The sequence below is a fragment of the Sebastes umbrosus genome, chromosome 20 (genome assembly GCF_015220745.1).
Source record: "Sebastes umbrosus isolate fSebUmb1 chromosome 20, fSebUmb1.pri, whole genome shotgun sequence".
Classification (NCBI taxonomy): Eukaryota; Metazoa; Chordata; class Actinopteri; order Perciformes; family Sebastidae; genus Sebastes; species Sebastes umbrosus.
This window is the reverse complement of record NC_051288.1, coordinates 9935311-10055680: the sequence shown is the minus strand read 5'-3', so window position 1 is coordinate 10055680 and position 120370 is coordinate 9935311. Positions and strand designations below refer to the sequence as shown.

General features: G+C 41.6%; 3 protein-coding genes and 1 long non-coding RNA gene across 6 annotated transcripts; 2 read left to right on the top strand and 2 right to left on the bottom strand.

Moving 5' to 3' along the window:
• The first annotated feature begins 2561 nt into the window (after positions 1-2561).
• Positions 2562-6834, top strand: tmem130 (transmembrane protein 130). Its single transcript, XM_037755636.1, has 8 exons — positions 2562-2676; positions 2753-2835; positions 2916-3087; positions 3169-3314; positions 3664-3748; positions 3927-4129; positions 6079-6185; positions 6544-6834. The coding sequence occupies exons 1-8, from the start codon at positions 2669-2671 to the stop codon at positions 6682-6684; spliced, it is 945 nt and encodes a 314-aa protein (XP_037611564.1). The 5' UTR covers positions 2562-2668; the 3' UTR covers positions 6685-6834.
• A 4409-nt stretch (positions 6835-11243) lies between these two features.
• Positions 11244-18944, bottom strand: nptx2b (neuronal pentraxin IIb). The gene is made up of 5 exons (XM_037755634.1): positions 18244-18944; positions 16634-16853; positions 15960-16204; positions 14914-15093; positions 11244-12612 (listed from the first exon to the last, which is right to left on the bottom strand). The coding sequence occupies exons 1-5, from the start codon at positions 18667-18669 to the stop codon at positions 12382-12384; spliced, it is 1302 nt and encodes a 433-aa protein (XP_037611562.1). The 5' UTR covers positions 18670-18944; the 3' UTR covers positions 11244-12381.
• An 8000-nt stretch (positions 18945-26944) lies between these two features.
• LOC119479680 (transformation/transcription domain-associated protein) lies at positions 26945-117787 on the top strand. Of its 2 annotated transcripts, XM_037755542.1 has the most exons (73): positions 26945-27041; positions 28724-28906; positions 29906-29955; positions 30241-30351; positions 30633-30737; positions 31164-31247; positions 31497-31553; positions 31723-31848; positions 32340-32417; positions 32856-32944; positions 33472-33568; positions 34418-34556; positions 35337-35415; positions 36028-36262; positions 36373-36709; positions 36851-36948; positions 37090-37284; positions 37435-37626; positions 37714-37879; positions 38001-38257; positions 38655-38855; positions 40127-40278; positions 42522-42721; positions 43278-43495; positions 43826-44023; positions 44263-44523; positions 44752-44913; positions 45251-45347; positions 45766-45887; positions 47426-47596; positions 48650-48718; positions 49884-49904; positions 50393-50512; positions 50821-50940; positions 51245-51409; positions 51617-51798; positions 52362-52560; positions 56819-56947; positions 58413-58679; positions 58920-59126; positions 62888-63046; positions 63209-63364; positions 64835-64945; positions 65753-65899; positions 67802-68015; positions 68268-68396; positions 69238-69387; positions 70727-70926; positions 71369-71490; positions 74185-74398; positions 74642-74821; positions 74994-75140; positions 75561-75680; positions 77760-78047; positions 78164-78301; positions 78640-78752; positions 79607-79742; positions 82251-82442; positions 85788-85983; positions 86675-86793; positions 86938-87084; positions 88243-88343; positions 90322-90523; positions 93662-93823; positions 100803-100893; positions 101103-101308; positions 102720-102981; positions 109193-109418; positions 109606-109823; positions 110721-110905; positions 111327-111530; positions 113193-113387; positions 116614-117787. In XM_037755542.1, the coding sequence occupies exons 2-73, from the start codon at positions 28807-28809 to the stop codon at positions 116896-116898; spliced, it is 11571 nt and encodes a 3856-aa protein (XP_037611470.1). In that variant the 5' UTR covers positions 26945-27041; positions 28724-28806; the 3' UTR covers positions 116899-117787. The 2 variants fall into 2 exon arrangements, with proteins under 2 accessions (XP_037611470.1, XP_037611471.1); XM_037755543.1 differs by lacking the exon at positions 49884-49904 and having other exon boundaries at positions 116614-116898.
• Positions 92129-93731, bottom strand: LOC119479726. Of its 2 annotated transcripts, none has more exons than XR_005204739.1 (2): positions 93634-93731; positions 92129-92409 (listed from the first exon to the last, which is right to left on the bottom strand). It is a non-coding gene; the product is annotated as an uncharacterized LOC119479726 (long non-coding RNA). The 2 variants fall into 2 exon arrangements; XR_005204740.1 differs by lacking the exon at positions 93634-93731 and adding an exon at positions 93104-93461.
• Positions 117788-120370: the final 2583 nt, after the last annotated feature.

Here is a 120370-nt window from a genome sequence, read left to right as displayed (position 1 = left end):
GGATCTAAATAAACAAACAAACATACAAATAGATAATAATTGACAAATAACTTATTTGAAATTTCTTTAAAAATCTCCCTGAATCATGACATTAGCTACCAGGTTACATTTGTGGAGACAATAAGTCACACAATGGTGAGATTTGTGCCTGATCAGAAGTGTCTTCTATCAGTTCTAAGGCGTGACTCATTGTGGCAGCACTGTGTTTTGGTGTTAAAATAAAAATGCTCCAGTTGGCCTACAGAGGGCGCTGTAATACAAGTGTTTGTACAGTAATCCATTTAGTGGTGGAAGTTATACTGTCCATTCTAGGAATGTCAATCGATTCAAATATTTAATTGTGATTACTCACATGATTGTCCATGATTAATTGAGATTAATCACAAATGAATCGCACATTTGTCAAGTATTTAATACTCTTATCGACATGGGAGTGGGCAAATATGATTGCTTTATGCAAACATGTATATATATGTATAATTAGAAATCAATTAACAACACAAAACATTGACAAATATTGTCCAGAAACCCTCACAGCTACTGCATTTAGTATAAAAAAATATGCTCAAATCATAACATGGCAAACTGCAGCCCAACAGGCAACAACAGCTGTCAGTGTGTCAGTGTACTGACTCGATTATGACTTGCCCAAAACTGCATGTGATTATCATAAAGCGTGTATTTCTGTAAAGGGGAGACTCGTGGGTACCCATAGAACCCATTTTCATTTACATATCTGGAGGTCAGAGGTCAAGGGACCCCTTTGGAGATGACCATGGTGGCGTTCAGCTCGGCCAGTGTGTCCACGTGAGCATCAGTGAAAGCACGACTTTTCTGGTTGGCCATGGCGACCAGCTCATCTTTCTGAGTGAGGAGCTCCTCAAGCTGGCCGACTTTCTACTGCCACTTCTCTACGACGCTGTTCACCCCACCTTTCACCTCATCCACGGAGGCTGTCACCCTCTCAGTCTGCTCTCTCTGAGCGTGGAGGCTATGTTGAAGAGAGATGATCTGTTCATCTCTCTTCTTGATCTCTTGATCTGCTTTCGCACGCTCTTTGTTCAGCTCCCTCGACCAGGTCAAGATGGTTGCATCATATTCATCCTCCAGAGCAGACACACGGCGCTGAAGGGTGCTGATTTCCTCTTCCCTCTGCCAAATCTCCTCTTTTGCGCTCTGGAGGTCGGCCTTCAACTTCCTGTTCACTTGTTTGGTGACAAACAGCTTCCTCTCCAATGTCTGAAGGGTGTTTTGTGTTCCAATAATAAATATATACATACATTTGCATAAAGCAAGCACATTTGCCCACTCCCATGATGATAAGAGTATTAAATACTTGACAAATCTCCTTTTAAGGTACATTTTTTACACATGTATCATATGAAGCTTAGAAACTTTACTTTTAAACATGACTGTCCGTGGTCTGGTGGGGGCAGTATAGCCCAATCAACTGAAAAGCCATTATAGTATTATCACCAGCCTGCTTTTGATGAGACTTAAAGGCGTCACGTATCATGATTGGGGTGAAGCCGCATACCCTTCCTCTCATTGTAAATACACATTTTACATACAATCAAGCAAATAAAAAAATCAAATCAATCAAAAATACAATCAATAAAAAAAACTTGGCATTTTGTGGTTGCTGGAATTTCACCGTAATAAATACGAGACAACTTTTTTTACAATTACGGTAAAAGGATATTAGTACGGCTGATTTTACGGTTAAGGTTGGAGTTTGATTCCATATTTTACTGTATGAATACAAGTTTTTAGCATAGAAAGAAACACTGGTTTGCCATATGATTAAAAAGGAAATGTCATGATCATAAGGTTAGTATGAGCAGCGATATCGATTTGGCGTATCAGACTGGTGCATCCCGACACAGGACCCTTCTCTAAGGCCTCAAGAAATGATTGATAATGCAAGACCTCATTCGGTCGATTGTTTAATCTAGTGGTGCATATTCAAACTAATTAATTAATCAAATCAGGACAAATCAAAACAAATTAGGGTCTTTTGGGGCCCCTGCAGGTCAGGGCCCCAGGGCAGTTTTCCCATTTGGTAATCCAGCCTTTTATACAAGCATAGCTTTAATATATGTCTCTGTTTTATCCACTATGTGTATATTTTGAATGTCTTGAGACAATTATATTTAATATTTTCTTTACTGTATATGTAAGAGAGAGAAAATAGGGAGATTATGCTGACTTTTACAATCAAATCTGAATAAAGGTCAACAAGAAATGTTAATAATATTTCAATTATACATACTTCATTTTGGAATAGTCCCAGTAACCAGTGATTAACCTGCATTTTGGGTAATTCTTGAGTTGTTAGCACCACCATGTGGATGTCAATATACCTCCACAGTCCTTATGAAAGTAGGTGTTATATCTGTTTTCAAACAGATACATCTTAGACAGATGTCCCACATCACTAACAGGAATGTGACCCGGGCCACAGCCTCCCACTCAAAAGCTCATTGTTCCGAGCCACATGATTGAAACACATGGTGACAATTTCAAGCCTTTACAGCTCTCATCTGCACGCTCTGACTCTCACAGAGGCAGTCAGAAGGAGCAACATCACCCCTCTCCTCCCCCCATGTCCAACCACTCTGCCATCAGGATTAACTTCTACTGGAGGTCCTCCTGAGGACCAGCAGACATGGACAGGTAAATCTATTACATTTGAGACATTTGACATTCTCGATCAGCTTCTTAAACTGTGTGCTTAAACGTGTGCTTGCAGAAAAAATGTTGCATGGATCTTGATGCTCCTTCTCCTGGCCGTCCTGGGTGTGGCAGAGACCAAGGACTCTTTGACAGATCTGGGTAGGCCATCCAGCGTTTCTCATTTATACTTTTCTTACAGGCTTCCAAAATATAAGAATGTCCTTTTTCTTTTTAAACAGAAAACATTGCTGGAAAGTTGGTTTTCTATCAGATGGAGGGGAACGCCCGCTATGTGAGGGACACAGGAGAACTGGCTTCAGATGTCCCCACTGAGACCATGTTCGAACTGTTCGATCCCCATCAGAATTTCAGCACGGCTAAGTTCACCTATACGTGGGACTTGGGGAACGGGTACGACGACTTTTAATATTGTAAATATCAACCAAGGCGTAGGATGCTTTTCTTCATCTTTCACTCTATCTTTTGATGCAGAGAGGTGATCCAAGGGACTGAACCAGTCGTCCGCTATCACTACTCTGTATCAGGGAACTACACACTGCAGCTGAAATTAGGAGTGAATTTGACCCCGTATTCACCTCCAATCAATGACGTCTACTCCACGGATGTCCAAGTGCTTGGTTTGTAATGTTATGCTTCAGTTTGTTCAGATTTAAAAGCTTCATATTCAGCCTTACAACTTGAATTTAATGAAACAAATAAAAAATTATCAGATGATTGAGTCTGATGTCAATAAAACAAGGTAGAATTCTCCTTCAGTATCCTGGAAATGAATCCTAGAAGTGCCTCAAAACATTAGATTTGTATTGTGAAATGATCTCACGTAACTGCTATTAGATGTTCAGTGCTAAATTAACTGTCAAAATGGATTTATATAAAAGTAAATGCTGTATTTTTCACAGTTAAGTTGAGCCTATAAGCTAACCCTATAAAGTGATGAAATTACTAATAACTCAAATTAATTTGTAGATGCCATTAAACACATCGAACTGAAGGGGCCTTCAGATTACGAGATGTCTCAGAACACCAGTTTGGCTTTTCATGTTGATGGAAGGTAAGCTGCATTTTATTTATGAGTTTATTGCAATTAATGACTGGCTATCCTTTGAATTTGACTTCATCTTCAATGTGATTAATGCAAGTTAAATAATTATAATTATCAGTATGAAAAAGAATATCATCCTATCTCTTTACTCTGTCATATTTACAAAAATTGAACTGTGTGTCTTCAGTCCTCCCATGTGGGTGTGCTGGCGTTTTTTACACAACTGTGTGCCGGACACGGGTGGGAGCTGCACGCTGACCATGCTGTATGAGAACACCCTGAGACTGAACCACACCTTCACCTCCCCTGGCGTCCACTGCTTGGACATCAGCGTCCGCAATGACATCAGCAAGCTGCAGACCTCCTTCAGCCTTTATGTCAAGAGAAGCAGTGAGTGGTGACACACAGACACACAAATACCTGCAGGCTTACAGGCTGCTTTCCATGACAAAAAGATGGACGGTGATAGGGAAGTTGAAAGACACAAACTACAAGAAGGGCAAGAAAAGGAACAGGCTGATGATTGCTCTCTGAATGGTATTATTGTTGTAAAAGCCTTGAAACTCCAGTGATTATCTGAGGGGTTTAGGAAACTCTTTGCCCTTTCGGGTTCATGAAGTTACACAACAAGGCTGAGGCTCTACATTTGTATTGATTCGTCTCATTCGTCCACTTTACTCTACTGGACTGCGTTTGTAGAGTTTAAGATCCGTCACCACTCATCCAAGAGGCTTCATGGTCCAAACGTACTAATCCATTCTGAGCAGATGGATGATTTGAATGACGAGTAAAAGAGGCCAAAATGTCAAACTGGAGAAACACTTGTTGAACGGTGTTTCTTGAATTTTAAGTTTTCAGTATGTGATCCCCCTTATCCTACCCTTACAACTATATACACCTTGATCCACGTCACTGTGACGACTCTCACATGACTGACATGTGACCTTATCGACCCCTCAACCACTCTCATGTGACGTCATGCTGTGAACCACCCTGAGATGTTTGAGAGGTTTTAAAGTCCTGGGAATCCCCATTGGTCGAGAGGTCTTCAACTCCTCATCCACAGATTATGATACAATACTTTCAGTTTAAAGGTGCTCCATACGATATCCAGAGCATTAATGTAGCAGCAAACAACTATTTGCTATGTAAAGATATAGAGGAGTAATGTCTACCTGAGCAGAGGATGAAGTCACTTGAGACACCATGAGCTTCTCTGTGCTTTGTGGACATCGCCGGCCCGGCCACGTGTGCTTTTAGTGCGTGTGCTCTGCACTGCTCTCATATGGCGGTTACAGTTGATAACGCGTCCCGACTGACGGCGCCATTGCGGAAGAGTAGCACCCACCCTAAGGTTCCCACTCAGGTTAAGAAGTTGTAAGCTCCGTCAGCAGTGTTGCAGTTTCCACTGTTAGTGCTGTTAGCACCATTAGCTGAGAGCCGCCGCCTCAGCTGTCGCCATGTTGAGAGCCGTGCGGAGGCAATAAAAGAGTAGCTAGAACAGTAGAGGATACAAACCATTGGTATTGGTGAAAATGAAAATTGTCAATTTGTTTTAGATAGATCAAAGATCAAATAAATCAAAAGATATCAAATTGACATTTATTTATTCATTTCATTTATCCAATTTATTAACGTATCTATGTCCCTTTTCGACTGAGCAGTGTGAATTGGGTTATTTTATTCGTAAAATCATATTAATCTATCTTGGTATCATACAATAGACCCTTACCATATATACGTATATATTATATATTTTGGTAACACTTTGATTAACCCCTATTTTTCCGTCCAACTAAATACAAATCCATTAACAACCTAATGGGCATTTGCACGGCTCTCTTAGCTCTCTGCGTAGACTGACTCTACTTTGATGCCATTTGAATGAAAAAAAATGAATCAAAATCAGTGATTCTTTAAAATGATTCATCGATTTGATTTGGTGCATGCATACAGTTAATTATATATATATAAAAAAAATCTGCTTCTTCCACAATCAAAAAGCTTCTTAAGACTAAGAGAAGCTGTGTTGTGTCATGAGGTGTTTCAGATAAGACGTACCATGTGCCGTTTAGCTGCGTTAGTTCCACAGACGGAGAAGGAGCAGTGGAAATGGAGGAATCTGGGCACAGAGTGATCTGACTGCTCGGCACATGTCTGCTGTGCTCAATTGATTTGCTGCTGTTGTGATCCAACTAAAACTCTTAATAACCAGCTTTTAGTGGCAGTTTCTTTGTAGCTGGTTTCTATTGAAGACTGTTACTGTGGCATTTTAACAGGTTTCTTTGATTCTAAAAAGACCACACTACACATGTTTGTTTCTCTGTGATTAATTGCAGATAACACCCACATGGTCTTCATGCTGTCATGTGCTGCCATTCTTGTAGCAACCTTCTCCTTCATCACGGTCATCGCCTGCCGTCCTCGTCATCACCACAGATCACAGGTACAGACTGAACGTGTTGCAGCATCTGACAATGACAATTTATATTTATATATTCATATTCATTTTGCCCATGGTTTAAAGTGGTAAGACGTGGTGACTAAGAGTTGAATGAAGGACATGAAACAGAAAATAACATAGTATCAAACTGGGTTCAATGCATGTTTTTGTGTTTCAGTAAAGTGATGGTAAAAGTGATGTGCATTTTATGACCACAAGGAGGCTCTCTGTGCCCAGAAATAAATTATGCCTGAGCAACAAATTGTGTGTGGCACTGAAACTCTTCTTCTTCAGTTTGTGGACCTGTATTTAATCTCAAACTTTGAAACTTTTTACAACATTTTTTGTTTGATTCTTGCAGTATGCTTCCTCCAGTAACGCCGTATTCCTGAAGAACCAAGACCCTGAAGGTCAAAGCACGATTGTTTTGAACTTCTCCAATGCGGAGAAGGGAGAGAAGGAGCGGCTTCTCCTGCAGTATGGGACTCAATACTCCTCTTAACCATCACACTGCTCCTTTGTCTGCTCTCTGTCTGCACTCCAGCATACTGTGTTATAAGGTCATTAAATCAGTGGTTATAATCCTCATAGATGTGGGTCAGTAGGGCCTTGCTACGCCCAATAGTAGGTTTTGTCATCTATTCACATGGTCGATCCCTGAAAGAAAGAATAAAAGAAGATGACAGCAACCTCTAGCGACCGTAGTAATTATGACAGGAGTAGAAGCGGAAGTGAGGCGCTGTAGTATAGACAGTGTGAAACGCCATATGGGATGGGGGTGTTAAGAGTTTTAAGAGAGAGAGAGAATACTTTTTAAACGTAACTATTTTAAGCCAAAACATGATGTTTTTCCCCTAAACTTAAATAAGTGGTTTGTTCCCTAAACCTATAGAAGTTATAGTTTTGTTGCCTAAACCTAAAGAAGTTGTAGTAGTTTTGTTCCCTAAACCTAAAGAAGTTGTAGTTTTGTTCCTTAAACCTAAAGAATTTGTCATCTTGTTCCCTAAACCTAAAGAACTTGTCATTTTGTTCCCTAAACCTAAAGAACTTGTAATTTTGTTCCCTAAACCTAAAGAACTTGTAGTTTTGTTATGGAAATCTAAAGAAGTTGTAATTTTGTTTCCTGAACCTAAAGAATTTGTCATCTTGTTCCCTAAACCTAAAGAACTTGTCATTTTGTTCCCTAAACCTAAAGAACTTGTAGTTTTGTTATGGAAACCTAAAGAAGTTATAATTTTGTTCCCTAAACCTAAAGAATTTGTCATCTTGTTCCCTAAACCTAAAGAACTTGTCATTTTGTTCCCTAAACCTAAAGAACTTGTAATTTTGTTCCCTAAACCTAAAGAACTTGTAGTTTTGTTATGGAAATCTAAAGAAGTTGTAATTTTGTTTCCTGAACCTAAAGGAGCTGTTTTGTTTGTGTTCACTTTTACAATGTAGTAGGTGTAGTAGGTCCCTACTGACCCACATCTATGATGCTTATAGCGAGCAATAACGCACATTTTAAGGCCTGATAACAGCCATATCAGGTGGTGGATAGATGTACATGTAGGTATTTGGCAGAACAAAAAGCACAAATATGGGGTAACAGAACAATTCTCATCTTGCATATCACCATGTTATAGATGTATATAGCTAAATCTGTAAATGATCAGTGCACAACACATAGCCTGATATGGCAATTTTAAGTTGCATAAGCAGTCCCTGAGTGTATTTAGGACCATGGCATAAGCTGTGTTAATTAATGTTTGAGTCACCAATGTTCAGTAGTAGTTCAAACGCCTTCTGTATTTTCTTTAAAGGGTGATCAATTGATGAGTCACAGAGCTCAGGCTGATATTCAAATGAACTCATGATAAATTAATAGCACAATTGCAGGTCATGTTTAAACAATGAGTGTTAATTTAAGCATGCTGTCAATGGATCTTTTATTTATGTTTTTTTCTTCATATTGATGTATAAAGTTGGGCTTCGCTTTGCTTTCCAGAGAAAAAATAAAAATGTTCTCCTTTTTTAGAACTTTTTTATGCCTCACAGTGCTAAATATAAAATAATTGAAATACTGTAAAATCAATTTTGCAGCTCAGTTTCGATCTCTGTCAAGTGGAAGCCAGAAATGGCACATGTTTGAAGTCTTGAACATATACAGTATGTACTACAGACTAATTGTCAGACCATTTTATATGAACAGATGATGATGCGAGCGATACAAAGATGCCAATCAAACTGTAACTGCCGAGTACTTCCCAAAGAACTTCAAAAGAGAAAGCCAAAATGCCTGAAGGAAAACAACCATTCAGAGACGAAGAGCAAACTTTCTGTTTTTTTCTCAGCACAGGAGGACACATGGTTTTTTCATAGATTAACTGTCTCATGCACTACTCTCAGGATATAGTGACCGTTTTATAAAAATAACGTAATAACTGCACACTCACAAATCAAAGGTGTTAATGGATATTGTCTGCTTTGAGGAATATTGAACACACTACAGTGTATACTAAAAACTTGCTTATATCAGTATGTGTTACGGATTCGGGACATGATGTGTAAGAGTCTACACTCATTCTAGCAGCTTGTGCCAATCCAATTTGTAGATAAAGATATTAAGTGATAGTTTTTAACTGCTTGTGGCGCTATAGAGGCAAAGTCAGGGGATCAATAAAGTCAAATTTTATGGCAATCCATCCAAAAGTTGCTGAAATATTCCAGTCTGGACCAAAGAAGTGGGCTGATATTGCCACCCATAGAGCCACCCCTTTACCACAACAACACTTTTTCAAAATGAAGATTGAGCCTTACTGGTGTAAACTACATTTTGCACTATAAAGTCAAAATTCGTTTGAGTAGATGAGATACTTAGTGAGACATAATTTGGCATTAAGTTAAATGTGCTTATTATTTAACAAGAGAACTTGAGAGTGTCGGGAGAGGAAGAGTTGAATAAAAGCAGGCATTGTATAACTTCACACAAAACAACATCCTTGAATCTTTCCAACTGCGCTGACGTCAGTCAGATTATTTTCATACCTTCATGGTGTTTAATGACAGCTCGTCCACTGCTAGAGATGCCACAACATTATTAATTGAGAGCCTCCTGATGAATGCCAGCTGTCAGAGACGCTGTGTGAAGCTGCAGGTGCTAAGATGAATATACCTCACTTCCATCAGAGGATCGACCTTGAGCTAAAACAAGAAGAACGTTACAAACCTGGCTTTTAACTCTGTCACATTCACTCCCATCTCTCTCTCGAAAAACATTCACAAAGAACGAACCGCAGAAAAACAGACACGTAACTGTGACTAATCCAAGTAGATGAAGATTTATTAGGAGATTTGTAAAGTTTCTGATGTGTCAACTTGTTTTTCTGGGTTGCTGTTTGGCTTAAAATGAGGTGATGTAAAAGCAAGTCAAACTTTATATATATATTAACACATCCAGCAGAGGCAGAGCTACATAGAGATTCATTTGGAGTTGTGATTCTGGTCACTTGATGAATTTAAGTCCAACATTCATTCTCCTTTTTGCTCATTTTTGGTCTCCACCAACTCCTGAGGGAAATCTCTGGCTCTGTAGCTGCTGAATGCTCCACTATGTTCACCAGCTGGATGCAACTGTGTCTGTTTTGCCGTTTGGTGCTGGGCAGGTGTGTACAGCGGGTATATCAGAGCTTATTCGCTGAAAACAGCTGCCTGCTGCGGCCGAAAACAACACGAAGTCGCTGGCCAGAAAACCAGAACAATAAGTTGAAGGATGCTAAAATGCTCCTGAGAGGAACAGCAGAGGAGGATGGTAATTCTCTGTGGGTTGGTTATTATGAGTGACCCCTTTCACATTACACACAGGCATTTGATCCATCGTTAATATAACAATATCGATTAGTGCAGCTTTAATACTGTACTGATAAAATGAACTTATGGCTCTCCAGTCACTGAAAAAAACTGTGAAACATCCACTTAAAAGAAAACCATTTTCCACTTTATTATTTCTATTTTGATTTAAGTTTTTGTTTTGCTGAATCTTCATTACACCTTTTCATCATCTCTGATATTTCATCTCTACAACCAAGCTTGTTTTTATCCACTTATCTCAGCTTGTAAAAGCAGACATAAAACACAGGCTAATAAAGTAAGAACAGATACAGACACTGGCCTTGGACGTGTTCTTTTCCATCTCCATGACCATTATTGACTGAATTCAGCTCCTCATAACCGCTTGGAGAGTTTTATGTAATTACTTTTTTTTTCTTTCTTTCATCCTGTGTCATCGATAAATTACATGTTGTGCAGAGACGAACAAAGAATTGCCTTACACTATGGGATGGACATTCAAGCTGCATAATATTGTGTTCTCGGACGAGGCCACCTGGAGAACAGCCCTGTGTGAATTACACAAATTAATCAGACATCTTCACCGAATATCAGAGTGTAAAGGTTACAACAACAAAACCCTGTTCCTTTCTCCAGAGACGCATACAGCTTTTTATAAATCAGGCCAATGTCACATATTCTTTGCCTTATATTGAAGAGGACAGCTATATATAAACAGTATATACAGCCTTCCACATTTCATCTAATTAATTGTTCGGTTTGGTTCAGCAGCTCATCTTACATTTAAAGAGCTAGTAAACCTTAGAATTTCATTAGTTTTATTGAAGCTTATATTTCATGGCCTTCAAAGTACATGTATAGATTTAGCCCTGCACTTGAGGAGTTTTCAGAGCAGTGAGTGGTTGGAAAGAGCTGCTTTGTCCGAGGGAGTGTGTATGTGACGCCACCCGTGACCTCTCGGCCTCTCCCAACTGATAAGTGTCGCTAATGCCACCCAGGACACCTGTTGTTGTCTTGGCCCAAGCCATCTGAGCCTAAAAGATCCTGCTCAGATTAACTCATGTCACTCCTGTGTCACCTCACCAGCTTGACCGATGCCGCTAACAGAAGCGAGGTAATTTTAAAAAAGGTGTAGATCGGGATCTAGATTGCATGAATGATGCACAGTTGCATCGGGGTGTAAAAATCTGTCCAATATTTGTAAATACATTTTGCAGCAGTAATTTCCTTTTATTTTCCACATTTTCATTTATTGGCAAAGCAAATGAATTTCAACATTTAGAAAACATTTAATGGCACTTAAGTCTCCAGAAGAAGGCCACAAGAACAAGATGGACAATGCCTTATACATGTGTGAAAAACAACAATTACATAAAAAACTATATTTTTGTTTGGACAGAGATTATGGAACATTACACTACACATAGAAATAATTAATGTACATTCAAAATCCATTTTCTGTCGAAAGCTTGGTTAGACAATCCACTGCGACAATATTACAAATCACGAGTAAACATATATCACAACACTGAAGCTATGAATATATTTCCAACATGATTCACCGTTTAAACGGGTTTCGTTCAAATGGAAAAAAGGCAATGAAAAAAGCACTGTGATAGACTCACTAGTATCACTGGTATCAGTTATGTTTGCCTCCCAACAAGGTCATACGAAAGCTGTAAAACAATATCAACAGAAGTATTTCTACCAGAGAATGAAGTCTTTTGCACACATGCTCCAACTACCAGCTAGTACACATAACAGATAAAGTGTCATATTGTACTTTTCCAGTTCCTTAAAAATGACCGGACATGTCAGGATCATTGGTGTGATTGATGTTGGCTCTAAGCCTATTCCAAGCTAAGGAATAGACATAACATTAGCCAGACCTTTAATCTTTCCTTACTCCCACGCTGCACGCAGTACCAACTCACATGTCAACTGTCAGCCAGTCTGGACCCTGTAGTAGTAGCAGCAGTACCTGCGTGCGTCTGTGCCGGACTAGAGTGGATTTTCATTACTTCAAAGCTTTTGAGTGTGGAGGGAGGGAAGGAGGAGTGTGTGGGAGAGGATGTATGTTATGTCTTAGCACTAATACCTGAGGGGACCTTTTTACCACGGTGGTGGGTGTATTGAAGGACTGAAGTACCTTAGTCATGGTAAAGAAAGAAAAGAAACAGCCACCAGTCAATGATCAGCCTCCACATCACCTCTCGCCTGGATCACAAATCTCTAATATCCTTCTGTGCAAAGCAAATCAAATTCTTACACGCAAATGTATACTGTGAAGTCCATAAACTGCCTCACATTAAGAGCAGACAATAAAAAAAAAGCTGAATGGATGGAAACACCGGCTAATGTAAAGAGAGCTTTAAGCATCGGGCAGTCGGTCCTGACACATCTCCAAGGGCCGCTTGAACGCTCCCCTCCCGAAAACTTCAACGTTGGTTGCCAGCCATGAAATCACATTCCCGGGGATATAAGAACTGCAGTTAGCCATGGACTGGATCTCGACCGGCTTCAGAATGCGGTCCCAAATGTTCACCTGACTCAGCTCGCCCACGAAGGCCTGTCCGGCATCGAAACGCCCGCCCACCACGTCCTGTGAGGGCCATAAACAGCAGGATGTCAATGTAAAATAAAAAGCATCAACAACAATCAAAGTAAGTTATCTTTCTGAGGTGCAGGTGGGAATATAGGTGGACTAGGCATTAAACTTTTCAGGTTTAAGAGAGAGTTTTATTCCTCGTTCTGTTCAATGCTGCAAATGTTACAGCACCTAAAATGGTGCACCATGTGTATACGTGTCTGTAAATCTCTGGTATGCCACTTATAGGATTTAATTAAGCTTTGATTAAGAAGTCTAAAGTGGCCACTTCAGTGCTTGTTCAACTGTCCGGATGTCACACCATATGGTCTATCTGTGATCACATGGTCACACGTGATCACATCCACACGGTACTGAATACTACAGCACTATTAATGCATGATGGAGTATGCAGTGTGTATTATGTACAGTTGTACATTCAAGTGAAAGCGACCCTTCATAACATCATCAGAGCACCTTTGTCGGCTTCCAATTCAGCTCTTTTATATGGAAGTTATTTTTGGCCTCTTTATTCAAATAGTAATACATTTTGCAATTGGCAATTCAATGTGCAAAGTGGCGATGTAATTTGAAAATGAATATTGCAATTGGCAATTCAGTATGTAAAGTGGTAATGCAATCCTCAATTCAGTTTGAATTAGATATATATATATACCCTGGACAGGTCGCCAGACTATCACAGGTCTGACACACAGAGATAGACAACCATTTACCCTCACATTCACACCTACGGGCAATTTAGAATCAACAATTAACTTGCATATCTTTGGACTGTGGGAGGAAACAGGAGAACCCAGAGAAAACCCACGCTAACACGGGGAGAACGTGCAAACTCCACACAGAAAAGGGCCCCAAGTCAGGTTTGAACCCGGAACCCTCTTGCTGTGGGACGCAATTTAGTCATGCAATTTGAAAATGCATTTTGCAATTGGCTGGCAATTCAATATGTAAAGTGGTAATGCAATCCTCAATTCAGTTTAAATTATTTTGATTAAAAATTTAATTGAAAGTTCATTCAATTGCATTTTATATCTCCGTGGTCATGCTTAGCAGCTCTGCGAGGCTGCAATTATAGGCACAACGGTGGTTTGAGCTAAATGCTAACATCAGCAAAGCTAACGTGCACACAAGGACATGCTGATGTTCAGATATTCATCATCTTAGTTTAGCGTGTTAGCATGCCAACATTTGGTAATTGGTACTAAACATAATGTACAATGTATGTGATTAGTTTTCAGGTTTCTGGTCATAAACCAATGAGTCGAACAAATGACAATTTTGACCTGATGATGGCGCTGCATAAAAGGTCAGGGGATCGCCAAACCAAAGTGATTACAGCTCATCCTGACGGGGACATGAATGTCTGGAAAAAAATATAAAGACAATCAATCCAATAGCTGTTGAGACATTTAACTTAAAATCATGAATGTCAACCTCATTGTGGCACTAAAAAAAAGTCAGGGGGTCACTCATTAGGGTGTATCATCTGGGAACCATGAATATCTGTACAAAATTTGGTGACAGTCAATCCATGTTGGGATATTTCACTGGATAACTGAAAACCTTGACAGACTGGTGGTGCTTAATAAAAAGTCAGGGCATTACCAAAGTCTTTAGGATTCATCCTCAGGAGAACACGAAAGTCTGTATAAACTTTCATGGCAATCAATCGGAAAGTTGTTGAGATATTTCAGGTCGAATCAAAGTGGTGGATCAACCGGCCGACAGTACCATTCCTAGAGCCTACAGTAACATTTAAGTGTTAAAAAAGAATGACATTTAATAGAATTTGATTTCATTATCAACCACGTAGCTAAAAAATGTCCTCTGACAAGAACAGCCTTCAAACACTGATTTGATTTCTAACAGACTGATGTATCTCATTCTGACATTTTTTAATAATGCAGCGGTCCAGCAGGAGACCTCAGCATCTGTGGGCAGTGACAGGTCTACCATTATCTCGGTAATTGTTTTGTCACGATAACCTGCCACCTTCTTATTACCGCTGCTTCAGGTGTGGTTGATTTTCTTGTTTTCCATCTGCAGTTTGAAAAGCTGCTTCATAAATAACACTTCTCATTGGCAGAACTACTTGACACTGCACTTGGAAGGGATGCTGCACTAGATAATTGATGGCTCATTGTTAGTGTTCTCTTCAGTGTGAAACAAAAAATATGAAAGAGAAGTCATCGGTGATGTAATTCAAGGTAAGTGGGCTGCTTTCTTTGATTTTGACAAAAGAGCTAAAGGAGTGATGACTAAATCTGCAGATACAGGCGCGTGCGTCAAACCAACCTGCTCCTGCCCCAGGATGATGACCCCTCCGGGTTTGATGGGGTGCCATGCCGCCAGGTTGTCGCCAGTTCCCAGCTTCCCTCCGTCTTGGTAAGCGTCCCATTGGCCGTCCCGTGTGGTCCAGGAGATGCAGATGTGGTGCCACCTTCCATCACGTACCTCCAAGGGCAACTGGGCGACCTAATGGTCCAAAATACAATGGACTTAGTTGTGATTTGCTTACATAAAAGCACATGTATAGTACGGCTGCTGAATGAAAACATTCTCACAGTAAAGTAACAGTAAAGAACTGGCAGCAGGGTTGCCTTTATGTTACTGTAAAATTAACATTATTATACCGTCGCTGAGTTTTACAGCTTTGTACTGTTAATGAAAAATACAGTTTGAACTGTTTTTTTTGTATTAATTTCACAGTATTTTACAGTTAATTTACTGTTTAAAGATACATTATATAGCTGTTTTTCACCTTTCTTTAACATTATCTTACTGATTTCTTTTAATGAACTATTTAGGTTGTATTTTTTACATACATTTTAATAAACATTATTCTTTGCCTATAGATGAATAGACTTAGCAGGTTACAGACATAGGAATAGTCACACTAAATATAATTAAAGGCACTTGTTAGGAAAAAGGCTATAATAGACTTGTTGACACTTTTCCCAAAATGTCTGTCTATAGCTGACTACCATCACAGAATGAAACCATAACAACATGTGAGTGAAGAACAATAAAGCTAATTCACTGATTTTACAATCATGTACAATGTACAAGCCTCACATGTGCAGATCAGGTCCCAGAATTAAAAAAAATACTGCATGAAACTGTTACTGATGATACTTTAGACAGATGATCAGCAGTAAAGTGATGTTTTTTAAGAATGCATTATAGTTCAGTTAAAAAACGGCCTATGAGCGTAATTTAACAGGTTTTCTTTTGTATAAACAGTAAAGCACTGTTTTTAGCAATAACAGGTTAATACTGTTGAAATCCTGCTGTAAATTAACAGCAATTGTTTACAGTGCAGGGAACCAGAAACGACTTGCCTTGTCATTGATGAGCAGCTCTATCGGGTTATTGCCCCATTCGATTAGCACAATCTCATTGGCTTGCCCGGGTACACCGTAAGAGAAGGGCGTCCCTATGCCAGGACTGGCACTGGACTTGATCCACATGCAGAGTGTGAAAGCGTACATCTCTGGAAGGCTCTTGGTGATGCGGCCGTACAGGTAGTTGGTCCGCTGGGGGAGGGACAGCTTGAACTGCTCCGGGGACTTAAAGTCTCCACCTCCTGTAATGAGACAGAGAAGAGAAAGGGACAGGGCGGGACAGGAGGTGAGAGGTGTCTCACGTGGTGCCTAGGAATGAAAAGCGAGGAAACAAAAGCATCACCTCCCTTTATGTTTGTTTAGCACACAGACAGCCGTGACGTAAAACCTCAACAAAGGTTCCTTTTGTGTAAAAAAATGTCCACGTCTGTGTCTGATTCATCAGAACCCTCTCAACTCTTTTATTCCCTGAGTACCTTCCTCTGCCTCTTCTCTCCATTAGTGAGGTACATGTACAATAGGTTGCATGCTTTACATAGTCTTATATTTCCTGCTGTGTAGCACCATGTACCAATGTTTCCAATTCATCCCCTTTACTACCTGATTATCTCAAAACAATCTGTCCAGTTATGATGATGTGAGTGTGACAGTTGCTGAGTGACATCCTTCACCTTTCTCCAACTCACTGATCCTGTCCACCAGGGCGTTCAGCGTGCTCTCCGTCTTCAGCCTGTAGGCGGCCGTGGCGTTGGACAGCATGCTCTTCTCCTCCTCCAGGTTGCTGACCTTCTTCAGGAGCTGCTTCTCCAGCTCGCCGAGGCGACGCTGCAGCAGGTTGCGGAGCTCGCTGGGGAACGAGGCGCCGGATACGTTGGCCCTCAGCTGCTGTTGCTGTGGGGAAGAGGATGGAGTGCACACAGATGGTCAAGGACAGTACACCACACACACCCCCACCCTGAGAGCTGCAAGATGTGATGACAGACATCACCTGCTCTATAAGTCCATTCTTCTGTATGACTCATTGACAGGCCTGCAACTACAGTTGTTTTCAGGGTTGTGTAAGGTTTTGGTCAGTTGTCCAATTCCAGTTATTTTATGATCTTATTTTGACCATTATGATAAATTAACTGTGCAATAAAGATCCTAATATAATGCATAAGAGGTCAGACTCACCAACACTTTGCCATTTCAAGACTGTGAGGAAGACATTCTTTTTAAAGCATTCTAGTTTGGTCGGACAAGCATAGTAAACACACTTGTCACATAATAGTGCCTGCATGCGTAATGGGAAGTTTGAAGCTGGCCAATTAGACAATCAATCAAACAATTGGATAATCTCTTTCTCACAGATACTTCTGTTTGATAACTAATGATTCTCAGAAGAGCCATTCTACTGCTTAGCAGTGACTCGACAAGGTGTTGTAATCCTATAAATCCACTCCAAGAATCAAACTGAGCTTTTACGCACAGCTTTTGGCATAGAGAGGGTACACTGTAAACAATTGCTGTTAATTTACAGCAGGATTTCAACAGTATTAACCTGTTATTGCTAAAAACAGTGCTTTACTGTTAATACAAAAGAAAAACCTGTTAAATTACGCTCATAGGCCGTTTTTTAACTGAACTATAATGCATTCTTAAAAAAACATCACTTTACTGCTGATCAGCTGTCTAAAGTATCATCAGTAACAGTTTCATGCAGTATTTTTTTAATTCTGGGACCTGATCTGCACATGTGAGGCTTGTACATTGTACATGATTGTAAAATCAGTGAATTAGCTTTATTGTTCTTCACTCACATGTTGTTCTGGTTTGCATTCTGTGCTTGTAGCCAAATATAGACAGACATTTTGGGAAAAGTGTCAACAAATCTATTATAGCCTTTTTCCCTAACAAGTGCCTTTAATTGTATTTAGTGTGACTATTCCTATGTCTGTAACCTGCTAAGTCTATTCATCTATAGGCAAAAAATAATGTTTATTAAAATGTATGTAAAAAATACAACCTTAATAGTGCATTATTAGTAAGATAACGTAAAATAAAGGTGAAAAACAGCTATATAATGTATCTTTAAACAGTAAATTAACTGTAAACTACTGTGAAATTAATTTTAAAAAACAGTTCAAACTGTATTTTTCATTAACAGTACAAAGTTGTACATTTCAACGACAGTATAATAATGTTAATTTTACAGTAACATAAAGGCAAACCCTGCTGCCAGTTCTTTACAGTGATTTTACTGGGACGTTCTTAACAGTGTAGGATTTTGGTTCCCACTTACCTCCAAGTTCTCCAACCGGTCCTTGAGTCCTTGCATGGTTTTCCCCAGAGTATCAATGCTCGGATCTCTGGGAACATCTCCCATCGTGTTCTGCTTCTCTTTGCCCCAGGATGAAGCCCCCTTGTCGTACTTCCTGTCGTCGCTGGCCGAGGCGCAGAGAGACAGCTTGGTGGTCAGCTCGTTGATGGTGCCAATCTGTTTGGAAATCGTCTCTTTCTGCTGTAAAATCGTCTCTCGCAGCTGCATGACGGTGTTCCTGAGCTCCTCTTCCTGACTCCCGGAGCTCAGCTCTGGTAACAGAGTCACAGGACAGCTGGCATCCGAGCCGCTGAGAGGTATCGCCCGACAGATGTATCTCTTCCCATCGTCCTCCTGACCGCAGCTCAGCGCACAGACACACAACAGTCCATACAAGAGGGAAAACATACCGGCACCGAAGGGGAAAGAGAGAAACCAAACACTTTAAACCCTTAACACTAACCAAATCCAGTGTTCAGTGCGTAAAAGTTCAGTGCGTAAAAGTGCGTAAAAGTCTACCCCAAATGGGTCTACCCACAAAAAACATCACCTATATCTATTTCTACAAAGCAGTGCCATGCCTGAGCAACAAAAATGAAGAAAGCAGAAAATCCGATCAGGTGGTGACTGTATAAGCCTGGTTTAATGTGGCTTGTGTTAAAGCAACTATTTCTGGCACAGTGTGGTGCTGATCGGACAGCTCCTCTCAGGAAAAGAGGATTACCAAAAAGGTGTCTGTAGAAGAAGCGTCCTGATTGGTTGTAGTATAGGTTGACGTCACAAAGGCAGCCAGGTCAAACATTTGTTGATTTATTTATTTGGTAAAAGTTAATGAAGACTCTGAGAACATTACTACTACTACTACTACTACTACTAATAATAATAATAATAATACAAATTATACAAATTGTCAATATTTGTGTGTTTTAAATATGGAATGCACCCAGTAATATGTGTAATTTTATTGTGATGTGTAATTTGATTGTAATGTGACTATATTTTGTACTAATAGTCTGAATCTGTAAAGTAACTAAAGTTGTCAGATAAATGTAGTGGAGTAAAAAAAGTCTAATATTTCCCTCTGAGATGTAGTGGAGTAGAAAGTAGCAGAACATGGAAATACTCAAGTAAGGTAGAAGTACCTCAAAATTGTATTTAAGTACTTAGTTTCATTCCACCACTGAGTACATTTTATACTGTTGTGTTTTTTAAAAGCATTATTTACTCTTCTTGTTGGAATAAAATAATTGTTAATTATTTAACTGCAAAGTAGTAATGTGTTTTTGATACACTTTTTTTTGCATTAAATCATGCCGGGATGTTTGCTGAAATTGATTGGATGTGGCACAGCCCCACCAAGAAACATTTCCACTGGTGTCTGTTAAAGCGCCTGGATTGGTTGTAGTATAGGTTGATGTCACCGAGCAGCCAGGTCAAACATTTGTTGATTTATTTATTTGGAAAAGTTAATGAAGACTGAGGGGTTAATTATCTCACAGCAGTTATAAGCTGATGAAGCCACGAGGATTGGAAAGATGTGGGATCAATCTCAGTATCATTTCATGTCCTCATATTTGTTCTCATACTTCTGTTTATTATTATATTATTATATAAAATTCCAATATGTTATTTCCATGGCCTAGGAAAGTTCAATCAATATTTGTGAACATGAACTCCTCTCTCTCAAAGCCAGAACTCAGAGGAGTAAGTCTCAAATGTGTGATGTCATAGGGTATAAAGTCTAGAGCTGCTCCATAGACATGAATGGGAGACTAATTTTGTTTGTTTTGTTTTTTTTATACCCAAATGAGCTTTATTCTATTATAGTGTTGGCAGTTGTGAAACAGAAAATGTTCCCATATACTCAGATCATTCCCATCTATAACATCTCTCCCATTCATTGTCTATGGAGCAGCTCCACACTTTGTACCCTATGACATCACAAGTTTCAGTTTTAGCACTCTAGTCTTTGGATTTGGGAGAGAGTTGTTCATGTTTAATATTATTTTTTTGGACTGTCTTAGACCATAGGATTAACATGTATGAATTTTGAATAAGGGCGTAGTTCCCCTTTAAATGCTTGGACAGTTTAGTCAGTATATAACAGCTCAATTCTTTGAAGGTCAACGCAGAAGGTCATCATCCACATTACTGTATAGAGTCACTATTCAGGTGCTCAGGTGTCAGCGTATTTAGTTAAAATTCCAATTATGATCTGCTTGCTAACAATCTGAGACCAGATTAAACAAGATTGAGCAATAAATATTGCTGCCCAGATAGCAGATTGAGGTCTGGACTGAAAGGTTGCTATCACAGCTTTCACAGTTTATGAAAAAAATGCCACTGAATCAACACTGTTATGTTTTCAACAATAAAATGCTAGTCTAAAGTTAAATCAATATTGTTGTTACATATGTAATTAAATGAGGACTGGGGAAGAACCATTTTAGGGAGTTGTGGGACACATTTAATTTTATTCACGGTGATAAATGCAACATGTTGTTTTTTAGATGACAAAGAAAACTAAATAATGTATATGTAATGGAGAAAACATTTTAAAAATCATTGCTGGAGGGAAATAGCAATGAGGGGGGAGAGTCAAGCCCTCTGCTATAAAAAAAAATAAATAAAACCGTTTAACTAAGGAGAATGCTAGGTCTACTTATAGCTGCATTACTCTCTGTCAAATTGGTCCATTGATTGTAATAGCTGTAACATTTGACAGTGATCTGGTAGAAATCAAGCAAACAATCAACTGGTCAGTAAAAAAGGTGGGAATGCAAAGCAGAGAAGAGGATCTTCAAGGAGACAGTGATGAAAGACTGCGCGTTATGTGAGTTTGTACCACAATAAAGTCCTACAGATGATATGGATTTAAAAAAAAAAAACTATTAGCCTGATTATAATACATTATGACATTGATATATTTGGTTTTGTTTAATCTGGTCTCAGATTGTTAGCAAGCAGATCATAATTGGAATTTTAACTAAATACGCTGACACCTGAGCACCTGAATAGTGACTCTATACAGTAATGTGGATGATGACCTTCTGCGTTGACCTTCAAAGAATTGAGCTGTTATATACTGACTAAACTGTCCAAGCATTTAAAGGGGAACTACGCCCTTATTCAAAATTCATACATGTTATTCCTATGGTCTAAGACAGTCAAAAAAAACAATATTAAACATGAACAACTTTCTCCCAAATCCAAAAACTAGAATGCTAAAACTCAAACTTATGATGTCATAGGGTACAAAGTGTAGAGCTTCTCCATAGACTATGAATAGGGAGAGATGTTCTAGATGACTCTAACAGCAGCCAGGGGAATGATCTGAGTATATGGGAACATTTTCTGTTTCACAACAGACAACACTACAATACAATAAAGCTCATTTGGGTATAAAAAAGAAAACAAACAAAATCTGTCTCCCATTCATTGTCTATGGAGCAGCTCCAGACTTTGTACTCTATGACATCACAAGTTTGAGACTTACTTCTCTGGTTTCTGGCTTTGAGAGAGAGGAGTTCATGTTCAAAAATATTGATTGGACTTTCCTAGGCCATGGAAATAACATATTGGAATTTTTTATTTAGGTGGTGTTTTAGCTGGTTTCCCTTTAAGGTTTTGAAAATGTAAAAAGCCAATGCAAAAAGATATTGCAGTAGACCTTGATCCTATTGTGATTCTAATTTTTGGAAATGTTTATGAGTTAGCTGATTTATTTACATGTAGAGAACAATATCATCTTGCAAAATGTTGTATAAATATAGAAAATGTCATGAATTGGAGTTAATTAGTGTAACATTTCTTCAATATATCAAAATCAGCTAAAATTCAATCCCATTTAATAAGATAATCACTCATGATGGAAATGAGGCCATTTAAGGCCAGAGTTTTCCCAGCCGTCAAACACATGACAAGTCATTATAAATGCAGGTGAGTCTCTTCAATACAGGAAGTAGTGACGAGACAGGATGCGGTGGAAAACAATTAGCAGCAGCTGCCTGCCTCGCTGTGAAAGGTCAATAAAGCCTGGTGTGCAGACTGGAAGACGTACCACTGTGCTTTGAACATGACGTCCAACCATGCTCCAAATCACACAGTCAATCAGGGAGGTTTTTAATGACAGTAGACACAGTTTGGCTTCATTCACTGAGTGCACATTGTTCGATTGTGGCGTTTTAAAACAGCAAGGAAATCAGCTGGATTCTTATTTGCTCCAAATTAACGATCAGACAAAGACGTCAATAAAAAAACGCTGTTATTCAAGCGATTATATGAAATGTTGTTTGTCACTAGTTTACCAGTGTGTGGTTGTCTGTGTCCTACATTGTGATTAATCTGCCCTTTTAACAAAATCACATTCATACTGTATGAAAAGCAAAGTGGAGGAAGTATTCAGAGCCTTTACTTCTGTAAAAGTATTACTAATACAACAACATCGTCAGACAGTGATGCATCAATGCAATAATCAAAGACTGGAACTATACGTTTCATAAGAAGCATTTGGTTGAAGTGGAATTTAGTTTTAACTACTGTGTTAGTCGGGCCCCATCCAAAAGGTCATGATATAACTCTGTGGTGTTCTAAGATGATTAATGTTAATGGGGCAAGAACGATGTCAAAGTTCTGCTTTATGTGAAATATTTGGACAATTTTACCTCTATGGGCCTCGAACAATTTCTTAAACCATCTGAGAATTTTAGCACAAAACATGACGAGGGGTCCAAACCAAACGCAACTTTTTGATGAGGGGTTGGAACCACTGGTTTAATCTTAAACAGTGCATTGTATTTCATAAACTTATAGTATGTTACTTATAGCATTATAAATGTACTTGACTGGGACAATATACAGTATGTAGGCATTGTTACATTTAAATAAAGTGCAATTGATGCAATGTATGTACTTCTAGCCGTTGCTAATTTGCAGACCTTGTCCCTGGTTAGGCTTTTCAGAAATAAAGATACATAATACAACATCCAGTCCTCACACACAGAGACAAACAACCATTCACGCTCACATTCACACCTGTGGGCAATTTAAAGTCAACAATTAACCTAACCTGTATATCTTTGGACTGTGGGAGGAAACCTGAGAACCCGGAGAAACCCCACGCTAACACGGGGAGAACTCAGCTCGTGTTTTCATTACGTTTTCAGATCAGGTTGTGTTTTTATTTCCATTGTTCCATCCAAAAATGTATTCCTTTTACTAAAAAAAGATGACTGACCAAAAGTTGTTTTGCTCTGTGCTACTCTGCAGTTAGTTGTTGATCCCCTAGTCACTAGGTACAAAATTGTACCTAAGTACAGTGCATTTGAAAATTCACTTGTTTACTTCAAAATCATTGTTGTTGTAGATTGGAAAGGAAATGAAACAGAAGAATATGAAACCTTTAAGGCTGTGGCTGATTTTGCAAATGAATGGTGTCTGAATATATGGTTTCAAATCTGGCAATGCAATATTTTGAACGTATTCATTTTAAGCAGGTTTGCTGTCATATATATTTGTTGTGATCAAAAATTCTATAACTTGTATTTGGAGTGTACAACACAACGACTACTACACAATTGCACATAAAAGTGTGTTAAAATATATATTTTTTAAAACATAACACATGAAAAATGTGTATTTCTCTGAGAAAGAAAGAAAGAAAGAAAGAAAGAAAGAAAGAAAGAATCGGGATCTGGCAGCAGTGATTGGCCATCAACACCTTCAGTTTGCTGTACACAGCGTTGCAAAGCCTGTGCAAACCAGTTACCGTCATTGGCGGCAGACTCTGCCTCCCTCGGTTAAACCCAGAATGTTTTAATGACATCACACCTTTTTTCTGCTTGCAGGTGACAAAGACAAAAGGTATCTGTCAGTCCAATTTAAAATCCAGCCGGTTAAAAACAGCCCCTGGAAATGGAGAAATCAACTTTGATTACATTGTGGACCGCAATAACAACCATATTCACAAAGCCCGCTGGTTCACAGAGTACAAGTCCTCTTGTTCGGCAGGAGTGCATATGGGTAAAAAGAGTGATTGTGAATGGGAGCTGTAGATGCATGTTTCCAGTGTACTGTGTGTGCAATGTATTGTTGATAATTCAGACTCAGTCTCAAGGAAAGTGCACTTCTTTCTATACGAGAAATAATAATGCAGGAGTGATGTGGCTTCATCATAAGGGCATCAGCCGCCGCAGCGGTGCACTGAAAAAAACACACATCTAATGGACACATGAGTGTTTTTTGGAAAGCATGTGTGTCATCCACTCTCCCCTTTCAGGATAAAGTCCCTGTCACACACGAAAAACACTAATGAAACCAACAGGACAGCGCAATAACCCAGAGACAAACATCCTTTAGCAGATGATTATTACTTAGGGAACAGAGAGCGAGAAAGAGAATGGGAATGTCACATTGCATGTCAAATTACCTCTTACATTATATATGAAAGGGAGCTCTCATTCTGTGGTCTTTTGCCAGTGCTTTTACTCTATGGGAGGAGAGAATTATGAATTAAAACCCATTAGTATAAAGCATGTGGGCAGGAGACAGGCCAAGATAAGTAATGACCGTCTTTCATGTCTTTGACTTCATTATTTTCAAAGCTGAAAGAAGCATTATGGGGGAAAAAAAGGATCTCAAGCCTTGTTGCCATACACTTTCATTCATGAACCACTGAAGTGTGTATGACAGCAACTTGATATGGTGACAGTGAACCTCAAGGACGACCTTTAAAATGATCATGAAAGGGTAAAATTCTCAATTTTAGATAGTGACTTATTTGATGAATGAAAACCAGAACAGTTATTGCAAAATCTACACCCATCTTCCAATATTTTCTAATATTAATAAAAGAAGAGCAAATACAAAACCAAGACTAATATTGACTATATGTCTAATATTTGACCATTGCTATGATGGGTTCTTGAGCCGTTTCCCTACAAAATGATTGATAAAACCACAATTTTCCCTACTTCAGATTTCTGGCTGACCTCCATTAATGTTGCACATCTATCCTCTAGCACTATCTTATGAAAGCCTGAATTATTAAAAAAATAAAACAACAACTTAAGATCAAGATCTGAGACCAATTTCCTAGAAATCAGATAAGAAAATGATGTGGAAGAGCCATGTTTGCAATACTTTATGCCACTATACTCTACAAAGGGGTCCTGCAGCCCATGTTGAGCCCAGTTCAAGAGATGAAATGCAGTTTCTGGTGTTTTATTACACATTAATGGTTGGCACAATGCTTGTTTTTCTTTGAGCACTAAGGATTTCAGAGCCACTATCTACTTCAGTGGGCTGCCATCTTGTGGTAAAAACAAACCATTAACTTAATTCTGTTGCAGTGTCAGTCCACCTGATGATCCGCCCCTCATACTTCTTCATACATCAGTTATTATCCATTATAATTCCCATTAATATAAAGATCTTTTAGGTTGCCAGCCAGGTTGTATTATATATAATAGGACCAAAATGAATTCAACAACATTTACAATAACAGACTTGGTGGGTTGTTGTTAAAACATTCTATGACTTACTGACATTCATAACTGCTGACTTATTGGCTTATTGGAAAGGGTGAAACTCATGATCCACTATTAATAACAAATTAAACATTACAAATGCAGAATTAATGACTTTTTTTTTTTTAAATAGACCCATTAACTTTTATTAAGAGGAGGGTAAACAACAGCAAAGGGGATTTAAAGGGGATTTTTTTTCAATTAAAATATAACTGATCTATAAATCATAAGCATAGATCATAATGCTAGTAAATATTTTTTTATTAATTTGAACTTATACCAACCAACATGATAAAAAAAATACAACTTCAAGCAAAGCCCGTAGAATTATATACATGGCAGGCCTAAAGTTGACAAAGCAAAGTTGCCTATGTCAATCCCTTGCCTAAACTGTTGGTCAAGATTATAATTTAGCAAATATATATATGTATATATATATACATTTAAGCAATAATGCATGTTAGGTCTACCCAATACTGTAATATGAGTTGAAGTGCTTGACATGCTTTATATTACAACCCTCCACCTAGAAAGAATCCGATACACCCTTAATGACAGACTGGAGGCATTTGAAAAGATTTGGATTTTGGAATTTAATTTTTTAATTTTTGTTTTGTTTTGTTTTTTGTTTGTTTTTTAGATTTTTTTTCCCTTTAACTACCTATATTCTTTGTATTTGCTTGTCTCCATTTTTGTTTGCCCTTAGTTCCAAGTATTGTCTGTTTTAGTTGATATATATAAAAAATGAGGCATGATACACACCCCACAGAAGTCTGTATCACTGACATGCACATGCTTCCTAATAAAAAATATTTGAAACCATGCTTTATATTAGAAGATACAGTAGTAGGCCTATACCTCTCTCAGTCTCAGAGGGTACTGCCTATGGATGTGACCGTGCGCAGTTACCCGCAAAGTTACTTCCTCTGCTAACAATCCTGGGGAGCCAGAAGACCATCGAAAACGATGGTCTTATTACCACTGGTTTTCTCTGTATCCCTCCGCTGGCACTAGAATAAAACGTTTTGACCAAATACAATTATATTCACAAAACTGAACATAGGTTTTATCACTTCTCTGCATAAAGCTTTGTCAATTAAATATTATCAGATTGTATTCGTGCATTAATAGGGTAAATATGATACGGAACACGCGGAGGGATATCCCTACACCTTGGTTGGTCTCAAGCCCTGAGCAGCAGCAGCAGCGAGAGCGCGGCGGATACGGAGCTTCAGTTCCTCTCTGTGTTGCTAGGTGAGTGCAAATTAGTCGCTTTTTCTTACACATTATGGCGAAATAGTATGTGTTTTACGCATATTATTGTATACTAATAACTTTTAAACCGTTTCTTGTCTGATAAAGGATGTTTTCTCCCCGTGGACTGTGTTTATTCTCTCTTAAACTTCATGAGTGTAAATGTTAGAGCGCTTTCTTTCTTTGGGTGAGGCTAGCATATTAGCTAACGGCTGCTAACGTTTTCTGCAAATTAACACCATTATGTGGCTCTTTTGGCTTTATTGAGCGCATACATAAGGGTGTAACACATCTTAGTAATATAACAGTTCCCACTTTGAGGCTGAAAAAAAACGTTTTTAATTCACAAATACTGTCGGGAGTGTGCAGAAATGTGTGCTAGCTGGATGCTAGCAGTGATGTCATCACTGTGCGCCGCGTTAAGAGGCATGTTTGTGTGGAACTGTTACCGGTTTACTTTGAAACACTCATCTTCATGTTGCAATGCTGGTTTGACTAAATGTTCTGCAAATATAACCTTCATGACGCTGAAACGTTTTTAATTCACAAATATATATATATATATTTTTTTTTTAATATATATATTTTTTATATATATATATATATATAAATAAATTTAAGCAATAATACATGTTAATATGTTTATTATGTTATGTTATATATATTTATATATATAAATTTAAGCAATAGTACATGTTAATATGTATATTATGTTGTTATATATATTTATATATATAAATTTAAGCAATAATACATGTTAATATGTATATTATGTTATGTTATATATATTTATATATATAAATTTAAGCAATAATACATGTTAATATGTATATTATGTTATATATATTTATATATATAAATTTAAGCAATAATACATGTTAATATGTATATTATGTTATGTTATATATATTTATATATATATAAATTTAAGCAATAATACATGTTAATATGTATATTATGTTATGTTATATATATTTATATATATAAATTTAAGCAATAATACATGTTAATATGTATATTATGTTATATATATTTATATATATAAATTTAAGCAATAGTACATGTTAATATGTATATTATGTTATGTTATATATATTTATATATATAAATTTAAGCAATAATACATGTTAATATGTATATTATGTTATATATATTTATATATATAAATTTAAGCAATAGTACATGTTAATATGTATATTATGTTATGTTATATATATTTATATATATAAATTTAAGCAATAATACATGTTAATATGTATATTATGTTATATATATTTATATATATAAATTTAAGCAATAATACATGTTAATATGTATATTATGTTGTATATATTATGTTATGTTTTATATATATATATATATTTATGTTATGTTATATATATATATATATATATATATATATATATATATATACTTGTGAAGCACTAATTTTCCCCGTAGCAACGCTGGTTTTTGCCTAAAATGCTCAGCAAATATAACGTTCATATATAACATTATGTTATATATATTATGTTATGTTATATATATATATATATATATATATATATATATATATATACTTGTTAAACACTAATTTCCCCATAGCAACAATGCTGGTTTTGTCTAAATATTCCAGCAAATATAACGTTCATGTCTTCATTTAGATTTACGACAACCAATCTATTTTCTTCTCATTTCTGCAGTGTACATGAGATCACACTGAGATCAGCGCAGACCGCTGTCTGCCCCCTTTCCCAACAGCAGTCTGTCGGTCCCAACTACCACCATGGCCTTTGTGCCTGCACCCAGCCCCACCGTGGTCGACCAGACTACACTTATGAAGAAGTACCTGCAGTTTGTGGCAGCACTCACAGACGCTAACACACGTGAGTTTGTACACTTCGTAGTGTATTGCTAGACAGGAGTTATGTCAGATGTCTGAAAACAGAAGAAGAAAGCTTCAAAATAATGCAGTTTCAGAAAAAACATCTATCTGTATTTAATCACATTTAAAGTATAACATATATATTTCCTTAGATTATTTGTTGTTGTGTATAAGTCAGTAAATTTAAGAACTTTCTCCTGAGTTTGGTATTACCCAAAAAAATTGTTACCCAACAGTGATGGTTTTCCATTTCATCGTGTCATTTTTTTATCTCCTTTATGCTAAATTCTGAGCTGGTTTCATTCTCTAGACTAGAGAATGAACAGGTGATCAGATGCAGTTAGAACTGTCCCGAATAAAACATTTTTGGGCTTCGAAGCTTCCGTGAAAAATATTCAAAGCTATATCTGACTGAGAATTACTAATAATAATTTATGTTTAATATATATAAATTAAAAACAAGGCATTTGAATACTGATTTGGAGGTCGAATACCATGGCAACGGTCGAAGCTTCGAAGCATTTGGGTCAGCCCTAGATATAGAATTGATTAGTGTGACTTATTTCATTACTTTAAATCAACTGTTTAAATATTTGGCTATCATTAAGAGAAGTAAGGATGTTTATACAAAAGGAATTCATGTAAGAATGAATGTAGCTATTCCCATAAAAATAGAAAGGGTCTTACAATATTTCTGTTTGGAATTCGAATAATTAAAGTTACAAATTGATGATGTGATTTTGAGGCACTTGTGCTTAGCATGGGCAATGTGATGAGAGCGATAACCTTTAGTCCAGTCAAAGGTACGTGTGTCTGGGAGAGTGCTTGACTGTGTGAGTGTGAGTGTGATTCCTTTGTACCTTTTGATCAAACTGGACGCTGAAAGTAAAACTGATAAGATCTGAGCGTCCCTGCTGAGCACATGGAGACGGCCAGGAAAGTTGGAGCCGTATCATTAGCATATTTGATTAATGGTGTCGTTCTGTCCTTCAACTTCCAGCTGATGAAACTAAGCTGAAGATGATGCAGGAGGTCAGCGAGAACTTTGAGGTAAGTTTGATGAATGTTCTCAGTGTGTGCTGGAGGGGATTATCTCTTTTGATGTATTATGATGGATTTTAAGAAGTTTTCTATATTCCACAAATGTTTAATTCTCTAAGGATTTTTCGAGTTGTAACTGAACCTAGGAAAAATACAGTTTTTGATTCAGTGAAATAAGCCTGCAGCAACGAAGAAAGATATTTGATGAAAATTTGCACAGCACTGAAACATGACTGCAGGATATACCAAGTTACTTACTACATGATATAACATGTCTTGGTCTTTCGATTTCAGAATGTGACATCTTCACCTCAGTACTCCACCTTCTTGGAACACATCATCCCTCGCTTCCTCACATTTCTTCAGGATGGAGAGGTGCAATTCCTCCAGGAAAAACCTACACAGGTATGTGGCTAAAGACAAGAGTTAGGGCGTCTTCCTACACTTACCAATTTCAATCTATTACCCAATGTTCAAAAACTGTGCAGACAGCAATCCAGTGTGGCAGAAATACTGACAAGTTATGTTACATTAAGTAGCACGACTGCAGTTGTAGACATCACGTACTAGCTGACCCACTTGCTATGATTATAATCCAATACACCCACTTTTGATTTAATCAATCAAGGTGATCATATCAAATGGTATGATTGTAAAGCTGTATTCTCTGCTTTTTTTTTTCTCAGCAATTGCGGAAACTGGTGCTGGAAATCATCCACCGCATTCCAACAAATGAACACCTTCGCCCACACACCAAGAACGTCCTGTCTGTGATGTTCCGCTTCCTGGAGGTATGAGTCCTATTCTCTTACAACAGAACATTTTATGTTTTATTATTTTGCATCGTACCGTCAGTCACTTTAAAACTTGTAATTTTACTGCTCGTAGTTGATTTGCCATATTTTCTAACAGCTAATCAAAGCTCAGTACATGCACATAAAGTGCTTGGAAATTAATATTAACCACCTCCCGAAAGCTGCAACATGGCTGTGGTTGTAATAGTTTGGTTTTTTAGTTGACATTTTACTAATAATTAATAAAACAGGTGGGGTTCATTGCTGTGGAACAAATACAGTGGATGGGAAATCAGTGAAAATTGTTGATGTCACTGTGGATAGTGGGCAAAATAAATATTATGCAGTAATTCTATAGCTACAAGAGCTATTGTGGGGGCATTTCACATTCTTGTTTTTTTTCCTTGTGTTTTTTTTTCACAGATTGAAAGTGAGGAAAATGTGCTGATATGCCTTCGCATCATTATTGAGCTGCACAAACAGTTCCGACCCCCAATCTCTCAGGAGGTGAGAATCTCAGCCTTATTGCTTTAAAAAAAGGGGTTGTGAACTGTACTGATGGATGCAAACGTGCAGAGTGTTTTTTTTTTTGTGGTCTACTTCTTATAAAGACAAAAACATATTTGTAAATTTTCTTTTGAGAGATGTGATTATTAATGATTGGTTTCCTCTCATTCTTATGAAAAAGAATAGAGACATTTGAGCATTTTCTTGAAGTCTTGGATTAACTTGTTTCCCATAATCCCCTCTTCTCAGATTCACCACTTTCTGGACTTTGTGAAGCAGATTTACAAAGACCTTCCGAAAGTTGTTGTAAGTACAACCTCCACAGCAGGTGGCTTTGCTTTCAGTGAAGAAGTGTTTGGTTCTGATTTGATTGTGTTTTTACTTGAAGCACTGAGTCTTTTCCTCTCTGCCTGTCTTCCTTTCCACCTGTGTCTTGTATTTCCCTCTAACCACTGTCTCTTTCTGCTCCATCCAGGCCAGGTACTTTGAGAACCCGCAAGTGATAGCCGAGAACACGGTTCCCTCCCCAGAAATGGTAGGGATGATCACATCGGTGTTGGTCAAGACTGCACCTGAGAGGGAAGACAGCGAAACACGAACAGTAAGCTGACCAACAGTTTGTAGGAGTTTATATCTCCATACCGCACAAGTTTACAGTACTGTCTATAACCACAGGATGGTAGTAGTGCACCATGTTGGCAGAACTGCCCCATTACTTACCCTTAAATAGAAAATACATAAAAACACGCACATTTGTCAGTTTAACATGATGCTGCACTGAATTTGTCTCATTGAGGACCGTGGTCCTGTATTGACTGCCAGTTTCCATTTTACAAAGACTTTACTGAAATATAACATAACATAATCCAAGTAAAGTAAGTAGTATAAAAGTGTGACATTTTGTTAATGTACAAGAACTGATAGGATTCAAACCAGCAACTGTGGTCAGAAGTCCACTTCTTTAAACTTGTCAGAATCACTTTATTTTCTAGGGCTTCAGCTCTAGAAGGTGTGTGGTGAGTGTCTGGCATTTACATCATCCAGTTATTTCAGTCATCCTCATTGTGTTTCTCACTTTGTTTCTGCCTCTAGCACACCATCATCCCACGGGGGTCCTTGTCTCTCAAGGTGCTGGCAGAGCTGCCTATCATAGTGGTGCTGATGTATCAGGTTAGTAACATACCCATGAACATCTCTAAATATAACCATCACACAGTAACCCTTGGTAGCGTGGTCCAATAACAGGAAAAAGGAATAAGTGAAACAAGTTATTGCAAAATGTGTTATCTGCTTTTTTGACCTAAAACGTTGCAGTTTACATGCAACAAAAACAGACTTTGAAGTTTATATGAGATGATAAATTTGAAGTTTAGGGAAAAATATACTTCCTTTTTAGGGTTGGAAATTGTGTTGCTGTTTATTTAAAAAAATGTTGACGACTCACTGCATTTTAGATGATTGGAGTCATGGGAGTTTTATCATGTTTCTCCCTAAAAATACATCTAGAAAGTTTTGTAATCTATCATTTCGGCCGTAATAACGCGCGTGTATTAAAATGAGGTTAGTTTTCCATTAACCGAGATTGTGTGTTTGCTCTGTCCCCCCCAGCTATACAAGCTGAACATTCACAATGTGGTGTCAGAGTTTGTACCCCTCATCATGAACACCATCATGCTCCAGGTGTCTCCGCAGGCCAGGTGAGATGCATCTCTGTGTATGTGTGCGTCCGTGCAGGCTCATGCATGTGGGCTGTTCAAGTGTGTCTCAGATAGGATTTGAATGTGCCTTTTTAACACATTTCATTTTCACTTCACAGCCATCAAAATGGGTTTAGGCACGTTTTTTCCCCTCCCCATCTTCCACTAGCAAAAACCCGGAGTTAAAATCCATTTGGGGGAAGTTAAAATGGTAGAAATTGGCTTAGCAGGAGGTGAAACATCTCAGGGTAGGAAGAGGCTTGTGTTAAGCATTCGGAACAGGAAGCAAATGGAGCAGAGTTAATTTGGAAAAAAATACCTCTGGCAGGTAGAGAGAGAGCGTCTTCCTGACGTGCAGTAACAGCTGTGACGCAGACAAACAAATCATCCATATAGAATTGAGTCCCATATGTAGACCCACAATTTCAACCTCTGTAATTGCCACCTACTGCAGGTATACAACATCATTAATGTCTTTGATGGGACTAAATGGCTTTTATATGTAAATGGTGCTGTTTCCTTTGCAGGCAACACAAGCTTTATAACAAGGAGTTGTATGCAGACTTCATTGCTGCGCAGATCAAGACTCTGTCATTTCTGGCCTACATCATCCGAATCTACCAGGTACACCTGTTTGATGACTGCGTGTTGCATCAGTTTCCACTGTAAATTAATGCGTTGAATGAGTCATCATGCCTTAAAGGGAAAAAACATTTATTTATAGTTGAAGCCCTTTCACGTGCATTGTGTAAATTAAATATAATTTTTAAATGTTTTTTTTAATGTTTTTAAAATGCATCCTCTTGTCAAACTTGGCTTTAAGTTAACTACTAGCAAAGATCCCCAGAATATAAAGATATAGATGTAGTAAATCAAGCAGACGTGTTTGGAAGGATTGTTTTTTGGATGTCATTTCTTCTTGTGGTTGTCAGGTGGCAGGAAACCACATTATGTTACATTGGAAGCCAGTGTAATATAATGTGCTCACTGATATGAAGACACCAAAGCTTGGAAGAATTAAAGATAAAACAGACAGTTTAAAAAATTTAATTAAGACTTTATTATTTACTTAACTTTATATTGAGTTTTTCACTCTGAACAAGAATGAATGGCACAAACAGCTTCCGCCTAAGCTATCTCTTGCTACACTGACTGTGTGCAGACATTATCAGTTTGTGACAGTAAAAACTCACAATTGGCACAAACATAAAATAAACTCTGATAAAAAAGAACTTCTAACCCACCTAGAATAATTCTATTAGGAGAACTGTTTGTGCTGCTTTAGACGCCCTGCCTGTCCAAATTAAATTAAATGATTTCAAATTGAAAGAATATTGAATACTTGCTCAAAGATATGGCTTGTATTGGTATTGAATTAGTATAGTAACTGAACATAGCTAGCCTCAGTATACAATAATTTAAGAATTAATTGTGCTTTTAATCATTACTTTGTATGTGTGTCTACCCGATCAGGACCTGGTAGGGAAGTACTCTCAGCAGATGGTAAAGGGCATGCTGCAGCTGCTGACCAACTGCCCCTCTGAGACGGCTCACCTCCGCAAGGAACTACTCATTGCAGCCAAGCACATCCTCACAACTGACCTACGTAGCCGTATGTACACACACACACATACACAAACACAAAAGTACATATAACCAAGTGTGAAACAGGAAAAACAGAAGGCTGGTTGTTGTTTTTTTTAAATAGTGGTTCATATTTTTTTTCAACAGTTTTTTTCTCCTTGGGGAAAGTTGAAGAAACTTTTAAGGCTAATTGTAGTTTAATGTGTTCTTCCTGGTCAAAACATTGGCAGCCAACATTCTTGCCAAGTCACACACTTCATTTTTCACATTTCACACTTCTGAAATAAAAATTTTATTAGCTGTCAAACTGGCTGTAGGACCTCATTTCAGTTTTTGTGACTGAGCGGTGAAAAGTGAGACTGAATGAAATGGAATAAAAGCTCAACCACCCAGCAGTGAAAATCTTGAGACAGCAATTTCACATTTTGGAGGATTTTCTGCATTACACCGCGAGTCACTTCTGCTTCTGTGGCTCAAACCATTTTTAGTGATTCGGATCAATTTCTGCAAGAGATTTGACATTGTGGAGCTGCAGAAAACTGAGGAAACTATCTAACTATAATTAGGTGTTTTAGTAACAGTTGTTCTCTTGCTTCCAAAGCAGGGGAAAGGGCAATGATACAGTTATTATTACATTTGATAAAACAAACATTTCTATTATTTTATGTACCTTTTTATTATTTTCTTGTAAAAAATGTATTATTTAACACCATGTATTGCAACAAATGTAGACCCTCCTTTTCTTTTTCTGGGGCATACCTAAAATCTTTGAATCATGCCAATGAAAATGTATCTTATTGTGTTTCAGAGTTTATACCTTGTATGGACAAACTTTTCGATGAATCCATCCTGATCGGTTCTGGATACACCGCTCGGGAGACTCTTAGGTGAGTTTTGTGTGTGTTCAGCATCATTTGAACTCCTTGGTGTGTGTCTCTCTCTCTCTCTCTCTCTCTCTCTCTCTCGTGGTTATTTGCTCAGCCAGGTGCATCTTAAGTGTTCTCGCATATTAATCAGGCAGTTCTCAGTGCTGCCGAAATTTCTCAGGGAAGCGAACTCCAAAGCTGCAGCACAGATCGCACTGTCAAGTTGTCATGTACGCCCGCATCTCCAGAGGGCAGGCTGCCAGCACATCCCCCCCTTAGGTCGACTTCAAAACCTTGTTGACCCTCTTCAGATGCCAAACTCGCTCGCATCGTCAACAAAATAGCTGTCATTTCACATTAGTACTACATAGGAAACAAGGCAGTTGGCTGAGACCTGGCAGGACTATCAGTGTCACTCATTAGCTCACTTTCTCCTCCACATCTCCCTCGCAGTTTCATTTGCATCCCCAAAGCTACTTTCCATATCTGTCAAACTTCTCCTAACTGCTCCTGATTACTACTTTCTGCCTTTTAGAGAGTGTCAGTTCACTTCAGTTTTCACTACTATTAAGTCATGAAATTATTATAATTCTGCCCCAAATGTCATAGTTACATGTTTCCATTTCTTTCCAGACCCTTGGCCTACAGCACACTAGCAGACTTGGTGCACCACGTTCGTCAGAACTTGCCCCTGACAGATTTATCCCTGGCCGTGCAGCTCTTTGCGAAGAACATTGATGACGAGTCACTTCCCAGCAACATCCAGACCATGTCCTGCAAACTGCTGCTCAACCTGGTGGACTGCATCCGCTCAAAGTCAGAGCAGGAGAACGGCAATGGACGGGACATCCTGATGAGGATGCTGGAGGTAGGAAGCACAGAGCTTGGATCAACAGACTGATATCTTTTACATACACATTGATAAATAAATCTGTATCAAAGAGTCAATTGTTTTCCTCTCTTTCTCCTCTAAATCAGGTGTTTGTGCTGAAGTTTCACACCATCGCACGTTACCAGCTTGTCTCCATCTTCAAAAAGTGCAAGCCCCAGTCGGAGATGGGCGTGGTCGAACCTGGGGTGTTACCCGGGGTACCAGCCACACCCACTCCTTCCACCACCCCTGCCCTTCCACCTCCCGCCCCTCCCACGCCCGTTGCCGCGCCGCCTCCACCCCCAACAACGTCCTTTGACCGAGCCGGAGAGAAGGAAGACAAGCAGACTTTTCAAGTGTCAGACTGCCGCAGCTTAGTCAAGACTCTGGTGTGCGGCGTGAAGACAATTACTTGGGGCATTACCTCTTGCAAGGCCCCAGGAGGTGAGATGACACAGATCCATGCTACACCACCATGATGCCATTAGGCACAGCATTTCATCTATCAATGATTGTTTGAGGAAACTTGGACTTACCTACATGCACTGTCTTAACTTCTTGTTTTTTGTTTCCTTTTTTCTCCAGAGGCTCAGTTCATCCCTAACAAGCAGCTTCAGCCAAAGGAGACACAAATCTACATCAAGCTGGTAAAATACGCCATGCAGGCCTTGGACATCTACCAGGTACAGCCAAAGAACTTGACTTTACCATTTTTATTTGTGCAATGATAGAAAAACAAAACAATAAAATGAAGTTTGCCTTAACAAATAATGTCAGTAATACAAATACAGCCCAGTGTAACAGCTCATGTTTCTCCTAACCAGGTTCAGGTTGCCAATAACCAGCAGACGTACATCAGGGTGGCCAACTGTCAGACTGTCCGCATGAAGGAGGAGAAAGAAGTCCTGGAGCATTTCGCCGGGGTCTTCACCATGATGAACCCCCTCACATTCAAGGAGATTTTTCAGACAACTGTGCCGTACATGGTGGAGAGGATCTCCAAGAACTACGCACTGCAGGTACATGCTGTCTCACATGTGAACAAGAAATGGGGCGCTATGTTTTTCTCACAATTATTCAAGCCAATACATAACAACTCAGATAATAATGTCTTCAGTTTTAAATTCATCACTTGTGCTCAATTTCTTGTTATCTGTTTTTTTTCCCAGATTGTGGCAAATTCTTTCCTGGCCAACTTGTCAACGTCAGCACTATTTGCCACCATCCTTGTGGAGTATCTTCTTGAGAGACTACCAGAGATGGGCTCCAATGTTGAGCTCTCGAACCTTTACCTCAAGCTCTTCAAACTAGTCTTTGGCTCAGTGTCACTGTTTGCCGCTGAGAATGAGCAGATGCTCAAGGTAAGAGGATGTTTTTGTGTATTTTTTGTGAGGCTTTTTTTTTGTCTTTGTCACTCTGAACTAATATGACAGTCCCTGTTTCCTCAGCCACACCTCCACAAGATCGTGAACAGCTCCATGGAGCTGGCCCAATCGGCTAAGGAACCCTACAACTACTTCCTGCTTCTCCGGGCTCTCTTCCGCTCCATTGGTGGAGGCAGCCATGACCTGCTCTACCAGGAGTTCCTGCCCCTTCTACCTAACCTACTGCAAGGTAAAGCCTCACACACTATGAATTGAAGATGAGTTGTATTTGACGAGTGTGGAAAAAGTAAACCTGTCCTCTAATACTTTCTTCTCACAAAAATCCCAATCTCCCCTCTCCATGCTGTTAGGTCTGAACATGCTGCAGAGTGGCCTTCACAAGCAGCACATGAAGGATCTATTTGTGGAGTTGTGTTTGACTGTGCCAGTGCGTCTCAGCTCCTTGCTGCCCTACTTACCCATGCTAATGGATCCACTGGTGTCTGCCCTCAACGGCTCTCAGACTCTGGTCAGCCAGGGCCTTCGCACCCTGGAGCTGTGTGTGGACAACCTACAGCCTGACTTCCTCTATGACCACATTCAGCCTGTCAGGGCTGAGCTCATGCAGGTGGGGGGTTGTTCTCATCATCATGCCCATTGCAATTTTTTCTGAGCTGCCTGGCAGGACTCTTTTATATCCACTCATTAGATCATTCTCTCAATATCACTCAACATATCTGCCCTCTAGTGGTCAACAGTGGACACGGCCGTATTTGCAAAGAACACGCTGAACCAGGCTCACTCACACACCTCTTCAACACAACATTATGACTTTAATGCCACCAACATTCAGTAACTTGTGACCTACAGCAATTTATTATCTTTCCCAGCATGTTTAGTGTAGTGTAGCAGTAATAATTGACAGTGATCATCTCTTTTAAGGGATACAGTTTAATTCCCTACTTCTCTTATTTACTATCAAAACTGAAGCTTATCATTTCTCTCCTTCTCTCCCTGTGCTGCAGGCCTTGTGGCGTACCCTCCGTAACCCGGCCGAGAGCATCTCTCATGTAGCCTACCGGGTGCTGGGAAAGTTCGGTGGCAGCAACAGGAAGATGCTGAAGGAGTCTCAGCGGCTGCATTATGTAGTGACCGAGGTCCAGGGGCCTAGCATCAAGGCCGAGTTCACTGACTGCAAGGCGTCCATACAGCTACCCATGGAGAAGGTAAGACCACACCGCTGTTATCGGTAGTGAATGCTCGCGCGATGTTCTCCACCGCAGAACTCCGAGGAGGAAAGTTTTTGGATGATTTCACTTTGTTTTATTTCCTGAAATCCGTCTGAAGACCTTTTCTCTGCCTTTTTACCTTTTGTATTAAACGTAAAAGAGCTTGATATTCCTCATTATTGTGCTGCACTGAGAGCAATATATCCTTGTCAGGGGTTTGTGCGTGTGAGAGAGAGAGCGAGTGAGGAGATGTGTGTGTCCTCCAGGTAATTAAATTCATCTCCTGTTTCTCCTCCTCATCCCCAGTCAGTAATCATCAATCTAGTGTGGGCCACCATGACGGCATTATTTACTCTCACTAATGGCTGCTCCTTCTTTCTGGCTATCCATCTGCGTGTTTGCCATCATCATGGGCGCAGGCAGCACACACACAGACTCGCACACTCTCTCGCATGCTGCACACACACCCACATGCATGGGGCTGAAGGCATGAATCTCTAGCAGGCTCGTGATGCAGCCATATGGATAGCTGGCACATTGAGGGGAGAGACGGTTTAAAGTGCTTTAAGGGAAACAGAGAGATCACATAACAGTGATTTGAATAACTCGAATCTCTTCAAGGTAGTACAAGCAAAACACTCACATGGGATTTGAGCAGCATGTTTCTGAATTTCGTCTGCTTCTTTTGCCTTTCAAGCTCTTTTTCCACTTCCATTTCACGTCTTGAATCTTATTTTTTACCGACTGAAATATTTTCCAGTAAAGCTTGAGTAGAAAGCTGTGTTTCTCAGAAATTTGCATTCAAATTCTTTTTCTTTTCCCCTTCAATTTCATGTCTAAGTAGTAGTAGTAATAGAGTACTTATCAAAGTCTCAATCCTGACGGTAATATCCTAATAATTCAAATGCACTGTCAGGTCTACAATTCAATTCTGCTGTTCCCTCATCTCTCCTTTCACCCTCCCTTTATTCTTGCGTCCTCCTCATCTTCTCCCCTCTGTCCTGAGTGGCATTAATTAGTTCATTTTCTCCCTTTTTAAGTGCCTAGCTGCTGTGGCTTGTCAGCCCATAATGTAGAAATCGTAATGACCTTTGCTCGGCCAGATGGCGCCCCGTGTTACTTCCTGCAAATTAATCACATATATGGTCGTATATCGCAATTCAATTCCCATATTAATAATATGGAATATTGGCATTTTTACAACATAGTAACTTGTTATTTCAGGATATAAAATGAAGTAAGATTTGTCTGGTATATTCCCTTTCAAGGCGATAGAGACGGCTCTAGACTGTCTGAAGAGTGCCAACACAGAGCCCTACTACAGACGACAGGCCTGGGAGGTCATTAAGTGTTTCCTGGTGGCCATGACCAGTCTGGATGACAACAAGCACGCTCTCTACCAGCTTCTGTCTCACCCCAAGTAAGTAAACATTCTGGGTTTCATTTTGACCATTTCATATGCCTAGATTTTGTTGTCATTGTTGTATTCATTTACAATCAATTAATATTATTATTTCAGTTGTGATACAGTATTCAATACTAGATTATAGATGCGTTAGAACATTTAATACCACAGAAAAAAATTCCAATATATTTTAAGGAAAGTTCTTGACACTGCATTTATCTGTAAACATTCACTTAAAGCTGCAGTGAGTAGAAATGGAGCAAATATGATTAAAAAAAAAAAACGGTTATTTTTATGAAACTGTCACTATATCCTGAAAAAAATAATTTGCCTCCGGTACTCCTAATGGAATCTGCAAGATTACTACACCGGAGGAAAACACCCGGTCAGAGCCGAGCTTGGAGTCTTGCCGTCTCTGAGCAGCTGTCAATCACTCGCAAACTCCGATCAAATGGTCAAACTAGGCAGCGCTGATCAAATATTAATCAATATTATGTTACTGTAATGCCTATTTCTTGCCTCAAATGTTTCCAGAAACATATTGTAGTGTACGGTTTAGCTGTTAAATGAGAAAGTTCGTGACCCGGCAGCCATGTTGAGATCTGTTGAGGAAATACCAAGCACCGCCCCCCAGCCGGAGCACAGCCTATAGGGACGCTCAATAGGAATGCTCTCTCTGAAATGACCTGTGATTGGCCAAAGTCTCCCGTCACGGGCTAGATTTTTTTAAAGCCATGAGGAGATGCTGAAGTCTAGTTATCTGTCAGAACACTTGAATTACAATATGCTGAAAGGTTATTATGGAATTTTTGCCCAATGATGCCAAAAGTATTCTGCCAACTGCAGGTTTAACTTAAAAAATGGCAGGAGATGATGAAATCTCATGCGTTTGATGTTTGAGTTCGTACACAGCCACGTCTCTGATCAATCATCCCCCTCTTTAACCTTTATTTGACCTTGACCTCTACCCCTGCCTACTGCTTATGCCACCATTCCTGTCTGCGCCCTCCCAAGCCCACCCACCACACCAGCTCTGTGTATATCGTCTGAACTCCACCCCTATCCCGCCACCTGCCGACATGCCCTGCTTTCAGTCTCTCACGTCACGTCTTCGCAGCTCTCCCCCCACCACACACTGCTTCATCAATTCCGTCTCAAGGGCGGGAGTTGCTAATTACGCACTCGCAGGCCCCCCCCCCACCCTCTGGCAGGCTTCACTGCGAGGCGTAGACACATACATGAACAGACAAACAGGAAGGGGGGTTGGTTGTCGGGTGGGTTAGTCACATTACCATCATTGATCCCCGGGCAGGGGCTAATTGACTTTCCCCTGTCTGTTTATGCTACACCATGGCCCTTACACTCTCCTGTCATTATGCACTAACACACGCATGCACATGAATACTTCTGTGTGCACATTTGTGCGGGAATAATGAAGTGTGTCAGTTATGATCAGGGGGCCTGCGCCTGCCCCCTCCTCTTGTAAGATGTCTCGAATTGAAGTGTCCTGTCTCTCTTGAAAGATTTTGTCTCCTTTTTTTCTCTCTCTCCTCTCCCCTCTCTTTTTTTACACATCTCTCTTTGCCTCAGTATTTGGTCTCTGTAAATATACCCTTTCAGTTTTAAAAGAAAAAAAACACATAGAGCAAACCATGAAATGCCAACTGGGGAGAATGCAGTAGTGTTGGAGTGACAAGCCCCTGGATGAGTGAAGGGCAATGTATCTGACATCCTGTCAGCCACGCCGCCCCCTACTTTCTCCACCCGCCACGTTCCTCGCCAGCCTCTTTCCTTTCCACTCGCCCCACCCTCCCCTCTCCTCCACTTCTCTCTCTTTTAAATGGCAATAATGAAATGAAGCGATCCATCAGGTCTGCCCCTGGCGTGTGGCATTATAAAACACAAGCTCAAGCATGGAGAAAACAGCTGCTCAATCACACCAAGGCCCAGTTGCCTTCAGCTGCAGTAAATAACAAAAAATACCAACAGGGGACAAAGAGGGGAGGCAGAGGAATAGAAAGGCAGAAGGAGCTAAGAGGAGAGAGAAAATTTAAGGACTAGGAGAATCAGAGTTACACGTTTGGAGACTGCAGACAGGCAATGGACCTTTATTTTGAAATATTGGCAGAACACAAACCATTAAATGATTTTTGGGCTTTTAGCTTAAATAAGATTTCAATGGCACTGCTGCATATTATTATATTGTCCTTGTTAATATGTAATCCTCTAATTCATTGTGTGCTTTTCTCCCCCATTAGCTTCGCTGAGAAGTGGATCCCCAGTGTCATCATCTCTCACCGCTACAAAGCACAAGACACGCCTGCCCGCAGAACTTTTGAACAGGCCCTGACTGGGGCATTCATGTCTGCTGTGATAAAGGACCTGAGGCCCAGCGCGCTGCCCTTCGTAGCCAGCCTGATTCGCCATTACACCATGGTCGCTGTGGCTCAGCAGTGTGGTGAGGGACTGGTGCTCTTTCTACACTCTACATCTAATATTAGCTTTCTGTTTTTGCCCTGGCATTGGCATTGATTCCCTCGCTGTACAAGAATATAAGTCACTTTACAATTTTGTCCTTACTCTGGTTTTATTAAAAGTCTGGCTTTTTCAGTTTCTATTTGACACAAAATAAAATAACAATTAGGGTTGTACTGAATGTCTTTTTTTTTTGACATTCAAAGCTTCTAGTTAAGTTTTCAAATGATTCTACACCGCCCCGTTAAATACAGGTGCGTGCCTCCCTTTGTGTGCAGCAAGCGAGAGAACAGTTTTTTGACCGCAGTGAAAATGGTATTTTTGAAAGGCAAATCACCAACAAATATAATTGGAAGCAGAATATTTCATAGATAAATAACACGTGGGTACAGTAGGTACAGCTCTAAGAATAATATCTATTTAAGAGTTACTTGTACTGTAACACATAGGTGTAGCTGTAACATCTTTTCAATTTTTCGATTCGTAAATTTCACACTAAACATAATGTCTTTTCACTTGTCCTCCCCCCGTGATCGCAGGTCCGTTCCTGCTGCCGAGCTACCAGCTGGGCAGCCAGCCAAGCACAGCCATGTTCCACAGCGAGGAGAACGGCTCAAAGGGCATGGACCCGCTGGTTCTGATCGATGCCATCGCTATCTGTATGGCCTACGAGGAGAAGGAGCTGTGTAAGATCGGAGAAGTGGCCCTGGCCGTGATCTTTGACGTCGCCAGCATCATCCTTGGCTCAAAGGAGAGGGTAAGTCACTGAGAGGAGGGTGTAATAAAGACATTGGCACTTATGTTCATTGTGCCAATTGTAACCGTGATAAACTATGCTGGCCATTAATATAAGTTAGGAAAAATTCCACTCTCAATCTTGTGTTTGATCAACCTTCTGAAAACAATTATCCTGACAAATTAATTACTTGCATTTACATAGTGAAGTTTGAAATGAACATCTGATACTTCTTTGTGATCAAATTTTTTTTTGACATTTTATAATTATTCTTCTGTTTATGTTTTCACATGTGATAGTTTTAAAATGGGAATCAGTTAATCCTCCTGGCCTCTTTGTCTACACCTTCAGGCGTGCCAGCTGCCCTTGTTCTCCTACATTGTGGAGCGTCTGTGCGCCTGCTGCTATGAGCAGGCCTGGTATGCCAAGCTTGGCGGCGTGGTGTCCATTAAGTTCCTAATGGAGAGACTGCCTCTGATCTGGGTGCTACAGAACCAGCTCACCTTTCTCAAGGCCCTGCTCTTTGTCATGATGGACCTCACGGGAGAGGTGAGAGGAAATTACTGAATAATCTAATATTAACACATCAAAGGGAATAGAAGGCTCTGTTTGATTAGGTATCAGGTACAAAGATTTACCTGCATCCATTTGTTGTCGACTTTTGTGTCGACATGATGTTTTACGAAGGCTTGCTGCAGGTGCAATGTAACAACGTAACTTTCCTCTTGTGTCGCACCACTCACTGCCGTGGCATTGCACTTACTAACTTATTGATTTTCAACAATAAGGTTTCAAATGGAGCAGTAGCCATGGCTAAGACCACCCTGGAGCAGTTGCTTGTGCGCTGTGCCACTCCACTGAAGGATGAAGAAAAGACCGAGGAGCTGCTGGCCGCCCAGGACAAGTCTTTCCATATGGTCACGCATGACCTGGTCCGAGAGGTCACCTCCCCAAACTCAACCGTCAGAAAGCAGGCCATGCACTCCCTGCAGGTGCTAGCCCAGGTCACCGGCAAGAGTGTCACTGTCATCATGGAACCACACAAAGAGGTGAAACCAAGGACTGCAAAGTTTTCTTTAACTCTATATAAATGCTGTGCTAGATTTTTTTATGTAAAATGCACAAAATAGGCTTCAATTAAGGAGTGTGTCTGATCACTCTGGACTGATACCTTCTGAGAATCTCTCAAATGTTCAAACTAAAACTTGAGAGTGAAATACAGAATGACTTTTTATCCACATTATTTGATTGCTTTCTTGGGGTTTCCTTCTCTCCAGGTGTTGCAAGATATGGTTCCCCCCAAGAAACACCTGCTCCGCCACCAGCCTGCCAACGCCCAGATCGGCCTGATGGAGGGCAACACCTTCTGCACCACCCTGCAGCCCCGCCTCTTCACAATGGACCTCAATGTCATGGAGCACAAAGTCTTCTACACAGAGGTATGCGAGATGCAGAAGTCACTGACATCAATCAAATCTAGTTTTCCGAATTATTTTCTTAATTTTCATCACTTATTTATTTTCATTGTTCTTGTTTTTATGGGTTCTAATACAAAGCTATTTTGCCATATTAAAAATATTTATTTAAATGACATAATGTGTCACAATGTTTTAAGGTGCAAAGGCATCTCAGGCTTAGATTTTGCATATTTTCACAAAATGTATGTGCATCCACCTTATTATACATTTTACAAACAGTGGACTCTATCAAACAAATATCTTAAGTAACTACTTTTAGCACCCTGATTATTGACCTCTGACCTTTCTCTCCTTCTAGCTGTTGAACCTGTGTGAGGCAGAGGATGCTGCTCTGATGAAGCTGCCCTGTTACAAGAGCCTTCCCTCCCTGGTTCCCCTCCGCATCGCTGCTCTCAGTGAGTAGACCCTGCTGAACTTGATATTGGTCCCATGAATTGTTGGAATTTTGTAATTGATGCTGACTCGTCTTTTGCAATAATTGCAAATTGTTCTGGATGAAGATTAATTCCTGCTTTTCAGAATTCATGCAACTATAATCCTGGGGAAAATTTATGTGACAGATTTATTATAAGTTAATGGTCTAACTACTGGTCATGTTAGCAGAGACTGTTTTGGTAGTTATTTCTGACCATATTTTATCACTTTATCTTTGTTTTACCAGTGTGAATTGAATTAATTGCTTCAAAATGTTTTGTAAGATAGTATTTAAATAATCTGTCTTGCTATGTTTGCATTATTTTTATTGATTTGATCATCTCGTGTCTCTTTCTTGTCAGAAAGGAAGTGTTGACCGTAACTTTCTTTCCTGTTCAGATGCCCTTGCAGCTTGTAATTACTTGCCACAGTCCAGAGAGAAGATCATTGCTGCCCTGTTTAAAGCCCTCAACTCCACCAACAATGAACTGCAGGAAGCGGGCGAGGCATGTATGAGGAAGGTCAGTGCGACATCTCTCATCCTTATCTTGTTGCTTTGTAATTGGTTTAGATTTGGGTGATGTTGCATTTTCAAGGAGGCTGCATTTTGAAATTTAGATTTTTTTATAATCTACAATCTCTACCGCCTGTTGCGAGATGTTTGTCGCCTCTCAACACCGTCCTTATTTCTGTCCCATTTTAGCATCTTTACGTTGGCTCCCGTTAAAAGAAATTGAATTCATTTCAAGGCTTTATCGATTACTTAGAAAGCTCAGACCTGTGTTACATCACTCACTTCAACTGCAACTCCCTTTGAGCAAAAACACGGCTTGACACTCACAGACATGACCTTTCTAAATCTGGATTAAAGACCGTGCCCTTAAACTATGAAGCGATGTACCCAGGATCAAACTAGGGAATTTGGTGGCACCCTTTAAATCTTTTCTAAAAACACATTTTCTACACCCTTTGTAATGCCCCTCTATTGTCTCACCCTTATGCTTTCCCCTCTTAATTTATCGATTTGAATCATTTGCTCTTATGCTTAAAGCGTTTGTTATTGTTTTGCTCGTTTTGTTTTCTAAGTATAGTTTTGTATTATCTTGTTTTCCATGCTTCTCTTCCTCCCTGCGTCATTAGTCTTTTATCTGTAGCACTCATGTCATTTGCCATCTTAGAGGTCCTTTGTTAATCCTCCCCTCACTCCATTTCCCCACCCAGTTATCTTCATAGGGACCTCCCTCTGCTTTATCACACTCTCCATGAACCAGTCCTGCCTCTATTCATCAAAGTATCCATACCATCTTCGCCTCTATCCATCTACCTCAACCTCTTTGTCCCTTTTTCCTTCCATTTCTGTGTCCTTCATTTTCTTTCTTCACCACCATCACTCCTTTTCACTATCCTCTGCCTTTTTTATTTATTTTTCTGCCCCAGCCATTCTCCGCTCTCTCCATTCTTTCATCTCTGCCCTGCTAGCACTAATGAGCGTTGCCATGGCCCGATCGATACAGGATGGAGTGTTTGTTCTCAGCACTGAGAGGAAAATGAATGTGGCTGCCATGCATCATTCCCTCCCGTCTGTGTGAGGGTGTGTGTGTGTGTGTGTGTGTGTGTGTGTCATCAGTGTTTGGTGTTGGCATGTGTGCTTGTTTATGGCTGGTCATGCCCTCATTTGAGTGGCCTTAGCTCCTTAATGGAGACACAAGGGGTAGCGAGCAGTTCATGGGGCTAGAAAACGCGACGAGGCCAGGTCTAATGTAGTGAAAAAATTATTTGTGGAAGAGAAATGAAAATGATTTGGTGTAACGCATTGGGGATGAAAAGATCTGGTCACAGATCTTAATAATACTTTAAAGCTCCTACATGTTTTATGTAAGGTCTGACAACATCAGAGCAAAACAGACCTGTAGTCAGAGTTATAATAATAATGTCGAAACTCCACCTCAGATTTTTCAACAACACTATCTTGTTTCTTTTACAATATTCATAAGAGTTCTAAAAGTTTTATTTAAACTTTTTGAAAATGCAAATGATGTTTCCCTGTTCTCCATTTTAGTTCCTGGAAGGCGCAACCATTGAGGTGGACCAGATCCACACTCACATGCGGCCCCTGCTGATGATGCTGGGTGACTACCGAAGCCTGACGCTCAACGTGGTGAACCGCCTAACCTCTGTCACACGTCTGTTCCCCAACTCCTTCAATGACAAGTTCTGTGATCAGATGATGGTGAGAGATTTCGACCTCTGTCCTCCTTCCTCCTCATCTCACAGCATCTTTTTTTCAAAACACCTGACAGCATAGAATACAGTTTATCATGGCATCAAACTTTTACCTGTGTAAACTGTAGGTTATTGTAGATTATTTTTCTAAGTTTGGATATTCTTCTGCAGGTTTAATCAAATAGTTATTTTGAAGTATTTCCATGAAGACAAAGTGTAAATATGTGAGAAATTACAATTTCTATTTAAAATGACCAGTTTCTTATACAAAAATGTGATTATTAATGAAAACCACATTAACCAGTAGTAAAAGTAGTAATATCATCATGAAAACATAACCTACAAGAATGTAGGTATTATGTAAGTAGCACTGCAACTAACGATTATTTTCATTGTCGATTAATCTGTCAATTATTTTCTCGATTAATCGATTAGTTGTTTGGTCTATAAAATGTTAGAAAATAGTGAAAAATGTCAATCAGTGTTTCCCAAAGCCCAAGATGACGTCCTCAAATGTCTTGTTTTTTCCACAACTCAAAGATATTCAGTTTACTGTTATAGAGGAGAAAAGAAACCAGAAAATATTCACATTTAAGAAGCTGAAATCAGAGAATTTTGACTTTTATTTTCTTAAAAAAAATTAAACAAACCGATTAATCGATTTATCAAAATAGTTGGCAATTAAGGTAATTGATCAGTTGTTGCAGCTCTATATGTAAGTACCATATTTAAACTAGTATGCCACATGCAGATTCGGTTCTCGTTGGCATCTGTCCCTGAGGTTAAAATCATTTTTGGGGTAGGTGTCAGGTCATGGTGCAACAATCATTACTGTCTGCGCACTTGTTCTTCTGTGTAATAGTTTCACGATCAAACAAAAGCTTTGCAGCAGAGATTTTGTTTATTATGTGAAACTTGCTATTCATTTCTTTAATCTTTTGAGTAAATATTCGGCCTTTGTTGGCGCCATGTTCTACCCTATTGAGCTAGACAGATGTGCGCACACACACACACACTTCACCAACTCAGTCTCAATCTTATCTCTCTCTGTCTCTCTCAGCAACACCTGAGGAAGTGGATGGAAGTGGTTGTAATAACACACAAGGGAGGCCAGCGCAGTGATGGCAGTGTAAGTATATATAGTTCAGATAGACCAGACACACACACCTTACAGCACTGAGAAATTGAATACAAATGTAAAAACTTCCATCACTCATAACAAGTAGATGTCTCTTGTTTCTTCCATTTACTTTAGTAGAATCTTGTTTTGAATGCAATACAGAAGCAGTCCTAGCCTGTAGGAGCAGGTCAATACAGCTGTCTACTGGCACCTTGTTTTTGTTCAGTTGATCCGTCCTGCCTAGACCAAACGGCGCACACAGGAAAGGGGGCAGAGAAATTGCCCCTTATACACACAAAGCCATAGTCACATGTAGTCAACACCTCCTCAGTGTGGCCTCCTCCCAGATGAGTTGTGAGTGGCCATATTACAATCAATGATTAATTAGGCGCCAGGCAGGCGGTGGTGGGCCCAGCGCTGCGTCTCCTCATTATCTCCCCGACAGATAACCTTGTAAAGGCAGAGAAAAGGTGAGAGAGGAAGAGGGGGGAAAAATCAGCTGCCTCTCCCTCACAGAAATAAAAGCCCATCTTTTCCTCCCTTCTCTTTATGCGAGTTCATCCTGCCACATCTCCAAAAATGCTGTGTTTAATTAGATGCAAATTAGCCCTTTGTCTTTCCCTCCCTCCAAAACCAGTGGTCTTTGTGCGTGTTGACAGCAAGGCTGGCAGTGACAACAAAGCCAGGGTCAGGGGGTCAATTAGCCAAAGCCTGATAAAGACACTGGAGAAAGGGGGACGGAGCAGGACTGAGGAGGATGCTCTGAAGACGTGTGGGCATGAAAGCGGGTGGTTTTGACAGATCCTTGTGCAGAGTAGCGAGGTGTGAGGAGGAGTAAAGAGGGGTTTAACCAAAAAACAAAATGTCAGTTTCTGTATTCATGACCTGATATCTGTCAGAAGAGTGTTTTTCCTCCAAATGCCATGGATTCTGTGTTGCTCCACTGACACTCCAGTGTGGCCCCCTTCCCCCCCGTTACTCACCAAGTGCTGAGAAAAGTTGTTCCTGAGGTCAACTTGGAAAGGTCGCTGCTGTCTGCCCATTCATTTCATTATCACCCTGTCTTATCTGCTCACCTTCCACATGGAACAAAGACAGACAACACATAGCCACACACAAAAATGCACACATACTGCTCTGCTGACTCTGATCATTGTCTTCCGTTCCGGTACAGCCTGCGTTGGAGGGCGTTGAGGTGAGATGTGACCTGGTGTTGCGCCCTCTGTTGGTGACTCTCTGTCAGTGATTTCAACTTAGTTGTACTAGTGTCGTGGTAGTTTTGCTGGTGGAGTTTCCCCGTATTTTTGTGTCCCTGTCTGTGGTCGTCTTCAGAAATGTAACTGTCATCTCAGCCTTGCTCTAACCTTACATTTTGTTTTAGAAATGTCCAATCCCTCCCCTCCCTGTCCCTTTGACTTTTTGCACCTCTAAGATATCGATAATACAAGGTGAAAATGATCATGCATAATGTCCTTTATCTGTTTGTACCCTGCGGTGCTCTGCACCTTTCCTGTGGGAAGTTAACCAAGCACAGATTGCATTTTTCAGTCGTTTGACAGAGATTCGTCCTCGTCTCTCCACAGTGGCTGTCCATCAAGACTGTCTGTCAGAAACTATGTCCAGTGTCTAGTTCCGTCATCTTTCCAAAATTTGTTTAATCTTTTTCTCTGACTCTTTCTCCAGGAAATGAAGATATGTTCGGCCATCATTAACCTTTTCCACCTGATCCCAGCCGCACCTCAGACTCTGGTCAAACCTCTGCTGGAGGTGGTCATGAAGACGGAGAGGGCCATGCTCATAGAGGTAGGAGGACACCGACTCCACTCCAACTTCGCTGGTTATTCATTATAGTGATAAATTCTTGAAAACTCTCTTGATAATCTCATGATATTAAATTTTACATCCTGCAATATGCCTGCTAATCCTATTTGATCTCTGTCTGATGTATGGTGTTAATGGCACATTAAACTTAAATATTCAGCACAGATTGTCTGGAGAATGTCAGAAGAAAGAGTGCATTTGCTTTCATGAAATCATCACCATCTTTCCTGTTTCTGTCTGTTTCCCGTTTCTCTTTTCCTGCCTCACTCACCCCTCCCCTCCCGTACCAGGCTGGCAGTCCATTCAGGGAGCCTTTGATCAAGTTCCTGACGCGACACCCATCTCAGACGGTGGAGCTGTTCATGATGGAGGCTACGCTCAACGACCCCCAGTGGAGCCGCATGTTCATGGTCAGACACTGGCAGCTCTCAGTAGCGGTCCCTTCAGTCTTTTTATTGACACATTTGCCATTAAAACTGCATTTTGCCGCTTCAGTAATCGGCTATAATCGGGGATATAATGGGTGTTTCGAGGCTCGGCGATCCTGTTAACGCCAAATTGAGACGAATCACTCCCAGTAAAAATTCTTAATTTTCTGTATCATGTTTCTTTAACTGCGCTGTTACAGTTGTTGATCCAACGCAGTAAACACGGTTGTCTTACTATATGTCATTTTGTGTTATAGTTACAGTGTGTGTATGTGTTCATATACAGAGTTTTCTGAAACACAAAGATGCCAAGCCACTAAGAGACGTGCTGGCCTCTAATCCCAACCGCTTCGTCCCCCTGCTGGTTCCCGCTGGCACTGCAGCAACTGTCCGACCTGGATCCCCCTCCACCACCACAGCCAGATTGGACCTGCAGTTTCAGGCTATCAAGGTACACATATAGTTGTATTATCAATTTATACATCCTGTACAAACACTTATTACACACAACCACCACTTGTCAGGTCAGGATGTATATATCTGTGTAAAGTTAAACCCTCAGGTTAGTAAGCGGTGCTGAATCCTAATCTGAATACTACACAACTCTCAGTAATTCCATTATGACCTCTAACCTTTCGTCTTCCTCCCCTCTGCTCAGATCATCAGCATCATAGTGAAGAATGATGAGGGTTGGCTGGCAGGGCAGCACTCCCTGGTCAGCCAGCTGAGGCGAGTCTGGGTCAGTGAGGCCTTCCAGGAGAGACATCGCAAAGACAACATGGCAGCCACCAACTGGAAGGAGCCCAAGCTGCTGGCCTTCTGCCTGCTTAGCTACTGCAAGTATGTACTTTTACTGAAAACGGACATTTGATATGAAAATCTGGGTTAGGAAGTGAGCAACAATAATCCTTGTCTCAACAACAACTACTGCTGATGAGCCTTTGGGCCAACCGTTGCTCTGAAATTAACAATGCTACCAGTAGAGTGTCAAACTTGATGGCTTAAGTGACCCTTTGAGTACCGTATTTGAGTTATTAGCTCGTGTAAGGACAACAAGCTGATGATGCAAAGTTTTAAAGTTAATGCAGTTTCTAATTTTAAGTAACTTAAAGGCATTCCAATCATGAATGACCTTCTCCCCCGCTGTCTGAGCACAGAGAAAGTACTAAAACACTTAGCAGATGTTTATTTCAGACCCTGCAATTAACCCCCGACCTCTCCAGCCAGGAGTGTGTGTGTGTTCAGTCAACCTTCTAATGATAAAAAAAAGTGTAAAACTGTCTAATCACCCAAGTCACATTGGTATTTTAAGATTATTTGAAACTCCTGATGTACAATATCACTGTTGTTGAGATATCTCTATCTGTACACTGATCTTAATGACACCCCTGTCTCCTCAATAGGCGTAACTACTCAGAGATCGAGCTGCTGTTCCAGCTGCTGCGGGCCTTTACAGGTCGCTTCTTGTGCAACATGACCTTCCTGAAGGAGTATATGGAGGAGGAGATTCCCAAGAACTACTCCATTGCCCAAAAACGAGCCCTGTTCTTCCGCTTCGTTGAGTTCAACGACCCGCACTTCAACGACGAGCTTAAAGCTAAGGTACGGACACGGGCAATCACAGCAGCAAAGCCAGTTTATGACTATACTAATGAATTTAGTCAACCATCTTTTGGAATTGACACTCAGCTTGTGGTCGGCGGTATAATACGCAGTCTTACTAACCACACGGGGAAGAAAGTACCAAAAAACAGCCGACCATTCCACCAGTTGAAATTAATTGATGGAGACATTTTTCTCTAAGTCTGTTTTTTGTATGTGTAAAATGTCCAAATTTGGAGTTATCATAACATGGGGAAAGTGTTTATTTTCAGTGAAACACTAACGTCTTAAGGGAGGGATTATGGGGCTCTCTCTGCAGCTTTGCTGTTCTCTTTTGTCTTAGCAACGCAGTTATTACTCATTTTTTGGTTTTATACAGCTTGCTAAAGAAAAATACATATTTAAATGAGTAGGCTAATTTAAAACTATGAGGCACATGTTGGCCTTAATTGAAATAATGTTATGTTTTGGACTTTTTGCATTGTGCTGGAAAAAATCGATTAAAATCTTGGATTGTCCATAAATAATAATTTTTGGCTATATTGCCCCAGTCCTAGATGTAATGATGGATTATAAATGATGTTCCTTGAGCATCTCCTCCGCTTACTTACTGTGCTTCCTCAGTGTGGGACCTGATCTGTGTGACTTTTATGCTCAGTGCGTTTTGTACCAGAAGTTCTTTGATAGAATCAGGAAGGTCATTGTCTGGCTCTGGACCCTCTGAGGCTCACAGATGAATGCTTCTGTCCTCTCTACCTGACCTGCTGCTGCAAGCATTACAATCATTCGGGCTGCTTTTTAATTAAGCTCACTCTCCCGCATGCACGCTCTCGCGCATATACACACACACAGATACACACACACATTTTGCACAGCTGTAATAGGCACAAAACCTGGCACAGAAGAGCAACAGCACTGCTGTTAAGTACAAACGGGTCAGTGGGGAAGGCCTGCCCTGGCTGGCACACTATAGCGCATAGCCAAATGGCTGTGTGGCGAGAACACACAACTGTATACACACACACAAGAAGCTGGAAAGTGCACCCAGACCTCCAAATCCAAGGACATACGCTTGTGTTTATGATGCTGCTCACTCCACCCTGCCCTTTTTTTTTTGCTTATGTTCAGTTTGCCTCAGCGTCATATGGAGTCGTAGGGGGGAAAGAGACAAAATAAAGGCAGGGGGAGTTCAGCCAACTTACTGTGGCCCACGTGCTGCATTTTAATTTTTAGCTGAGCAGAGTTTAGTCTCTCAGATAGCCGAGCTGAAACACCCCCACCCGCCCCATCGTAATTTTGCTCATATTGTTGTTTTTCCCTTAATTGTCCTCCTCTGGTGCACACAGCAGATGCTAGCTGTGCATATGAGGCTGAGAGACAGACAGACAGACATAAAGAGAGAGAGAGAGAGGATGTGTTTGTGTGTGAATACGTTGGTGTTGATTGGTGTACGAGTCGTGAGCAAGAGAATGAGTGTGGCAGTCTGACATTTAAATAATTGCCTTTAGCATTTTCCCGGAAGCATAATATCACAGCGAAGTGCATGTGTGTGTGCACGTTCCCAGTATGCCTGGAAGTTAGATGGAGGCTCACTGAGGTTCATGCATCACAGGGGTCTCGGAGAATATTTCTCTCTGAGCGAGACGCAGAGAAGAGGAGTGTGTAAAAGATAGAGACAGTGTGGGACGGCAGCGATGAATCATCTATGATGGCACAGACTGACCTCGTGCTGCTCCTGTATTGTTTCTTTTGTTGTATGCAAACAGTTCTGACAGAAAACCGCTTTTGTGCTGCTTTTTTTTTTTGTTCCAAAGTGTTTGACTATTCATGGAATAGATTTCAAGCAGACAAGCAAACAAACAAGTGTATGAAATTTATGAAGCAAAGCACGTCTGTTTCACATTCTGTTACTTCTTTTTATGTTCCCGACATGACTTACAGTGTAGCAGAATTTTTCTACAATGTCAGAAATGTGTCTACATGCTGGGCTAGTATCACCTCCTCAGTGGAGATTGAAATCAACAAATACATATTTTTGTGTAAAATGCATACCTGTTATACGCCTCTTCTGACATATGTATGTGAACAACATTATAGGAGGAATCCAAATTTACAAACGGAAACATTTCCTGTAAGAAATCAACAGCTGTGTGTTTTAGGTGTGGGTGAAGAGGCAAAAATGTATCACCGTTTTTAAAGAGGTTTTCTCTCGCATTTAATTACTGTACATGTTTTTCTTCATGTTTACAAATTAAATAATTACATAGAAGAATAATACCAAAGTGCTTTTTAAAACATGTTTTAAGTACAGCAGTTTAAAAAGATTAACACCTGAGTGCAAATTGTATAATCAGCACAGATTAATTACCTTTTAATTGGCTTGTCCAAGCAATCAGATTTAGACAAATAGCAAAACCAGTTGAATAAAATAAAAAAATATTGATGCAGAGTTCTTAAAATCAGCAGCGTACCTTGATTCTGTGAGATTTCAGGTAGAGCTGCAACGATTAATCGCCAACTTTTTATGATTTTTTTATGAAAAAAAAGTAAAAATTCTCTAATTCCAGCTTCTTAAATGTGAATAAAAATATATATAATATATAAATAATAATAGTTTCTTCACTTCTCTATGGCAGTAAACTGAATATCTTTGAATTGTGGACAAAACAAGACATATGAGGACGTCATCTTTGGCTTTTGGGGAAACTCTGATCAACATTTTTCACCATTTTCTGACAATTTATAGACCAAACAACTAATCGATTAATCAAGAAAAATATTGAAAGATTAAACAACAGTGAAAATAATTGTTAGTTGCAGCCCTAGTTTCAGGTTTGCCCAGAGTGAAATGAGATCCTGCAGCTCTTCACCTAACTGAGTGTAAAACATATCTACTGAAAAAAAAGTAAAAATGAGTGCCTAAAATATCCAAATGACTTTAAGACCCTTATACTCCATTATAACTTAAAACTAACACATGCAACTGGTAGTGGATATCATTTAAGACATCCTGTGGCTTCGTCACATTAAATTCCATACATTATTTGCACATTCCTGGTGTGTATTGGAGCATAATACATACTCTGTCTGGTCCCCCCTTGCAACCATCTCCCTCTTTTTGTGGTTGGAGAGGAACCCTGGTGGCACAGCAACACACACACACTCTCTCTCTCTCTTTGTTTAAAGGTATGGAAATGATTTTAAGATAATTAAGACACCTGCAGAACAAGATCTCGCCTACTTGCCCAGAGGTATTGCGCGATGCGACAATGCCCTAACGCACGCAGCCTGCAGGAGCACAACATCCAACGGCGTTAATAGAAATCCGTACAGTGATTGATGTCGGAGGAGTTTAGAATTAATAGGAACAGATGAGACTGAAGAACAGACTGGTGCTCCATGCGTTTTCTTTGTGTCTTCATTTAGTTGCGAGCGTGTTTCTGCACGCCTGTGTGCGAGTCCATCAACCATGCATGTACGTCGTGCAGAGCGTGTGTGAATAATGTCCTAATGGAAGAGCTTGAACATATGCTGCCACAGCTCATTCTCCACTGAGCGATGTCCCGTCCTCCCCAATGATGGATTGAAGAGGGGGGTTCATTAACAGATAGCAGCTTCTTTAATAAATGCAGTCGTTAGCTGTATTGTGGTCAGGTTATTCTGCATTTTACCAGCTAATCAAGCTTTTGTCTTGAGTTCATTCGCACATCCCTCATAACAATCCCTGCAGGTTTCAGGGTGTTGGGAAATTGCATTTTAAGCTTAGTTTAGATTTTTATTTTTGCCTCCGGTGCTTATGGATTAAATAAGAGAACATGTTAAGGGTAGATATTGTTTTCTGCTCTGATTCTTGAAATATACATTTTTTTTATTACCATTGTTTTGGGTCAGATTGCTTTGCCTCAACTCTTGTCTTTGTGCTCTTTTAAGTTATTTTTCACTCGAAAAAGTCAAAGTTTTGTTCCCCTGTTATCATCAATCTGAAAAGGACCCGTGTCCCTCTGATTTTAGACTAGATCTTAGACTAGATTACTGTTTCATCACTTAACTATGTGTCATAGAGAGCTGAAAGTGTGCTGGTTTTTCTTTCATGAAGCTTTTGAAAAGACCACACAAGGCAATTTCACTGATTTTCTCCTTTGTTGAAGGTGTGCTATCAGTGAAACCATCCATTGTAGCTCTCTGAAAACCTGAAGGAGTGAAGGTTACATATTCCCTTAAGTAAAATCATATCAATGTGTTTTTTCTGTTTTTGTAGGTGTTGCAGCACATCCTGAATCTAGCCTTCCTGCACAGCTTTGAGAAGGGGGAAGGTGAGCAGCTGCTTGGACCGCCCAACCCTGAAGGAGACAATCCCGAAAGCATTACCAGTGTCTTCATCACTAAGGTACACACAAACACACATATACACTCGCAGGTCTTTTTCCCTCTCGACATCTTTCTTCACTTTCAATCTGCTCACTTCTCCCACCCTCCTTCTTCCTTTGTTCATTACTCACCAGCTTACTCTCTCCATCCGTCTCCCTGATTTCATTACCTGCTGCATTTCCTCTCATAATGTCTTATCAGTCCGGCACATCTCCACACTCTCAGTCATCATCAACTACATCCCACTTAGTCTGATTCTTCATCTCCCATCGCCTCTGCACATTACTTGATCACTTAATTGCTGTCATTCCATCTTTCTCTCCTTCCTTTTTCTTTTGTTTTTCTCTCTCTTCCTCCCCACCATCCACCGACCCCTCTTTCCATCACGTTTCATTCATCAGGCCAGACTATAATTCCTGGTGTAAATGTCACGGTGTGACCATGCTAAAGGTCAGCGTGTTTGTTTGTGCGGTGGCAGATCTCATCACTGACTAACACCAGTCCTAATGGCTGCTAATGGCTCCTCTATGGTCTGGTTAAAACTCATTTCCTCACTCACCTCCCTCTCTCTGAATGTTCTCCTCTCCTCTGTACCCGTCTCCAGAGAATTCAGATGTTGATGGGTGTTTTGAAAGCTGTCTTTTTTTAAGGATATTGTTGTTGTGGTGTGACGTCATTAAAATGTAATTTCTGGAAGTGAACATTCGTCAGAACTGCAGTATACTTAGGCAATTCAGGCAAACTGTATATTCAATAGAATGTGTTTCTCTTTATTATTTATGCACATAAGGTGCATTAAGTAATCTAAGACTTCTATTGACCTCTGTCGACACCTGGTAAGAATTACAGCAACACCAACAGGTCTCTGCGCACATAATAGGGGTGGGAATCAATTTCAAAGATCTTTCCGTATGCTTAATATTGCGAAAAGATATATTGCGACATATTTTTTTCAACTGCAAATTATGCAGTTTGTCAGCATCTGTTTTATCTAATAACATACAGTTTTCACTCTTTTCATCTCAGAGTTTTAATTTGCATATCTTGAGGTCAGAGGTCAAGGGACCCCTTTTGAAAATGGCAATGCCAGTTTTTCCTCGCCAAAATGAAGCGTAAATTTGGAGTGTTATTAAACGTTCTTCCTGACAAGCTAACATGACATGCTTGGTACCATGGTAATTCTTTAGGTTTCACAGTTTCATATACCAGGATTTTTACTCTAGCTTTAACACTGAGCAACCTGTGAAAGACAGAATAGGGGCCGGCCCACTGGTGTGCCGTTGGATTGTTAAGAGGTTAATAGTTTATATGATAAAAGATTGATACTTGACATCCGTGTATCAATATAATATTGCGATACTATGCTTTATCGATTTCTTTCCCCCACCCCTAACATGTCACTGTGCTATGCGCAGCAAAAACTGTACCTATTTCCCCCTCACTCAACCATCTTTAACCCCACATCTCTTCCATCCCTCTCCAAGGTTCTGGACCCGGAGAAGCAGGCCGACCTGCTGGACTCGCTGCGAATCTGCCTGCTGCAGTTCTCCACCCTGCTGGTGGAGCACGCGCCCCACCACATTCACGACAACAACAAGTCACGCAACAGCAAGCTGCGGCGCCTCATGACCTTCGCCTGGCCATGCCTGCTGCCCAAAGCCTGCGTGGACCCCGCCTGTAAATACAGCGGCCACTTACTTCTGGCCCACATCATCGCAAAGTTCGCCATTCACAAGAAGATTGTGCTGCAGGTGAGGAGGAATGCAAAGAGAGAAGGAAAAACTCAGTGGAGCGTGGGTTTAACTTAACAGTATGGGCTTGTTAAAGAGCCTGGTTGTATTCCGTCTCATGTTCCACACCCTATGTAATATGAATGTGTTGGAAGAGAAATACAGTAGTTGAAGGGGGTCATTAAAAAAAGAGGTTGGTAACTGTCTGTAGTACAGGAAAAGGTCTGATTTAAAAAAGTGCATTACCTTTCCTTTGTACAGGTCTTCCACAGCCTGCTGAAGGCCCACACCATGGAGGCCCGGGCCATCGTCCGGCAGGCCATGGCCATCCTGACCCCAGCCGTGCCAGCCCGCATGGAGGACGGCCACCAGATGTTGACCCACTGGACTCGGAAAATCATCGTGGAGGAGGGACACACTGTACCGCAGCTGGTCCACATTCTGCATCTCATCGTGCAGCACTTCAGGGTGAGCAGATATACAGAAGAACACACACACACACACACAGAATTTACAGTTTGTCAATAGTGCACCACCTTCTGTCAGACCATCACTATTGAATGTATTGATTCACAGGATTTTCATCCGGGCTGGGTGGGGCAGACAGACAGGACAGTCAAAACAAATCTGTTTTCTGTCCCAGTAATGTACAATACTCATGAGGGACTTGTCTGAGCAATTTGTGTGGTGTTCATCCCAATTTAGAGCACCTTTTTAAGGACGATTAATTACTGACTATCGAATATCACTATCTTATACTTTACGTTTGATGTTAAACTGCCACCACACGGAGTGAAAGGGCAACTGCCGCTGTAAATCCACGGGCGTTTGTTGCTGCTGCCAGCTCCCCCACTCAGTGTGGCTTCGGCAACTGCAGTGAACCACATGGGGGGAAAAACAGTTGAGAAGCTATTTTTGCTGATTATCTGAGTGCCCTGAATTAAGTGATGGCTCTTAACCAGTCCTAATGGGAATGGAGCATCATCATTAAAAGTTGGATTATCTTGTATGACCCAGTTAATAGTTTTTATAGTTGGGTTTCCACCTAAAGTTCCCCGGACTTTTAGTCCAAGGAACTACTTTTCAACAAACTAAAAGGATCCTCCAGCCCATCGTTGTCTGCGTTTCCATAGCAGTGGAAAGACCTGTGAAGATTAGGCAAATTAGTCCGCTGACGTATGAAAAAGCAACATGACATGGGACGAAGGCTGCTGGTGGTCGCATTAAAAACTCTACAGCCTGCAGTTCAGTGTGTCCGCCCATTTCATCTGGAAAAACACGTTTCAGTGTCTCACTGCGATGACATTTACTGCTGCACAGTAATTATTGATGCACGTTGGCTGCAATGAGTGAAATGAAGAGGAGAAAAAAGGAATTTAAGAGGGTCTGGCTCCACAGTGAATTATCCGTTGAGTGTTTAATGGCTATTTATTCGTGCTTTAGAACATAACCGCCATCAAACAATCAGAAAATAACTTTTTTTCTCTCATTCTCAGCACCGTCTCCCTTTTTAACGTTACAGCTCGCCCTCGCAATCTCTCTCTCTTTTCCTCTCTGTCTTTTTTTTTTAATCATTGGAAGGCCGACAGCACAGCCTAACTTTACTTACAATATAATCAAACAAAGAAAAATGTTCTCCCCTCGTCCTAAAATGGTCCTAAATCGATACTATAGTACTTCCTTGTTTATGAATGAAGCAGTACGTGAGTTGAAGCAGTTGAAGCAGCGGCTCTGTGAGTATGTTAGACCAATCAGCGACAACCATCCCTGCAAACTCCACCCTGAAAGTTCAGGTACTTTCAGAAAGTACTACACCCCACCAGGGCCTTTTTTGGGGGGGTAAAAAGGCCCCATCAAACGGGCCCAGAACTTAATTTTGACCCTTAGTCAACAGCTGGTTCATTCATCACTGGACAGTGGAGCTAATGGGAGCCGCCTGCTGCCTTTAATCGCCTTAAATGCAGATACAGTCCCCGGCACACCCTTCTCGGTGGTGATCAGCAGCGTCAGGGAGCGTCTAGTCCGCTCACAAGTCAACACCAGCAAAGGATCATTGGTTTTTATGTTCGCCTTCCTCCTTAAACTTCAAAGACAATTTCTGCCCTCTAGCTCCTTCAGATGATGTTTTCGCCGCCTCGCCGGTCAGAGAGCGACAGTCTCTTAGCAGAAGACTGACATTTTGCTCAGCTCCCCTCTCTATCTCACTGACAGGCTGCTCTCACTGGGCCAGATGACTAATCTAATGTAATCACATCAGCATAATTACGCTGGGGAGGAGATAATGACAGACAGATGAGAGAATTCGTGTGCATGTGTGTGTGTGTGTGTGTTTGATAAAGCAATGGCGAGATTGCGTGCGTGCTTGTCTGCGTGCACACGTGATGGACAGGGCTTAGCCACTCTGTCATTAAGGGGCTGTGAAGCCCCGCTATATCGACTATAATTACCCTCAAAGTGAGAAGCTTTAATATTCTTTGACACTGGCAACAGCCCTCAGATAGACATCTCATCTCTTGCTCTTTTGTCTGCGGCGCTTCTGTGTGTTTCAGAGTCCCAGTTCAGTTTGCGATGAAGCTAAGTGACTCTTGAGTGTGACGCTTGAGAGTGTGAATTCTCGGGGCTAAGTGTGTGTCATCATGTCCTTGAGACTAAGTGGGAATACGACTTCAGAGTTTGCCTCTTCTGACTCTGTCTCAAAGTGATTGAGCACCCCGTTAAACTTTGCATGTTAGCGCCCAAAATCTAGAGCAAAGTATCGCCGGCGTAAAAAAAAAAAAAAAAAGCACTTTTCCTGTATATACACGTAGTTGCCTTTGATTCACTTTTTATTTTTGCTAGCGTTCATGATAATGATGCTCTGTGGGCAGGCTGACCGGGATCTCTCGCAGTAAGACAGAGCCGACGCGAGGCAGGATTGTAGTCGGTTCACAGGGCTCTCAGTTGCCTGGAAACCTCTGATTTTTAGGCATTTAGACAAACGGTCTTCTTGGGAAACCTTTAGTTTGGTTCTAGGGGAAGAATCGCACAATAACTCACTCTCATAATTGCTTTTGGATAGTTGCTAAGGCAATGGAAGCCAGTCTCATTTATATGTGATGATACTGGCAAGACAGTTCATTTAACATGAAGCTGAGGGAAGGCAGAGGTTCTCCCTCATCTGTCGTGGATGCTCGGAGAACAAGTCTGCCAAAACCAGTAATGGAATAGAAAATCAAAAGCCAATGTAAATTAATATGCAAATTTGTTTAACTTCATAATTCTGTAATTCACATTTTTGTGTCTTACTGAAATTCATGTCTTTCAGTTGATGTGTTTGGGAAGGAGGAGTGTTTTTGTAAGAGGAATGATTTTTGATTGGTGGGTTTTTTCAGGATTGTTTGTACGCTTATAATCTTGCAAAATGTATCACTCTTTTCCCATTCTTCCATACTTGGATTCTGGTTTTCAGTTTTTTGCAGAGTGGAGGCTCAAGCTGTGCCCATGTGTAAAGTAAAGAACGCAAAAAAAAAACAGGCCCCAAGCAAAAATGGCATTTTATGTTGACGTTTGGGTCCTTTAAGTACTGCTCTGTCATCTGTTCAGCCTTGCTGGCTATCTTTTTCCCTTTTTTCCTGTTTCTTTTGAGCTCTACCACTGGCATCAGTGACCATCTGCCATTGGTGCTTTAGGGAAAGAAAAAATGCTGACACTTTGTGTTTAGAATACCAAATATGGAAAGTTTTTGAATCACTACATACTTTTTATTATTCTATCAGATTGATTTTACATATTACTTCTGATTGATAACATTTTTAAGCAGCCAAATATGTTTTTTTTTTTTAAATAAAACATCCACGGAGCTTTTAGAAAGGTGCCAAATAAAAGTATGGCTTTTTCCTAAAAAAAAATGTTTGTGAATGAATTTTTTTTTAAATTTTGACGTGTCAAAAATTAATGTTTTGTTTATCTCTCTGGAAGATATCTGACGTTTGGTTCCCACTTCTAACAAGGCTTGTGAGCCAATAGTATAACGACTTTGGTATGCCATGATATCGCGTTGTCGTCAACGATCAAGTTACCAGTTGATGTGAGAAAAAAAAAACTGGCTGAGTTTGATGTTATGTGCCTGGCAACCACCTGTTGTGAAGTGAATGCAATGGAACGGGGGAGAGGGAGAACATTAGTGCCTGAATGTTATCGATGTTATCGATAGCACCTTTCAATTTTGACATACTGCCGTCTCTTTCCAGGTGTACTACCCTGTGCGCCACCACCTGGTGCAGCACATGATCAGTGCAATGCAGCGTCTGGGCTTCACCCCCAGTGTGACCATAGAGCAAAGGAAACTGGCCGTGGACCTGGCCGAGGTGGTCATCAAATGGGAGTTACAGAGGATCAAAGACCAGCAGGTGTGTTCATGGATTGATTCAGGCAAAGAAGCTGTCTGAACTTCACACACTTTTTATTAACTTCAAACTTTTCATTCTGTTAACTATGATAATGTTGACTAATGGACTCATCTTCACCCTTATGCTCTTCTCTCCTGTCTGTCCCTCTCTTTGGTGTGGCAGCCGGAGTCCGAGGCTGAAGTCGGTGGCGCTGGCGGTGAAGGGACTAGCGGTGGTGCTGTGAAAAGAGGACTGTCTCTGGAATCTGCTGCTACTGCCGCCACCGCTGCCGGACAAGACGTCAAGAGGTTCCGCACGGCAACCGGAGCTGCCTCCGCGGTGAGCTCAATCCACCATCACTCAGTTGCCTGTAGAATGTGACTGTGAGTGACAGCTCCCTGTAGCCAGTCACTTTAGTGTTAGCTGTTACACCCTCCAAAATGAACAAGTGCATCCTCTTACTTTCAAAAAATCTTGCTGTCTGTCCCTGCGTTCCACACTCCTCTGAATGATTGCAGAGCGGTTTGAAAGATACTTTGATCAAACAGCCATTTTCACATCTGTCTGAGACAAAAAAATTGCCAACAGGAGGTGACAGCACGGTAGTTGTTGCCTTAATTCGTTTTTCCTCACAACAGTATTGCAGCATCACATCTGTTTCATCTCAAAATCCCACTGTGATCTGTTGTTTTTTGCGGTTTCAAACCTGGATGAGATGCCTTTTGTTGCAAGGAGTGCCTGTTCAAAATCAAAATCTCAGTTGTTGAATTACACTATGGTCAATATCTGATACATATAAAGTTTATTTATTTGCCTCACCTATTGTACAATGATATTTATTTTGATGAATTTCGGTATTCGTAATGTTGAAAACTTCAACTCATCCATTTACTGTATGTCTTCTGTTGCTGATGATTCTGGAATAAACCTAAATAAAGTGCTATTTTTTTCCAGATACTGCATGTCATGAAAATTACGTCGGCCCATATGCAAAATCTTGTTTTTTGACCAAATGCTACTTTTTACACATAAAAATATATTTAAATTTACCTTTTCAACAATTCTTAACATCAAAATCAAAACAAACGTGCAAAGTAATTATTAGGTTCTCTTAGTTTTGTATTCAAGATACTAGCTTACCTTATTAACTAAATGAAATGTACTGAATCAAATTTGTATGTGACACAAAAAGGCAATATATTATTTTGGATGGTAAAAAATATGCTTGGCCGGTGAGTTTTTTCATCTTCCAGTCCCCTTGGTCGGTGCGTCAAAAAGTTAATTTCGGACACTGCCTATAGAATTAGTACCTCTGTACCAAAAAAAAGCAGCTCAAATCATATGATGAATTGTTAGAAATCACATTAATACTTAAAAGCTATTGTACTTTCTGTAAGCACTAGCACAAGTCTTAATAGTTGAAGTCTTAATGACGGTGTAATTTCCAGTTTCTTTTACCTGATGTCAGGAGAAAAATGCAATAGCAGCATTTGTTTCTGCCTGAGACGAGGATATGTTAATTGCTCAGAAAGTTGCCAGGATAATTTTCATATTTTTTTTTTCAGCCTACTTTTCACTACAAGCAATGCAGACAAAAACCTGACTTTGTGCAGGCTCTTTGATATTCCCTCCTAACTAAGGACTCTATGCAGTGTTTGCACTGCAGTCCCAAAGTTTTACTCTGGAATCAGTTTAGTTTCTCCTGCCGCTGAAAGTTTAAACTCATCTTTGGTTATAGAATCTTTCTTCTCTCTGTCTTCAAGCAATCTGAAATATTAATAATTATAACATTTCTATGTGTGTTTTTAGGTGTTTGGCCGCAGCCAGTCCATGCCAGGTACAGAGACGATGCTCACCAAGCCTGTCGAGAAACAACACACGGACACCGTGGTCAACTTCCTCATCAGGATTGCATGCCAGGTAACACCCCCGCCATGACCGCCACACAAACACACACACCAGGTACAGCTCTGCCATACATAGTGCCTGCCAGGTAGGACACAACTATCCTAACCCCTCCGTGGTGAAGGTAGGACACACCTGGTGGCTGTCCTAAACGCATCTCTACACACACACATACACACAGAGTCCTTTATGTGTCTCCTCACACAGCTGTCCCTTGGTCTAGTGGCAGTGATGACCTTGGTTACAAGCTTGAAATAGACTGTTGAGATTTCACTCACCTTGACTTTTCCCTACTTTCTTTTTTTGGGCCAAGCTCCATTCTCACTGTTCATCCAACCATCTCTGTTGAATATAACCTTCTGTATAACCGCTGGGGATCACTCACTGTTCACTGAACAGTCACATAATCTTCTCTTTGTATTCCACTCGATAACAGTGTATTGTGATACCGAATTGATCCCTGTATAAAAAATGTTATCTTTCCACTGGCCGCCAGGGATTACCATCAACCAAAAGACACACCACACACAGAACTGATAGGGATTCATCTCAAGGATGCTTCCGCAGGGTGGACGCTTGTCAACATGAGGGCTTCTGCAGGGCTTCCTGATTGAAGGATTGTCTCCTTCCTGGCTGTGCCACTGTTGAACTCTAGCTGCATGAATGAAATTACAATACATGATGGCAGTCCTTGTCTCTTCTTGCCCCGTGTGATTTCTCACCTCGTCAGGACACCATTGTGAGATTGAAGATGAACACCCGTTGTCATTGATAACAATAATGATGCCAATCTTCCTCTCCCCCCCCCCTCTTCCTGTCTAGGTGAACGACAGCACCAATGTGGCCGGGTCTCCGGGGGAGCTGCTGTCCCGTCGCTGCGTTAGCCTCATGAAGTCTGCCCTCAGGCCTGACATGTGGCCTCGCGCCGAGCTCAAGCTACAGTGGTTTGACAAGCTGCTTATGACAGTGGTAAGATGGCATGTGCCTTCAGAGTGAGGCTACCTTTATGTTTCATAAAGCCACTTTCATGCTTGTGTTGGTGACATATTTGGTGCTAAGCCGCTGTGTTTCTGCACTGCATTTCCCAGAGATCACTTGTCAATCACTGTGTCCAGACCTGTAATGACTTCTCCTTTGATTTTCCATTGATGAATATTAACTTTCTAAAAGGGCCCGGCTTATCTCCTCTGTTTTGCGATGGGGACTATTGCTTTACAGCAGTATTTGTTTACCTGAGCATGTCACAGATTATTTGAAGTTGCCTGTGCATGTCATCAACGCCGTTTTAGGCAAACAAGTCTGAATAAAATTTAAAATATTCCGGCTTGTTGTTGCAGCTCTGAGCAATAATCAACAAAACAGTAAAGGATAACTAATGTGTCTCTGCTTTCCCAGAGACTACAGAAGTTTCCCCGTCTCCGCTTAAGCTCTGTCTTAGTGTTTGCTCTAACGCCTCCAAGTCCTTTGTCTGTTATCAGCAATACATGAAGTGAGGCGCCAACCGCCATAATGACAAAATAATGACAGTGGCGAGATAACAGGAGTCTATCCGGGTTGGCCTGTGCCTTCTCGTTCAACCCCCCACCCCCTCTCCATCCTAAACTCCACATCCTTGCCTTCTGTATCGCCCCACTGTGCCTCTCTCTGCATCTCTCCTCGTCTTTCCCTCTGTCTCTTGCCACCAATTCCTCCTCTCATCTCTTTCCTTTCTCTTCAGCCTCTTATCGCAGCCTCTCTTCTTGCTCTCTCTTTTTATCCGGCTCCTTCTCCACTCATCTCTCTGGTCTGATTCAGCACAAGTGTTCAGACAAGGTTATCGCCATGCGCCGGCAATTGTCACGTACTTCCCTTGTTCCCTTTTGGGGATCACTGCATTGGCCGCGCCTTTCTCTCTGCCTACACACACACACACACACACACATACATACATACACACACACACACACACACACACACACACAGACACACACACACACACACACACACACACAAACCCAATCAGCTCCTCCAGATCCCATGGGGATGGTCTGACAAACAAGGCTTTCTGTAGGTCTTATGCAGATGCACATACTCGGGCCCTTTCCCCCCTGGGAGCATGCTCTACCTGCCTAGCCGTCTTACCCAGACTAATGAACAATGCTCTAAATCGGATTACCTTTTATCATCTCATTGTACTGGCATGGCAGTGATTAAGAGTCGAGTGGCGTGAGAGGGCAAATGAGGAGGGGCAGGGGACACACACACACATAAAACATGCACACAATCACAAGCACATACATGTGTATGCCCTAATCTGCATTTCTCCAGAGACAAGGTCCCATTCTGTTAATACAGTGCCAAATCAATACTACCCTAATATCTACCAGGGGCCTTATCACAAGAGTCACCTTGTTCATTAGCCAAGATTAGTGCTATGGATCTGTCCCAGATTATCCTCTTGGCCCTGCCATCGTTGTAAACCTTGATTGCAATTTAGACAAAATTAGGACCCGATGTTTGGCCATTGATCTTTGGTTTAGCAGCGATCGCATTGCCTCGGTTCTTTTGTGCGAGAAATACCTCTGTGTGTAGAATATTGATTTCTGAGTTGTCTGGAATTTGTATGGAATGAAAACTTGAATGATTAATGCATCTACTGATGAATTTGCACATAGTTTTTTCTTGCTTTGTTTTAGAGATCTATACTTATGTCTAAAAAGATAAGCCTGGATAATTTCCTTCATATGGAGGTCACATTAATTAAGAAGCACAATGGGTGGTTCATATTTTTGTCTTTTGTAAAAAAAAAAAAAGAAGAAGGACACTTACAGTATTCGCTAACTTGATTCATGTGCACTGACCTCCTGGTTTCACTCCTCTGTGTCCTCTCAGGAGCAGCCAGCGCAGGCTAACATCTCCAACATTTGCACTGGACTGGAGATCCTCTGCTTCCTGCTGACAGTGCTGCAGTCCCCGGCCATCCTGGCCCATTTTAAACCCCTCCAGCGGGGCATCGCTGCATGCATGACCTGCGGCAACACCAAAGTCCTGCGGGCCGTCCACTCTCTCCTTTCTCGCCTCATGAGCATCTTCCCCACTGAGCCTAGTAAGTCGCCTTACAGTGCTTAATTCTAACTGAAAGAGGCCGGTTATACTCATAAACTCAGGAAAAAACACTGCATGTCTTAGAACTCCCACCTGTGTTCATTGAAGATGCGCCAAAATATTTGCACCACTGTTTTGTGGATCGATTAAATTCTTATTTTTGCTTTTGTTATGCCATGTGCTAAAAGCAAGGCATTGATTTAGATTCTCAGCTTTTCTTTTGTCTGAAGCAAACACTGCTCTCTCCCTCCAGGCACATCAACAGTGGCATCTAAGTATGAGGAATTGGAGTGTCTGTATGCTGCTGTGGGCAAGGTCATCTATGAGGGACTCACCAACTATGAAAAAGCCACGAGCAACACTAACCCCACACAGCTCTTCGGTAAGACCTTCAGCTCTCCACCTCTTTTTTTTTCTTTTTCTCATTTATCATTTTATACCCCCTTGTGCTCTGTACTCTCACTTTGTTGCTTATAAACCCTGTGTGTTGTTTTTTTTTATAAAACAATTTTTCACACTCCCACTCTATCCTTACAAAACCAAGCCACCTCAGTCACTTTTTAGCAATTAAGCCGGTGAGTGGGTCGTTAAAATGCAAGCCGATGAGCCCCGCTGCTTGGGCTAACATCTGGTCTGTTTAAACGGAGGCCACAGTCCAGCGGTTTGGGAAAGGTTGTCTCTGGAAGAATTGCTGCTTTCGGCCACCCTCCCCGTACGAACATTACTGTTATCCTCCCAGATGTCAGAGAGTATTTATGGGAAAAGCTTACATTAAAGCTTATTCCAAGGAGACAGTTATTAGATTTTTCCTTCTTTTATTTGAAATATGCAGTAGCTTTCTAAATAAAAGGGCCCCCAAGGTTACAAATGGCTACTGGAGAGCATTCTAAAGGTAATGCTATTTTATACGGTTTCCCAAAATGGCAGTTGTGGTCAATAAAAAGCATTTGGTATCCTGCTGTCACAGAGAGGCAGCACTGCGTGACATTTTAACATTTGTCTCCCCTCTAGGGAGCAGCGACAGAGAGGGACATTACTCATACATACCCCTGCCTTTGTGATAAACTTTACTCAGATTCCCTTCAAAAAAATGAAACAAAGTCCTTGTCATGCTGTGTGAATGAACACAAGCTGACTGCAGGTGTGTGTGTGTCTGCTACTTTGCCCCTACAGAGGTTTAGGTTCTTGTCATATTGTCTATTCCCCTTTCATTTGTCTTCCAGGAACACTGATGATCCTGAAGTCAGCCTGCAGTTACAACGCCGGCTACATCGACCGCCTCATCTCGGTGTTCATGCGCTCGCTACAGAAGATGGTGCGGGAACACCTGAGTCCCGCGACGGCCAACCCAGGGGTCACGGAAACCAGCACGGGTAACACGGACATGACACGCACATATACAGTATACCTTTACAACATAAAGGATGATCACATACACACATACATACTTTTAATTGGGGTTTTAATAAATACAAGTTGTTATGTAGTCCACAACCGATACAAAATATATGCTGACCATTCCCCCAGCACCGTTAGAGCTCAGAGATCCACCGGACATCAGTTACCATTTCAGTTGAACTTATTCTACGGGGTGGCAGTTACAGCTGGCTGACATTATCAGGAAGGCTAGTGTGCGTACTTTCCCCAACCCTGATCCAACAATGGGTTGTCTGTGCGTCACATGCACACTTGTATGTTCCTCAGACTCAGTTAGAGCTCAGATATCCCAGGTATCTCAGCTGTGCCTGGCTCCACACAAAGACCGTATCAAAAAGTTCTATATCAATGACCCCAGCTATGTTCTCAATAGCTGTTGTGGTCAGGGGGAGATCCCCTCTACAGATCGTCTGGTTTCACAGGGAATGCTCCTCAGCTCTGGTTCCCACCCCGCATTGTCTCTTAGTCTCTCTCCGGATAAAGCAAACAGATGGTCACCTTGTGCTGTTTTTTGGGTACACACTGTTTGACGTGGAACCTCTTGACAACTTGCCCTATATATGTCAGGCAGCAAGGGTAAATAGTTTCACAAGTGTTTAGGTTGTTTAGCTTCCTTGTGACTATTACAAAATTCCTCAAGGTTCCCAGTCTTCTCTGAGCTTGGCTTCACCACATTTATAGAAGTCAGGCAGTACGTAATTCCTGTTGCTACTTTCTCAGATGGGAGGTAATGGCTGTACGATGCTATCCGTGCTTTAAATTGGCCCCTAATGACTATATCGGGGAAACACAGATATTTACCCTCCACTAGGCGCATTAAGAGTCACAGAGCCCAAAGGCTATCTGACCAGCGAGGCCTTTTGCCTCTAAGGATTGTTCATGTCTCGCTAATCTAATGAATTTAACTGAAGTAGTTCCATCCCTAATTGTATTGAAACTGTTAAGTTGTATTTTGGCTGCTATCGCTACAAAAAAATATATATAAGTGCAAGGCTCACATTGTTAAACTCTTGAGAAAATAAGACACAAGGTGTGACTTTATTTTCAGTTACAGCTCAATAAAGAAAAAGAATCCTATATGGTGGTTGCTTACCTAGCTGATAGTGAAGACAGACTCTACTCAGCTGGTGTCTTTTATACAATACTTTATCCACAAATGTCAGCAAATACTTTCCATCAATATCAATACTAAAATTGCTAATGTTTTAACTCTGTTCCTTGGTAGCTTGTTTGTCTTAGTGCTGCTTCTGACTACGAACCTCTCTGTTCTCATAGTGACCAGCGAGCTGGTAATGCTGAGTCTCGACCTGGTGAAGACTCGACTGTCCGTCATGAGCATGGAAATGAGGAAGAACTTCATCCAGGTCATCCTCACTTCGCTGATCGAGAAGTCGCCCGACCCCAAAATCCTCCGCGCCGTCGTCAAAATTGTCGAAGAGTGGGTGAAAAACAATTCTCCCATGGCTGCGAATCAGGTAAGAAAAAAAGCCTTTTTCTTAGCTCAGAGACTCTGAAACAATATTTAGCTACACAAATATAATGTATGCAAAGGAATAGAAAATGCGTGATTCAGCAGATCATCGCATTATTTCTTTGATAATAGCAGGTGTGAATCAGAGGACTGAATCAGCAAAGTACATTTTAAAAGGTGTGAAACCTTTGGACAAACAACAAGCAAAGCACATTTTTCTAAACCCAGTGAGGTTAACATTAGCATAATACCCACAGAGGTGTCTTTGGTCTTTATTTTCTTTAAAGCTGTAGAAGGACAGCACCCAGTAAAAGGCTGAGCTGGATGGAGAGAGACACAGTCACAAGAACAAAACTGAATAGATTATCTGTGTTTCGTCTCTCTCTTTACTTTTCCTCTACATCTCCTTTCTAACCGACACCCCTCTTGTCGCCCTCCCCCTCCAGATGCCCAACCTGCGCGAGAAGTCCATCTTGCTGGTGAAGATGATGACCTACATAGAGAAGCGTTTCCCCGATGAACTTGAGTTAAACGCCCAGTTCCTGGACCTCGTTAATTACGTCTACAGGTAATTACCGCCATTCATCACATGGCCAAATGGCCGTGCCGCTGACGCCACGCCGCCCTTGCATCCATCCTAACGCGAGCGATGAAGGTCGGGAGGTTGAGGCGGTGGAAAGACACGGGAGGTTGGGTCAAGGAGTTACAGAAAATGGAGATGAGGAGGAGGGAAGCATGAGTAGTGTACCATTCATCTTTTTTTTTTTTTTTGGTAAGATCAAAGTAAGGATAGGGAAAGATAGATCATTGTAGATAGATGGTAACGGTAAAAGTCAGTTGCTGGTGCATGGAAGCAGAGGAATTAATTAATAGAAATTGAAAGCTGTAGGTGGAGAGTAGGAGTGTGGCATTGTGCAGAAGGGGTCAGAGAGACAGCAGGTAGTGATGGAGATAGATAATGTGCCAGGGTCTTTCACGGGGCTACAGTAGTGTCAGGACTCGTGACAGGACACCCAGCAGGTGGGGGCCAGAGGGGAGAGACCGTCCTACCGCCCGCTATTCATCAAACCTGGCTCTCTTTGTCTTCCTGTCTTACCCACATACACATTTAATCAGCCAAATGCACCCTGTATTCCTCCACCCCATCTGCTCATCATGTCAAAGGATTTAAAATGAGCAGTAAAGCCATGATGGACAGCAAGTAATGATAATGGAATGATAAAGCAGCTGTGCCAGAACAATGTGTGATTAAGAGAATGGCGCAAATAGGGGCAATATGCAGCTGTGGCAGCGTCGCCTTTTGTTGTTGCTTTTATCCCACCCTCCCTCTCCTCCTTCTGTGATGTGAATCATACCCATGAGGCCCATTTAGTGCAGCAAGATGATGTAGAAATGATGACATTTGTTATTTAAGTGTTTAATGCATGACGGTTGGTGCTTTACTAACAGTGGAGTATTCACATCAAAGATGCTTAATTTCACCGAATATTCAGTGTTAACTGCCGTCTCCTCGCACTTCAGTGATTCCCAGTATGGCACGACGCGGCTGTTTAAACATGCTGGCGCCTTGCGTTTGAATGTTGCTCTGAGATTACTTTGTGTGCTGGTGATATGTTCAGAATCTTACATCCCTGCCGTATTTATAAATAACCCCTTAATCCCAAAACAAGATTATATTCTGCTAATTAGTAGTATGTGTAATTATGTCTACAGTTACACTGAAATACCACACAAAAATGAGCTGTAATAAATTACTCTCATTGTATTCTATTGGATTATTTTGACAATTTGTTTGGGATAATTTCTTCAGATATTTATAAAATATAATAGTAAAGAAACTAGATTAATTAAATTAAATTAAAATATTTAATCGTGATTTATCACAAACTAATCGCACATTTTTTATCTGTTCAAAATGTACCTTAAAGGGAGATTTGTCACGTATTTAATACACTCATCAACATGGGAGTGGACAAATATGCTTGCCTTTTGCAAATGTATGTATATATTTATTATTGGAAATCAATTAACAACACAAAACAATTACAAATATTGTCCAGAAACCCTCACAGGTACTGCATTTAGCATAAAAAATATGCTCAAATCATAACATGACAAACTCAAACCCAACAGGCAACAACAGCTGTCAGTGTGTCAGTGTGCTGACTTGACTATGACTTGCCCCAAACTGCATGTGATTATCATAAAGTGGGCATGTCTGTAAAGGGGAGACTCGTGGGTACCCATAAAACCCATTTTCATTCACATATCTTGAGGTCAGAGGTCAAGGTACCCCTTTGAAAATGGCCATGCCAGTTTTTCCTCACCAAAATTCAGCGTAAGTTTGGGGCATTATTTAGCCTCCTACAAGCTAGTATGACATGGTTGGTACCAATGGATTCCTTAAGTTTTCTAGTTTCATATTACACCAGTATCTTCACTTAAGCTTTCAAAATGAACATGCTACAGTCTAAAAATCACAAGTTGCGTTAATGCATTAAAGAAATTAGTGGCGTTTAAACAAATTTGCGTTATCACATTATTATCGCGTTAACTTTGACAGCCCTAAGAGAAACACTTTTTAATGATATTTAGTAATATATCCATAAATGCAGTTAATGAATGTAAAAGTCATAAAAACATAAAGTCTCAAGCCTCCTTATTTTGCTGCAACACATCTGAGCATTGTGTCAGTGACACATGCCAGTGAGTATTAACATACATCACTGCTGTTCTCTTGACCGCTCAGCCTGTAGTGATACAGCGATTATTGTCAGTGCAGTTGCAGCTGTATAGAAGTTACATAACAAAATGAAGCTCCGAGGAAGAGAATTTGAATCGAGGATTTTTAATACTCCAATCACTCAAAGAAGGCAAGTAATTGACCTAAATGCAATACATCAACAGCACAGATGTTAAATCAGCACATCTCTGATACACTCTCAACAAAAACGTAATATGATGAGCTTAAAAATATGTAGATTTATTGCAGGGTATGGTTGCTCGCATTATTTTTTTGTTATTTCAACATGTACTTTATTGTTTTGTTAGATATTGTCACTTGTTTTTCACAGTTGTCTGTAGTCTTGGCCTGCATCGATGCTGTGACTACTTTCAGTTACACCAGATGCTCTGAGTGGATTAAATGTTTTATCACCAACAAAATGTCGGTGTTCTGCCTTCATGAATCATGCACCTTAAATGGGTAAGAGCCAGCATGCAAGCTCTGTCAAATAAATGTTTTGTCCATCACATTACTCAGGGATGAGAGCCTTTCAGGAAGTGACATCACATCGAAGTTGGAGCCAGCGTTCCTCTCGGGGCTTCGCTGCACTCAGCCGCTGATCAGAGCCAAGTTCTTTGAGGTTTTTGACTCCTCCATGAAGCGGCGTGTGTACGAGAGGCTGCTCTACATCTGCTGCTCTCAGAACTGGGAGGCCATGGGCAGCCACTTCTGGATCAAACAGTGCATAGAGGTAAACAGAGAGCTGCCTCTGATCCTCCAGTAGGCCTTGCAAGCTTTTTATCCAACATTCAAAAGAATGCGTTTTGATTCCTAAAAGTCTTTCTTTTGTTTATGTTTGTTTGTTTGTTTTAGTTTCAGCTACCATCTTGTCATGCCCGTAAGTTGTCATGTCATTTACTGTCACTGATCTTTGCCTTCTCCACCTGTTCTTTGTGTGTGTGTCTGTGTGTGTTTGTGTGCGCGCGCTTGTTAGCTGCTGCTGGCAGTGTGTGAACGAAACACCATCATCGGCACCAGCTGCCAGGGATCCATGCTGCCGTCTATCACTAACGTCATCAACCTGGCCGACAGCCATGACCGCGCCGCCTTCGCCATGGCAACGCATGTCAAGCAGGAGCCGCGTGAGAGAGAGAACAGCGAGACCAAAGAGGAGGTGGGGCACACAAACACACACACAACTTCAGGAGGCATGCTCTCTCACATAAATTAGCACATTATCCCATTAGGAGGGTGTTACATACATACTGTGGTCCTGAGGAAAAGAATTGCTTCTTGGCTGTCAAAGCTCTCCCAAAAGATGATTGTTTTCTTCTCTTCTGTGGCAGGATGTGGAGATAGACATAGAGTTAGCACCAGGTGACCAGACCGCCATCCCCAAGACTAAGGAACAGGCTGAGAGAGACGCAGGCAACCAACTGCACATGCTGACAAACCGCCATGACAAGTTTCTTGACTCGCTACGGGAGGTCAAGGTAAGGTTGGCCTTTCTGGAACCAGCATGTCCTCTGTTCAACAGTGTGCTGAGGGGCTGACTAAACTGATTGGGTTTTGACAAAGCTGAGGGAATGATGAATCTAACAATTAAGTTGAGGAATTTTCAGAATTACCCTAATTACCCAGGGGCTACTACTAGCAATATTCAACTTCATCATATTTTTTAAAACATTTACCCTCATCAAGAAGTTTCCATGATGCAGAGCCCCGCTGATTTTTATTCTAGCTATAAAATGAGGAACTGATTTTGACCTGGAACATCAGTGGAATACAATTAACCGCCCAGTAGGAGAGTAAATCAGCGGTACTCTCGAGTCCCGAAGACAAGGATTCCGAACCACTGCCTTGCTGAGTCAGCAGCTGTCGTTTTTTTTCTTTTCTACTCTGCTTTGTGTTAGACGGGGGCACTTCTGAACGCTCTGGTCCAGCTTTGTCACATCTCCACACCGCTGGCTGAGAGGACCTGGGTTCAGCTCTTCCCTCGTCTCTGGAAGATCCTCTCCGACAGGCAGCAGCATGTGAGTAGAACTTACTGGCCTCTAGCTCTACCCTGAGCTAGGTATCTTCATTTGTATACACATTTTAGTATTCCTAGGAGTACGGTAGAAGTATGCTCGATGGTTGAGGGTTTATGCGGAGCCAAGACATCATATTTTAATATATTGTGAATATTCAATAAGTAGGGATGCGCCGACACCAATACCAGATTAGATATCGGGCTGATACTGACTCAAATAGCTGGATCGGGTATCAGTGAAAATGGGACTGATATATTAAATTCAATTCTATGTTTATATACTATATACATTATATACTGGAATTTGAATTCCTATTTAGGTTTTGACCAATTTCTTGCGGCATTAAAAAAGTTTAATTTTGAAGAATTTAGAAGTCACTAAATGTATGTCTATGTATTTTTATGTTACATTTTTGTTATACAAAGTGAGGAAAGCAATGTTTAAGTCAAGCCTGATGTTGCTTTACACATAAAAGAATGATCCCAGTCATTTCCACTAAGTGAGGCATACAGCTTGTTAATTAAACACTGGTGTCGGATCGGTACTCGGTATCGGCCAATATCCAAAGCCCAGGTATCGCCATTGGTATCGGGACTAAAAAAGTCAGATTGGTGCATCCCTATCAATTAGAGAAAGAAATGCATGCTTCTTTGTCACTTGCCTGAGGATGTTTTTAGCATAAGCAACAACAGAATGTCCATCCAGCTTTGTGAGGAAATATTTCATGTAATTTTGCATGTTAGCCATTGCTAAAATATTTTACATTTGCATGACACAGCTTGCATACTATATGAGCCATTCAGTATGCAAGTGTTGCCACTGCCTTTTTTTTAAATCTAAAAGGCGTCACTTGGTTGGAAAGTGACAGTTCAGTCTCTTTCAGAGACAGATGCACACTTATGTCTTCTCTATGCCCCAAGTATTTTTACACATTGCCTATTTGTTCTCATTGTGTACAAACACATATGCACTCATCCACTCCTTATATCCTTTTCTGTATCTTATCAGTTACGCACGCAAGCAGACAGTAACTCTGACCTTGGCCTTCCCAGTTCCGTCTAAAATACATGCAATTCCACTTAATGAGGACAGATTCATTTATGCTAAATATGGAAAGCAGAGGGGAGGAAAAGCTGTAATGAGTTTAACGAACCAGATGCATATAGAGTATTTTGAGGCTCGTTTGATGGGCCTTGATTTGAAGTGATTGAAGACGCAGTCAATAGAAAGATGGCTTCAAAAATGATGATATTTTCTTCCCGTGACAGGCATGAAGTCACAAATATGTCACATGTGTTTATTCCGACGCCTGCCTCAGCTCTGCGTTTCATGTCACTGCTACAACATATCAATTTATAGTGAAAGTAGAGAGATTACTGGTGCTCAGGCTTTATATCTCTGGGGGGATTATTACATGGGAATGATAGAAAAGCATATTCTTCTTAGGGGGGAATTTGACGACCTACCGGCCTTCTCCACCACCAGCCTAATTAAAGTGACCATCAAGGCATTAATTATTCCATGCTGTCAACGGGCAGTGGAAATTATATTCATTACCAATACATCATTTATTTCTGAGTGTGTGTCAGTCATGATTATCAGAGCACTAACTCCACAGTCACACTGAAAGTCTCTTCTGTACAAATGTGGCCCGGCTGTGAGAGGCTGTGATTGCATAGAGTGGCCCTTTGCAGTTCAAAAAAGCAAATAATGCTTTTAAATAAAAGTACAAGTGCTAAATAGTCTGCGTTAACATGTATATAAAATCACAACTTTCCAAAAAATCACATGGCTCATTTCTATAGGAAATTAAAGGCCTTCCAGTGACTTGTTGGTGATGTTTCCTGTTGTCTGGATACACAAAAATGCTGCATACTATGTGTCCCTTCCCAGTCATCGTACCTGTTTTTCTCTTACCTCTCTTTTCCTGTTTCTTAACAGCTCTCTATTACTGGAAAAAAGGCATCATATTGCATCCCATACATGCAACAGAATGCCTTTATCAATATGCCGTATCAGTGCACTGCTGCTTAAGTGAAACCGGGTAGTTGATGAACTCTCTCTCCCCCCTCTCTCCAGGCTTTGTCAGGAGAAATGAGTCCTTTCCTGTGCAGTGGCAGCCACCAGGCCCAGAGGGACTGCCAGCCCAGTGCCCTTAACTGCTTTGTCGAGGCCATGTCCCAGTGCGTGCCTCCTATTCCCATCCGCCCCTGCGTGCTGAAGTACTTGGGCAAGACACACAACCTCTGGCTGCGCTCCACTCTGATGCTGGAGCAGCAGGCCTTTGAGAAGGGCCTCAGCCTGCACAGCAAACCCAAGCAGAGCACGGAGTTCTACGAACAGGAGAGCATCACACCACCTCAGCAGGTACTGGATATAAGCTTGGAGATGGCACTATCAAAGATCTCTTTACAGTTCGATCACCGCAAATGTTTCACTTTGTTATGCTGCCATCCACATTTTTGTTTTGTACTTGTCTATAGGAGATTTTGGACTCCTTAGCAGAGCTCTACTCTCTGCTACAAGAGGAGGACATGTGGGCCGGCTTGTGGCAGAAGAGGTGCAAGTTTCCCGAGACCGCCACGGCCATTGCCTACGAGCAGCATGGTTTCTTTGAACAGGTGAGAGAAAGCTTGAAAGGAAACCACTGGACACTTTTAAAAATGTATGTATGTATGGTCTTACTTAGTATACACTGTTGCCAGTTTATTGGGTTCACCCGTCCTGCAAATAAATCCTACCTCCATGAAGGTGTTATTTAACTTTACGGGCTGTAATTTGTGGCGCTGTTAAATTATATTGCATTTTTACTGAGCGGTGTTTCTAATCTTACGTCCACCCCATTTATATCAGTGAGGATAGAAAAGATGTTACATCGAGGCAGAGCAGATTGCACTGATGGATCATTTTATCAGCGTCAAAAAGCTTGTATTTAAAAATGTTTCATGTGTCTGTTAAGGCCCAAGAGAGCTACGAGAAAGCGATGGAGAAAGCGAGAAAAGAGCACGAAAGGAGCAACGTGTCCTCAGCCATCTTCCCCGAGTACCAGCTCTGGGAGGACCACTGGATACGGTGAGATCTTTTGGATCCCAGAGGGCAGTCTTGTGTTACACATCAAGAGAACCAGCAGAGCACAACACCAGAGTGGATTTATTACTTTTAATACCTTCATATATATACGGTGCACCATTGATTGTTCAAACCAGATAAAATGCATTCCTTTCATGACACAAATTATACAGCAAGGGCATCCAGAAATTTGATGAATATAATGAACAAACTGAATTTCTGTATGATATGTATATTTTTCCTTTATAAATCTGTCCATGTCACCTTTTTCTTTGCAGACCTAAATCTAATTTTTGTTCTTATATGAGTGCTGTTACTGGGGGAAATACGCGTCAGTCAGCAGGGATATATCAAGTCCACTTTCATTGTGATGGATCTGAATTAAATGGCTTCTTAATAACTTGCCACAGTCTAGGACAACCACTATGCTCCCTGCAGAACCAAATGACTCTCCCAGTTGTACGCCTGCCTGTTAAAAACCCATTATTGTTATTTTACATAGCGTCCAACTAATATTAAGAGTATTTTACCTCCAATAGTTGGTGTATTTTTTACCATGCAAATCATTCATAGCATTAACATGAGACACACAACTATATGGGTAAAAGTCAGAAACCTCAAGGGGGCCTATGCAAATGTGAAAAAACCCAGAAGGTATTTTAAAAAGCCCAAAATGATAACCAGTGAATTTATTATCCAGGCAAACCTCCCACAGTGACAGCTCCAAATGACGCGCTGTGAATTGGACTAATGAAAAGGATGCAAATTATTGCTAGATGTTGTCAAGCACATTTAAAAGCATGAACTGTTTAAGAAAGTTGCCTAAACTTTTCATCTCCCTTGTGTTTCTTGCCCAGCTGTTCGAAGGAATTGAACCAGTGGGAACCTTTGACAGAATACGGCCAATCTAAAGGCCACTCCAACCCTTATCTCATGCTCGAGTGTGCTTGGAGGGTTTCCAATTGGGCTGCCATGAAGGAGGCGCTGGTACAGGTGAGCGGGGTGTGCAGTCACCATGTAAAAATGTATTCATGTGAGGATATCTTCTTACATGCAAGCACATACAAGCACACATCTGCACACGGGGAGAGCTCTCACTGTCTCCCGATTGGTCGCGGTAACCCCCAACAGTTTGACAGAAAATAGAAACTAGAACCACGAGTTCTCACGAACGCAATCACAGACACAGTGGAGCCTCAAGACCTGAACCCAGTGAACCGGAGCCTCGCCTTTACTTTTTTAATTTTATTCCTGGTTTCCGGTACAGTGCTGTACATTAAGCGCTGGCCTCGTGTCAGTGTAAAGTATAGTAACTTGATACCGGGACCCCACGCCCCCGGGGATAATGAGAGAGCTGGCCGTAAAGCTGTGGAAATGCAGTTCAGCTGCTTGCTCCGTTAATTTATTGGCCTCGTGTTTCCTAAAACAAAGTGTAGACGGGTGGCGAGCGCGTGATAGTACCTGACATATAACAAATACTCCTGCTTTGCTCTTTCAAGGAGACTTGGAACCAATCCATTGAGCCGCTCCGTCCTAAGGTGACACCTAATTAAATTGTCTGGATGGCAGCGCCAACGCCGCTACATCCCTTCCTCCTCTGTTTCATTCCTCCCTTCCTCTGTGTGCCCATTTTTCTTTCTTTTGTCTCTTTACTTCTTCTCCAACTTCTCTGCTTTACTTGCTTTTCTTTTTCGTCATCACTACCCTGACTACTTCCACTTCCACCTTCCATCTCTTCATCCCCTCGCTCTGCAGCTCCAGTTTTTAGCGGGCTAATATTTACGACAGCTGCGTGCGTGAATAATTACCCCGGCATCTGCTGCGGGGTGATTTGTTTTATTGTGGAGGAGAGGAGCAAGGCTTTCAGTCGCCTGCCCACCGCTCACCAGCTCAGAGGCGAAAGTCCAAATGTCCCCGCTTTCGATTAAAGCTGGCTCTTGATAAGGGCGGCCCTGTCTCCGGGATATTCATCAAGCGTCACCCCCAATAAGTGCGCTCCGACCGGTCACTGTAATTTTCTCCAACATCGGAAGAGCATACACAAATAAACACCTATGCTTCCTCATTATCTTGCTCTTTTCCCTCTTCCTTTTTTTTGGTCTCCTCACATTCTCACGCACTTATAAACACACAACAGCGAACCAGAGGTTTGACATAGCAGCCTCCCCTGGGCTATTGTTTGTTTAGTGTTAATGCACTCAGCGTTTTAATCAATAGCGGGGCCTTTTCCTTTTCCTCCGCCACTGTGTCGGACTCGTCAGGTTGATTAGTCATTAGTACAAAAGTCCTGCCGAAACCATTCAGAAAATGAATTGGAAAACAGCATATTGTTGTGTGTTCGTGCTAAATTATGCGAGGAAAGTGTCATAGGCCCTTTCCCCGCGGATGTTTTCGTTTAATTAAAACTGCCACACTCTCAACACTATGAAGGGTGTTCGCTAACATCATACGGACAAATGCGCTCAGGAAAACAGCGCGCCACGTACACTCTGTTTCTAGAGATTATACGTCACCAATTCTACATTTATTTGTGTTTATTCTTGAATTAATCTTTTTTTATGCTGCAACTAACAGTTACTGTCTGTCAGCGAATCAGTCAGCTGTTCCCAAAAGTATACATTACCGATGTACTGCTAATGTGTCATATCACAACATAGTTACAGATCTTAAAGGAACAGTGTGTAACATTCAGGAGAATGAGCCGTTTATATCTACATAGGGTTTATATCTACATACCAAACACTGGCTCTAGATAGGACCTTTCGCGTTTCCGCGTCGGCCACTGTAGTTCTCCTACACCCTTGGCACACGGGACAAGTTGCAGTTGGTTGCAATCTGCAACCGCACCGCTAAATGTCACCAAATCCTACACACTGCACTTTTAAGAACCAACAGAATAAAGAGAATTTAAAAAAAAATCTGTATTATGACCTTAAACAAGATATTCGTTGAAGAGATTGGCAGCCGTCTCAATATTTTATTGTCATTTTCTCCCGTGTGTTACCAGTATGGATTTTCCCGGAAAAAACTGGTGGATTGCTTCACAACATGAAACCGCGAGATGAAACTGTTTTCCAGTGCAAACACAAATAAAGCTTGATTTTCTGGAGACGGCAGATGGTAGAATAAGTAAAAGACTGATGAAAGAAACAAATTACAACACATTTATGCTCTTCAGATGAATGTGAAATAGCAAAAAACTCCCATTTCCAACAGCAGCAGTGTTCTTGTGAATCATCTCGACATGTGGTAGTACATTTTAGAACGCCAGATATTAAAACCCCTGCTGTTGCGAGACTTATCCTCCTGATCACGATCTCATATTGTTACTGTAGTTATACCGAGGTGGTACGTTGATCTTTAAAAATGTTTATCATTTCCTCCCTATTATCCTTTAAAAACAAATATTATAGACTTTATATTCTGTTTTGTAGCCACAGTCTTTTGCTGCTATAAATTAGTGTTGAAACATGGAAATTGACATTCTGTGTGAATCTCCAGGTGGAGCTGAGCTGTCCTAAGGAGATGGCGTGGAAGGTGAACATGCACCGCGGCTACCTGGCCATCTGCCACCCGGAGGAGCAGCAGCTCAACTTCATAGAGCGGCTGGTGGAGATGGCCTCCAGCCTGGCCATCCGCGAGTGGAGGCGGCTGCCTCACATCGTTTCCCACGTGCACACGCCGCTGCTGCAGGTCAGTGTACAAAAATGCATGATGAGTTTTTTGTTTTTTTTTCTGTTGAAAGGCTCAGGTTAGGCTATCAGGAAGCCAGAATGAGTAGTGAAGGGAAGTGAGTTTATTGTGATAAGCACTTGAAGAGATGCATGTCAAGAGATCATCGGTAGCCCGGAGACGTCGTTGAGTAACGCTGATAACGGGCCTCTATCTCCCTCTCTCACTCCATTTTGCAAAAATTGAGATAGATGATTAAAAAAAGAAAAATCAAAAAACCTTTAAGCCTCTTTTGATTCCACAGCGAGAGATTACAATAGACAGGGGCAAAGATGAAAAAAGGAGAAGGAGAAAATTGAAAAAGGTGGAGAGTGAACATTCGATGGGGACAGAGAGAGAGAAGAAGAAGAGGAGGGAAGAAAGAGAGTTAGTTTAGAATAGCTGTAATTACTTCCCTGCCATCAGATAGCATTTGATTAAATACCTGCAGCAGAATTACATTTACATGATGAATGGGACGGTCTGAATGAAGGTTAGAAATGGGCCATCAGCTGATATTAACAGATAATTGTGAAAAATATTGTATTGCCTAATTTATTTTGTTTTGGGAGATTTGACTTCGGAGCGGGGGGTTAAGTCTTCAGCACAGCTCTGATTCACTACATTTATCTTTTCAAAATGGCTATTTGAATTGGGTGACTACGTTCTTTGTTATTGTGTGCGTGTGCGTGTGTGTGTGTTTTGGCGTGCGTGTGCTCGCATATGTGCAGTCCAATTATTTACCCTAGCCGAGGGAAAACAAGCTATTTATTCCTCTACCCAGCCAAGCGGCCTGTTGTAAATCTCCATTCCCAACTCTATATCTCACATTCACGACTCCATGAGCCTCGGAGAATGAGAAGCCCAGACTCTGCAAATACAGAAGGGGCTCAAATACCATTTGAATCAAGTTATCATCAAATCCCAGCTCTTAGCAGTGACTGACGATCAATGGATTATCACCCGCACTATCGATTATGAGGGTTGGCATTAATATTGATTGATGAGTAGTTATAATGGGATGATTGATTATGTGCTCACAAAGCGGCTTTGGGCCGATCAATGGGGCTTTTTTCACGGAATGAGAAAGAAGCCCTCGCTTATCATTTTCACATTTTCCCATCTCCTTTTTTTTCTGTGCCATATCGCAGCAGATTAGCCATTGAAGTAATGTAGGAAGACATAATGATTTCCCCCGCAAAATGATTTTGGTGGCATAAAAGAAATATGGACTATATTTCGAATGCAAAAATTGTTGTTTCTGTGACATTTTCACTATATGATATAGATGTTTCTTCTACTAATTATTCAATTAAATTAGCCTGAAATGAGGGAAATACAAATATCAAAAGTGTTAATGTTTTTGCTATAAAAGACAATGAGAAGGCGTTGCTTTTTCTCAGGGTTATGTTACAGTTGCTCGGGTATAGCTGTCCGTTGAGGTAAATGTGTTTGGTCACTTTGATCCATCTCGTTTGTGGAGGCTTTCAGCTCCCAGGATTGTTGAGTGTGAGTCTTAAGACAGTCACCTAAAGGAGGAAAGCTCCAGCATTGCCTTCTGTCTTCATATCTGTCAATACAGTATACAGTAATAACAGTAACAGTCTTTTACTTATCATTTCAGTCCGACTTTTCTCTTTCTCTTTTATGTTTTTCACTCTCTGCTTTTACCTTTTATAGTAAAAATCTTCCATTAACACAGCAGTCTTGCACACTGTGTCTTTCTTGCCATCACCTTTCTTCTTGTTCCTTCCATCTATATCTCCTGATCCCTGTTCTCTACATCTCCCAAGTCATCTTTCTACCTCTTATAGGGATAGTTTGGGTGTTTTGAAGTGGGATTGTATGAAGTACTTATCCATAGTCAGTGTATTACCTACATTAGAAGACGGTCGGCAAGCCTTCAGCTTGGAGAAGTAGACGGGAGTTACCGCACGGAGCAAAGCAATATACTGCTGTGGACGGGGACGGCAGCAAAATGTATTTTAGCCACCTAAAAAAATCAATATCAGTTTAAGTGTAAACTATATTTAGAATATTTTCACCACTTTACCTTGCCGTCAGACAGCCCTTTCTGACGGGGAACTGAAGCTGTTATCTATGCTCTCTTCAAAGCCACCAGACTCCTTTGACAAAAACTGTTTTATTTTACCTCGCAGAACGCAGGAGTTGCTGGTCTACCGCTGCCTCGATCGGTTCGTTTGTTTGTGTTATTATGTGACTTAGGTGAATCCGAACTAACTCTTTAAAACACCAAAGTCACACAAAAACATACAAACTAACCGATCAAGGCAGCGGTAGACCAGCAACCCCCGTGTTCAGCGAGGTGAAATTACAGTTTTTGTGAATGGAGTCTGGTGGTTTTCCTGTCGGATAGGGCTGTCTGATGGCAAGGCAAAGCGGTAAAATATTCGAAATAGCATACACTTAAACGGATATTGATTTTTTTTAGGTGGGCCTTTCTTTTAGGTTGCTAAAATACATTTTGCTACCGGCCCCGTCCACAGCAGTAGATTGCTTTACTCCCGTGCCAAATGGATTAGTACTCATACAACCCACTTCAAAACATCCAAACTATCCCTTTAACTAAAACCTGATCTCCAAACACTCCATATCCACTTTCTAACCATGTTGCCAGTGCCACCCTATCTGACCTTTTCTGGCCCTCCTCCTTTAAATTTATTTTCATTAAAGTCATTTAGATATTTTAGGGAACGTGTGCTTCATTTTGCGCTGCACCACACACTAAAGACAACAAGAAACAATGGGAGAGAGATGAGCCTGAACTGCACCAGAGATTTTTAATGGCTCACTATGCACTAAAAACGTAGTATGCATGTAAAAACACCCTAAAGCAAGCACATCTTAAAACTGTGTTTGGTTCTGGAGCATCAACAGAACGCAAACAGAAAAACAATTGACATGAGGTATAAACTTTTAAAGAAGTGACCAGTCACGGAGTGACAGCAGATGGACACCATGTGTGTAATGCAGTGCAAACTAAGCGGGGAATTTTTGGCTTCTAGCATACATTTGTTGAGATATGTAGACAAAATATTAAGAAGATTAAGTGCAGCTGGTGCGCTGTCTGGACCAAATCTTTGAAGCAGGTCTGGGAACACAAAATGTTAACTGTAAACAAAAGAGTTAGCCATTGCAAGCATGAGAAGCATTTGGCTGCCGCTTCAGATCGGCCAACTTGCACGCATCATAAAAGTTTAAAGTCGGAGTCGAAGAGTCAAGTGAATTTAGCCAAGATACTCACGGTACTGTATGACGGATACAAAAAGGTCGAGAGCAGATTCTCACTCCTAATTTCCCCCCTAGGCGGCACAGCAGATCATTGAGCTGCAAGAAGCGGCCCAGATTAATGCAGGGCTTCAACCCGCTAACCTGGGCCGCAACACCAGCCTCCACGACATGAAGACGGTGGTGAAAACCTGGAGGAACCGACTGCCCATCGTCTCTGACGACCTGTCCCACTGGAGCAGCATCTTCATGTGGCGCCAGCACCACTACCAAGGTACGACACACACTCTGAGCTCGAGACCAGTGATATTGAAACACATTTTTATGTCCACGTTCATGACTTTTTAAGACATTATGTACATATATTACAGGGTGCCACTCTCATGCGGACACTCTCTGCTCAGGGTGTCCGCTAGTTCCACGAAGGGGTCTTCTTTAAAAGGCCGCGAGTTGCAGAACCCCCTCGGGGTCTCTGTACATTTCCAAATGTCAGCTCGCTAAAGCACTCTCTCTCTCTCGCTGCAGGATATAACACACACACACACATATTTACCTTGCTCAGTCCTCTCTCCCGCAGTGACTTTGAAACCATTCAGCGAGGCAGCCACTGCAAAATGTGATGTCTCAAGCAACTTGAGCTCCAACTCGCGCTGTGAGGCGCTGAAATAATGATAGCGCTGGTTTTTCTGCGGCACCGTGCCAATAAAATCCACTTCATTTATACGTGACAGCCTTCAAACTTATGTTAAAGTGAAATGGAATTTTTCTCGATGAAATTCATCGCCATGGCCCATTTACCGTTCAATACGTTTAGTGTCCCCAGTGCCCTCCTCCGCATTATGACAGCAGAGCTTTCAGAGTTCATACTTTCTCTAAGCTCTCCTCTTTTATCCTCACTTCTTCAAATGTGACACTTGTATAAAGAGAAAAAAACATGTTCATTACTGTTTTGTCTCCGTCCACAGCCATAGTGACGGCGTACGAGACGAACACGCAGCACGATCCAAACAACAACAACGCCATGTTGGGAGTTCACGCCTCGGCTTCGGCTATCATTCAGTATGGCAAGATAGGACGCAAACAGGTACTGGTTTAGGTTTATAAACCCTTTTTAGTCTCATAAATCCAAAATAAGTGTGAATCAATAAACAGTATTAAGTTGTTTTTCTCAGATTCCTTCATCCTTTTAATTGTTTGTTGAAACCACATCACACTTTTTTCTCCCCAGGGTTTGGTGAACGTGGCTCTGGACATTCTGAGTCGTATCCATACCATCCCCACGGTGCCCATCGTTGATTGCTTCCAGAAGATCAGACAGCAGGTCAAATGTTATCTGCAGCTGGCTGGCGTCATGGGCAAGAATGAGTGCATGCAGGTAAGATGAAACGGGATCTTATTTCCTATACTGTATTTCGAATTATAGAATCACTATTGTCTATTTATTTATTTATTTGACCTATGCACTTAATATGGATGCATATGCAAGCATAAAGCTAGCTGACTCTTATTCTGCCCTTATTTCTATGATGTTTTACTGATGAAAACATACTTTTTATACAAAGTAAGTGTGGCATCACCGTAAACAATAGTTGTACGTAATTGGTGTAATCTCAATTAGGGCTGCAACTAACGATTATTTTCATTGTTGATTAATTAATATATATATATAATTAATATATTCCAAATGTCAGTGTGTTAACAAGTGTGTTTGTCATGTTCAAAATCACTTGGTTTTATTAGCTTTTAAGTAACTCATTAAATATTTTATTAGCAAAATCACTCTCTAGAAAGAGCACAAAAGATTTAGTTTGTACCATCTAATTATGTGTTCTCAAAACATGATAAATATATCACACCCATGTAACACTTGCACCATAATGCAGCACAGCTGCAAGACATTTGGACCGTGGTAATGCATGCTCCAATTTGGAATAAGCCAGCCTCGACTGAAGAACAACACATTTGATGCATTTAGTGTGATTTAAGTACTCGGGTTGATTTTTGTCCGCTGTAGCTGGTGGCGTAGTTAGCGGTACTCTTGAGTGGGAAAAGTATTAAGTGTTTGGGGTGGCTCTAGGTGACAAGTTATAGCAGGGAGACTTATAAGAGAGTGTAACTCAGGAGCTTGCTCTTAAGCCCATGGAGTACTCTGATTAATAGAAGCAGTTCAGCTCACCACAAGTCATTAAAAGTGCCAGTAGACACTCTTCTCTCTCTCTCTTCTATCTCATCTCCTCTGGTTCTCTCTGTCTCTCCCTCCCGCTACACATCGTTTGTCACGGCGGCACATAGGGGACACCTAATCAGAGGCTCACCATAATGGAAGTTTAGTTCCCTTAACGCCTCTTTTCTTACTTCTTAATGAACACCGAGCAGTTTGTTTGTTTTTCACCTGTGATTATGGCCCTGTCTAAAACCGAATACGTCCTGGTATCTTTTTGGCGATTCCTCTCCCTAGTCGCCGCCGCTGCCGAAAGTTTCTTCACTGCAGTTTGAAGTTAAACCTCTGTTTGTTCACTTCCTTGTCTGTTAGGGTTTGGAGGTGATAGAGTCGACCAACCTGAAGTACTTCACCAAGGAGATGACGGCTGAGTTTTACGCTCTGAAGGGCATGTTCCTGGCTCAAATCAACAAGTATGTCCATCAGTCATTGACTACCTTTTCAGCTTTGCACAACAATTTTTTAACCATTTTTGTTTTTTACAATCTGAATCCAACATCTGGTCTGTCATTGTCTTCCTTTTTGGTCATCATCACATTGTGCTCAAACTTGCGTGGGTGGGTGTTTTCTCCCTGTCAGGAAATAGAAGTCATATTTAATCGGCACGTCTCGCCTCAAGCTGACGCACCTCTGAGATAACGTTACTAGGTAACCCCCGTGACGTTGCTTAGGTGTTAATGCACATCTGTGTCATCAGTTTTTGACACCGTCAGTAATGTGTTTTTTTGCTACAGGGGTTTGCCTGCGTAGCACACAACTGCTCCTCTCCCATGCTTTGCACACCCGCAGCCACACTCTGTTAACACCCTTTTCCCCTTCAGCACCCCCTTTTTCGCCCGTCATCTTTGACGTGACACGGCGTCCTGAGGGGTGAAAGACAAATTGAGGAAGGCTTATTAAATGTATATGCAGCTCAATAATTAACTCGAGGCAATTTGCAGGAATCTCTGGGATCAGCAGAACTTGCCTCCACCTCAGCAGGGTTTATTGCAATCATTAAGTTCCCCCTACACCGGGGGGGAGAATTAACAGCAGAGTTGGGGTTAGGGGTTGGGAGTGTGTGTCGGGTGTGTGCATGCGCAACCACATGTGCTAAGGATTTTGGGATCATTCAATTAAACGGGTGTCAGAGATTTGACAGTCTGTTGGGTGCCTGTGCTTCCGTTGAGCCGGGTAGTAGAAACTGTTAATGTACTTTAACACTGGCAAAGTGACTGAGGCAACCCCATTAAGTATTACTGGAGGGTCTTCGGCTCCGACTCCCATAGCAATCAAGCTCCCATTTCTTAATCACATGCCAAAATGCCTTTTATAATAACACATTTTAATTGATTGGCTTGGGAGACACGTCACTATAAGTAAGCGGGAGAGTAGTTTTTGGAAGCGCTCCTGAAATGGAGGTCCATTTACCAACTGTGGCTTCGGTAAGGCTTTTTTCATTGACGGGGCCTGTCTGTCTCCTTGTTTTGACTGCAGGGGTAGCGCGTCGCCGAACTGCCTCTTGCATCTTATTTATTAATCAAAGGCTGAAAGGTGCGCAACAATTATTCAGACTGCGTGCCAACGTGAGGTTAGAAGCCGCTTGGCGTGGTGAAAACGGCTGATGATTCACAATATATTTCCCTGTCAGCACAAATGGCGCAGTCAAAAAACTTGGGTCTCCTGCCAGATTTCCCCCCCGTCTATTTCTTTGCCTGCTATTTCTGAATCGAAATACTCATAGTGTGACTTCTAGATTGCTGTAGCAGGATAAAAAAAAATCCCAAGGATTCTCAAGTTTATCAGCCTGCAGATTTCTCTAAGATGTAGCAATGCTCTTCACGGTCAACGGTTTGTATACAGATAAATATAGCCATTACACTGAGGCTTTTTTACCTCGCTGCGGCTCTGTCGCATCTGATAAAATAGGAAGACGTTAAGCTCATATGTCACCCAGTATTACGCGGATTGATCTACACAGTATGATGAGGTTCAACTCGTATTACAATATAGCAAAAAAACGTCTGAACCCTCGGTGACATTAATTCATGCCGGGTTAAATGCTTACTCTGTAATGCCGATGGGGAAAGGCCTTGGAGATTACAGCAAATGAAATATGGTGCTTATTGATGTGTAGTACATAATTCAGAATGTGATCATCATAATCTGTTTCTCGCACACTCCATCTTTCTCCTTTTCTTTGGCTCCTTCAGCTCCGCTCTCCGCGCAAGTATTACATCCATCTCTTTCAACCCTCCCTACTTTGTATTTCCTTTCTGACTTCCCCTGTCACTCAGTCGTACTTCCTCCTCCCTTCACAGCCAGCTGCCACCCCTTTGCTCACTTGCCCTTCACTTGTCTGTCACTCACTCTCTGTAACGTTTTTCACCTTCCCTCCCTTCTTGTTTTCAGGTCAGAGGAGGCCAACAAGGCCTTTTCGGCAGCGGTACAGATGCACGACGTCCTGGTGAAGGCCTGGGCAATGTGGGGCGACTACCTGGAGAACATCTTCGTCAAGGACCGCCAGCTCCACTTGGGAGTCTCCGCCATCACCTGCTACCTCCACGCCTGCCGCCACCAAAACGAGAGCAAGTCCCGCAAATACCTCGCAAAGGTGATAAGAGAGCTGGGAAGGTGGGGGTGGGCTTTTTGTGTGATAAACCAGTAGCCTCAATCAGGCCTTTTTTTCCAGGTAGGGTCACTTTTAATTCCCTAGTTTCCTGACCCCATCCAGCCCGTACGTTATTGTTGCTGATGAAAAGAAAGACATTATCTTTTAGCCCTCTCAGACTCTCACAGATACAAGCTGAGAGTAGTAATTTGATTGATTACAGTCCAGGGGTAGACAGTGTGAATGGGTTCCCACGGCAGATCGATGGCGGAGTGAAGGCCGTCCTCTGGCACGAGGGGGGGTTAACAGACTAATGGCCTCCCCTGATGCTCCAATCTCATGACCCTCTACGTGGACTGACCTTTCTTTAGCAATCAGACCAATGCTACCGTACTTACTAGTTGAGTAAGCCCCGTGTGGGAGATAAAGAGGTGGACTCCTTGCTAACAAGCGTCCAACCTTCTTACACAGACACACACCGACTCATTCAATACAGCCCCCTCCAGTCCGTCCAGAGGTTAGCCAAGAAAGACCTCTATTTGTTCTTATTTCCTCTTAAACATGTTCTCCCCTTATCCTAAAATGCTCCTAAATTGATATTAGAGTACTTCCTTGTTTATGAATGAAGCAGTAGTACATGAGTTGAAGCAGTGGCACTGTGTGTGTGTATGTTTTACCAATCAGCAACGGCCATCCCTGCAAACTCCACCCCGTTTTTGGGGGGGTAAAATGTCCTCGGAATTTCATTTAGACCCTGGTCCCTGCGTTCAAAACGTAAAGAGTTCCTCAAAAGTTTTTTAGTTCTGGGGGAAAGTTCCTGCGGTGGAAACGGGGCTATAGTAGATAAAGCACTGAGACCTGCTGTGCTCAAGTGAGGTAGTTCTCAACCTCAAATCTGATGATCACAGCACAAAATTATGGCAAATTTAGGCAAATTAGTGTTAAGTTTTTGCTTCATTAAAACACTTTTACTTTTTTCTATCATTTATTAATGAGCTGGAGGTGGCTGTGAGATTGTACAAAAAGAATGTACTAAACTGCCTGCTGGGTCTCTGCTTTCAAAAAAGCCACATGAGAGAGAGATTAGAGAGACTCATCCAGAGAGCAAAAAGACCAGCTACCTCTATGTGTCAGCCTGGATAAATAATAAATACGGTCTTGCCACATCCAGTGTTAGCATTCAGCATTACTATCATCATCTGTTCTAATAATGGCATCAGCGACCGGCTTCACATCCCAATTAGATGTTTTTCTTGTGACCCCCCCCCCTGGTATTGTGCTGCTCTGCCTGGTTGGCAGAGCTTAGTCCTGATGGGTGAAGGGAGATGACCAGTCATTATCAGTAATTATGCACAATCTGTGTACCCGGGTTGGCTCGCTGAAAAGAGCCTGAGGGGGTTGAGTGGGGTTAATGTCTTCATCATAATGTAGATGCACACACAAGCACACCAGGGGAGGAGAGATCACCTCCACATTGGCTCAGCTTTGATCATAGCACCAATTGCCAAGATGTACTCGTTCTTTGCTCTGCAGCCCCTCTCCTGCTGTGAACAGAGCCAGGGAAGCAGCAAGGGTCTGATTAATGATAGAGGCCTTAGCTCTTGCTACTTGGTGTCTAAAAGTAGTTACTTTATTGAACATTTTCATGCAGTTGCCTTTAGACATTTGTTTGTTGTTTATTTCTTCCTTCTTTTCTTACCTGTCTCTCCTCCTGCCTTCTGTTTTTTTTAGTTTTTTTTAGTATATGTGCTTCCTCTCAGCCAAAATCATTCTGTATCACAGTGTCTCCCATCATTGTAATGTGGTTGACACACAGCTATATGTTCCTCTCCAGTCCAGGGACTCCAGCAGCTTAGTTAACCTCCTCTCCTGTCTCAATGGTGTTAAATCTGAAGTAGGCGAGATTGGAGCAAATATGATTAAAACAAGTTATTTTTTATAAAACGGTAGCTATATCCTGACAGTAGTACATGAAACAGGTAACCTGAAAAAAAATTATGTGCCTCTGTGTCCGCCGGTGCTCCTAACAGCATCTGCAAGATTTCACAGACCGGAGGAAAACAATCAGTAAGAGCTGATCTGAGGTCTGCTGTCCAGCTGCAGTCTATTAGAGCCGGCTGTCAATCACTCGCAAACTCCGACCAAACGGTCAAACCGAGGCCGCGCTGATCAAATATGAATCAACATTATGTTACTGTAATGCCTATTTCTCGCCTTAAATGTTTTCAGAATCATCTTGTAGTGTACTGTTTAGCTGTAAAATTAGAAAGTTTGTATCGCAGGCAGATTTTTAAAGCCTGAAAACAGAGACATGAGGAGGTGTAGTTATCTCTCAGAACACTTGAATTACAATATGCTGAAAGGTTATTATGGAATTTTTGCCCAATGATCCCAAAAATATACTGCCTACTAAAATTTTAAATGCTGGATATTGAAATTTTTGGTTCCCCCCCGAAAAATACTAAGCAGGATGCTAAAAATCTTATACCAGGGCGTTGTCCAGTCTGGGACTTGTCCGTGTTTTCGTCTTAGAACTTTAACCCTTTCACAGTGTGTTTTCAGTTCATGACAGTTAATTGTAACCTTTTTTGTTCCCCTAAAAATGTCTTGTTCAGCATTCAGTTCTACTTAGCGCCACCTTTTCATTTAATTTCTGGTTGCAAAAAAACAAGATGGAGACGGCCAACATGCCGAACTCGAGGCTTCAACACGGCAGACCACAAAACAGTCTCCTTATCCACTTCTTATATACAGTCTATGCTTGTGACCAAAGGTGACCAGGCCTTTGCTTGTAAAGCCCCCAGACTGTGGGACACTCTGCTTATTGAAACTAAACACACCACATCATTAGCATCTTTTAAAACTTTTATAAATATTTAATATGTTGTATGGTTTTCTCATCCCTCCCTTGCCATTTTATATATATATTTTTAACTTTCTTTTATCCTCCAATATTGTTATTTTTTTTTACAATCCCTCTGTTGTTTGTATTTTATTCTATTGTTTTATTATTGTTTCTGTTTTTTAATCTTCTGTTGAGTGGAAAGCACTTTGTAACATTTTTAAGAAAGGGCTGTATAAATAAAGTTTATTATTATTATTATTATTCTCACACTTATTGTGTTCTTGTTTCATCCGTAGGTGTTGTGGCTGCTCAGCTTCGATGACAAGAACACCCTGGCAGATGCTGTGGACAAGTACTGCATTGGAGTCCCGCCTATTCAGTGGTTGGCATGGATACCGCAGCTCCTGACCTGCCTGGTTGGTTCAGAAGGCAAATCTCTGCTCAACTTAATCAGCCAGGTGAGGCCTTTACAATACTCCCTATCCCAGAGCCAGATCTAGATCCCCATTGAGCTTAAGCCAAAATGCTCCTGGTTTCTGTTTTCAACTTTTTTATCAATGAAAACACATGTCAGGCAGCTTTGACAAATAATCTTACCATTTAGAATATGCATGTCCCTCGCCTTGTTGTTGTTTTCATTTTGTCTTCTTCAGTTTCGTGTCTGGATGTCTGCTCCACCCATCAGTCATTCATATTTTTTCCTGTCAACCATTTGGGGCAGCACATCTGGCTGGTGTGTGTGCATTAGTGCTCATGCACGTCTTTCTAATCAAGATAAATTAACTGCATTCACGCCAAAGTGGCCCCCTCTCCTGCTTCCTATTTACCAAATTAGGCATTCAAATTCTTTCACTGTCCCTTTCTACAGCGATGTATTGGCTTTCAACACTCCCTGCTGAATTGGTTTTTAAATTATTTGTTCAAGAAATGATTATAAAGCTAATATCGTGCGCATCCGCACTGCGGGAACAGAGCTAGTAATTAAACCGAGGACTAATTTGCTTTGCTTAATGGAGTATTATTTCCGCACAATTTGAAGAGGGTGATCTTCAAAGAGTAGTCTGCTATAACAAACAGCCATCCTCTCAGCAGAGCAGGAATATTGTATAGAGGATATGAGAGAGAGAGAGAGAGAGAGAGTGTGGAGGAGGATAAAGAGAAGAGAGGGGAGAGACGGGGCTTTAGAGTACAAGTGGGCAGTGTTAAGAGATTGGTGTAATATCATGGAAAGACAGACTAAGTGTGTGATGAAGTGATGGTTACTTTGGGAATCCTCTCTACTTTTTTAATATGCCGATAAAGAGGAAGCATCACACTGATGGTTGGTTGTTGAGCTCATTAACAAGCTGGTTTCATTCAAGTTAGATGTTAAATAAATGAACACAGCGGTATAAACATACTGAATCATTCGCATTCATGTTTTTATCTTAGATTTTTATATAACGCATTAATCTTGTTAGGTGTTTTATCTATCTGGAGCAGTGTCAGTATTCGAAACTTCATACTATACTAAAAGTACTTACTGATTTGGCCAAAATGTACTATGCAGTATGCAAACAAAAGCAAAATCTACAGTATGATTTGAAAAGAATCTCCAGTATGCATCGGACTGGTATACCTTGACTACTGTATCTCACAATGCAAAGCGCTGGAACGGTACAGTCTTTGGTCACAACAACAGAGACCAAAAACAGCACGTTTTTTACATTTTTCGTAACTATTGAGACGAGAAATCGACTGTGTCGATTTCGAATATTGGCAGTTTCATGGAAATTGATTGCAAATCGAACATTTGCTCCAATGCTTTCGGAGTTTAGAAGCTCCACAAACCAGCTAGCCAGCCGGCCAGTCACGCTCACAGACCCCGATATGAGCTGGCTGGAGCTCTCTCAAGAGACCGGTCGCGAAGACAAGGGGCTTTTATTTCCCTTTTGACAAATGATTTGTTTACACAACACACAATTGTCCATTATAAAATTAACGAGAACCTGTGGTTATCTGCCTGTTTGGAGTTGAAAAGCTCCACAAACGCCAGCGGTCGTAGCTCGCTCGCCAGCACTATCAGACCGGCTACAGAGCAGCAGGCAGTGGCGAGAGAAGAGGCGAGGGAAAGAGCTTCCGAGCTGACAGGGCAGAGAGACACAGCATGAATCTTTTGTAACATTAGTTTTAAACTGACAGACTAATACACTCTCTAATATTTGTAGGGATATCATTCCACCGTGCTGAGTACATGTTTTCGAGCAGTGTTTTATATTTACAAGTCTCCCCTCTTTTATGATCCTACTTGTCTTACTTCACCGTGAGCTGTTTGAATAAATGGTTTAAAGGGGGGGGAGCTAATCCATGCTGTATATTATAAAGTAAACACTGATGATAAACAAAAAAAATTCAAAGCTCAATAAGTTGTCTTTTTTGATAATATTATATTAATAATAATAGTGGTAGTTTGTTTTTTTGTCCAGTGCTTACAGAGCTCATTTAAAGGGTAAAGCCTGGCCCAGCATACCGCGAAATATATTGATGTAGCAGTTTCATATTGTACTGCATACTGTGTTCATTAGCAGTATGCAGTACAGTACTAAATACTGCATACTGAGTTCGTTAGCAGTATGCAATAGGCAGTCCAATGAGGTACTAGTACCGCTAGGGGTACTTTGGAGTACTGCAGGGGGTTTGTGAGATTTTTTAAAAAATTTTAATTAGAAAAATATCAGTCATGCATAATTTCTAAAATAATTATACTATAATGATTTCATAAAAAAAAAAAATATAAATGTAAGTTCGATAAATATTCCTATTTTCAGTGCAATCGTTAACTGCCGTAAACTGTCAACTGCCACAACGAAAACTATCACGTTCAGGATTAGCATTTTTTTTTATACCATTACCAGTTACGTTTTGCGCTGGTCAGGTGGTTCTTGGCTGAAAAAATATTTCAAAGGGGATACATTATTGATAAAAGTTAGAGACCCACTGATCATTTAAACAGGACACATGGTTGTTACCAGGCTCAAAGTTGTGACCTCTTAGTTACAGTTGAGTCACATAAAGCAGTGCTCTGCCACGTCTTTTGCATGTATATGAATGGATGTCAATGGGTGACTGACTGTAGAGAATCTCCATCTATGGAACATCCCATCCTCCCTTTGGTCTGCCTCGTCACCTCGTAATGACTGAAGGGTAAAAGGTTAACACCCTTTTCTTCTTCCCCTTTTTTTTCATGTCGAGAGAAAAACGCATTTTAATGCACGGCAGCCTTTGTCTCTGCCGCTCGCCTGAATTATTTAGAGTTTCTCCGCAGCGGCGGGATGTTTAAAAAACGTATGTTGAAATATTGATGAAGGTGAGGAGAAGAGCGCCTGGGGGCAGGCGGGAAGATGAATCAGAAGTTAACAGAGTATCTCAACAGCCCTCCCCGCTCGGGCTCCTACACTCTCTCTCTCTCTCTCTCTCTCTCTCGCTGCCTCCTGCTTGTCTAGCGCTCGCCCTCTTCCCCCCTCGGCCCACCTCAGCTTCGCCAAAATGTGACATTTCTTATCTATCTTCCCATTAGCGGGCTGATCTCTGGTACCTCCTCTTCCACTCTGCCTTCCTTCCTTTTTCATCTTTAATGCTGCTGTTAGCTGCCACTTAGAACTCCCTCTTCCCGTTACTTCTGAATCTAGTCCTTCGCTCTCATCTCAATAGGGTATTTTTTCTTTCTTCTCTGTTTTTAAGCACTTTGAAAAGGAGGGTCAGGAAACCGACGCATCTGCTGTACATGCAATATATAAAACTTCAAAATATAAGAGATTAAGAGAAGGCAATGTGCCAAATATTTTATATGTATAGAGTGACAAAAAAAGCGCCTCAACTTAATAAATCTGCAGTGGTGTGTACACAGTTCCCATGTACGTATTCACAGATATGATTTATACATTTCTGCAAATTTGCAGGAGGAGGAGGCGACAATAACTTATTTAGAGTGGCTTTTTGTACTGGAAGCATTGTACAGATTACTGTACTTAAGCCACAAAAGAGCAGATAAAACCTTTTGGTGGTGGCTGAAGGTGCTCCATAGCTGCATTAGCTCACCGCTGGGGAAGTGGAAAGTCTTTTTCCTAGTTGCAGTTCAATTTGATAGTAGTTTTTTCCTTCTTCCTCTTTGTATCGTATTCAGGGCTTAGACCTTCAACAACAGCATCAGCCTCTTTCAGCAGTTGTTAATCCTATCTGTCTCCCCTGCCTCGGTGCTGCCTTTACAGCACACCACCGCTGACTCACTGTCCATGTAGAGTTATGTGGATTGAGGGAGCTGAGTCTCTTGAAGAGACCCGCCGAGATCTGGAACAGCTCTGTTAGTAGTCCACTCCAAAGAGAAACTACCGTGTGCTCTAGTTAGCCGTGGGCAGACCCATTCTCATCGTCGGCAGCTTTAAACGTGAGCTAGTTCTCGTGTAATCTTGATATGTGCAGTTTGAGAATCCCTCTGAAGACATGAGCTAGATGTCAGAGGAACGTGGATAGAGTCAGAGGAAGATTAGAGGTTCTAAAATCCATTTAGCCTTAGGCTGAAGTATGAAAAAAAGCTTCTTCTCTTTCTTTCTCTATCTCTCTCCTATATATCCTCCTCCACCACCACCACCACCATCCATCCTCGACTCACTTTTAGTCATATTGAACTCAGTTTTGTCGTCGAGACGCTGAGGTATCCCTTTCAGCCCTGCAGGCGTATAGAGCGTCTAGAAGGGATCAAGTGGCGATGTAATTGCAACCTATGAAATTCTGCTCTGAGACCTGAGAGAACCTTGTGGTTTGGTCTTCCACCAATATCCAGTGGGCTGAAAGCCAGGCTCGCTGATTTCTCCCACCTGGAATGTCAAAAAACAAAAAATCTGTTGTTTGTTTTCTCCAACCTGCTTATTATTCTTGTACTTTAAGTCATCATTTATATGAGGGTATTAACCTTACCCGCCAGATGGTTTGTTACACAAAATCATCTGAGAAACTGTTTGGAAAAGGGCAAGCACTTTGAAAAAGTACTTGATTGGATGAGCCATCTGTCAATCAAACTCTTGCAGAAGCCAGTCGGGAGAAGAGCAAAAACATGTTTTTCCATGGAGAAAAGCCTTCAGTGCCGTTCTTTGCTCTGTTTTTCAATGATGAAATACTCTCCGTTTCTGATGCTATTGCAGCATCTACGCTAACCTTTTCGAAAGCCGCCATTGTTGTTGAGAACGAACTGTCGACCTCACCATGTCGCATCTCACACACCCAAGCCACGCCCCTAGTTGCCAGTAGTTCCTCACAGGACGCTGATTGGTCCGTTGTGTGGCTTGCCGTACACAAACGCATTACTTGAAGCCTGACAAGATGGATTTTCGTGTGATATGGCAAAGAGGAACGTGAGTGATCAGACAATCCCATACGTTTCCCAAAACAAATTTCCAATTAGCCATATTTTCTAAACCAACAAAAAGTAAGCATATCCAAAATTCTGATTGTAATCTGCCATTTATTCATACATGTTACTCTCAGATTAAGATTTATAACCACTACCACTGGAAATGTTCAAAAAAGAAACGCTGTGCTTATAAGCTCCATTCTCGCCTCTGTAGAATTTAAGGGAGCTTTGTCACAGCTCATGTTTTACCTTTAGGCTCTCGCTTTGTGCCGTCACAGTGATAGCCAAATGTCACACACACAAATATATATCAGTGTCGAGTTGAGTCTACCTCTCTCATTCAACGGGTGATTCCTTCACAATATCTGTGTGCGACTTGTCGCAGTGGTCGCCCTCTCATGTATTAGAATGTCATTTGGTGACAAGTGTGGAATTGGTATTGTAGCCACATAAAGGGGGCGTTCTACTTCATGTTCAAGACGCTTAACATATTGCCATCTGAGCTTGCAGTGCTACATGAATGGCTGGTGAATGAAAGAAACCTTACAGTGGGGTGAATTTGCCTTTTACTTATCAAGTGTGTTTGTGCATCATTCTGTAAAGGAAGACTGACCTGCCATATGCTGTCACACAGAGGTGTGGACTGGAGTCACATGACTTGGACTCAAGTCAGACTTGAGTCACAAATTTGATGACTTCAGACTCGACTCGACAAATTAAAAAAAAAAGCCTTGCAACACGACTTGGATTTTAACACCAGTGACTTGTGTCTTCACTTGGACTTGAGACTTTTGGCTTGAAATTACTCCCCCAAAGCCCAAAGATAAAAAGTATGTTATTACAAAAGTGTGCACGAAGGCGATCAACTGCCCGATACCGGAGGTAACTCGGACAGCGTCGGAGGTGTTGGGTTTATTTACTTTTTAGAGATCCTTTATTGGTTTGTTTGGGAAGAGGATTTACTCATGGGGAAATAACTGAACTGAACAAACTGGATCTCTATCTTTTGTTGTTTATTACCTAATCCCCAAAAAGTGGTGTTGTTTTTTTAACTCTGGACTCTTTTTTTTGGTGAATATTATTGGGATTTGCATTTAATCATCTAACAGTAGCAGGAGAAAACTATGAAGAACTAACATTACATTAGGGACCGCCAGTTGGCGCCAGTTACGGGCGCATTATGACTTGTTTAGGACTCAAAACTCAAAGTTTAGGACTTGGGACTTTACTCAGGACTTGAGTGCAAAGACTTATTGCAAAATAATTACTTGGTCTCACCTCTGCTGTCATATTATAAAGTGAACCATGTTAAAGCTCAATCTGCTCAGACCAAACCATAATAAACTGAAGAAGAGGAAAATATCTACCAAGTATGCTGGTACGGTAGCTTGCTAACGTTCTGTTTTGAGAAACATTGATTTTCAAGTCATTTCTTTATTTAGTAGAAGACATTTTCAGCGTAAACAGAATTTAGATTTCAGAAAACGATCTAGCTCGGATGCCGTACGATTCACTAATCCTACCTTTTTCAATGAACTGCGACCTGAGACCGATACATAAATCATACACCGCGCTGAATTCACCTGCAGCATTGCTTATCAAAGGAACTCTACTACTCCACCAAGTTTTTTGAGGTGATTTTGCAATGTGTTCAAAAACTTAAAGTCTCTTATGTTCCGACTTCAACCATTAAGCCTCCCGATGTTGTCGGTGACTTTTTCTTGAAAGTCTTGAGGGCAATTTCATCATCAATCACAATTCAGTTTTGTAATTCAGCCATGACATGTTTTTAACTTCCCTAACTCCCCTGAGTCAAAGCTTCAAACACTCCCTCTGTTACAGCAGAGGTCTCTGGCTGTATCAGTATGATCTCTCTCTCTCTCTCTCTCTGACACACATTCACTAACGGTATCTCTCTGTCCCGCTCTCTCTCTCCATCTCCTCCTCCTCTACCTCTGTGTGCTCTCGCTTGCTCTCTCTCTCTCTCTTTCCCTTGCGGTCCTGAGGGGGAGTCTTTGAAATGTAATCTGTGACCCTCTTTTATCTGCTAGGTGGGACGAGTGTACCCCCAGGCTGTCTACTTCCCCATCCGCACCCTTTACCTGACACTCAAGATCGAGCAGAGGGAGCGCTACAAAAGTGGTAAGTAAACACGGTAGTGTGTTGCCTCTTTACCACGCTATGAACATTAAAAGTCTACTTCTACTTCCACCATGCATGTACGTATAGGTATGCATGTACATAGAACTTCCTCCAGTGTTACTCTGGACCGCCCATCTGTTTATCTGCACTTCAAGAAACTGTAGAATTTGCTTGTTTTTTTCTCATTCTTACCTCCTCTTCTTCCCCAGATGCATCTGGACAACAGCAGCCCAGTTCAGTGGGGGCCCAGCCCCACTCGGGGGCCTCCGACCCAGGCCCCATCCGAGCCACCGCCCCGATGTGGCGCTGCAGCCGGATCATGCACATGCAGCGCGAGCTCCACCCCACCTTGCTCTCCTCCCTGGAGGGCATCGTGGACCAGATGGTGTGGTTCAGGGAGAACTGGCATGAAGAGGTGAGAAGAACAAAAGGTGCTGGTTTGGCGTGCGTGTCAGACTTGTGTTTTTTAGCGGATCAGATGGTGAGAAAATAATACAGCTGGTTTGTGAGGATTTCCATGCATCTGTGCAAAAGTGTGAAAGCGAGTTTGTGAGTGCACATCTTGTGTGTGTCACGCCACCTGGTCAACCAGATGACCCCAGTCTCTCTGGTGGGCCGACACATCTGTTTAGTCAAAGGTGTTATCCTGATTCATCTGACTGTCTTAACATTCCCTGACTGAACTAGTGTGTGGTGGAGGAAGTACTCAGATCTTTCACTTAAATAAAAGTAGAAAATGCTAAAAAAGAAATGCTGAAAAGTCTAAAAAATACTCTAACAAGTAAAAATCCTGCATTGAAAATGTTCCTTAAGTAAAGGTATTTAAGTATAATCAGCAAAATGTACTTAAAGTATCGAAAGTAAAAGTACTTATTATGCGAAATGGCTCTTTTCACAGTGTTATATTATTATAGAATATTATATTATTCTGTTTTTGTCACTAATAAATCCATTTTAATGTTGTAGTTCATCAATGTGGAGCCAGTTTTAGATATTGATATACTACTGTGTAGATTCGTATTAAAGTACTGCATCATATATGTTTTTTATGAAAAAATAGTACCCTCAAAATTGTACTTAAGTACAGTACTTGAGTAAATGTACTTGGCAGAATTGCCATGTACGTTTCAGATGAAAGATTCATTATTTCTTGCCCACTATTTTTCTTCAATCCCTTTTTTGTTGAAGCGCATGTCGACTTAAATCATCCATTCAGCCAGCAGCGTTTTTCCCCTCTGCTAATTGTGCGGATGTCAGTGCAGGACACGATCGTCCAAAACTGAGCTCGGTGCTGCTGCAAATTGTTTTAGCCGTGCTAGGCAGAATCCACGCAAAGGTAGCTGGTCTGTGGGTGGAGGGGGGGAAGACTGGGAGAAAAAGAGGTAGCAGGAGAGAAGACTGAGACAGGTGATGGATCGGTGCGGTGAGCGTGTAGGATGGGGAAAGGGATTTAGGGCCGGAAGTTTGTTGGTGTGTGTGTGCGTCTGTGTGATTATCTGTGATGGTCTGGGGCAGCTCAGCAGCAGCTGCAGCCTCTATGCTTCGTTCCACCGGGCACACAGGGGCATGCTATGCCACCACCGCCTTTCCTCTCTCCCCCTTTCTTTGGCTACTGTATAACATCATATCGCTGCACCTTTGTTCCTTAAGAAACTTGTGTGTGTCTCTATTATTTCTGCTGTGTTCATCGAGGACTTTGAGTTATAAAGTATGTCAATTTGTCGGAGATCACACTCAACAGATAAAAAGAAAAGTGTTGCTGTATTTAGTATTGCCACATGTATAACTTTTTTCTCATTATTTATTTCCCCCTCCCTCTCCCGCAGGTCTTGAGGCAGCTCCAACAGGGCCTGGCTAAATGCTACTCCGTGGCCTTTGAGAAGAGCGGCGCCGTGTCCGACGCCAAGATCACGCCGCACACGCTGAACTTCGTCAAGAAGCTGGTCAGCACCTTCGGCGTCGGCTTGGAGAACGTCTCTAACGTCTCCACCATGTTCTCCAGCGCCGCCTCCGAGTCGCTCGCCCGCCGGGCCCAGGCCACGGCGCAGGACCCTGTTTTCCAGAAGATGAAGGGACAGTTCACAACAGGTTGGTTGGCTCTTTAAAATAAACTCATGTGGCTGTATAGACATGGGAGCATAGAGAACAGACAGGAAGAAAAACAAGCGTTGGCGAGCCCTTTCATTTTGAGGTTGTTTCTTTACAAACACCTGCTCTCTGTCTCCTGTGTTTACTTTTTGAATTTGTTGTTTGTTCACTTTAGTTTCACGGCGTCAGCCATGTTAACTTTTAGTATTGCTGCTTCACCTCTTTTCGAAGAGACATAAAAAAATGAAGCTTAGGTTTTCAGGCAACCAAAAAAGCAGTTTTGTGAGTGTTTGACAAGGTGCGACAATTGCCCAGGTAGCGACACCAGCAGCACCTCTTAGCTATTCTCCCTAAAGCCTGACATCTGCCATCAGCAAACCAGAGCAGCATTCGTGTTACTGTATGTCTACACCAGTTTGAATGACGAGACAGCTGCCCAACTGGCCTCTGTAGCGATGTATTGAACCGGTTACAATATATATCTGTGTCGCTCATATCGGCGCTATCAGGACGGGCTGCGCTGTTGCTCGGAGCAGCTGGAGCTTTGGTGTTCTGCAATATAATTAAGGTTTACAACCAGATGATTTGATTTAGGGGTTGGAGGTGGTGACTGGTCAGAAATAGGTGTGTGTGTGTGTCAGTGTGTGTCTTTATTACACTGTGTGTGTGTGCTCACGGCACGCCCACACTGCTTTTGATTATACACCAGTCAGCTGCATTTCTAATCTAAGCTGGTGCAGCGCTGTGGTGATGATCTCAACGAGCACAAAGCCTGTCACAGGTTTTGATGAAATACAGCAGACGCCTCTGAGCGCTCTTGCCTCAGCTGAGACTGTGAAATGGTGAACTCTGTTGTAAGAGTTCAGTCTTTAGGGGGGTTAGAAGTCTGTAAAACATTATTTGTTATAGCACATCTCTACTGAAACTGTAATGAAATAATTTTATTTCTTGGCAGCTTTTTATCGGGGTGAAATGGATTCTCAATGCAGGTTTTTATAGACTCGTAGTCCAGCAGAGGCCGAGTAAAATGATTTTCTCCATATTGGCAGCTGGGCAACTTTGGCCAGTTTATATTGAAATGTAAATGTAGTGTAAGCCCAGTTAGACTAAGTACCAGCAGCCACCAGTAAAGTGCTGCTTTATTGTGGTTCGAGCTGGAAGTCGCTCCTACAGTGTTTATCCTCTTTGTCCGGGAACCAAGCTTTGTTTACGGGTTGCTCGCTCTACCGAAAGTGAATATAGCTCATAAAATATTGGAACAGGTAGGCGAATTAGAGAATGTACTGCTACTAGAGATGAAACACTTTACTCCCTGCCTGTTATATGTTGGTTCAAAACAATTGCAGAGAAGCTATTATGTTCTCATTCATTGGAGAGTAGAATTGGCAATGAATTACCAACATAAACAACGGGTCGGTGTTGGACTCCAACATGAGACTACAAATTTAACACTAATGTCTCATGACCCATCGACAGTGTGAATTATAGACAACATGTAGCTTGTACCTTCAAATTGAGTACATTTTTTAATCCTGAAGCCTCAGAAAATTCCCATTCCCATTCCCAATTCCCCTTGTTCTACTTCACCAGTCTCTGAGGTGTTGTACGCTGATGTAGCATCAAAGATTAAGAGTTGGAAGACACTCGGCATTGAGAGGCAGTTATCTGATCCATCCCCCAGTTTTTGGATTAACACATTGCAAAAGCAAATCTTTCTGTGATATTCATGTGTATGCTTGTAAGGTAATGATGAAGCCTCCAGTCATCTTGGCCTGCATGTTCAGATTCATATGCGAGCTGAGGAATCCAACAGGACAGGTGCAGTTCTAGTTTAGCCAAGGCCCCCTCTGAGACATTTTTTCTCTAAACAATCATTCCCCTGTTTTTTGGAAGCCACGTGTCTTGTTTTCCTCGCATTACATAAGGGAGTTGAACCACAGTTCACTGGACCCGGTTTAAACAAGGCCCGTCTGCAGCTTCTTCAGCTTTCGGCGTTCAAATAAACCAACTCTTTTCTCACTCCTGCTGCACATACATGTTTGCTGAATTACACTCGCAGTCTCTCCTTTTTATTGCGTTTCCACACAGCCAGCCAGCCCTCCCTCCCTCTCCTTCCTCCTCCCCCCCTCTCCCCCTCTCTGCTCTTCGGTCTCTCCTGTGCTTTTCCCCTCCACTGGTCCTGAGAGTGGCCAATACAGCTAATGTGTTTGGCCCTGGGATAGTGGAGGACAAGGACTGCGAGTGAATGAAAAGCAGCTCAGCAAAAAAAAAAATGATCACCTGACGCAGAGAGAGAAAAAAAAAAGCCATAATAAGGTTGAGCCAGAGCTGACGAGCATAGAAAATTACAGAGAGGAGGCGTATAAAAGATGGAAGAGAGGAGATTAGCACCCAGAAAACAATGGGAATGAGAGTCTGAGAGGAAACATGAAGACAGGTGTGATGGCATTAGCGAGCAAAACCACGGGGCCGACTGAATGAACAACACAAACAAGAGCGAGCGAGACTCGGGGCGAGCGCCGCGCTGATGAATCTTACCAGATGTTGCGGTGCCAGCTGTGCTCACGCAGCCAGGCATCACCGGGGCTTCTGCGTCGCAGGGTGCCCGCCGACCATCGCTACCCAGCTGTCCCCACGGCGTCGTGGGAGCAAGGCCCGACAGAGACCGAAACCACACAAGCCTTCCAGAGCGGAACAAACAGGGTTTACAGAGCTGCTGAGCAGCCAAGCTCCCATTCCCCGAACCACGTTAGTGGCTCACTCGCTTTCACAGGGTTTGTGGGCCGGAAAATATGGGTTTATGTGTGCACATATAACATTTGGCAGCAGGGAGGCATTCAAATCCAATTACGGCGAATGCTATTTGCATGAGTTACTGTTTTAGCGGTGGATCTGTTCCAGAGACTTTTGTCAGAAAAGCTTTTTATGAAAAAAAAATCCACAAGTTTCCTGTCTTTTTAATTCTTTGCCTATTAAATAGTAATTAGTCATGCTGAAATGACATTTACCATAGTTAAATGTAACTATAGCAATTTGGCTTAGCATCTACGTACCTTCAGTTGGTTGCCAGTCGTAGCTTTAAAATGTGAACTTCCCCCTCTACGCTCATACACGCTGCTGTGATGACCTCTGATATGAGCCAAACTTCAGCTCACCAATCAGACACAATAAAGTTGAGCTGACTCCATCCCACTGCACACATTCACACAATCAGAGTCAGGAACAGGGAAGTGAGACATGAGGGAATGAGAGGTGGCCCACCTCCTGAGTCTGGATCCATAATTTGGTGCAGAAGTGTCAATCCTCTGCTGTGGTCTGTCAGGTAGGGCAGACTGCCAGCCCCTGGTTGCTACACTCAGGTCAGAGTGCAGCCCGGCTACTTTCCACACCACACTCTGCCTCTCAGCATCCTATTCCCCCGAGCTAGCTGACAGAGCAGGGGTCAAAGATGAGTTCAGGGGGATTGAAAATAACTCTCTTCTTCTCTTGCACACAGAGCATCCCTGTCTCAGAAACCGGTTTAATATGGTCACACTATATTAACTGTAATCTGAACTCAAAACAAGGTGAAATATTGGTTATAAGTTGTTTCAGAAAAGACCTTTGTTTCTCATGTTTGAAAACATTTTGACTACTTTAAATATTCAGGTATTTTTACGAGTTGTCATAACATAACGCCTGCGTCTTACGCGCAGCCGTCTCCAGATTTAAACAGGTTTATATCTGATAAAGATGGAATGATATTACTATATTGCTTCACGGCCGCGAAGGAGCTGCATCGCACGTCTCGCTTTTTTTCTATTTGTAAGCATTATACACTTTTACGGCGCTGAATTGTTGTCGGGGTTGCAATTCCTCAGGACTGTTTCAATTTTCCCTCCGCTATCGAAGGCAGGTGAATTGCAGGCAGACTGATGGCGAAATAGGGCCACTCCGAAAAGAACATTGGCTGTTTTAAAGGGCTTATTTAAAGTATTAGGAGGTCTCACTCTGGGAGAGATTGAACAGGTTTGAAATGGCAAGGCCTTGCAGTTTCATGGATTCATTATAACAGGCGGCACAACAGGGTGTACTGAAATAGGAGAGGTAGGTGTGTGTGTGCGCGTGCATTCATGTTACGGAGATGTCCTGAGGGCTTTACTCCAAAATGGAAAACCTGCCTGGCTCACTTCCCCCTCCTTCCGTTGTTATTGCTGCTGCTCATCACAATATGTTCTTCGCAATATGAGTTGTGACTTGAAACAGGAATTTAATACTTTAAGACTCTCATTTTTATAGCTCTAATTTAATCAGCTCCCAGCCCTCCACCAGGGAGTTTTAAGTCGATAGAGCAAACAGTTCTTGCGCTGCCAGCCTGCAATGAATAACTTATCCGTGAAGTTCCCTTAAGCAAGGCACTTCACCACACTGCTGGAGTGGCCAACAGTGCAACACAATATTTAGAATGGACATTTCCCAGATGTACGTTTGTGTAGCCACTGCCCTCCCCGAGGCATCACTGTGGAAAAAACAAGGTGCTCTTAGTCCGTGCTACTGTGTAAATAACGGTAAAGCAAATACCCAGATCTCACTTTAATTAATCTTAACCGTTTCAAACAAGCCTTGTAGCGTTCGCATTGAAAAGCCATCTTGACCAATAAGCTTTCAAACGTTATTCTCTTTGATTCTATTTATTTCATGTTCTATTCTCTTTCATCATATTTGACTCAACTTTGAGTAATCGTCCCTTGTGCGTTTTGCTGCTTGCATGTGTTTTAACCCCTTTCTAGTGTTTTATTTGGCAAGGTTACTTAGAAAACACATTGGTATTTATAGCACTGGTCTGGGAGCGTAACGCTGCAGGGGAGGTGAGAGGTCGAACACACACAAAAACACACCTGGGAGCTGCCCACCACTGTTACAGTCTTGTAATGTTGGCGGCTGAGAGCAGCTCCACTGGAACAGTTATGGGGTTTAGTGTCTTGCTGAAGGGCATTTTGAGGGTAGTTGATTAGGGAGGGGAAAACACATCGACTCCCTTGTCCAGACTTTCTCAGCTAGCTTTAGGATTTCATCTGGCCACTTACGAATCACTGGCAAACCTGAATCTGCTTTTGGTATATCTGTTGTTTTCTTCTTTTTCTCAATTGTAGTGTTGCAATCTGCTTGCAGTCACTGATACTAAATCATTAAAGTCCGGGTGTTTTGAAGCGGGGTTTTATGAGGGTCATCTGGGGTCATCTACCTACAATAGATGGCGGTCGGCACGCCCGCAGTTTAGAGAAGCAGACAGGAGTTACCACACGGGACTAAAGCAATGTACTGCTGTGGACGGGGCCGGGAGCAAAATATGTTTTAGCCACCTAAAAGAAAGGCCCGCCTAAAAAAAAATAATCCATTTAATTGTACGCTATATTTAGAATATCTTTGTCAGTTTATCTTGCCATGAGACAGCTATACCGTCTATGTTTCCGACGGTGAACTGAAGCTGTTATCTATGCTTTCACCAAAGCAACCAGACTCCATTGGGAAATAAAACCCCTGTAATTTTACATGGCAGAACTCACGGGTTGCTGGTCTACCGCTGCCTCGATCGGTTAGATTGTTTGTGTTATTGTGTGACTTTGGTTAGTTTGGATTCGCCATAGTCACACAATAGCGCAAACACACTAAACGATCGAGGAAGCGAAAGACTAGCAACCCATAGATATAAAACAGCAGCAAACTCCGTGTTCTGCAAGGTAAAATCAAAACAAAATTCAATGGAGTCTGGTGGGTTTGGGGAGAGCAGAGATAGATAAAACAGTTTCAGTTCCCTGTTGGAAAGGGCTGTCTGACGGCAAGGTAAAGTGATGAAAATATTCTAAATATAGCGTATAGATTTTTTTTTTAGGTGACTCTTTCTCTTAGGTGGCTAAAATTAGTTTAGCTGCCGTCCCCGTCCACAGCAGTATATTGCTTTGCTTCTTTGTGGTAACTCCTGTCTGCTTCTCCAAACTGGGGGCGTTCCGAAATACCTCATACAACCCCGCTTCAAAACACCCAAACTATCCTTTTAAGTCCACCAGGCCACACAGTCATTTGATGCATTTTGCGTTTTAAAATCCCCTCTTGTGGAGATGGACAGGAAGGCCGGGAGACACTTGGATAGTTGGGGGAATAAGGAGATGAAAAGTCCAGTGCTATAAGGTAGATTCATGTTGTAACAACTTTTCACTTCGCGCCCTACCAGACTTCGACTTCAGCGTGCCGGGCTCCATGAAGCTTCACAATCTGATCTCCAAGCTGAAGAAATGGATCAAGATCCTGGAGGCCAAGACCAAGCAGCTGCCCAAGTTCTTCCTCATCGAGGAGAAGTGCCGCTTCCTCAGCAACTTCTCTGCACAGACGGCCGAGGTGGAGATCCCCGGGGAGTTCCTCATGCCCAAACCTACACACTATTACATCAAGATCGCAAGGTAAAGGACCTTTTTACACAATACTTTCTCTATGGTTGATGAATGTAAGAGGTTTGTCTACTTTTGCTGCCTGTGGATAAAATAAAAAAACAGACGCATGGAATTTCCCCGGAGGATTGTACCTCCACGTATCATTCTTCTCACATCGTTCATCACTTTGGTTCTGTCTCCCTGCGCTTCTCTCCAGGTTCATGCCCAGAGTGGAAATCGTTCAGAAACACAACACAGCGGCTCGTCGTCTCTACATCCGCGGCCACAACGGCAAGATCTACCCTTACCTGGTGATGAACGACGCCTGCCTGACCGAGTCGCGCCGAGAGGAGAGGGTCCTGCAGCTTCTCCGCCTCCTCAACCCCTGTCTGGAGAAGAGGAAGGAAACCACTAAGAGACACCTCTTCTTCACTGGTAGGACCAGGGATAAGAGAGATGGGTGCATGAGCTTCAAAAACACATGTAGGGGAGGGACTAAAGAGGAACTTTCATGAGGATTATGTTGTTTTTTTAATTTTCTTCTTTTTTTTATGGGTTGTCACCTCTATCACCATGTGAGTTTTTGATCAAGAAAATAGGAAAGTCTCTTTATTTATTTTTTTACACGTATTCATCACAGATCTTTCTGTCTTTGTTGATCAGAAACACCTCCATTTTTCTTCTCTCTCTGTCACTGTCTCACTCACACACGCATCACACACCACACACACACAATTTCAATTTGCTTTCAAGCGCTATTTCCTCTCCTGTCATCCCCCTTGTGGTTTGCCTCCGCCCAGATGTTTGCCCACTTTCCATTTATGCACTTGATTGGTTTGTTTAAGGGGAAATATGGACGGGGAATTGAGCAGTCCCTTCCAACTCATTTCCTCCCAACTGGAATGGCTGGTATTGATTTGATTTTGGGGTGCCAGTGTATGCAAATGTTTAGACTGCTTTCAACTGGGCGACCGACCCAAGCATGCGCACAGCCCTTTTACCTCCTTTGACCCTGCTTGGTGTCGAACGATGGCACGCCTTCAGTGCAGCTGTTTCCCAACTATTTTAGTTGTAGGTTTAGATCTGTGGTTTACACTGTGGTAAAACCGAGACTTGTTTACTCGCAAGTGCAGCCAAATGTTTACAGTTTGTTTGTCACTGACTCGGTTGTTTTTCCCTCTCTCTACCTCCTTCCCTACTGCCGCTCTCTCTTCTTTTTTTTCTGTCGGGCTTCCTTCCATCTAATTTCTTCCCTCTTCTGTCTCCCTCCTCATCTCTTTCCCACCTGTATCCTGTCTCCTGTCTCTCTCTCTTTCCCTCCCATCTCTCCAGTGCCCCGAGTGGTGGCAGTGTCGCCTCAGATGCGGCTGGTCGAGGACAACCCTTCATCTCTGTCACTGGTGGAAATCTACAAGCAACGCTGTGCCAAGAAGGGCATCGAACACGACAACCCCATTTCCAGATATTACGATCGTCTGGCCACCGTGCAGGCCAGAGGCACACAGGCCAGCCACCAGGTACGGAGACGATCATATAAAAAACAGATCTGCATACAAACACGCATAACAAGACAGCACATAATGCAGCTGTGCAGCCTGGCATCGATATGCATCCTTAGTGATTGTAATTTAACGGTAGCTTCGTGCAGCCATGTCACCTAGGAGAGCATTTGAGCATATGAAAACAATGCCATCTCCAAAACGTCAGCTTTTCATGACCTAAGAGAAATAATCTATATGGTTTATTTAGATATAGGATCATTTTCTCAACCTGTAAAGGAACACTTGAAAAATTAATAATAACCAAATTTTGACATTGACTCATATCTTAACAACTGCTATTAGCAGCTGTGTGTTCAGTATATTGAATAAAGTAGAAGATGAGTGTGAGGCCCAACGCCTACCTAACCTCTCCTCCCTCCTCCCTTTCTACCACCAGGTCCTGCGGGACATCCTGAAGGAGGTGCAGGGCAACATGGTGCCTCGCAGCATGCTGAAGGAGTGGGCCCTCCACACCTTCCCCAACGCCACCGATTACTGGACCTTCCGCAAGATGTTCACCATCCAGCTGGCCCTCATAGGCCTGGCCGAGTTCATGCTCCACCTCAACAGGCTCAACCCCGAGATGCTGCAGATAGCGCAGGTAGGAGGACGCGCGCAAAACATACACAAGCAGAAAAGCTCTTTCTCTGTCAAGGGCGAGTGGCATTCATGTGACGGGGAGCTAATTCAATAGATACACACTCTCATAGATGCATTAAGAGATCACCATTACCGTCTCCAATATCTGGCCGTGTGAATTACCATTCTCCCCCATGACATTCACGCTGGCCCTATCAGTCAGCCAGCCCCGCTGTCAATGCGAAGGATGTTTTGACAGAACGTTATATTCAGTCCCTCTGCTCTACAGCTATCAAAGACGTTTCAATTTGAAGAGGCCGTGTTTGTGTGTGCGCGCGCGCGGCTGCCTTTTCAGTCCGCACGCATCCGTCTGCCGCTCGGGGTCCGCAGACAGCTTTCTAAAAGTCATTATTAAAGATGATTGTGTCAGTCGGCCACCCCACCCCTCTGATCCTAATCGGCCTTTGCTGACAGGCGTTCCTCCGGGCAGCTAAGCGCTGGTATTAAGCCCCCTCTCTGCCTGTTCCACTCCGCAGATCCCATTAGACACAGCAGGATTACGGTACGGAGAGTGTGCGCACACACAAACATTACACACAAACAGAGAAGGGAGTGCAAGGACAGGACATCACAGCCACAGCATTGTGCTCCTTTTCCTGCCTAAACGGAGACCTTATGTTCCTCCAAGTTGACACTTAAATAGAGCTCAGTGATGCTTTGAGGCATCAATAAAAAAAAAAGGCACTGCTTTGTGGCGTTCATCCGTCATAGATTTAATTCTTTGACGATCTGTTAAATTTCCTTTTGTCATAATTTCTCTATCTTCCTTTGATATCGTTGCAATTTGTTCTAAAAAGGACCCAGCATCTGTCATTTCTCACACTCGAGTTCACAGCGCCCAAATCACTACATGCAACACACTAATCTGTTGCGTCATCCCGTTCACACCAGCCACCAAAATGAAGCCATCGCCGGCCACTAGTGGGGTGATTTAGCATTCCGAGCGCTGCCTCCACAGCCAACTGTCTGCGGGCTTATCTGAGCCTCCTGGGGGCTGCTGGTGTCTCAGCCCACTGCCTTGAGGCCCTCCGCTGGGGCCTGGAGGAGCAAATGACAGTAGGGGGGGAGGGGAGGGAGGGAGGGAGAGAGGGGAGGGAATTAAAGAGAAGGAGGAAGGGAGGGAAAAGAGGCGAGACAGAGGAGGAGAGGGGGAGCACGAGCTGGAATGAAATGCTCTGCTATAAAGCTGTCAGAGCCACTCACCTTTTCATATAAGGGAGCTTATCTTCCCCGGAATGGCTGCTCGTGTAGCGGTCCTCTCGCACATAAATGCAGGCTTAAAGATGAAAACTTGGCTGTATATATTTAAGTCAGCGGGGAGCGGCGGGGGGAGAAGGGAGTGGGAGTGAATTGAGGATTATAGATGTTCTGCTGCTGATAGTTTGACGTGTTACTGTGTCTGGGGCACGCAGATCAATAACTGCAGCCGTTTCGTTGGTGTGAGCTTGTTTTGTAACTCCCCTAGCCTTTGCTGAAGAAGAGTTATTTTCTTGCAGGGCTCATGTGGTCTGAGGAACTGAGGAGAACACTGCAAGAAAGGAATATTTATAGATGTTTTTTCTTTAATTGGTAGTGGTTTATGAGACTACTGACTTAACCTTTACTCCGTTCTCTGTTTTTTTAGGACACAGGAAAGCTGAACGTTTCCTATTTCCGCTTCGACATCAACGACGCCACGGGCGACCTGGACGCTAACCGCCCGGTTCCCTTCCGCCTGACGCCAAACATCTCCGAGTTCCTGACCACCATCGGTGTCTCTGGACCGCTCACTGCCTCCATGATCGCAGTGGCACGATGCTTCGCGCAGCCAAACTTTAAGGTAACTTGTCTTATGATTATCCTGTGTTTTTCAGATAAACTACAGCTCCGAATAAGAATATTTTAAGATCATTTTCACCCAGCTGCAGTTCCCTTCGACTCCACAGAGCATTTTAGCATCCTCCAGCTCATTATTTTGGTTTTATGGGCCACAACTTTACTGTTTTGGTTCACTCTTAAGGCTCTCATCAGTATCATTTCCAGATGCAGTAGGCTGCTGTTGTCAGTGTAAAACTTTACCTGGTCTGTACCAAACACCGGAAAGACACAGTTAGCAACTAGCTGGTGAAGTGGAGCATTTAGCAGCTAAAGAGCCAGATATTTCCCTCAGGAGCTGGTGGAGACCAAAACAGAGCTAAAATGAGAGTGAATATTGGACTTACTTTCATCGGGGTGGTGATTGAAGGCTAATGTTGCTCCGTATCCGCTGGATGTGTAAATAGGCAAATGGTTATTAACTACTGTAGGTGATAATATGCCAGTGTTGTGTTTACAGCTTGTGTCCTTTGCCCCCCAAGTAGCCAAAGAATTAGTTATTGCAGATTTAAAGGACCAGTGTGTAACAATCAGGGGGATATAATGGCAGAAATGGAATATAATATTAACAAGTAGGTTTTCTTCAGTGTACAATCACCTGAAAATAAGAATCGTTGTTTTTTCATTACTTTAGAATGAGCCGTTAATATCTACATAGGGAGCGGGTCCTCTTCACGCAGTCCGTGGTTGCACCGCCATGTTTCTACAGTAGCACAGAACGTCTTGGGCCGGAGTCACTTCCGTTGCCGCCGCCGCTCTCTCTCTCTCTCTTTCTTCACCACTCACTTCCCCCGTACACACACACACACTCTAAGCACTCTACTCTTACAACGACATGGTTCTAAAGAGAGGACCATTAGCGTTTTCACGTCGGCCACCGTAGCTCTCCTACACGCTTGGCACACGGGGAGAGGCTTCAGTTGGTTGCAATCTCCTCACCTCACCGCTAGATACCGCCAGATCCCACACACTGCTCCTTTTAAGGAACACATCAATCATTTGCATCCTTGTTACAACATTCATTAAAATGTGTTTTGTCATAAAATCGAACAATATTGCATCTAAATTTTAAAATAAGTATACTTACATAATATAATTACACTTGCTCAACTTGACCCAGATGGCCACGAGTCTTGGCAGGGCTTTAAGGAGAAGTGTATTTAAATTGTGGGGTTTCAAGTCAGCTGGCAGCATCAGTGAGGATATACATCATTCTGAGGACGCAGCAGTTTGTTGTCGAATTGAAACTCCTGCTGAGTTCCTCCAGATATTGTTATTGCGCTTAAACTTAGACAAAAACCCAGAGAGGAAGTTCAACCAAACAAAAACAATGCAATGAAAAGCACGAGCAGTCCGAAGGGGTTGTATAATGTATGTGCAGCAGGGCAGTAATGACAGGCGTGTGGTGTCTATGTATAGGTGTGGCTCATACTTCAAGTCTGACTGATGTGTGGACGGGAGCAGGAGTGCTTAAGATGCAAATAAACAAAACACTCCACGATGTGAACTAGTTAAGGCCGAGTGCCAGAGGCCAGTGGTCAAAGAAAATGGACGTCTCCGGGGAACACAACAAAACACATAACAATCATCCACTCAAATATATAGAAGCCTGAAACTATACAAACACTTTAGGTAAGCCCAGGGAACAGTGTGTACCTAGTTTAGGTGATGATTGCTGGCGTTGTGGCCCCATCATGGTTTAGATGGTTATGTATTTCAGTGCTGTGTCGCGATAATAAGCTGCTACCAACAGAGAGAGAGATTTCCTTGAGGATGATTGGTACACCCTTAATTGGACTTTTTATGTGTATGTCTGAGATTGGTATTGACGTTCTATAAACTGAGCTTTTATCATGTTTCATTGCTCTTATTCCCACGGCGGACTCTTTCAACACATGTCTGAGGAAAGTAGAAGATTGGCATGTTGTGTACACATAAACAGCCTTCTTTTGACACATAATATAGTACTTCAGATAGATGCTATGTTTATGGGATTAGCTAGGAATTTCACAAGCAACTAGAATGTCATTTGCCACCTTTTATTATGTTGTTATAGCACAGCGCTGTGAAAAGGTTTATACACCTTTTTAAGTTTTCGCATAATTTGTTGCAACACAAAGTTCAATGAAAAGAGGTCAGTTTGGAAAAAAGTATGAACATTTGACCAAAAACAATATTAACAAAAGGTCCACTTACATGCTTTTTCTGGCACTTTCAACCACATCTTTTGGTCTTCATCAGTAGTTTACTCAGTTGTCACCGTAAGTATGAATCTTTGGTGACATGGGGGTGGAAATCATAATCACTGCCTCTGTTAAAAGATGGTCTTTGACAATAAAGATCATTTTCATCTGTAGAGGAAGACCGTAAGATGTGGTTGAGAGCTCTGGAAAAAGCAAGTAAATGGACCTTGAGTTAATGTTTTGTTTTATTTTATTTTATTTTATTTTGGTCAAACATTTTTTTTCCAAGGACTAAAATTAACTTTCCCACTTTGGGTGGAAATTATTTAAATTTATAGTTAATTATTAATTATTAAGAATTAAGTAAATAAGTTGAATAAATTCAGTAAATAAAGTAAATAAATTAAAGTTAGTTAAGTAACTTTTTTCCAGACTTGCGTCATCATCTTTGACACCAAAGATCATCTCCATCTGTAGAGGAAGACCGTAAGATCTGGAAATAGCAAGTAAATGGACCTTGAGTTAACATTTTATTTTATTTTATTTTATTTCATTTTATTTTGGTCAAACATTTTTTTCCAAGGACAAAAATGAACTTTCCCATTCATTGTGGAAATTATTTTAATTTATTATTAATTATTAATTATTTAGAAATAAGTAAAAAAGTTATGTTACAAGAGAGCAAAAAAATCCCATTTTCCTATTTTTGTGATCAAAGTAATTTTTTAGTTTGACAAGATGGCACAAAGCAGTCACTTTTTCATGAACATTTTTCGCTCTCAAAGCTAAGAAGATACTGTTACTTCATGCCTACTGAGCTACATTGGTAAATTTCAGGAAGTGCTCACAAGAAATGAACCACACGGTTATTTGAGAAATGTCTCTAAATATGAACATTGGTTGATCTGAGGATCCAGTTACAGACAAAATGTTTCATGTTTTATTCTACATGTTTCTACACCATTGATTCTTGGAATTTAAATCTTAATTTCCTCCGTCTCTTGATAGGTGGACGGCATCCTGAAGGCGGTCCTTCGCGACGAGATCATCGCGTGGCACAAGAAGACCCAGGAGGACACGTCCATGCCCCTGTCCCCTGCCGGGCAACCGGAAAACATGGACTCCCAGCAGTTGGTCTCGTTGGTCCAGAAGGCCGTCACGGCCATCATGACCCGCCTCCATAACCTGGCTCAGTTCGAAGGAGGAGAAAGTAAGGTCAACACCTTGGTGGCTGCGGCGAACAGCCTGGACAATCTGTGTCGCATGGACCCGGCCTGGCACCCCTGGCTCTGAGGAAACACGAGAAAGATGACAAGTGTTAAACATGTTGCTCTATCACTGTAACAGAAACCTGATGGACATGTTGGACTCTTTCTCTCTTGATCAAAGTACACTGAACTAGTTTGCTACATGGAATCAAGTGGAACAAAAAGGCCCCTGACTGTCACATTGATAGTCTGAACAAAGGCTCTGCCAGTATGCATAATAGTTATATTTGGACTGATAAAAAAATCTTTTTTTATCAGAACACAATTTCTCCTTCAACTTATATTTATTTTTATAACTAAAATGACAGGGACTCTGTGTGATGCCAGTTACCCTGTCGGACAAGGACAGTGTAAAATGTTTGTGTAGGTATCATAATGAGCCACTCACTCAAGCTTATGGAGTTTTTTTATTTTATTTTATTTAAAAGATGGGGAAAATCTTCTGTTGTTTGCTTTAGCTGTGTCTGTATTGTATTTCGCCTGCATCAAGAGCTTACAATTTGATTTCCCCACCCCTTTAAAACAGCCATTTGTCCTCTCAAATTTGTATTTAAACTGAAATGTGTAGCTTCTTTTCTAGTCCTGCAGAATGAGGAAAAAAATTGTGGTCCTGTGAAACAGATGATGCTCTTTTTTTCTGAACTTTATTAACATGTCTGACTATTCCAAAAGCCATTTTCACTTCATATTTCATTTGTCTTTCCGTGAGCCCTGTTGTAATGTAACACTTCAGGGCGAATTGACACTGTAATAAGCTACAACAGCTGCAATGCAAATATGTCATTCCCAAGCTGACTGTATATGCATTACCCTCCCCTTTTTGTAAAGGTACAATGCATTTTTCAACAGAAGTATTATCTCTTGCCTTGTAAATAAGCATTTTGTTTTAATAAAATGCTCTTTTTTTAAATACAGATGCTGCTGTTGGCTCTTTTAACGGTAACCTTGCGGACTCTTTCTTTAAGCTGTATATTTAGGATAATCTAAAAAAAATAGTTTCAACTATGCTCGCACTTCTTCCTGTGTTGTTGTTTTTTTTCACCAGTTGTAAAACAGCAATAATAACCAGTAATCCCCATCTGTGCCTTACATCTACTGCATCACTGTCACAGCAATAATCACCCTGAAGGACGCACTCTTGGGTATTATTGCGGTAATAACTCGTGCTGTGAAATGACTCCAGACGAACCGTTCCCTGACGTTAAGTCTATTGCCGCCATCCTTGCGGTTCACAGTTAGTAGACATTTATGGAGAGGCATTTCAGCGCAGCAGTGTTGAATCAAAGTGCTGCTCTGTCTTCGTGGAGGTACAATAACCTTGTGGTCATTCCCTCCCCCTGGTTTCGAAAGTCCTGCGGAGGTGTGCTGAGGCGTTTCTCTCCTCCCCTGGTGTTTGATTAATGCGTGCCAGTAGATCTCCGAGTGGGCTGGCCTCGCTTGACTTATACACACTGTCAGCCAGCCCGCCTGCACTCGTAAACAAAGGTTATATCTCTGTTCGCCCCTATACGATCCACATACACAGCTTCTGCCTCTCGGTATGTTTACACACCGTCTCTAACATTTCTCTTCCTCTCTGATCCACACAAGAAAGAAAAAGGAAACACTGTTTTTTGTCTGCAAGTCTGAGCAATTGCTAGTTTTCTACTTGTTTTTTAAATATTTGCTCGTGTTTTCAAGAGGCCGCAGTGTTTTTTATTAGGTGCTTAACTGCAGGAAATACCTGTGATGCTTTCTACAAATGCTTGACAGATTGCTTTTTTCCCATTTCTCTTCACTCTGAATGGAAATGTTTAGAAGAGATTTCAAGTTGTTCCTGAATATGTGAATCACGTCACTCTATACAACCTTTGACTGATTTTAGGCTTTTCTTATTTAGACATCACTGTTAAGGTACTCCTTTTTAGTTCATGAGTACAAATCATGCCTTTGGGGGGGTGGGGGGGATTAAAACTCACAAAACTTAATTGGATTGTAAAAAAGGTGATGTTTCAGCCCTGCTGGATCTTCATTAGGTAAATGTCCAGCATGACAAAGGACAAGGTGTATGCACAAAATTAATTACATCCTGCTGAAGTCATAATCAGGTAACCCTCCGGATACATCATACGTAATGGAACAAGTTGCACAAAGGTTATAGAAAACACCAAAATGTTTGATTATTTTCATCAGGTGTAATGTTTACCATGTTCACCATCTTAGATTACCTTGTTAGCATGCGAACATTTGCTAATGAGGCTGATGGGAATGTTTGTAGGTATTTGAACATTAAGGAGGACCTGCACCTATGCTTTTGTGCTTTTTCCATTTCCTTTAGTGTGTAGTATATACAGTATATATAGTATATATGGTATGTATATTTAGTATATAGTTTTTTTGTGCAAAGTTACAAAGCCCAAACTCCATGCCAAAAGGAGGTACTCTCCCCCACAGAAACACTGCTCCTGAACTGCCTGAAACGCCTTGCTTGAAGTACCGCCTTTTCTTCCGTAACATGGTGATGTCACCAAGTAACACATTAGCATAATACATGCCTAGTGGCTGGTTTGGCACGCCCTCAAACCAAACTAGTTGGAGCGGAGCTGGAGCTGAAGAGTTCGGTTCGGTTGAACAATCACAACAGAGTGTGCCAGTTGACCAATCAGAGCAAACTGGGCTTTCCGGGAGAGGGGGGTGAAACTTAAACAGAGTGTTTCAGACAGAGGTTGAAAAGAGGTGCTGCAGCACAGCCTGAATGAGAAAAATAAAGTGTTTTTTGTACATTAAAGCATGTAAACATGTTCTAGTAGAAACCAAAAATACAAATATGAACCTGAAAATAAGTATAATAGGTCCTCTTTAAGTAACCCCCCCCAAGTCATTAGGATTCACCACCTGGGGAACTTGAATGTACCAAAATTCATGGCAATCCTGCATCTGGCCTAAATGTAGAACTGTTGGGCAAAACTATCTTCCTGCATCTAAAAGACAAACCCTCAGAGCAACTTTGATTTAATAGCAATATTTAACTTTTCTTTGTCTTTTTCATTTCTAACGTTTTACAACGCAAGGAAGGCGCTCGACTTCAGAGTCAACTCTTATCATTTTACTGACACGCCTGACCAGCTCGTCCCATGGATGCAATCACTTCCCCCAGCTGAGTCACACTGGTACAGTATCAACAGAAGAAGAAGCCGGGCTGACCCCATGACCTGGAACCAATACCTCTCCAGAAACAAGGAACGATAGCCGTGTCGAGTCTATAAGACCAAAGCATGATGGAGGGATTTAGTTTCTCGGGTAAAAAGGAGACACATCCAGTGCTTTTTTGTTCAGAGTCCCTTTTGAATGATTGTGTTTGAAGTTCTGGGTGCCCTCTGTTGGGACGAGGCATCCATTTCACGCCTCAGGTGTCTGTTCCGATTTGAGAGAGATTAGGTGAAATATGAAATCCACAACACACACACATGCCCTACCCATAAGATGTGTCATAGCTTGCCTTCTGGGGTCTTTACTTG

What these genes read in the sequence shown, in the direction of transcription:
- tmem130 (XM_037755636.1), top strand. An exon ending in CACGGATGTCCAAGTGCTTG is followed by an intron (nt 3,315 to 3,663) that starts GTTTGTAATGTT and finishes ATTAATTTGTAG; the next exon opens with ATGCCATTAAACACATCGAA. An exon ending in CCTTTATGTCAAGAGAAGCA is followed by an intron (nt 4,130 to 6,078) that starts GTGAGTGGTGAC and finishes GATTAATTGCAG; the next exon opens with ATAACACCCACATGGTCTTC.
- nptx2b (XM_037755634.1), bottom strand. Translation starts at nt 18,669, where the DNA reads ATGTTTTCCCTCTTGTATGGACTGTTGTGTGTCTGTGCGCTGAGCTGC. An exon ending in ACCGGTTGGAGAACTTGGAG is followed by an intron (nt 16,854 to 18,243) that starts GTAAGTGGGAAC and finishes TCTTCCCCACAG; the next exon opens with CAACAGCAGCTGAGGGCCAA. An exon ending in GATCAGTGAGTTGGAGAAAG is followed by an intron (nt 16,205 to 16,633) that starts GTGAAGGATGTC and finishes GTCTCATTACAG; the next exon opens with GAGGTGGAGACTTTAAGTCC.
- LOC119479680 (XM_037755542.1), top strand. Translation starts at nt 28,807, where the DNA reads ATGGCCTTTGTGCCTGCACCCAGCCCCACCGTGGTCGACCAGACTACA. An exon ending in AGGTCAGCGAGAACTTTGAG is followed by an intron (nt 29,956 to 30,240) that starts GTAAGTTTGATG and finishes TTTCGATTTCAG; the next exon opens with AATGTGACATCTTCACCTCA. An exon ending in CCTCCGCATCGCTGCTCTCA is followed by an intron (nt 45,348 to 45,765) that starts GTGAGTAGACCC and finishes TTTCCTGTTCAG; the next exon opens with ATGCCCTTGCAGCTTGTAAT.